General features: G+C 43.0%; 4 protein-coding genes and 3 pseudogenes across 4 annotated transcripts; 6 read left to right on the top strand and 1 right to left on the bottom strand.

Moving 5' to 3' along the window:
- Positions 1-20,504: 20,504 nt before the first annotated feature.
- On the top strand, positions 20,505-22,902 carry LOC139402768 (zinc finger protein 391-like). The gene is made up of 2 exons (XM_071146691.1): positions 20,505-21,207; positions 22,066-22,902. The coding sequence occupies exons 1-2, from the start codon at positions 20,706-20,708 to the stop codon at positions 22,770-22,772; spliced, it is 1,209 nt and encodes a 402-aa protein (XP_071002792.1). The 5' UTR covers positions 20,505-20,705; the 3' UTR covers positions 22,773-22,902.
- A 16,136-nt stretch (positions 22,903-39,038) lies between these two features.
- LOC139402785 (scavenger receptor cysteine-rich type 1 protein M130-like) lies at positions 39,039-46,707 on the top strand (annotated as a pseudogene).
- Positions 46,708-63,749: 17,042 nt separating this feature from the next.
- LOC139402784 (scavenger receptor cysteine-rich type 1 protein M130-like) lies at positions 63,750-67,864 on the top strand (annotated as a pseudogene).
- Positions 67,865-68,741: 877 nt separating this feature from the next.
- LOC139402783 (scavenger receptor cysteine-rich type 1 protein M130-like) lies at positions 68,742-95,839 on the top strand. The gene is made up of 10 exons (XM_071146701.1): positions 68,742-68,768; positions 73,785-73,950; positions 74,035-74,096; positions 92,917-92,946; positions 93,178-93,253; positions 93,912-94,217; positions 94,343-94,618; positions 95,287-95,385; positions 95,489-95,577; positions 95,705-95,839. The coding sequence occupies exons 1-10, from the start codon at positions 68,742-68,744 to the stop codon at positions 95,837-95,839; spliced, it is 1,266 nt and encodes a 421-aa protein (XP_071002802.1).
- Positions 95,840-100,847: 5,008 nt separating this feature from the next.
- On the bottom strand, positions 100,848-102,887 carry LOC139402782 (zinc finger protein 214-like; annotated as a pseudogene).
- Positions 102,888-107,556: 4,669 nt separating this feature from the next.
- Positions 107,557-109,575, top strand: LOC139402770 (gastrula zinc finger protein XlCGF7.1-like). The gene is made up of 2 exons (XM_071146693.1): positions 107,557-108,049; positions 108,852-109,575. The coding sequence occupies exons 1-2, from the start codon at positions 107,782-107,784 to the stop codon at positions 109,373-109,375; spliced, it is 792 nt and encodes a 263-aa protein (XP_071002794.1). The 5' UTR covers positions 107,557-107,781; the 3' UTR covers positions 109,376-109,575.
- Positions 109,576-112,972: 3,397 nt separating this feature from the next.
- On the top strand, positions 112,973-115,446 carry LOC139402767 (zinc finger protein 180-like). The gene is made up of 2 exons (XM_071146690.1): positions 112,973-113,617; positions 114,507-115,446. Exons 1-2 carry the CDS (start codon positions 113,185-113,187, stop codon positions 115,295-115,297), a joined length of 1,224 nt encoding a protein of 407 aa, XP_071002791.1. The 5' UTR covers positions 112,973-113,184; the 3' UTR covers positions 115,298-115,446.
- The last annotated feature ends 28,733 nt before the right edge of the window (positions 115,447-144,179 follow it).

Below are 144,179 nucleotides of genomic sequence, written 5' to 3'. Positions count from 1 at the left end.
ATATAATACAGACACCTAGCACTATTGTTGTATTAGCAGTGTTTATATAGTACAGACACCTAGCACTATTGTTGGATTAGCAGTGTTTACATAGTACAGACACCTAGCACTATTGTTGGATTAGCAGTGTTTACATAGTACAGACACCTAGCACTATTGTTGGATCAGCAGTGTTTCTATAGTACAGACACCTAGCACTATTGTTGGATTCCCCATCCAACAGCACACTTTCAAACATACCATCTACCGGCAGCCTAGGGGTCCGAACATCAAGAAGAAGGGTGGAAACCCAGTAGTCTCGCCCACCCAGTGTGCGATTCAGACGTTCTGCTTGGCCGTTACCCATGGGATGGTAAGGTGTGGTGTGGGACTTTTCAACACCAGATAACTGAAGCTATTCTACACTAAGTAAACTCTCAAAGTCAGCTAGGTTTCACCAACAAGCTTTAATGGCCTGGAAAATATGTTTCCTGCACAATTTTTCCCCACATGATGTCCACATGTGTGGCTGGTTAAGGCCTTACAAATACTGTATAACAAACAACGTTAAGGAAGGGCACTTTAACATGTTACATCAGATATATCCATGTAATTCTATGATGTCCACATGTGTGGCTGTTGATGATATCTGTGTTTTCTGTGAAAAAGGTGAGAATCTGTCCGACTTGTTCTTTGATGTAAATTTGTGTCCGAATTTTGGGAAAACCTTGAGATACTTATTTACCATTATGAACACTGCCCATGTTTTACATGAAGGATATAATATGTTACCATTATGAACACTGCCCATGTTCTACATGGAGGATATAATATGTTACCATTATGAACACTGCCCATGTTCTACATGGAGGATATAATATGTTACCATTATGAACACTGCCCATGTTCTACATGGAGGATATAATATGTTACCATTATGAACACTGCCCATGTTCTACATGGAGGATATAATATGTTACCATTATGAACACTGCCCATGTTCTACATGGAGGATATAATATGTTACCATTATGAACACTGCCCATGTTCTACATGGAGGATATAATATGTTACCATTATGAACACTGCCCATGTTTTACATGAAGGATATAATATGTTACCATTATGAACACTGCCCATGTTCTACATGGAGGATATAATATGTTACCATTATGAACACTGCCCATGTTTAACATGGAGGATATAATATGTTACCATTATGAACACTGCCCATGTTTTATATGGAGGATATAATATGTTACTATTATGAACACTGCCCATGTTTTACATGGAGGATATAATATGTTACTATTATGAACACTGCCCATGTTTTACATGAAGGATATAATATGTTACCATTATGAACACTGCCCATGTTTTACATGGAGGATATAATATGTTACCATTATGAACACTGCCCATGTTCTACATGGAGGATATAATATGTTACCATTATGAACACTGCCCATGTTTTACATGGAGGATATAATATGTTACCATTATGAACACTGCCCATGTTCTATATGGAGGATATAATATGTTACCATTATGAACACTGCCCATGTTCTACATGGAGGATATAATATGTTACCATTATGAACACTGCCCATGTTTAACATGGAGGATATAATATGTTACCATTATGAACACTGCCCATGTTCTACATGGAGGATATAATATGTTACCATTATGAACACTGCCCATGTTTTACATGGAGGATATAATATGTTACCATTATGAACACTGCCCATGTTTTACATGGAGGATATAATATGTTACCATTATGAACACTGCCCATGTTCTACATGGAGGATATAATATGTTACCATTATGAACACTGCCCATGTTTTACATGGAGGATATAATATGTTACCATTATGAACACTGCCCATGTTCTATATGGAGGATATAATATGTTACCATTATGAACACTGCCCATGTTCTACATGGAGGATATAATATGTTACCATTATGAACACTGCCCATGTTTAACATGGAGGATATAATATGTTACCATTATGAACACTGCCCATGTTCTACATGGAGGATATAATATGTTACCATTATGAACACTGCCCATGTTTTACATGGAGGATATAATATGTTACCATTATGAACACTGCCCATGTTCTACATGGAGGATATAATATGTTACCATTATGAACACTGCCCATGTTTAACATGGAGGATATAATATGTTACCATTATGAACACTGCCCATGTTTTACATGAAGGATATAATATGTTACTATTGCAATGATAACAAAACCACTGAAATGATTGTGAATTTTTTTATTCTTGTTGCCAAATACTTTATACACAAACAATCATTCCAAAATTCTATATCAAAATTACAAATTTTTCTGACTGAATTTAAATATTTTATTAAAACATTAACCCTAGTGAATAACAACAAGAATAACATTTTCCTGAATCATCATAGATTTTTTCAGAGTGATAACAACTACACTAAAATAGTTATTTTTTTATTACTTCATTGATATTTTGTGTGTTTTAGTATTTTCTAGTTGATACTAGTTCTGTTTTGTATGATGTAACAACGTAAATTGTTGGTCTGTATTTTGAATCAAAAAATAAATATATAAAATTAAATTAAAATAAAAAGACACATCGCCATCTGATGACTGGAGGGGCAACACAGTTGAGGAACCAACAGTTTATTTTCATTTATTTCATGAAAGTGTAATATTATATTAAGTCGTTCAAAAAGAAGCATGTGTTGATTGATTCGTGTTTAATGAGTGACAATTTAAAACAAACTTTAGACCCACTACATATTTACATTGAACCAGAGTTCTGACATGGATAATTTAGACCCACTACATATTTACATTGAACCATAGTTCTGACAGGGATCATTTAGACCCACTACATATTTACATTGAACCATAGTTCTGACATGGATCATTTAGACCCACTACATATTTACATTGAACCATAGTTCTGACAGGGATCATTTAGACCCACTACATATTTACATTGAACCATAGTTCTGACATGGATCATTTTGACCCACTACATATTTACATTGATCCATAGTTCTGACAGGGATCATTTAGACCCACTACATATTTACATTGAACCATAGTTCTGACATGGATCATTTTGACCCACTACATATTTACATTGAACCAGAGTTCTGACAGGGATCATTTAGACCCACTATATATTTACATTGAACCATAGTTCTGACATGGATCATTTAGACCCACTACATATTTACATTGAACCATAGTTCTGACATGGATCATTTAGACCCACTACATATTTACATTGAACCAGAGTTCTGACATGGATCATTTAGACCCACTACATATTTACATTGAACCATAGTTCTGACATGGATCATTTAGACCCACTACATATTTACATTGAACCATAGTTCTGACATGGATCATTTAGACCCACTACATATTTACATTGAACCAGAGTTCTGACATGGATCATTTTGACCCCAGAGGCATATCTTTTATCAAAGCCAAAATGTGGTTTATTCCATTTTTCATGACTTTGTCAATCAACTTGTTCTTAATACATCTAAATCCTGGTTTAGTGTTTCTGTATCAATAAGGACTTTTAACAAATTCAAATCCTTTGGAGTCATTATAGAGAAATCTTATAGCTGTAGTCAATGTGGGAAGAGTTTTATTCATTCAAGCAGCCTGATATCACACCAGAGAACACACACAGGAGAGAAATCTCATAGCTGTGATCAATGTTACAAGAGATACTCTGATAAAAGATCTCTGATCAAACATCAGAGAATACATACATGAAGGAGTTGTTTCATGATATCAATGAAATGTCACAATGTAGAATGTTTTAACATTGTAGTAGGAGTATTTTAATGATGTCACAATGTAGAATGTTTTCACATTGTAGAAGGAGTATTTTAATGATGTCACAATGTAGAATGTTTTCACATTGTAGGAGTATTTTAATGATGTCACAATGTAGAATGTTTTAACATTGTAGTAGGAGTATTTTAATGATGTCACAATGTAGAATGTTTTAACATTGTAGTAGCAGTATTTTAATGATGTCACAATGTATAATGTTTTAACATTGTGGAAGGAGTATTTTAATGATGTCACAATGTAGAATGTTTTAACATTGTAGAAGGAGTATTTTATTGATGTCACAATGTAGAATTTGTGCCAGCATTTTGTGAAAACCTTGCAAGATACTTATTTACCATTATAAACACTGCCCATGTTTTACATGGAGGATATAATATGTTACCATTATGAACACTGCCCATGTTCTACATGGAGGATATAATATGTTACCATTATGAACACTGCCCATGTTTAACATGAAGGATATAATATGTTACCATTATGAACACTGCCCATGTTCTATATGGAGGATATAATATGTTACCATTATGAACACTGCCCATGTTCTACATGGAGGATATAATATGTTACCATTATGAACACTGCCCATGTTCTACATGGAGGATATAATATGTTACCATTATGAACACTGCCCATGTTTAACATGGAGGATATAATATGTTACCATTATGAACACTGCCCATGTTTAACATGGAGGATATAATATGTTACCATTATGAACACTGCCCATGTTCTACATGAAGGATATAATATGTTACTATTGCAATGACAACAAGACCATTGAAATGATTGTGCATTTTTTTAAATCTTGTTGCCAAATACTTTATAAACAAACATTCCAAAATTATATACCAAAATTACACATTTTTCTGATTGAATTTAAATATTTTATTAAAACATTAACCCTAGTGAATAACAACAACAATAACATTTTCCTGAATCATTATAGATTTTTTCAGAGTGATAACAACTACACTAAAATAGTTAAATGTTTATTACTTCATTGATATTTTGTGTGTTTTAGTATTTTCTAGTTGATACTAGTTCTGTTTTGTATGATGTAACAATGTGTAAAGGTTTTCTTGATGAGAAGGAGAGTCGGACCAAAATGCAGCGTGTCTATTGCAATCCATGTTTAATGAAGAAACACACTAAACACAAACACGACCAAAACAATAAACTTAACGAAAACCGAAACAGCCTATACTTGTGTAACCTAACACAGAACAATGACATCAGGACACTAAGGACAATCACCCACAAACACACAGTGAAACCCAGGCTACCTAAATATGGTTCCCAATCAGAGACAATGACTAACACCTGCCTCTGATTGAGAACCATATCAGGCCAGACATAGAAATAGACAAACAAGACATCCAACATAGAATGCCCACCCAGTTCACGTCCTGACCAACACTAAAACAAGGAAAACACACACGAACGATGGTCAGAACGTGACAGTACCCCCCCTCCAAGGTGCGGACTCCGGACGCACAACTTAAACCTATAGGGGAGGGTGTGGGTGGGCATCTGTCCGCGGTGGCGGCTCTGGCGCTGGACGTGGACCCCACTCCATAATAGTCTTTGTCCACCTCCTTAGCGTCCCTAGATAGGTGACCCTCCTAAGAGACAGCTCGGGACAGAGGGGAAGCTCGGAACAGAAGGACAGCTCGGGACAGAGGTAGCTCGGGACTGATGGGTAGCTCAGCACTGAGAGGAAGCTCAGGCAGGTGGTTGGATCCGGCAGATCCTGGCTGGCTGGCGGTTCCGGAAGATCCTGGCCGGCTGGCGGTTCCGGAAGATCCTGGCCGACTGGCGGATCCGGAAGATCCTGGCCGACTGGCGGATCCGGAAGATCCTGGCCGACTGGCGGATCCGGAAGATCCTGGCCGACTGGCGGATCCGGAAGATCCTGGCCGACTGGCGGATCCGGAAGATCCTGGCCGACTGGCGGATCCGGAAGATCCTGGCCGACTGGCGGATCCGGAAGATCCTGGCCGACTGGCGGATCCGGAAGATCCTGGCCGACTGGCGGATCCGGAAGAGTCTGGCCGACTGGCGGATCCGGAAGAGTCTGGCCGACTGGCGGATCCGGAAGAGTCTGGCCGACTGGCGGATCCGGAAGAGTCTGGCCGACTGGCGGATCCGGAAGAGTCTGGCCGACTGGCGGATCCGGAAGAGTCTGGCCGACTGGCGGATCCGGAAGAGTCTGGTCGACTGGCGGATCCGGAAGAGTCTGGTCGACTGGCGGATCCGGAAGAGTCTGGTCGACTGGCGGATCCGGAAGAGTCTGGTCGACTGGCGGATCCGGAAGAGTCTGGTCGACTGGCGGATCCGGAAGAGTCTGGTCGACTGGCGGATCCGGAAGAGTCTGGTCGACTGGCAGATCTGGAAGAGTCTGGTCGACTGGCAGATCTGGAAGATTCTGGTCGACTGGCAGCTCTGGCTGCTCCATGCTGACTGGCTGCTCCATGATGACTGGCAGCTCTGGCTGCTCCATGCTGACTGGCTGCTCCATGCTGACTGGCAGCTCTGGCTGCTCCATGCTGACTGGCTGCTCCATGCTGACTGGCTGCTCCATGCTGACTGGCAGCTCTGGCTGCTCCATGCTGACTGGCTGCTCTGGCTGCTCCATGCTGACTGGCTGCTCCATGCTGACTGGCTGCTCTGGCTGCTCCATGCTGACTGGCTGCTCCATGATGACTGGCAGCTCTGGCTGCTCTATGCTGACTGGCTGCTCCATGCTGACTGGCAGCTCCATGCTGACGGGCTGCTCTGGCTGCTCCATGCTGACTGGCTGCTCCATGCTGACTGGCTGCTCTGGCTGCTCCATGCTGACTGGCGGCCCTGGCTGCTCCATGCTGACTGGCGGCCCTGGCTGCTCCATGCTGACTGGCGGCCCTGGCTGCTCCATGCTGACTGGCGGCCCTGGCTGCTCCATGCTGACTGGCGGCCCTGGCTGCTTCATGCAGACTGGCAGCTCTGGCGGCTCCTTGCAGACTGGCAGCTCTGGCGGCTCCTTGCAGACTGGCAGCTCTGGCGGCTCCTTGCAGACTGGCAGCTCTGGCGGCTCCTTGCAGACTGGCAGCTCTGGCGGCTCCTTGCAGACTGGCAGCTCTGGCGGCTCCTTGCAGACTGGCAGCTTTGGCGGCATCCTGCGGACAGGCAGCTCTGGCGGCTCCTTGCAGACTGGCAGCTCCTTGCAGACTGGCAGCTCCTTGCAGACTGGCAGCTCCTTGCAGACTGGCAGCTCCTTGCAGACTGGCAGCTCTATGCAGACTGGCAGTTCTGAACAGGCAGGAGACTCCGGCAGCGCTGTAGAGAAGGAAGGCTCTAACAGCGCTAAACAGGCGGGAGACTCCGACAGCGCTGGAGAGGAGGAGGGCTCCGACAGCGCTGGACAGGCGAGGCGCACTGTAGGCCTGATGCGTGGTGCTGGCACTGGTGGTACTGGGCCGAGGACACGCACAGGAAGCCTGGTGCGGGGAGCTGCTACCGGAGGGCTGGGGTGTGGAGGTGGTACTGGAAAGACCGGACCGTGCAGGCGCACTGGAGCTCTTGAGCACCGAGCCTGCCCAACCTTACCTGGTTGAATGCTCACGGTCGCCCTGCCAGTGCGGCGAGGTGGAATAGCCCGCACTGGGCTATGCAGGCGAACCGGAGACACCGAGCGCAAGGCTGGTGCCATGTAAGCCGGCCCAAGGAGACGCACTGGGGACCAGCTGCGTAGAGCCGGCTTCATGGCATTAGGCTCGACGCTCAATCTAGCCCGGCCGACACGCGCAGCTGGAATATACCGCACCGGGCTATGCACCAGCACTGGAGACACAGTGCGCACCACTGCATAACACGGTGCCTGTCCGGTCTCTCTAGCCCCCCGGTAAGCACAGGGAGTTTGCGCAGGTCTCCTACCTGGCGTAGCCATACTCCCTGTTAGCCCCCCCCCAATAAATTTTTGGGGCTGGCTCTCAGGCTTCCATCCGCGTCGCCGTGCTGCCTCCTCATACCAGCGCCTCTCCGCTTTCGCCGCCTCCAGTTCTTCTTTGGGGCGGCGATATTCTCCTGGCTGAGCCCAGGGTCCTCTTCCTTCTAATTCGTCCTCCCATGTCCATACTTCCTCTTTGGGCTGCTCCTGTTGCCTCTTCTCCTGCTGCACCTTTGGGCGGCTACACTCCCCTGGTTTAGCCCAGGGTCCTCTCCCGTCGAGGATTTCCTCCCATGTCCAGAAATCCTTATTGCGCATCTCCTCGCGCTGCTCCTGCCTGTTGACACGCTGCTTGGTCCTTTTGTGGTGGGTGATTCTGTAACGGTTTTCTTGATGTGAAGGAGAGTCGGACCAAAATGCAGCGTGTCTATTGCAATCCATGTTTAATGAAGAAACACACTAAACACAAACACGACCAAAACAATAAACTTAACGAAAACCGAAACAGCCTATACTTGTGTAACCTAACACAGAACAATGACATCAGGACACTAAGGACAATCACCCACAAACACACAGTGAAACCCAGGCTACCTAAATATGGTTCCCAATCAGAGACAATGACTAACACCTGCCTCTGATTGAGAACCATATCAGGCCAGACATAGAAATAGACAAACAAGACATCCAACATAGAATGCCCACCCAGTTCAAGTCCTGACCAACACTAAAACAAGGAAAACACACACGAACGATGGTCAGAACGTGACACAATGTAAATTGTTGGTCTGTATTTTGAATTAAAAAATAAATATATAAAATAAAAAATAAAAAGACACATCGTCATCTGCTGACTGGAGGGGCAACACAGTTGAGGAACCAAAAGTTTATTTTCATTTATTTCATGAAAGTGTAATATTGTATTAAGTCGTTCAAAGAGAAGCATGTGTTGATTTATTCGTGTTTAATGAGTGACAATTTAAAACAAACTTTAGATCCACTACATATTTACATTGAACCATAGTTCTGACATGGATCATTTTGACCCACTACATATTTACATTGAACCATAGTTCTGACATGGATCATTTTGACCCCAGAGGCATATCTTTTATCACAGCCAAAATGTGGTTAATTCCATTTTTCATGACTTTGTCAATCAACTTGTTCTTAATACATCTAAATCATGGTTTAGTGTATCTGTATCAATATGGACAGCTACAAGATTTCTCTCCTGTGTGTGTTCTCTGGTGTATAGTCAGATGGCTGGATGGAACAAAACTCTACATCAGAAAATACATACATGAAGGATTTGTTTCATGATATCAATGAAATGATGTCACAATGTAGAATGTTTAAACATTGTAGAAGGAGTATTTTAATGATGTCACAATGTAGAATGTTTTAACATTGTAGAAGGAGTATTTTAATGATGTCACAATGTAGAATGTTTTAACATTGTAGTAGGAGAATTTTAATAATGTCACAATGTAGAATGTTTTAACATTGTAGTAGGAGTATTTTAATGATGTCACAATGTAGAATGTTTTAACATTGTAGAAGGAGTATTTTAATGATGTCACAATGTAGAATGTTTTAACATTGTAGTAGGAGTATTTTAATGATGTCACAATGTAGAATGTTTTAACATGGTAGAAGGAGTATTTTAATGATGTCACAATGTAGAACACTAAATGTTGGCCCCCTGTTCAATTGATTTCTGCATGATATGGATATTAGCCTCAGGGGGAAAATCCAGGCTCTGAATTGAAAGAGTGCTATTTATATGATATAACAGAAAGTGACTAACACAAAAAAGAGCTGTGTTACACTTACAGCATTGGTGACCCACTTGAATCAAAATGTAGCTAGATGTTTTCTACAAGTTGTCCTCTAACCAGTGATGTACACATTATTCCCAGATTCCATGTGGTTTTTGAGCTGTTAGTTTTAACAGGACAACCTCATCTCCCCACTCTCACGCAAATGATTTCAACATGATATCGATGAGGGATGAAAAATAAGTGTTGTGTTCCTTTGTTTAACGACCTCTAAATGTAAATGCATCTCTCCAAAATGTAGCTGACTGTCTTCTGCAGGTTGTCCTCTAACCAGGGAGGTAAAATATATCTCCCATTTCCATGTGTTTTTAGTTGTGTTAGTTTCAACAGCACCTACAACCTGATTTGTCCTCTAACCAGGGAGGTAAAATATATCTCCCATTTCCATGTGTTTTTTTAGTTGTGTTAGTTTCAACAGCACCTACAACCTGATTTCCCCCCTAATTGATATCAGTGATTTATTGTTACTTGTCAAAACACAAAAAGTGTTACTTTTTTTTTAATATCTATTTTTAAAAATATATATATTTAGAAATACGTGTGTTTTCTTGTTTTTAATTGTTGACAGCCAGTAGACACCATGTTTATATTGGTGAAGGTGAAGCATTGTAGTTGATTATAACGTGAAATGGAAGTTGTTTTTTGTTGGTGGTGAGCAAACTTGTCCAACAAAAATATAGGACGTATTTGTTGACTTAAGGGGGAAGGTGTTACAGGCTTTGGTTTTTCCATTTATGTTTTGAGGTTGGACTTTAGCTCGTTAGCACGTATATCTCGTTAACACGTCTAGCTCGTTAGCACGTAGGACGCACTGATTGGTGTCACCTCATTAGTCAGTTTGTGTTACACCTGTGCTGCTTGTCCATCTCGTTAGTGGGAAGGTGTTTCATCTGAGCTGGTCCAGGTGCTATTTAAGAGTGTCTGGCCCAGAATGCCAGTCGCCTTCAAAGATGCGGAGGGTCAACAACTTTAGTTGCGCCATCTTTTTGGTTTGTGTCCTGTCTTTAAGGTTGGTGTGGGTTTTTCTTTTGTTTGTCTCTTCTTGGGCAGATTTAGTGGCTGTCTTTTAGGTCCCAGTTGTTGTTACTAGTCAACTTTCAGTGGACACCCCCACAGTGTCTTTCAGAACCCCTCCTAAAACCCCACCTGTTTAGTTGTGGTTGTTGCCAGTGACACTGTTAGTTCCCTCTTCTATTTAAGGGACATTTCTGGGTTTTGTTGCTGGGGAACGTAACAACAAACGATGGAGAAAAACAAGCTTATATTTTGGGTTGGATATTGTATCCAATTCTTAGTATTTTAATCAATGACATTTCTGTACAGTGCTCATGAATCTTTCAGTTGTTATTCCTCTGTTATTTTTATCCTGTTGTGGTAAATATTTCAGTGTATTTTCTTTGTGAAGCCATTGTGTTGCATCCATGTCTGAAATGTGCTGTATAAATACAGCTTGATTTGAACATATTGTAACCCAATGACCAATGAAGAAATATGTGCAAAGCAACACATCTTAGTCCAACTTAGTATGAAAAACCATATCAATCTGACTGTCCCAGCCTGCTGAAGGTGTGGCGGAGGGGTAAACACCACCCCCGGCTCTACCAGGGGCTTGAGGTGGTCTCCCACAGCTCCTCTTAAATCATGTTCTGTGGCCTTGCTGTTCCATTTCTTGACTGCCCCTGCAACACAGAAACACATTAAGTTGTATTATATAAAAAACACTCAGTAATGGATATGGAGCATCTATAGCCTCAGTTACACCTGGCACCTAAATGTGACTTCTGACATCTGAAATTCACCCTCACCTTTGATGCGCATGAATCAAGTTATCTGGACATGTTGATTAAGAGGGAGATTGGTGGCTTTAGCACAGACCTATACAGGAAGCTGACGGACAGGAATTCCCTGATAGCTTCCAACCTACAACCCTAGAAAATAGCCTCCATCAGCCAATACTGTCGCATACACAGGTTTTGTGGTACACAGAGTGACTATCACAAACAAGCCGACTGTCTGGCTGAGCGTTTCAGACAGTGGGGTTACTCAGAGGACTGTCTGGATCAATGAGGTAAGATCCCAATACCCATGTAAACATAGCTTACTGACAGATCAATGAGGTCAGATCCCAATTTCCCATGTAAACATAGCTTACTGACAGATCAATGAGGTCAGATCCCAATACCCATGTAAACATAGCTTACCGACAGATCAATGAGGTTAGATCCAATACCCATGTAAACATAGCTTACTGATAGATCAATGAGGTTAGATCCAATACCCATGTAAACATAGCTTACTGACAGATCAATGAGGTTAGATCCAATACCCATGTAAACATAGCTTACTGACAGATCAATGAGGTCAGATCCCAATACCCATGTAAACATAGCTTACTGACAGATCAATGAGGTTAGATCCAATACCCATGTAAACATAGCTTACTGATAGATCAATGAGGTTAGATCCAATACCCATGTAAACATAGCTTACTGACAGATCAATGAGGTTAGATCCAATACCCATGTAAACATAGCTTACTGACAGATCAATGAGGTCAGATCCCAATACCCATGTAAACATAGCTTACTGATAGATCAATGAAGTTAGATCCAATACACATGTAAACATAGCTTACTGACAGATCAATGAGGTTAGATCCAATACCCATGTAAACATAGCTTACTGACAGATCAATGAGGTTAGATCCAATACACATGTAAACACAGCTTACTTATAGATCAATGAGGTTAGATCCAATACGCATGTATTGCGAACAGGTCGATTGTAGCGGTAGTCATTTCGATGGGGAATAACTTTGCAGTTATTTTGACCGCGGTGGTTATTGTTGTCGTGGTTTCGTGGAAGAAACCGTTGTTGTGCATCGTCTTTCAACGCCGTCTTTCAACGCTCCAATACCTGATAATGACCAAACCTGTTTAGGCTTTTTGGGAATTTAACTTCAATGTTCATAGTATAAACATCTGTAGGGTTGGTAGAATGTGGAAAGACCCACCTCATTGGTTAATATTCCCTGTAGGATAAACATCTGTTGGGTTGGTAGAATGTGGAAAGACCCACCTCATTGGTTAATATTCCCTGTAGTAGAAACATCTGTTGGGTTGGTAGAATGTGGAAAGACCCACCTCATTGGTTAATATTCACTGTAGTAGAAACATCTGTTGGGTTGGTAGAATGTGTAAAGACCCACCTCATTGGTTAATATTCCCTGTATTAGAAACATCTGTTGGGTTGGTAGAATGTGGAAAGACCCACCTCATTGGTTAATATTAACTGTAGCAGAAACATCTGTTGGGTTGGTAGAATGTGGAAAGACCCACCTCATTGGTTAATATTCACTGTAGTAGAAACATCTGTTGAGTTGGTAGAATGTGGAAGTAGGTTTTAAATTGATACTTATTACAAATCTGCAGTTGTCTGACTATTATATTATTATTTAATGAAAGAAATGTAAAAATGCACTTTTTGTCTGGAAATAAAATAAACATTTATCTGCGTTAACCACTCCAGTCAACAGATGGCGATATGCGTTTTTCAGGCGATGCTATCAGAGTGACGTATAATGTAGTGGACGGGACGCTACTTCAACAACATCTAGTCAGCCACCTCGGTAGCTTCCGAGCGGAAACGTTCAAGCTGTTCAGACTGCTTCGGTCTATATTTACTTCTGTATTTGGAACATAATTCTGTCTTTTAACTAGTTTCCCCATTTCATGTCATATTTCCGTTTAGTCAGGTAACGGTAGCTGGCTTGATAAATGAGCCTATCACTAGGCTAGTCGCTAACTAGCTAGGTTAGCTGGCTAACATCCCCGACCATGAGCTCAGCAAGCTGCTGCCCTCCTGCTAAAAAAGAGGTCTGCTGGAAGGAGAAAGAAGGTATTTGGCTGAACGTTGTCGTGAAAGAGGAGAATGAAGAGGAGGATGTCACAGTAAACGAAGAAGTCGAGGGTGAGGCTGTTACACAGAAAGAAGAGGAAGAAAACCATTATACTTTTTTTGGAGTGAATGAAGGAGAGATAACTGTCATATTGAAGGAGGAGGAGAGGGAAGAAGAGGAGGAGACAGAAGATCTGAGTAACACCAGTAAGTCCTGTCTTGAAAATAGTTGTTGAACTGATACGTGGTTTTAAAACGGCATTCTACTCTAGTTCTGAGCTTAAATGCTGTTTTTTAATGTAGGAATTGATAAAGCTACACTGTAAGATGTGAATACCATCAAGAAGCTGGCCAACAACAAAACTTTAACAATGGATTTGCACCCAAAATCACAACTTAAATGTCTCACGGAATGGACTTGCCTTCATTCAATACTGCAATTCCACTGTACTAAGCTGGAGGCGATTTCCAGCCCACCGTTGACTGCGGTCAAGTGAGCCGACAGTCGCAAAACGCGGTCAGGCCATCTGCTCTTCGGTTTCTTCCTGAATTTGCGTGCGCGAAAACACTTTACGGAATGGCGTTTTTTCAGGTAGGGAAACTGAGTTGAATGGACACTCATGCACAGGTAGTCGAGACGATGGCTACAAATCATTACAAGCAAACCGTTTGAAGCACACCTATTCAATCTTCCATAATAAAAATGATACCAAATTGTTTATTTAATTTTGGCGTTATCATAAAGTACTTTATCATTGCTAGAGTGTCAAGCGTAGGCTGGACTGGTGTAAACGCTACAACATACAATGACATTCTAGACCATTCTATAGGCCTCTCTGACTAAGAACACACAGAGACCTGCATTTTGTAGTGGCTTTAATAACACTTGTGAAAAGTGACTTCAGGTGATTGAGGGATCTAGTCTAGATTAAATGTCATAGGAAGTTTTATCATGTGGAGGTTTCATTCAGGTCTCTGTTTAATTAAATCATCTGTTTGTCTTTGTCAGGAGAGAGACCAGACTCTCCTTCTGACAGCAGGAAGAGTCCTTCAGGGAAACCAGACCCCGAGACGTCCAAACCAGCAGGACGACATCACTGCTCCCAGTGTGGAAAGAGTTTTACTCAGTTAGGGAGCCTGAGAACACATAAGAGAATACACACTGGAGAGAAGCCTTACCACTGTTCCCAATGTGGAATGTCATTTACCCAGTTAGGGAGCCTGCAAACGCATGAGAGGGGACACACAGGGGAAAAGCTTTTCCAATGTTCCCATTGTGGAAAGAGTTTTGGCCATGTAGGAAACCTGAACAAGCATGAGAGGACACACACAGGTAAGAAGATGTACCGCTGCTCCCAGTGTGGAGAGAGATTTACCCGGTTAAGGTACCTGAAAGAGCATGAAAGAATACATACAAATACACAGGAGGAGAAGACATACCACTGCTCTCATTGTGGAAAGACATTTTCCCAGTCAGAAAACCTGAAAACACATGAGAGAATCGAGAGGCTGTGTTCTGACTTGTGTTTTTGACTGAGAATGTGTGTTTGTTTGGGCTGTCAGACTTGAGTTCACTTCGTATAATGTTAGTGCACTATTTTTAATTGTGATTAATCCAGTGTCTGAAAGGGTTAAAAACACACTGAAAACATCCAGAATACATCCTATATACAGCTAAAATCTACAATGCCATGTAAACACAAGATGACATTGAGGTTAAATAAAGTGTGATTTATCAATGGAACATATTTTGACACGTCCACTGTGTGTCTCTGTAGAGTCATAATATTCATAACAACTAGAGGTCAAACAGGGAGATGGTTCCATTCATTTTCCCCACAGGGCTGTGTTTTGTTTAGACTCACCCTGGTGTGATGTTTTGATAACCATGTAAACCTCTCTGGGACAAGGTGACTGAGGACACAGTGTGTTGTGAATTTATTGTCATGTTTTTAAAATGGTATGACTGCCTTTATTTTAGCTGGATCCCAGGAAGAGTAGCTGCTGCCTTGGCAGGAACTAATGGGTATCCATAATAAACCCCAGGAAGAGTAGCTGCTGCCTTGGCAGGAACTAATGGGGATCCATAATAAACCCCAGGAAGAGTAGCTGCTGCCTTGGCAGGAACTAATGGGGATCCATAATAAACCCCAGGAAGAGTAGCTGCTGCCTTGGCAGGAACTAATGGGGATCCATAATAAACCCCAGGAAGAGCAGCTTCTGCCTTGGCAGGAACTAATGGGGATCCATAATAAACCCCAGGAAGAGTAGCTTCTGCCTTGGCAGGAACTAATGGGGATCCATAATAAACCCCAGGAAGAGTAGCTGCTGCCTTGGCAGGAACTAATGGGGATCCATAATAAACCCCAGGAAGAGTAGCTGCTGCCTTGGCAGGAACTAATGGGGATCCATAATAAACCCCAGTAAGAGTAGCTGCTGCCTTGGCAGGAACTAATGGGGATCCATAATAAACCCCAGGAAGAGTAGCTGCTGCCTTGGCAGGAACTAATGGGGATCCATAATAAACCCCAGGAGGAGTAGCTGCTGTCTTGGCAGGAACTAATGGGGATCCATAATAAACCCCAGGAAGAGTAGCTGCTGTCTTGGCAGGAACTAATGGGGATCTATAATAAACCCCAGGAAGAGCAGCTGCTGCCTTGGCAGGAACTAATGTCGATCCATAATAAACCCCAGGAAGAGTAGATGCTGCCTTGGCAGGAACTAATGGGGATCCATAATAAACCCCAGGAAGAGTAGCTGCTGCCTTGACAGGAACTAATGGGGATCCATAATAAACCCCAGGAAGAGTAGCTGCTGCCTTGACAGGAACTAATGGGGATCTATAATAAACCCCAGGAAGAGTAGCTGCTGCCTTGACAGGAACTAATGGGGATCCATATTAAACCCCAGGAAGAGTAGCTGCTGCCTTGGCAGGAACTAATGGGGATCCATAATAAACCCCAGGAAGAGTAGCTGCTGCCTTGGCAGGAACTAATGGGTATCCATAATAAACCCCAGGAAGAGTAGCTGCTGCCTTGGCAGGAACTAATGGGGATCCATAATAAACCCCAGGAAGAGTAGCTGCTGCCTTGGCAGGAACTAATGGGGATCCATAATAAACCCCAGTAAGAGTAGCTGCTGCCTTGGCAGGAACTAATGGGGGTCCATAATAAACCCCAGGAAGAGTAGCTGCTGCCTTGGCAGGAACTAATGGGGATCCATAATAAACCCCAGGAGGAGTAGCTGCTGTCTTGGCAGGAACTAATGGGGATCCATAATAAACCCCAGGAAGAGTAGCTGCTGCCTTGGCAGGAACTAATGGGGATCTATAATAAATCCCAGGAAGAGCAGCTGCTGCCTTGGCAGGAACTAATGTGGATCCATAATAAACCCCAGGAAGAGTAGCTGCTGCCTTGGCAGGAACCAATGGGGATCCATAATAAACCCCAGGAAGAGTAGCTGCTGCCTTGACAGGAACTAATGGGGATCCATAATAAACCCCAGGAAGAGTAGCTGCTGCCTTGACAGGAACTAATGGGGATCTATAATAAACCCCAGGAAGAGTAGCTGCTGCCTTGGCAGGAACTAATGGGGATCCATAATAAACCCCAGGAAGAGTAGCTGCTGCCTTGACAGGAACTAATGGGGATCCATATTAAACCCCAGGAAGAGTAGCTGCTGCCTTGGCAGGAACTAATGGGGATCCATAATAAACCCCAGGAAGAGTAGCTGCTGCCTTGGCAGGAACTAATGGGGATCCATAATAAACCCCAGGAAGAGTAGCTGCTGCCTTGGCAGGAACTAATGGGGATCCATAATAAACCCCAGGAAGAGTAGCTGCTGCCTTGGCAGGAACTAATGGGGATCCATAATAAACCCCAGTAAGAGTAGCTGCTGCCTTGGCAGGAACTAATGGGGATCCATAATAAACCCCAGGAAGAGTAGCTGCTGCCTTGGCAGGAACTAATGGGGATCCATAATAAACCCACAGGAAGAGTAGCTGCTGCCTTGGCAGGAACTAATGGGGATCCATATTAAACCCCCAGGAAGAGTAGCTGCTGCCTTGGCAGGAACTAATGGGGATCCACAATAAACCCCAGGAAGAGTAGCTGCTACCTTGGCAGGAAATAATGGGGATCCATAATAAACCCCAGGAAGAGTAGCTGCTGCCTTGGCAGGAACTAATGGGGATCCATAATAAACCCCAGGAAGAGTAGCTGCTGCCTTGGCAGGAACTAATGGGGATCCATAATAAACCCCAGGAAGAGTAGCTGCTGCCTTGGCAGGAACTAATGGAGATCCATAATAAACCCCAGGAAGAGTAGCTGCTGCCTTGGCAGGAACTAATGGGGATCCATAATAAACCCCAGGAAGAGTAGCTGCTGCCTTGGCAGGAACTAATGGGGATCCATAATAAACCCCAGGAAGAGTAGCTGCTGCCTTGGCAGGAACTAATGGGGATCCATAATAAACCCCAGGAAGAGTAGCTGCTGCCTTGGCAGGAACTAATGGGGATCCATAATAAACCCCAGGAAGAGTAGCTGCTGCCTTGGCAGGAACTAATGGGGATCCATAATAAACCCCAGGAAGAGTAGCTGCTGCCTTGGCAGGAACTAATGGAGATCCATAATAAACCCCAGGTAGAGTAGCTGCTGCCTTGGCAGGAACTAATGGGGATCCATAATAAACCCCAGGAAGAGTAGCTGCTGCCTTGGCAGGAACTAATGGGGATCCATAATAAACCCCAGGAAGAGTAGCTGCTGCCTTGACAGGAACTAATGGGGATCCATAATAAACCCCAGGAAGAGTAGCTGCTGCCTTGGCAGGAACTAATGGGGATCCATAATAAACCCCAGGAAGAGTAGCTGCTGCCTTGACAGGAATTAATGGGGATCCATAATAAACCCCAGGAAGAGTAGCTGCTACCTTGGCAGGAACTAATGGGGATCTATAATAAACCCCAGGAAGAGTAGCTGCTACCTTGACAGGAACTAATGGGGATCCATAATAAACCCCAGGAAGAGTAGCTGCTGCCTTGGAAGGAACTAATGAGGATCCATAATAAACCCCAGGAAGAGTAGCTGCTGCCTTGGCAGGAACTAATGGGGATCTATAATAAACCCCAGGAAGAGTAGCTGCTGCCTTGGCAGGAACTAATGGGGATCCACAATAAACCCCAGGAAGAGTAGCTGCTGTCTTGGCAGGAAATAAATGGGATCCATAATAAATACAAATACTCTTATCAATATATTTGTCTCTCTTTACTCTCAGATTTGAAAATGCTAATTAGCATCAAAGTAGACAAGATGCAAGACTACAAATCCCTGCAAGCTCCTGCAAGTCATCTCTAGCCAACACATTTCACAGAACAGTTCATAGAATTGTCCATTGAAATAAATGTTGACAATTTAATCATTGCTACATTAAGGCCTGATTGGTGGAGTGCTGCAGAGATGGTTGTCCTTCTGGAAGGTTCTCCCGTCTCCACAGAGGAAATCTGGAGCTCTGTCAGAGTGAACATCGGGTTCTTGTTCACCTCCTTGACCAAGGCCCTTCTCCCCCGATGTCTCAGTTTGGCCGGGCGGCCAGCTCTAGAAAGAGTATTGGTGGTTCCAAACTTCTTCCATTTAAGAATGATGGCGGCCATTGTGTTCATGGGGACCGTCAATGCTGCAGACATTTTTGGTACCTTTCCCCAGATCTATGCCTCGACACAATCCTGTCTCAGAGCTCTACGGACAATTTCTTTGACCTCATGGCTTGGTTTTTGCTCTGACATGCACTGTCAACTGTGGGACCTTATATAGACAGGTGTGTGCCTTTCCAAACCATGTCTAATTTATTGAATTTACCACAGGTGGACTCCAATCAAGTTGTAGAATCATCTCAAGGATGACCAATGGAATCAGGATGCATCTGAGCTCAATTTCGAGTCTCATAGCAAAGGGTCTGAATACTTAAGTAAAGACATTTGCGAAAATGTCTGAAAACCAGTTTTTGGTTTGTCATTATGGGGTATTGTGTGTCGGTTGATGAGGGGAAAAACATATTAAATTTTAGAATTAAGTTGTAACGTAACTAAATGTGGAATAAGTGAAGGGGTCTGAATACTTAATGAATACACTGTATAAGACTGGAAGAGGTTTCTATCATTGGCAGTTTTGTACACAGTCAGGTGATACGTGGTATAGAAAGTCCAATCTTAGGAGAGAACATGGGAGGCACTATACTGTGTGTCTGCAGGTGTCTATCTGGTCAAAACCACTGATACAGGTGCCCCTCCACCCTCTGGTGGGATGGATCATGTCTACAGAGAAACCTACATTCAAATACTTAGATTTGTGAAATTATTAGATATTACTTGTTAGATATTACTGCACTGTCGGAGCTAGAAACACAAGCATTTTGCTACACCTGCAATAACATTTGCTAAACACGTGTATGTGACCAATAAAATGTGATTTTGATTTGAAATAAACGTCCTATTTATCAAAGGTGCTTTTGGCTGGAGTCAAAATGACTCCAAATGATTTTAATTTGTTAAAAGTCCTTATTGATACAGAAACACTCAACCATGATTTAGATGTATTAAGAACAAGTTGATTGACAAAGTCATGAAAAATTGGATGAATTGACTAAACCACATTTTGGCTGTGATAAAAGATATGCCTCAGTTCAAAATGATCCATGTCAGAACTATGGTTCAATGTAAATATGTAGTGGGTCTAAAGTTTGTTTTAAAATATCACTCATTAAACACGAATAAATCAACACATGCTTCTCTTTGAACGACTTAATATAATATTACATTTTTATGAATTATATAAAAAATAAACTTTTGGTTCCTCAACTGCGTTGCCACTCCAGTCAGCAGATGGCGATGTGCGTCTTTTAGGTTCAGGCGACGCTGCCAGTGTGACGTATAATCTAGTGGACGGGACGCTCCTTCAACAACAACAGTTAGTCACCTCGGTAGCTTTCTAGCAAACATAGCTACAACATTCAGTCTCTTTACACTGTTTTGGTGTACATTAGTCGCTGTGTATTAAACACACTTCTGTCGTATGTACGTGTTGGCCCATTTAATTATATAATTACGTTGTTTGTCAGCTAGCTGGTTTGCTAAATTAGCTTAGAACTAGGCTAGTTGCTAATGCTAGCTAGCGAACATCTCCGACCATGAGTTCACTAAGTTACTCTCCTCCTGCTAAAGAAGAGGAGGTCTTCTGGACGGAGAAAGAAGTTCTCCTGAAAGAGGAGGAGGAAGAGAAGGGTGTTACAATACAAAAACAAGTAGAGGGTGAGGCTGTTACCGTGAAAGAAGAAGAGAATGACGTTTCAGTGGAAGAAAAGGAAGTCTCGTTCAGAGTGAAAGAGGAGGAGGATGTTACAGTAAAAGAAGAGGAAGCGGAGAGAGAGGAGGATGCAGTTTATGGAGTGAAAGAGGATGAGGATGTTACAGTAAAAGAAGAGGAAGCGGAGAGAGAGGAGGCTGCAGTTTATGGAGTGAAAGAGGAGGAGGCGGAGATGACTGTCACATCGAAAAAGGAGGAGGAAGACGAAGAGGAGGACACTGGATATCTGGGCCCGGTTTCCCCAACGCATCTTAAGGCATCCTATGGTTCTGACGGTGAACTCAGCCGTAAGATGGTTTTGAGAAACCGGGCCGTGATTAACACTAGTAAGTACTGTCTTAAAAACAGAGGCACAAACTCTGCAGTTGTTGAACTGATGTGTGGTGTTAAAGGGAAAATATGTAATTGCTACATTTATATTATTTATAGCCATTGATTCTTGAAGAATATAACACATGCCTCATGAGCTTAGTTCAACTGTTGTACCCCATCAGAACCCCAAATAAGATTTTTTACACCAATGTTTAGAAACAATGTAAATCAACACTGTAGAGCCTCAACATGGTTAAAACTATAATGTTGATTTCATGGATGGTCAGTCCTTGCATCCATTGGTCTGTCTATGAATTTGAGAGTAGTTACATTTCCCCAGACCCATCCATCATCTTATTACCAAAACAGTGGTGGAATGACATCTTTGTTATTGTTTGAACTGCAGATTGGTTGATCGATTGATTTGGCTTTTTTAAAGGGACAACCTAGGATTTAAACAGCAACAAAATGTCTGCCCTGAGACTTGGTTTGGTAAACAGCTGAGGGATGGGGGCTGGAGAAATGTAACCACTCTCACATTCAATTCATTGCCCTCGTGCGCCTATTTTAGCAAACACAGAAAGGGGCCTATATTGGTGACCAAAGGTTGTCTGGCACACTGCTTAGGGGTTCAGCAACTGTAATAACTTATTTATAGCCTACAATCATCGATGTTACTACTAATGTGAAAACAAGACTATGACTATTGTTGCTCACTTGACTGTCTCAAGACAATTGTCAAATAATTTTAACATTCATTACAGATGTCAATTGTTGTACAACATCATGGCTACGCTGTTGGCATCACCTTTTACAGTGGATTCCTGCTGTTGTGGGCCTTTAACCATCTATCTGACTTGTTGTTCACACAGGAGAGAGATGTGACTTTCGTGGATCCTCTGGGGAGCCTCAACAACATCATGAAGCTGACGAGGCAGGGAAGAGTCCCTCCCGATCAGAACACCTCAAGAAACACCAGTGGAGACCAACAGGGAAGAAATCGCACTGCTGCTCTAACTGTGGGAAGAGTTACTTAAGATCAAATTCACTAAAAGTACACATGAGAATTCACACTGGAGAGAAACCTTATAGCTGTGATCAATGTGGAAAGAGTTTTACTACATCTAGCCATCAGATTATACACCAGAGAACACACACAGGAGACAAATCTTATAGCTGTGGTCAATGTGGGAAGAGTTTTACTCAGTCAAGCAGCCTGTTATCTCACCAGAGAACACACACAGGAGAGAAACCTTACAGCTGTTATCAATGTGGGAAGAGTTTTACTCAGTCAAGCAACCTGGTATCACACCAGAGAACACACACAGGAGAGAAACCTTATAGTTGTGAACAATGTGGGAAGAATTTTACTACATCCAGCCATCTGATTATACACCAGAGAACACACACAGGAGAGAAACTTTGTAGCTGTGAACAATGTGGGAAGAATTTTACTACATCTAGCCATCTGATTATACACCAGAGAACATACACAGGAGAGACACCTCATAGCTGTGGTCAATGTGGGAAGAGATACTCTGATAAAAGATCTCTGATCAAACATCAGAAAATACATTAATGATGGAGTTGTTTCATGATATCAATGAAATGTCACAATGTAGAATGTTTTAACATTGTAGTAGGAGTATTTTAATGATGTCACAATGTAGAATGTTTTAACATTGTAGAAGGAGTATTTTAATGATGTCACAATGTAGAATGTTTTAACATTGTAGTAGGAGTATTTTAATGATGTCATAATGTAGAATGTTTTAACATTGAAGGAGTATTTTAATGATGTCACAATGTAGAATGTTTTAACATTGTAGTAGGAGTATTTTAATGATGTCACAATGTAGAATGTTTTAACATTGTAGTAGGAGTATTTTAATGATGTCACAATGTGGAATGTTTTAACATTGTAGTAGGAGTATTTTAATGATGTCACAATGTAGAATGTTTTAACATTCTAGAAGGGGTATTTTAATGATGTCACAATGTAGAATGTTTTAACATTGTAGTAGGAGTATTTTAATGATGTCACAATGTAGAATGTTTTAACATTGTAGAAGGAGTATTTTAATGATGTCACAATGTAGAATGTTTTAACATTGTAGAAGGGGTATTTTAATGATGTCACAATGTAGAATGTTTTAACATTGTAGAAGGGGTATTTTAATGATGTCACAATGTAGAATGTTTTAACATTGTAGAAGGGGTATTTTAATGATGTCACAATGTGGAATGTTTTAACATTGTAGAAGGGGTATTTTAATGATGTCACAATGTAGAATGTTTAAACATTGTAGTAGGAGTATTTTAATGATGTGACAATGTAGAATGTTTTAACATCGTAGAAGGAGTATTTTAATGATGTCACAATGTAGAATGTTTTAACATTGTAGTAGGAGTATTTTAATGATGTCACAATGTAGAATGTTTTCACATTGTAGTAGGAGTATTTTAATGATGTCACAATGTAGAATGTTTTAACATTGTAGTAGGAGTATTTTAATGATGTCACAATGTAGAATGTTTTAACATTGTAGTAGGAGTATTTTAATGATGTCACAATGTAGAATGTTTTAACATTGTAGTAGGAGTATTTTAATGATGTCACAATGTAGAATGTTTTAACATTGTAGTAGGAGTATTTTAATGATGTCACAATGTAGAATGTTTTAACATTGTAGAAGGGGTATTTTAATGATGTCACAATGTAGAATGTTTTAACATTGTAGAAGGGGTATTTTAATGATGTCACAATGTAGAATGTTTTAACATTGTAGTAGGAGTATTTTAATGATGTCACAATGTAGAATGTTTTAACATTGTAGAAGGAGTATTTTAATAATGTCACAATGTAGAACACTAAACGTTTGCCCCCTGTTCAATTGATTTCTGCATGATATGGATATTAGCCTCAGGGGGAAAATCCAGGCTCTGAATTGAAAGAGTGATATTTATATGATATAACAGAAAGTGACTCACACAAAAAGAGCTGTGTTACACTTACAGCATTGGTGACCCACTTGAATCAAAATGTAGCTAGATGTTTTCTACAAGTTGTCCTCTAACCAGTGATGTACACATTATTCCCAGATTCCATGTGGTTTTTGAGCTGTTAGTTTTAACAGGACAAACTCATCTCCCCACTCTCACACAAATGATTTCAACATGATATCGATGAGGGATGAAAAATAAGTGTTGCGTTCCTTTGTTTATCAACCTCTAAATGTAAATGCATCTCTCCAAAATGTAGCTGCCTGTCTTCTGCAGGTTTATACAGTCTGATCCTTACATAACATTCTAACCACTAGGCTACCCTGCTGCCCCAATACTACACTAAATACATGTAATATAGCCTATACAGTCTGATCCTTACATAACATTCTAACCACTAGGCTACCCTGCTGCCCCAATAATACACTATATACATGTAATATAGCCTATACAGTCTGACCCTTACATAACATTCTAACCACTACCCTGCTGCCCCAATAATACACTATATACATGTAATATAGCCTATACAGTCTGACCCTTACATAACATCCTAACCACTACCCTGCTGCCCCAATAATACACTATATACATGTAATATAGCCTATACAGTCTGATCCTTATATAACATTATAACCACTAGGCTACCCTGCTGCCCCAATACTACACTATATACATGTAATATAGCCTATACAGTCTGATCCTTACATAACATTCTAACCACTAGGCTACCCTGCTGCCCCAATAATACACTATATACATGTAATATAGCCTATACAGTCTGACCCTTACATAACATTCTAACCACTACCCTGCTGCCCCAATAATACACTATATACATGTAATATAGCCTATACAGTCTGACCCTTACATAACATTCTAACCACTAGGCTACCCTGCTGCCCCAATACTACACTAAATACATGTAATATAGCCTATACAGTCTGACCCTTACATAACATTCTAACCACTAGGCTACCATGCGTGTGTCCAGTAGCCTTCACCAGATCAGACCGATGTTGTCTGTGTGATTAACACATGTGTGTGTCCAGTATCCTTCACATGTTCAGACTGATGTTGTCTGTGTGATTAACCCATGTGTGTGTCCAATATCCTTCACCAGATCAGACTGATGTTGTCTGTGTGATTAACACATGTGTGTGTCCAGTATCCTTCACAAGTTCAGACTGATGTTGTCTGTGTGATTAACCCATGTGTGTGTCCAGTATCCTTCACCAGACCAGACACGTCTTGTTAGTCTTTCCTCATCTACACAGATTCTGTTCATGTTCTGTTTTTTACATGTCTAATAGTTGACTCGATGTTGATCCAGCTTTGTACAGTCAGATGGGCTCAGCCTTCATTCTGCTAACACATGTCTAATAGTTGACTCGATGTTGATCCAGCTTTGTACAGTCAGATGGGCTCAGCCTTCATTCTGCTAACACATGTCTAATAGTTGACTCGATGTTGATCCAGCTTTGTACAGTCAGATGGGCTCAGCCTTCATTCTGCTAACACATGTCTAATAGTTGACTCGATGTTGATCCAGCTTTGTACAGTCAGATGGGCTCAGCCTTCATTCTGCTAACACATGTCTAATAGTTGACTCGATGTTGATCCAGCTTTGTACAGTCAGATGGGCTCAGCCTTCATTCTGCTAACACATGTCTAATAGTTGACTCGATGTTGATCCAGCTTTGTACAGTCAGATGGGCTCAGCCTTCATTCTGCTAACACATGTCTAATAGTTGACTCGATGTTGATCCAGCTTTGTACAGTCAGATGGGCTCAGCCTTCATTCTGCTAACACATGTCTAGTAGTTAAACTCATATTGATTATTCTATCTACTTTAAAGAGAACAGTATAGTTACCATGTCTGGAAAATCCTCCCACACAGTCAGTTAGGAACAAATAGTTATTTACAATGAGGGCCAATCCCGGACAACGCTGGACCCATTGTGCACCACTCTATGTAAATACATAAACAACAACGCTGGACCCATTGTGCACCACTCTATGTAAATACATAAACAACAACGCTGGGCCCATTGTATATTACTTACTTACTTACTTACACACAGAACTACTAGTTACCCCTCCACTCTCTCCCTGAGTCCAGGCCCCAGACAGACAGAACAGCAATACCATCAGAACTATAGCAGTCTTCATTCTGAAATGACTCTGGTCTTCTTCAGAAGTAGTGCAGTGGTCTACAGGGTTCAGAACTCACCTCTTTAAACACTTCTTATCACTCATATCATGAGGTTTCCCGAAGGCGCCAGGCTCCCCAGCATTATGCAGTCCTGCACAATCATTACGCACAAACTTTGAAAGTGTTTACTTATCAGACCCACATATATAATAAATATACTATAATATACTATATTCGTTTGCTTTTAGTACTCACACATGAACCATATCCTGTTTGCAGGTCATGTGTTTTGAGCCAGCAGTAAAAACACACTGACAGGACAGTTCCTCTTATGGCCACTAGGTGGAAATCTGGTGTCATAGACGCAGGACTGTAGACTAGAAAGAACGATTGTCCCAATTATCCTCCTTTCTCCTAAAGTGTGCACTTGTTCACTTCCCTTCACTGAAATGACTGGTTTACTAAATATGGTGGAAACTCCCACTTGATAACAAAAGGTAGAATCCTCTGAGTGGAACGGTGTGACAAACAGTACCTCCTCTCCTCTTCTCCCCTCTCCCTCTCCTCTTCTCCCCTCTCCCTCTCCTCTCCCTCTCCTCTCCTCTCCCTCTCCTCTCCTCTTCTCCCCTCTCCCTCTCCTCTTCTCCCCTCTCCCTCTCCCTCTCCTCTCCTCTCCCTCTCCTCTCCTCTTCTCCCCTCTCCTCTCCTCTCCTCTCCTCTCCTCTCCTCTCCTCTCCTCTCCTCTCCTCTCCCTCTCCTCTCCTCTCCTCTCCTCTCCTCTCCTCTCCTCTCCCTCTCCTCTTCTCCCCTCTCCCTCTCCTCTCCCTCTCCTCTTCTCCCCTCTCCCTCTCCTCTCCTCACCTCTCCCTCTCCTCTTCTCCTCCCTCTCCTCTCCCCTCCTCTCCTCTCCTCTCCCCTTCTCCCAACCTCCTCCTCTCCTCTCCTCTCCCTCTCCTCTTCTCCCCCTCTCCTCCCCTCTCCCATCCTCCTCTTCTCCCCCCTCTCCCCTTCTCCCCTCTCCCTCTCCTTCTCCCCTCTCCCTCTCCTCTTCTCCCCTCTCCCTCTCCTCTTCTCCCCCCTCTCCCTCTCCTCTTCTCCCCCCTCTCCCTCTCCTCTTCTCTCCCCTTCTCCCCTCTTCCTCTCCTCTTATCCCCCCTCTTCTCCCCCTCTCCTCTTCTCTCCTATTCTCCCCTCTCCTCTCCTCTTCTCCCCTCTCCCTCTCCTCTTCTCCCCTCTCCTCTTCTCCCCTCTTCCTCTTCTCTCCCCTCCTCTCCTCTCCTCTCCTCTTCATCTTTTTGTCACTGACTTCTCACCAGTGATGTCATCATAAGCAGTAACCTTTTCCTCTCTTGTTCCAGCCTGACCCTGACATACAGCATCAGGCCTGTTGAGTTGACCTGGGTAACAGACCTCTAGCTCCTACACCACATCCCCCCTTCTCCTGCTCTAACATGAGACCTCATCAGTACTCATTTTGGGTGCTGGTACGGTTTCTATTTAGGTGCTGGAACATTAAGCCAATATTCTATAAGAGGTGAACTCAAGCAGTAGAAAGTTAGAGGTGATATTATAGGACACACTATGTGTAACGTTGCTGCTCTGTCAGCAGTTTCTTGTGGAGTTTTTTTAACATATCAGTTTGCTGTCGTGTGTTCAACCACTGATCCAAGATAAGTTGCTAAGAAGTTAATCTCACATCATTGAAGTTAGGTGTCACGCCCTGACCATAGTTTACTTTGTATTTTCTATGTTTTGGTTGGTCAGGGTGTGATCTGAGTGGGCATTCTATGTTCCTGTCTATGTGTTTTTCACTGTTTTCGCTGTTTAGGTTTTCGTTACGTTTTGTTTTGTAGTATTGTATTGGAGATTCGTGTTTCGTATTATTAATAAACATGGATCGTAAACCACACGCTGCATTTTGGTCCGACTCTCCTTCTCATCAAGAAGACCGTTACATTAGGACATAATGAGAGAGAAGTCATATAGCCTAGCATTATTTTCCACTCTTCAGTCCACTCTTTATGACAGCAGAATGAGGAGCCCCAGTTAGAGAGAGATATGATACCTGCAGTGGTACTGATGACCCTGTTGTGGAGCACAGGTAGGATTTTGTTACACTTATATACACTTGTGACAGTTACTGAGATATGTTTTGATATTATAAGATATATTATAATTTGCAGGGTTAGTAAAATAACATACAACTGGAAGCAGAGTAAAAATGTGTCTCAAAGCAGGACAATGATGTGATCACCTTGTACTTTACTGTAGTCTAACTGTCCATCTGGGGACAGGCACTAATGTCAGTTAAGTTGTGATGGTGTCATGCATCTGACTGTTGTATATTCAGTGTGTCAATGATTGATTGTATCTGTCTCTATGTAAATGAATGAGAGTATATATTATGTATTATATATTATATTGGTGTTATGTTAGAGTAGGAGAAGGGAGGGGTGTAGATGATATAGGTCTATGAGCTGAGTCAAGATCAACAGGTTCAACACTATACGTCACAAAGAGAGAGAGAATGAGAGAGAGAGAGATGAGAAGAGAGGAGGGGTGGGGAGAGAGATTTGAGGAGGAGGAGAGAGAGAGAGGGTAGGGAGAGAGAAAGGGAGGGGAGAGAGAAAGGGAGGGGCGATGGGAAAGGAGGGCATAGAGCAAGATAGGTGAGAGAATAGGGTAGGGAAGAGAGAGTAGGGTAGAGAGAAGGGTAGAGTAGAGAGGAGGGTAGGGGATAGAGGGTAGGGTAGAGAGAAGGGGAGGGGAGAACAGAGGGAAGGGGAGAGTGGAGGTTAGGAGAGAGAAGGGTAGAGTAGAGACGATGGGAGGGGATGGGATAGAGAGATTTGCGGAGGAGAGAAGGGGGTAGGGGAGAGAGGAGGGTAGGGGAGAGAGGAGGGTGGAGGAGAGATGGGGAATGTGTTTACACATGGGTGTTGTTGCACCATACCACTGTCTTCCCCATCATATCATGAAAGGTCATGTTATGTTGATTTAACCTCTGCCTCTCTCTTCCTCTGATTCCTCCCTTTCTCTTCTGTCTCTCTCTTTCTCCTCAGACCTCCAGGCTCAAAGTGTCAGTCCACCAGGTAGGGAGAGTATAAATCTACAGTGATTATAGCAGTTCAATATTAGTAAACTTTATTATACCACATGAAGAAAGTCATGTGTCCATACAAACCATTCTAAAACCCAATAACAAGTAGTGTTTTATGGAACTACTTATACTTGACATATTATATATTATATTGGTCTGATATTAGAGTAGGAGAAGGGGGGTGTAGATGATAGAGGTCTGTTACCAAGGCAACAGGTCTGATGCTATCTGTCAGGAAGAGAGAGAGAGGAACAGAGAGAGAGAGAGAAGGCGTGGAGAGAAAGTGAGATGTCAACAGAGATAGGGCTGACAGACTAACATGCAGCCAACTGAATATCTTGTCTTTACTGACTTCTCACCAGTGATGTCATCATAACCAGCAACCTTTTCCACTCTTGGTCCGGCTCAGCTTGACCCCTGACCCCTGAAATGAATGATTTAAAAAATGATTTAAAAAAAATGTAATTAGATTTAATCTCATCTGCAAAGAGAATTACACATTTGCATGGAAGGGGAATGTACACTACATGACCAAAAGTATGTGGACACCTGCTAATCTAACATCTCATTCCAAAATCATGGGCATTAATATGGAGTTGGTCCCCCCCTTTGCTGCTATAACAGCCTCCACTGTTCTGGGAAGGCTTTCCACTAGAAGATGGAACATTGCTGCGGGGACTTGCTTCCATTCTGCCACAACAGCATTAGTGAGGTTGGGCGATTAGGCCTGGCTCGCAGTCAGCGTTTCAATTCATCCCTAAAGGTATTCAATGGGGTTTACATTGGATATACAGTGCCTTGCGAAAGTATTCGGCCCCCTTGAACTTTGCGACCCTTTGCCACATTTCAGGCTTCAAACATAAAGATATAAAACTGTATTTTTTGTGAAGAATCAACAACAAGTGGGACACAATCATGAAGTGGAACGACATTTATTGGATATTTCAAACTTTTTTAACAAATCAATAACTGAAAAATCGGGCGTGCAAAAAAACCCCACCAGTCTAGTACATAACTCAACTCTCTCCCTGACACCAACCAGTCTAGTATATAACTCAACTCTCTCCCCCACCCCCTCCAGTCTAGTACATAACTCAACTCTCTCTCTGACCCCCACCAGTCTAGTACATAACTCAACTCTCTCTCTGACCCCCACCAGTCTAGTACATAACTCAACTCTCTCCCTGACCCCCACCAGTCTAGTACATAACTCAACTCTCTCTCTGACCCCCACCAGTCTAGTACAAAACTCAACTCTCTCCCTGACCCCCACCAGTCTAGTACATAACTCAACTCTCTCTCTGACCCCCATCAGTCTAGTACATAACTCAACTCTCTCCCTGACCCCCAGTCTAGTACATAACTCAACTCTCTCCCTGACCCCCACCAGTCTAGTACATAACTCAACTCTCTCCCTGACCCCCACCAGTCTAGTACATAACTCAACTCTCTCCCTGACCCCCACCAGTCTAGTACATAACTCAACTCTCTCCCTGACCCCCACCAGTCTAGTACATAACTCAACTCTCTCCCCCACCCCTCCAGTCTAGTATATATCTCAACTCTCTCCCTGACCCCCAGTCTAGTACAAAACTCAACTCTCTCCCTGACACCAACCAGTCTAGTACATAACTCAACTCTCTCCCCGACCCCCACCAGTCTAGTACAAAACTCAACTCTCTCCCTGACCCCCACCAGTCTAGTACATAACTCTACTCTCTCCTCGACCCCCACCAGTCTAGTACATAACTCAACTCTCTCCCTGACCCCCACCAGTCTAGTACATAACTCAACTCTCTCCCTGACCCCCACCAGTCTAGTACATAACTCAACTCTCTCCCTGACCCCAACAAGTATTTCTACACACCCCATTTAACCATTCCCTAGGTTTATCTGTATTTCTACACACCCCATTTAGCCATTCCCTAGGTTTATCTGTATTTCTACACACCCCATTTAGCCATACCCTAGGTTTATCTGTATTTCTACACACCCCATTTAGCCATACCCTAGGTTTATCTGTATTTCTACACACCCCATTTAGCCATACCCTAGGTTTATCTGTATTTCTAAGATTTGGCATGGGTCCTCAGATCCTCAAAAGGTTTTACAGCTGCACCATCGAGAGCATCCTGATGGGTTGCAACACTGCCTGGTATGGTAACTGATCGACCTCCAACCGCAAGGCCCTATAGAGGGTAGTGCGTCCGGCCCTATAGAGGGTAGTGCGTCCGGCCCTATAGAGGGTAGTGCGTCCGGCCCTATAGAGGGTAGTGCGTCCGGCCCTGTAGAGGGTAGTGCGTCCGGCCCTGTAGAGGGTAGTGCGTCCGGCCCTATAGAGGGTAGTGCGTCCGGCCCTGTAGAGGGTAGTGCGTCCGGCCCTGTAGAGGGTAGTGCGTCCGGCCCTATAGAGGGTAGTGTGTACTGCCCTATAGAGGGTAGTGCGTCCGGCCCTATAGAGGGTAGTGCGTCCGGCCCTGTAGAGGGTAGTGCGTCCGGCCCTATAGAGGGTAGTGCGTCCGGCCCTATAGAGGGTAGTGCGTCCGGCCCTATAGAGGGTAGTGTGTACGGCCCTATAGAGGGTAGTGTGTACGGTCCTATAGAGGGTAGTGCGTACGGCCCTATAGAGGGTAGTGTACGGCTCTATAGAGGGTAGTGCGTCCGGCCCTGTAGAGGGTAGTGCGTCCGGCCCTATAGAGGGTAGTGTGTACGGCCCTATAGAGGGTAGTGGTACGGCCCAAAGAGGGTAGTGTGTACGGCCCTATAGAGGGTAGTGCGTCCGGCCCTATAGAGGGTAGTGCGTCCGGCCCTGTAGAGGGTAGTGCGTCCGGCCCTATAGAGGGTAGTGTGTACGGCCCTATAGAGGGTAGTGGTACGGCCCTATAGAGGGTAGTGTGTATGGTCCTATAGAGGGTAGTGTGTACGGCCCTATAGAGGGTAGTGTACGGCCCTATAGAGGGTAGTGTGTACGGCCCTATAGAGGGTAGTGTGTACGGCCCTATATAGGGTAGTGCGTACGGCCCTATAGAGGGTAGTGGTACGGCCCTATAGAGGGTAGTGGTACGGCCCTATAGAGGGTAGTGCGTAAGGCCCTATAGAGGGTAGTGCGTAAGGCCCTATAGAGGGTAGTGGTACGGTCCAGTACATCACTGGGGCCAAGCTTGCTGCCATCCAGGACTTCTATACCAGGCGGTGTCAGAGGAGTGCCCTAAAAATTGTGTACGACTCCAGCCACCCTAGTCAGACTGTTCTCTCTGCTACCGCACGGCAAGCGGTCCCGGTGCACTAAGTCTAGGTTCTAGAGGCTTCTAAACAGCTTCTACCTCCAAGCCATAAGACTCCTGAACAGATAATCAAATGGCTTCCCAGACTGTTTTCTTTGTCCCACACGTCTTTGCTGCTGCTACTCTCTGTTATTATCTATACATAGTCCCTTTAATAACTCCACTACATACATATTACCTCAATTACCTTATGTACCCCCTGTATGTACCCCTGCACATTGACTCTGTACCGGTACCCCCTGTATGTACCCCTGCACATTGACTCTGTACCGGTACCCCCTGTATGTACCCCCGCACATTGACTCTGTACCGGTACCCCCTGTATGTACCCCCGCACATTGACTCTGTACCGGTACCCCCTGTATGTACCCCCGCACATTGACTCTGTACCGGTACCCCCTGTATGTACCCCTGCACATTGACTCTGTACCGGTACCCCCTGTATGTACCCCTGCACATTGACTCTGTACCGGTACCCCCTGTATGTACCCCCGCACATTGACTCTGTACCGGTACCCCCTGTATGTACCCCTGCACATTGACTCTGTACCGGTACCCCCTGTATGTACCCCCGCACATTGACTCTGTACCGGTACCCCCTGTATGTACCCCCGCACATTGACTCTGTACCGGTACCCCCTGTATGTACCCCTGCACATTGACTCTGTACCGGTACCCCCTGTATGTACCCCCGCACATTGACTCTGTACCGGTACCCCCTGTATGTACCCCTGCACATTGACTCTGTACCGGTACCCCCTGTATGTACCCCCGCACATTGACTCTGTACCGGTACCCCCTGTATGTACCCCTGCACATTGACTCTGTACCGGTACCCCCTGTATGTACCCCCGCACATTGACTCTGTACCGGTACCCCCTGTATGTACCCCTGCACATTGACTCTGTACCGGTACCCCCTGTATGTACCCCCGCACATTGACTCTGTACCGGTACCCCCTGTATGTACCCCCGCACATTGACTCTGTACCGGTACCCCCTGTATGTACCCCCGCACATTGACTCTGTACCGGTACCCCCTGTATGTACCCCTGCACATTGACTCTGTACCGGTACCCCCTGTATGTACCCCTGCACATTGACTCTGTACCGGTACCCCCTGTATGTACCCCTGCACATTGACTCTGTACCGGTTCCCCCTGTATGTACCCCCGCACATTGACTCTGTACCGGTACCCCCTGTATGTACCCCTGCACATTGACTCTGTACCGGTACCCCCTGTATGTACCCCCGCACATTGACTCTGTACCGGTACCCCCTGTATGTACCCCCGCACATTGACTCTGTACCGGTACCCCCTGTATGTACCCCCGCACATTGATTCTGTACCGGTACCCCCTGTATGTACCCCTGCACATTGACTCTGTACCGGTACCCCCTGTATGTACCCCTGCACATTGACTCTGTACCGGTACCCCCTGTATGTACCCCTGCACATTGACTCTGTACCGGTACCCCCTGTATGTACCCCTGCACATTGACTCTGTACCGGTACCCCCTGTATGTACCCCTGCACATTGACTCTGTACCGGTACCCCCTGTATGTACCCCTGCACATTGACTCTGTACCGGTACCCCCTGTATGTACCCCTGCACATTGACTCTGTACCGGTACCCCCTGTATGTACCCCTGCACATTGACTCTGTACCAGTAGCCCTGTATTTAGCCTCCACATTGTACTGGTACCCCCTGTATATATCCTCCACATTGACTCTGTACCGGTACCCCCTGTATATAGCCTCCACATTGTACTGGTACCCCCTGTATATAGCCTCCACATTGACTCTGTACCGGTACCCCCTGTATATAGCCTCCACATTGTACTGGTACCCCCTGTATATAGCCTCCACATTGTACAGGTACCCCCTGTATATAGCCTCCACATTGACTCTGTACCAGTACCCCCTGTATATAGCCTCCACATTGACTCTGTACCGGTACCCCCTGTATATAGCCTCCACATTGACTCTGAACCAGTACCCCCTGTATATAGCCTCCACATTGACTCTGTACCAGTACCCCCTGTATATAGCCTCCACATTGACTCTGTACCAGTACCCCCTGTATATAGCCTCCACATTGACTCTGTACCAGTACCCCCTGTATATAGCCTCCACATTGTACTGGTACCCCCTGTATATAGCCTCCACATTGACTCTGTACCGGTACCCCCTGTATATAGCCTCCACATTGTACTGGTACCCCCTGTATATAGCCTCCACATTGTACAGGTACCCCCTGTATATAGCCTCCACATTGACTCTGTACCAGTACCCCCTGTATATAGCCTCCACATTGACTCTGTACCGGTACCCCCTGTATATAGCCTCCACATTGACTCTGAACCAGTACCCCCTGTATATAGCCTCCACATTGACTCTGTACCAGTACCCCCTGTATATAGCCTCCACATTGACTCTGTACCAGTACCCCCTGTATATAGCCTCCACATTGACTCTGTACTGGTACCCTGTATATTGACTCTGTACCGGTACCCCCTGTATATAGCCTCCACATTGACTCTGTACCAGTACCCCCTGTATATAGCCTCCACATTGACTCTGTACCGGTACCCCCTGTATATAGCCTCCACATTGACTCTGTACCGTAACCCCCTGTATATAGCCTCCACATTGACTCTGTACCAGTACCCCCTGTATATAGCCTCCACATTGACTCTGTACCAGTAGCCCTGTATATATCCTCCACATTGACTCTGTACCAGTACCCCCTGTATATAGCCTCCACATTGACTCTGTACCGGTACCCCCTGTATATAGCCTCCACATTGTACTGGTACTCCCTGTATATAGCCTCCACATTGTACAGGTACCCCCTGTATATAGCCTCCACATTGACTCTGTACCGGTACCCCCTGTATATAGCCTCCACATTGACTCTCTACCGGTACCCCCTGTATATAGCCTCCACATTGACTCTCTACCGGTACCCCCTGTATATAGCCTCCACATTGACTCTGTACCAGTACCCCCTGTATATAGCCTCCACATTGACTCTGTACCGGTACCCCCTGTATATAGCCTCCACATTGACTCTGTACCTGTACCCCCTGTATATAGCCTCCACATTGACTCTGTACCAGTACCCCTGTATATAGCCTCCACATTGACTCTGTACCGGTACCCCCTGTATATAGCCTCCACATTGACTCTGTACCAGTAACCCTGTATATAACCTCCACATTGACTCTGTATCGGTACCCCCTGTATATAGCCTCCACATTGACTCTGAACCAGTACCCCCTGTATATAGCCTCCACATTGACTCTGTACTGGTACCCCCTGTATATTGACTCTGTACCGGTACCCTCTGTATATAGCCTCCACATTGACTCTGTACCAGTACCCCCTGTATATAGCCTCCACATTGACTCTGTACCGGTACCCCCTGTATATAGCCTCCACATTGACTCTGTACCGTAACCCCCTGTATATAGCCTCCACATTGACTCTGTACCAGTACCCCCTGTATATAGCCTCCACATTGACTCTGTACCAGTAGCCCTGTATATAGCCTCCACATTGACTCTGTACCAGTACCCCCTGTATATAGCCTCCACATTGTACTGGTACCCCCTGTATATAGCCTCCACATTGTACAGGTACCCCCTGTATATAGCCTCCACATTGACTCTGTACCGGTACCCCCTGTATATAGCCTCCACATTGACTCTCTACCGGTACCCCCTGTATATAGCCTCCACATTGACTCTCTACCGGTACCCCCTGTATATAGCCTCCACATTGACTCTGTACCAGTACCCCCTGTATATAGCCTCCACATTGACTCTGTACCGGTACCCCCTGTATATAGCCTCCACATTGACTCTGTACCTGTACCCCCTGTATATAGCCTCCACATTGACTCTGTACCAGTACCCCTGTATATAGCCTCCACATTGACTCTGTACCGGTACCCCCTGTATATAGCCTCCACATTGACTCTGTACCAGTAACCCTGTATATAGCCTCCACATTGACTCTGTATCGGTACCCCCTGTATATAGCCTCCACATTGACTATGTACCAGTACCCCTGTATATAACCTCCACATTGACTCTGTACCAGTAGCCCTGTATATAGCCTCCACATTGACTCTGTACCGGTACCCCCTGTATATAGCCTCCACATTGACTCTGTACCGGTACCCCCTGTATATAGCCTCCACATTGACTCTGTACCAGTAGCCCTGTATATAGCCTCCACATTGACTCTGTACCAGTACCCCTGTATATAGCCTCCACATTGACTCTGTACCGGTACCCCCTGTATAAAGCCTCCACATTGACTCTGTACTGGTACCCCCTGTATATAGCTTCCACATTGACTCTGTACCAGAGGAGAGGAGATGAGGCAGAAGAGAAGAAGAGAGGGGCAGGAGAGGAGAGGAGAGGGGCAGAAGAGGAGAAGAGAGGGGCAGGAGAGGAGAGGAGAGGGGCAGAAGAGGAGAGGAGAGGGGCAGAAGAGGAGAGGGAGAGGGAAGGGGGAGAAGAGGAGAGGGAGAGGGAAGGGGGAGAAGAGTGGAGGTGGAGGAGAGGGTAGAAGAGAGGGGGAGAAGAGAGGGGCAGAAGAGGGGATGAGAGGGGGAGAATAGGAGAAGAGAGGGGGAAGAGTGGAGAGGAGGGATTATAAGATAGGGGAGGGGAGGGGGACCAGAGGAGAAGGGGGAGAATAGGAGAGAGCGAGAAGAGGAAGAGGAGAGGAAAGGGGAGAAGAGAGGGGGAGAAGAGAAGAGGGTGGAGAATAGGAGAGAAAGAGGAGAGGGGACGGGGGAGGACAGGAAAGGGGAAATTGGGAGGAGAGGAGAGGGGGAGAAGTGTAGAAGGGAGAAGAGAAGAGGAGAGTTGGAGGGAGAGGGGAAAAGAGTAGAGGGGAGAATAAGAGAGGAGAGGGGGAGAAGAGCAGACTATGGGGGCATAAGAGGAGAAGAGAGGGGGAGAAGAGAGGAGGAGGGAGAAGAGGAGAAGAGAGGGGGAGAAGAGAGGAGGGGGGAGAAGAGGAGAAGAGAGGGGGAGAAGAGAGGAGGGGGGAGAAGAGGAGAAGAGAGGGGGAGAAGAGGAGAAGATAGAGAATTAGAGAGGGGCGAGAAGAGAAGAGAGGAGGGGGATTGAAGGAGAGTGGAAGTGGAAGAAGAGATGTGGGAGGGGGAGGAAAGGAGGGGGTGAAGAGGAAAGGGGTAGGAGAAGCGAGCTGAGTGTAGAGAAAAGGAGAAGGAGAGGAGAGGAAAGGAGAGGGGGGAGAAGAGAACAGGGGAGGGGAGTAGGGGAGAGGGGGGAGAAGAGGGGGACAGGGGGAGGAGAATAGAGGGGGAGAAGAGTAAGTGAGAAGAGGAGAGGGTGGAGAAGCTAAGAGGGGGGAGAAGAGGAGTTGGGGGAAATCAAATCAAATCAAATTTGACCATCTGACTTGGAAAAGTGGCATCCTATGATGTTGCATTGTTGAAAGTCACTGATCTTTTCATTAAGGCCATTCTACTGCCAATGTTTGTCTATGGAGATTGCATGGCTGAGTGCTTGATTTGATACATCTGTCAGGAAGGGGTGTGGCTGAAATAGAATCCACTAATTTGAAGGGGTCCACATACTTGTGTATATATAGTGTATGTACACATGGGTGTTGTTGCACCATACCAACGATAAGCCTGTCTTCCCCATCACATCATGAAAGGTCATGTTGATGTTCATTTAACCTCTGTCTCTCTCTTCCTCTGACTCCTCCCTTTCTCCTTTGTTTCTCTCTGTCTCTGTCTCTCTCTTTCTCCTCTGTCTCTCTCTTTCTCCTCAGATCTCCAGGCTCAAAGCGTCAGTCCACCAGGTAGGTAGAGTATAAATCTACAGTGATTATAGCAGTTCAATATTAGTCAACTTTATTATCCCACATGGAGAAATTCATGTGTCCATACAAACCATTCTAAACCCCAATAACAAGTAGTGTTTTATGGAACTACTAATACTTGTCAACCACAAAGCATTACTGCTGTTAGAATAACAGAATCACTGTCATCATCTGTCCTCACCACTGTGTTTTCCTCTCTGCTGTTTACAGCTGAACTCTCAGTCAGACTGGTGAATGGGACCACTTCCTGTTCTGGGACAGTGGAAGTCTTCTATGAAGGAGAGTGGTTAAGTCAATGTTCTGGGTGCTGGAGCATGATGAGAGAGGTTAAGATTTTGTGTAGAGAGCTGAACTGTGGAGATGTTGTAGCTGAATCTAGAGGACCTCGGTTTGAAAAGGGAAGAGGGAGAGTCACAATATATAGTATGTGCAGTGGACATGAGTCTTCTATTGGACAGTGTGTCATCACAGGAGCACCTGGTGACTGTGATGGTGGATATTATCATCATGTGACCTGTTCAGGTAAGAGACTGGTCATATTGAGAGATTTATTTATACATTATACAATATTACCATGTATCATGTTTTATGTGTTTTTATTTCATTTAAATAGAGGGAGTGATGTCAGATGTATTTAAACATTATATTTGTGTTTGTCATGTTGGTTTATGGGAGATGTTCATGGGCAGATCATTGTAGTTCAGATGGTACTGAAGTGAAGCTGCCTGATGGATGTCCAGCTGTTTATTTTCTATAAAGTGAAGTGAACTTATTCCTGTCTCCTGCCTGCATTATTCCCAACCCTATCCTGAGTGACTAAGAACCCATTTCTACCTCTTACAGTATCAAACATAGCAAACTACTGTCTTTTATCCAACATATTTGTGTTTAGTCCTTGACAGTGTCATCAACAAAACTGATTGAATGTTCAACCAACTCTTTTTCTCCAGAGTCTGTGCGGCTTGTGGATGGAGCTGGTCTCTGCTCTGGGAGAGTGGAGGTGAAGTCCAATAAGTCCTGGGCCTCAGTGTGTGAAGCTGACTTTGACCGGCAGGATGCAGAGGTAGTCTGTAGGGATGTTAGATGTGGGGCTCCTGCAGCTCTACAGGGGGGGCTCTATGGAGGAGGTGAGGGTCAGACCTGGGATAAAGAGTTCCAGTGTAAAGGCAATGAGTCCCTTCTCCTGGACTGTGACACCTCAGACAGAGAGAACAACACCTGCCTACCTGGTAATGCTGTTGGACTCACCTGCTCAGGTAAGAAACAGTTTGTCACTCAATCAACATTGTTTCTCACCTGGAGTGAAGAAGATGAGAGACAATATAGGTGTGTTTTAGTGAGAAAATAGTAAGATTACTGTCTCTCTCTTTTCTTTTCTCAGAGCCTGATGATGTGAGGCTGGTGGGAGGAGGCAGTCGCTGTGCTGGTGGAGTGGAGTGGTACGACCAGGGAGAGTGGAGGACTGTGGGAACTGAGGACGAGGACGAGGACCAGGAGAATGTAGCTGCAGTAGTGTGTAGACAGCTGGGTTGTGGCTCCACTGTTTCAGAACTACCTGGAAACACCACTAGAGGGTTTGGAGTTACATGTTATGGGCCTGAGTCTTCACTGAGGGAGTGTTTTAGAAGTTATGATCTCTTTCCTGGACTCACAGTGATCTGCTCAGGTAATAACAACATATTATAATTACATTCAACTGATTTCCTTCATTCGTACAACTTCCTCTGCACATCTCATGATGACTTTTTAGCTCGTCAATCTACAGTGCCTTGCGAAAGTATTCGGCCCCCTTGAACTTTGCGACCTTTTGCCACATTTCAGGATTCAAACATAAAGATATAAAACTGTATTTTTTTGTGAAGAATCAACAACAAGTGGGACACAATCATGAAGTGGAACGACATTTATTGGATATTTCAAACTTTTTTAACAAATCAAAAACTGAAAAATTGGGCGTGCAAAATTATTCAGCCCCTTTATTTTCAGTGCAGCAAACTCTCTCCAGAAGTTCAGTGAGGATCTCTGAATGATCCAATGTTGACCTAAATGACTAATGATGATAAATACAATCCACCTGTGTGTAATCAAGTCTCCGTATAAATGCACCTGCACTGTGATAGTCTCAGAGGTCCGTTAAAAGCGCAGAGAGCATCATGAAGAACAAGGAACACACCAGGCAGGTCCGAGATACTGCTGTGAAGAAGTTTAAAGCCCGATTTGGATACAAAAAGATTTCCCAAGCTTTAAACATCCCAAGGAGCACTGTGCAAGCGATAATATTGAAATGGAAGGAGTATCAGACCACTGCAAATCTACCAAGACCTGGCCGTCCCTCTAAACTTTCAGCTCATACAAGGAGAAGACTGATCAGAGATGCAGCCAAGAGGCCTCTTATCACTCTGGATGAACTGCAGAGATCTACAGCTGAGGTGGGAGACTCTGTCCATAGGACAACAATCAGTCGTATATTGCACAAATCTGGCCTTTATGGAAGAGTGGCAAGAAGAAAGCCATTTCTTAAAGATATCCATAAAAAGTGTCGTTTAAAGTTTGCCACAAGCCACCTGGGAGACACACCAAACATGTGGAAGAAGGTGCTCTGGTCAGATGAAACCAAAATGGAACTTTTTGGCAACAATGCAAAACGTTATGTTTGGCGTAAAAGCAACACAGCTGAACACACCATCCCCACTGTCAAACATGGTGGTGGCAGCATCATGGTTTGGGCCTGCTTTTCTTCAGCAGGGACAGGGAAGATGGTTAAAATTGATGGGAAGATGGATGGAGCCAAATACAGGACCATTCTGGAAGAAAACCTGATGGAGTCTGCAAAAGACCTGAGACTGGGACGGAGATTTGTCTTCCAACAAGACAATGATCCAAAACATAAAGCAAAATCTACAATGGAATGGTTCAAAAATAAACATATCCAGGTGTTAGAATGGCCAAGTCAAAGTCCAGACCTGAATCCAATCGAGAATCTGTGGAAAGAACTGAAAACTGCTGTTCACAAATGCTCTCCATCCAACCTCACTGAGCTCGAGCTGTTTTGCAAGGAGGAATGGGAAAAAATGTCAGTCTCTCGATGTGCAAAACTGATAGAGACATACCCCAAGCGACTTACAGCTGTAATCGCAGCAAAAGGTGGCGCTACAAAGTATTAACTTAAGGGGGATGAATAATTTTGCACGCCCAATTTTTCAGTTTTTGATTTGTTAAAAAAGTTTGAAATATCCAATAAATGTCGTTCCACTTCATGATTGTGTCCCACTTGTTGTTGATTCTTCACAAAAAAATACAGTTTTATATCTTTATGTTTGAAGCCTGAAATGTGGCAAAAGGTCGCAAAGTTCAAGGGGGCCGAATACTTTCGCAAGGCACTGTACTTTGAAAAATAGATCACTCAGTCAAGTAGGAATCAAATACAACTTAAATATCCCAGAATGCTTTTGTATTTGAGTGTTATCTCAGTGAATGTCTCTACTCACTACCATTGTCACATGTCATGTTATTGTCACATCTAAATGAGGACAGTAGTTGAGGAGCTACGTTTTCTTTTTCTCTCCTCTTGTTCCAGATGTCCTGCTTAAGCCTGATATCAACATATGTTGTCTCAGTGACTGTAGGCCCACTACTCATGTTGCCCTGTGAGGGAGGGTGGCTGGCACTGTTACATGCTGATGTTATTGTCATATCTATAGGAAACTAGTTGAAGAGGTTTTTCTTGTTCTCTTTTATTGTTACAGATCTCCTGGTCCAGCCTGATATCTTCCTGACTGACTCAATGGGAGGGGTCTCCAGGGGCAACCAGGGGCCCGAGGTGATAAGGGGCTACAGCTTCACCATCACCTGCTCCACTCAGCCACAGTACCCAGGAGGCTCCTTCCTCCTCATGTTCACCGGCTCCAACAGAACCCAGACCCAGCCAGCTGTCAATCACTCTGCTGCCTTCCTCTTCCCTGCTGCAGATGACTCCCACCAAGGGAACTACAGCTGTGTTTATGACAATTATGTTTTCTCTCATAACTTCTCCTCTGAGAGTGAGCTCCTCTCCCTTACCATCACAGGTAACTGAACATGAACCAGACATATAACTTTGTCATTGACAGATTTCCCACAGATCTATGTGAGGATGATCAGTCCCCTCATCAAAGATGTTTCTGTTTGCAGCCTCTCCTCTACCAGCCTCTCACGATGACTGTTTAGCTTGTCAGTCTGCTTTACTAAATAGATCACTCAGTCAAGTAGTAATCAAATACAACTTAAATATCCCAGAATGCTTTTGTATGTGAGTGTTATCTCAGTGAACGTCTCTACTCCCTACCAGTGTCACATGTCATGTTATTGTCACATCTAAATGAGGAAAGTAGTTGAGGAGCTACGTTTTCTTTTTCTCTCCTCTTGTTCCAGATGTCCTGCTTCAGCCTGATGTCAACATATGTTGTCTCAGTGACTGTAGGCCCACTACTCATGTTGCCCTGTGAGGGAGGGTGGCTGGCACTGTTACATGCTGATGTTATTGTCATATCTATAGGAAACTAGTTGAAGAGGTTTTTCTTGTTCTCTTTTATTGTTATACAATATAATGGCGCCTGAAGAAATGGCAGCAGTTTTACTAGACTAACCAGTTGTGCTATTATGTGTTTTTTTTGTGTGTTATTTGTAACTTATTTTGTACATAATGTACATGAGCTTCTGGATATCAGGACAGCGATCACTCACCTCGGATTAGACAAAGATCTTCTGGATATCAGGACAGAGATCACTCACCTCGGATTAGACAAAGAGCTTCTGGATATCAGGACAGCGATCACTCACCTCGGATTAGACAAAGAGCTTCTGGATATCAGGACAGCGATCACTCACCTCGGATTAGACAAAGAGCTTCTGGATATCAGGACAGCGATCACTCACCTCGGATTAGACAAAGATCTTCTGGATATCAGGACAGCGATCACTCACCTCGGATTAGACAAAGATCTTCTGGATATCAGGACAGCGATCACTCACCTCGGATTAGACAAAGAGCTTCTGGATATCAGGACAGCGATCACTCACCTCGGATTAGACAAAGAGCTTCTGGATTTCAGGACAGCGATCACTCACCTCGGATTAGACAAAGGGGGGCGGTCTGTTCATATTTGTGAACAACAGCTGGGGCACGAAATCTAAGGAAGTCTCTAGATTTTGCTCGCCTGAAGTAGAGTATTTTATGATTAACTGTAGACCACATTATTTGCCAAGAGAGTTTTCATCTATACTGTCCGTGGCTGTTTATTTACCACCACAGACGAATGCTGGCACTAAGACAGTACTCAGTCAGCTGTATAAGGAAATAAGCAAACAGGAAACCGCTCACCCATAGGCGGCGCTCCTAGTGGCCGGAGACTTCCGGTGGCCGGAGACTCTCCCTCGCCCTCCATTTGGTAAATCTGACCACAATGCTATCCTCCTGATTCCTGCTTACAAGCTCAAATTAAAGCAGGAAGCACCAGTGACTCGGGTTTTTTAAAAAGTGGTCAGATGAAGCAGATGCTAAACTACAGGACTGTTTTGCTTTCACAGACTGGAACATGTTCCGGGATTCTTCCGATGGCATTGAGGTGTACATCACATCAGTCACTGGTTTTATCAATATGTTCATCAGGGACATCATCCCCACAGTAGCTGTACGTACATACCCCAACCAGAAGCCATGAATTACAGGCAACATTCGCACTTAGCTAAAGGGTAGAGTTGCCGCTGTCAAGGTGCTGGACTCTAACCCGGAAGCTTATAAGAAATCCTGCTATGCCTCCGACGAACCATCAAACAGGCAAAACGCCAATACAGGGCTAAGACTGAATCATACTACACCAGCTCCAACGCAGGGCTTGTGGCAGGGCTTGCAAACTATTACAGACTACAAAGGAAGCACAGCCGCGAGCTTCCCAGTGAGACAAGCCTAGCAGACAAGCTAAATCACTTATGTGCTCGCTTCGAGGCAAGCAACACTGAGGCATGCATGAGAGCACCAGATGTTCTGGATGACTGTGTGATCACGCTCTCAGTAGTCGATGTGAGTGAGACATTTAAACAGGTCAACATTCACAAGGCCGCAGAGCCAGACAGATTACCAGGACGTGTGCTCCATTCTTGTGCTGATCAACTGGCAGGTGTCTTCACATTTTCAGCATGTCCCTGATTGAGTCTGTAATACCAACATGATTCAAGCTGACCACCATAGTCCCTGTGCCCAAGAAGACAAAGGAAACCTGCCTAAATGACTACATACCCGTAGCTCTCACGTCTGTAGCCATGAAGTGCTTTGAAAGGCTGGTAATGGCTCACATCAATACCATTATCCCAGAAACCCGAGACCCACTCCAATTTGCATACCGCCCAAACAGATCCACAGATGATGCAATCTCTATTGAACTCCACACTGCCCTTTCCCACCTGGACAAAAGGAACACCTACGTGAGAATGCTATTCATTGACTACTGCTCAGCGTTCAACACCATAGTACCCTCAAAGCTCATCACTAAGCTAAGGACCTTGGGACTAAAGACCTCCCCCTACAACTGGATCCTGGACTTCCTGACGGGCCGCCCCCAGGTGGTGAGGGTAGGTAGCAACACCTCTGCCACGCTGATCCTCAACACTGGAGCCCCTCAGGGGTGCGTGCTCAGTCCCCTCCTGTACTCCCTGTTCACCCACGACTGTGTGGCCAGGCACGACTCCAACACCATCATTCAGTTTGCAGACGACAGAACAGTGGTATGCCTGATCACCGACAACGACAAGCCTATGGGGAGGACGTCAGAGACCTGGCCGGGTGGTGTCAGAATAACAACCTGTCCCTCAACGTATAGCCTCTCTACTGTATATAGCCTCCCTACTGTATATAGCCTCCCTACTGTATATAGACTCTCAACTGTATATAGTCTCCCTACTGTATAAAGCCTCCCTACTCTGTATAACCTCTCTACTGTATATAGTCTCTCTACTGTATAGAGCCTCACTACTGTATATAGCCTCTCTACTGTATAGAGCCTCACTACTGTATATAGCCTCTCTACTGTATATTGGCTCTCTACTGTACATAGCTTCTCTACTGTATATAGCCTCTCTACTGTATATAACCTCTCAACTGTATATAACCTCTCTACTGTATATAACCTCTCTACTGTATATAGCCTCACTACTGTATATAGCCTCACTACTGTATATAACCTCTCAACTGTATATAGCCTCACTACTGTATACAGCCTCTACACCTGTTGTATTCGGTGTACGTGACAAATAAACTCTGATTTGATTTGTTACAGATCACCTGGTCCAGCCTGATATCTTCCTGACTGACCCAATGGGAGGGGTCTCCAGGGGCCACCAGGGGCCCGAGATGTTCAGGGGCTACAACTTCACCATCACCTGCTCCACTCAGCCACAGTACCCAGGAGGCTCCTTCCTTCTCACGTTCACCGGCTCCAACAGAACCCAGACCCAGCCAGCTGTCAATCACTCTGCTGCCTTCCTCTTCCCTGCTGCAGATGACTCCCACCAAGGGAACTACAGCTGTGTTTATGAGAATTATGTTTTCTCTCATAACTTCTCCTCTGAGAGTGAGCTCCTCTCCCTCACCATCACAGGTAAGTGAACATGAACCAGACTTATAACTTTGTCATTGACAGATTTCCCACAGATCTATGTGATGATGATCAGTCCCCTCATCAAAGGTGTTTCTGTTTGCAGCCTCTCCTCTGCCAGCCTTCATCATCAGACACGTTGTAGTGCTGCTTATCCTACTGACATCCATCACCACCTCCTACCTGTACTACAAGGTAAAGACATTTACTCAGACGTTACAAGTCATTGAAACTAGAGGGAGAGGGTGAGGGGGAGAGGGAGGGAGAGAATGGAGATACTAGAGAGTAAATGTCTGACTGTTGGTGCTGTGTCTCCCTAGCCCACCAGGAGGCAGAAGAGAGTGAACAGGGTGAGCAGCATGGATCTTTATGTCAATGCCATGGAGATGGTCTCTCTGAGCTCCAGAGCTGAAGCTGGACCGGGAGAGGAGAGAGCAGCCCAGGGGACGGAGTAGGAGTAGAATGAAGCTGACCCTACATGCTGATCTTAGGTCAGCTTTGTGTTTTAAATCGATGGTCTGCAGTGGACTGGTGTTTAAAATGTGGTGACAAACCTGAAGTGGTTCTAATTTTAATAACAAGTTCAGAATTAGTTTATCTTTCTAGAACCATGGAAGAAATCTAAAAGGAGTGACTGCAACCACCATTATTCATTTAGTCTGGTTTTTACCACCAGAGAAACATGGGGTTCTGGTAACATGGGGATTGGGTAAATTGGGGTATGGGGTAACTTTGGTTTTTGGTAACATGGGTTTTGGTATCATGGGATAACATGGGTTTTGGTATCATGGGGTAACATGGGGTACTGGGTAACATGGGGTTCTGGGTAACATGGGGTTTGGGGTAACATGGGGTTTTTGGTTACATGGGGTTTTGGGTTACATGGGGTTTTGGTTACATGGGGTTTTGGGTAACAAGGAGTTTTGGTTACATGGGGTTTTGGGTAACATGGGGGTTTTGGTTACATGGGGTTTTGGTTACATGGGGTTTTGGTAACATGGGGTTTTGGTTACATGGGGTTTTGGGTAACATGGGGGTTTTGGTTACATGGGGTTTTGGGTAACATGGGGTTTTGGTAACATGGGGTTTTGGTTACATGGGGTTTTGGGTAACATGGGGTTCTGGGTAACATGGGGTTTTGGGTAACATAGGGTTTTGGTAACATGGGGTTTTGGTAACATGGGGTTTTGGTAACATGGGGTTTTGGGTAACATGGGGTTTGAATTATTTTAAGAGAGAAGTTCAATCTGTTTTCCAGGATGTATTTATTTTTTACTTTGTCTTCATGTCTTTATCTTATTTAGTGTCTCTTAGATTCTTTATCTTATTTAGTGTCTCTTAGATTCTTTATCTTATTTAGTGTCTCTTAGATTCTTTATCTTATTTAGTGTCTCTTAGATTCTTTATCTTATTTAGTGTCTCTTAGATTCTTTATCTTGTTTAGGGTCTCTTAGATTCTTTACCTTATTTAGTGTCTCTTAGATTCTTTATCTTATTTAGTGTCTCTTAGATTCTTTATCTTATTTAGTGTCTCTTAGATTCTTTATCTTATTTAGTGTCTCTTAGATTCTTTATCTTATTTAGTGTCTCTTAGATTCTTTATCTTATTTAGTGTCTCTTAGATTCTTTATCTTGAAGTCTCTCCATTATTAGTCCAGGTATTATTATAATCATCTGTTCATTCTTTGTATTTTTAAAAAAAATTTAATAAAGGGGTTTGTTGTTGTTTACCTCTCATGATGTTATTGATTATAAATGTTATGATATTGATTATGATGTAGATTAGTGTTATGTTGTTAGTAGTATAGAGATAATGATGCTATTGATTATAAACGTTATGATATTGATTATGATGTAGATTAGTGTTATGTTGTTAGTAGTATAGAGATAATGATGTTATTGATTATAAATGTTATGATATTGATTATGATGTAGATTAGTGTTGTGATTTTGCTCTCTAAACTGCCATGTAATCAACTGGATGCTTTTAATAAAATTAAAGGCTGTCAGTCTTGTGTGATTTAATTATTAGACAGACTACAACATACAGTATGAATTAACTGAGATCAGTCTGTGTGATTCCCCTCTTGGACAGACTACAACATACAGTATGAATTAACTGAGATCAGTTTGTGTGATTCCCCTCTTGAACAGACTACAACATACAGTATGAATTAACTGAGATCAGTCTGTGTGATTCCCCTCTTGGACAGACTACAACATACAGTATGAATTAACTGAGATCAGTTTGTGTGATTCCCCTCTTGAACAGACTACAACATACAGTATGAATTAACTGAGATCAGTCTGTGTGATTCCCCTCTTGGACAGACTACAACATACAGTATGAATTAACTGAGATCAGTTTGTGTGATTCCCCTCTTGAACAGACTACAACATACAGTATGAATTAACTGAGATCAGTCTGTGTGATTCCCCTCTTGGACAGACTACAACATACAGTATGAATTAACTGAGATCAGTCTGTGTGATTCCCCTCTTGGTAGGATAATAGTAGACCAACCCAAGCTGTACTGTTCAGTAGGATAATAGTAGACCAACCCAAGCTGTACTGGTCAGTAGGATAATAGTAGACCAACCCAAGCTGTACTGTTCAGTAAGATAATAGTAGACCAACCCAAGTGGTACTGTTCAGTAGGATAATAGTAGACCAACCCAAGCTGTACTGTTCAGTAGGATAATAGTAGACCAACACAAGCTGTACTGTTCAGTAGGATAATAGTAGACCAACCCAAGCAGTACTGTTCAGTAGGATAATAGTAGACCAACCCAAGCTGTACTGTTCAGTAGGATAATAGTAGACCAACCCAAGCTGTACTGTTCAGTAGGATAATAGTAGACCATCCCAAGCTGTACTGTTCAGTAGGATAATAGTAGACCAACCCAAGCTGTACTGTTCAGTAGGATAATAGTAGACCAACCCAAGCTGTACTGTTCAGTAGGATAATAGTAGACCAACCCAAGCTGTACTGTTCAGTAGGATAATAGTAGACCAACCCAAGCTGTACTGTTCAGTAGGATAATAGTAGACCAACCCAAGCTGTACTGTTCAGTAGGATAATAGTAGGCCAACCCAAGTGGTACTGTTCAGTAGGATAATAGTACACCAACCCAAGTGGTACTGGTCAGTAGGATAATAGTAGACCAACCCAAGCTGTACTGGTCAGTAGGATAATAGTAGACCAACCCAAGCTGTACTGGTCAGTAGGATAATAGTAGACCAACCCAAGCTGTACTGGTCAGTAGGATAATAGTAGACACACCCAAGCTGTACTGTTCAATAGGATACAAGTAGACCAACCCAAGCTGTACTGTTCAGTAGGATAATAGTAGACCAACCCAAGCTGTACTGTTCAGTAGGATAATAGCAGACCAACCCAAGCTGTACTGTTTAGTAGGATAATAGTAGACCAACCCAAGCTATACTGTTCAGTAGGATAATAGTATTACAATTACTGAAACAGAGAAACTGACGAAGAAACAGGTTTCAGAATTGATCTAATTTTAATTTCAGGTTTTCGTTCTCAAAGTAGGACTTTTATAAACAGAAAAACAATACAATTGTATGTTTTATTTATTTGTATATAACAATGATTAAACCACATCAGGAGATCACGTTTGAGTTTAGGGAAAAATCTAAGAAATGTAGATTTTAGAGTAGTTCCCCTTTAATTCAAGTGTGAACCTGTAGTACAGACACCTACACTATTGTTGGAATAGCAGTGTTTATATAGTACAGACACCTAGCACTATTGTTGGATTAGCAGTGTTTATATAGTACAGACACCTAGCACTATTGTTGGATTAGCAGTGTTTATATAGTACAGACACCTAGCACTATTGTTGGATTAGCAGTGTTTATATAGTACAGACACCTAGCACTATTGTTGTATTAGCAGTGTTTCTATAGTAGACACCTAGCACTATTGTTGGATTAGCAGTGTTTATATAGTACAGACACCTGGCACTATTGTTGGATTAGCAGTGTTTATATAGTACAGACACCTAGCACTATTGTTGGATTAGCAGTGTTTATATAGTACAGACACCTAGCACTATTGTTGGATTAGCAGTGTTTATATAGTACAGACACCTAGCACTATTGTTGTATTAACAGTGTTTATATAGTACAGACACCTAGCACTATTGTTGTATTAACAGTGTTTATATAGTACAGACACCTAGCGCTATTGTTGGATTAACAGTGTTTATATAGTACAGACACCTAGCACTATTGTTGGATTAGCAGTGTTTATATAGTACAGACACCTAGCGCTATTGTTGGATTAACAGTGTTTATATAGTACAGACACCTAGCACTATTGTTGGATTAGCAGTGTTTATATAGTACAGACACCTAGCACTATTGTTGTATTAACAGTGTTTATATAGTACAGACACCTAGCACTATTGTTGGATTAGCAGTGTTTATATAGTACAGACACTTGTTGGATTAGCAGTGTTTATATAGTACAGACACTATTGTTGGATTAGCAGTGTTTATATAGTACAGACACCTAGCACTATTGTTGTATTAGCAGTGTTTATATAGTACAGACACCTAGCACTATTGTTGGATTAGCAGTGTTTATATAGTACAGACACCTAGCACTAACATTGACAGGACAGTTACAGCCACAAGTTCACTGGTTAGGTAGGACACAAGATATCTGTTAGATAGGAACAACAGTAGTGACACATGGTTAGGTAGGACACAATATATATGTTAGATAGGAGCAACAGTAGTGACACATGGTTAGGTAGGACACAAGATATCTGTTAGATAGGAACAACAGTAACGTTATTGATACAAACCCTCAATGTGAAGTGATATGAATCCATAAATACAGAGCACAAGTACAACCCTTTTAATAAACCTTTTAAGGAAGTAAGAAAATAAACATTCACTTAATATTTCAACAAGTCACCTGCTAGTAAATCACCTGCTGGTAATAACTAGCGTGACATTGTAGTGCAGAGACCAACGGTGCTCGTTAGCTCGTCATTAACACGGCTAGCTAAGACAGCAACAACTTGGTTAACTGGCTGAAATAGGTCTTCAATTCATGAACGGCTAAATAAATATCTACAGAGCCACATTCGCTATTGACTTTAGGATATATGAACCAGTTTTCCAAAACCACTATTGTGTTATACAGTTTGAAACAGTTTTTATGTACAGAGGAAGAGGACTCGAACCTGCTCTCAGAATATCTGTCAGACTGAGGAGCGGGCAGACCAACTTCCTAAATAGGGGAGAAGCACTCAAAACACACTAGTTGTTCTTTCAAAGAAAATAATACAAACATGGTAGGTCCGAAGACCTCTCATATTACCAACTTTACTACAATGGCAGCAAATATTTTAATTAATTCAGTAACACATAATGAAAGGAAACGTTATTTATATCACCCCTTCTCCTGAGGTGAATGGTTTCACCCACGACTCTCCCGGAACTGAGGCTTTGACATCAACAGTTTCACTTTGTTCCACCTTTGGTGAGCAAAACAGCTAATAACGTAGCTAAATACTGACATTATCCTCAATCGAGATATCTGTTCATATCTAAATACATGGCTCTGCTTTGGTCTATTCCATTGATATTGTCAACCTGAACATTACATTGAACATGTGAGTCATTTAGCAGACGCTCTTATCCAGAGAGACTTACAGTAGTGACTGGATACATTTTCATACGTTGCATTGGCAGGACAATTGCATTAGTAGTTGGGAGGAGAGCAGAAACAGCCTAACACCTCCACTGATACTGTGTAACCTGTCTGCAGTCAACCAGCCATCCAGACTGAAGTGAAGGCCTTGTTACAGAATGAAAACACCTTCTCTTTCGTCGGCATGGCAACCTGTAAACATGTCAGTGGCGTCACAATGTTGCACAACAGCAGCAGAACATTGGATGGAGGGTCATTGTATCATTACACAGTGTCCCTGTCTATTCTACTGTATTGGTACATGTGGTATTACAATACATTAGAAGATCTGTAGATGGCAGCATTGAAACAATTTACAACACATCGTCAACTAGCAACCTACTCTGTTTCAGTGCTGTTTAAATATCCCACTTATTTTATTCTGCTGTTAGAGGCCATCAGTAGAGACAGTCAGGAAAATAGTATTTGGAGCAAGTTTTTTACTGTCAAACCTGGGAAGTGTGTCTATATAGGTAAGTATATATACAATTAGGATTTTACTTTAAAGACAAACGTACTGTAACTGTCTAGTTGTGGAGAGAATCTAAATATATTGTTTATTGACCTCCTCACCTCTCCATACTAGCACCATACGTTCTGTTGTTTACTGATCTCCTCTCCATTCTAGCACCATACGTTCTGTTGTTTACTGATCTCCTCTCCATTCTAGCACCATACGTTCTGTTGTTTACTGTCCTCCTCCCCATTCTAGCATTTCTTCCCCCCAGAAATGTCTGGGAACTTTCCTTGGTGGAAGAGTGGGGTAACATCCCACAGCAATAACTGGTAAATCTGGTGCAGTCCATGAGGAAATGCACTGCAGTACTTAATGCAGCTGGTGGCCACACCTGATACTGCCTGTTACTTTTGATTTTGACCCCCTCCCCCCTTTGTTCAGGGACACATATTATATTTCTGTTAGTCACATGTCTGTGGAACTTGTTCAGTTTATGTCTCAGTTGTTGAATCTTGTTATGTTCATACAAATGTTTACGCATGTTAAGTTTGCTGAAAATAAAGGCAGTTGACAGTGAGAGGACGTTTCTTTTTTTGCTGAGTTTAGTTCTTACTGACAGACTGGGTTGGTAGAAGGAGACAGGGGAGGAGAGAGAGAGAGACTGGGTTGGTAGAAGGAGACAGGGGAGGAGAGAGAGATGAGAGAGAGAGAGAGAGAGATAGGACTTATTGACAGACTGGGTTGGTAGAAGGAGACAGGGGAGGAGAGAGAGATGAGAGAGAGATATGACTTATTGACAGACTGAGTTGGTAGAAGGAGACAGGGGAGGAGGGAGAGAGAGATAGGACTTATTGACAGACTGGGTTGGTAGAAGGAGACCGGGGAGGAGGGAGAGAGAGATGAGAGAGATAGGACTTATTGACAGACTGAGTTGGTAGAAGGAGACAGGGGAGGAGAGAGAGATGAGAGAGATGAGAGAGAGAGATAAGACTGAGTTGGTAGAAGGAGACAGGGGAGGAGAGAGAGAGAGAGAGATATTACTTATTGACAGACTGAGTTGGTAGAAGGAGACAGGGGAGGAGGGAGAGAGAGATGAGAGAGAGAGAGATAGGACTTATTGACAGACTGAGTTGGTAGAAGGAGACAGGGGAGGAGAGAGAGAGAGAGAGATATTACTTATTGACAGACTGAGTTGGTAGAAGGAGACAGGGGAGGAGGGAGAGAGAGATGAGAGAGAGAGAGATAGGACTTATTGACAGACTGGGTTGGTAGAAGGAGACAGGGGAGGAGGGAGAGATAGACTGACATTTAAATCAGCTGAATATATTTTTACCACTGACTTCTCACCAGTGATGTCATCATAGCCAGTAACCTTTTCCTCTTGTCCCAGCCCAGCCTGACCCTGACATATAGCATCAGGCCTGTTGAGTTGACTTGGGTAACAGACCTCTAGCTCCTACACCACATCCCCCCTTCTCCTGCTCTAACATGAGACCTCATCAGTACTCATTTTGGGTGCTGGTACTGTTTATATTTAGGTACTGGAACATTAAGCCAATATTCTATAAGAGGTGAACTCAAGCAGTAGAAAGTTAGAGGTGATATTATAGGACACGCTATGTGTAACTTTGCTGCTCTGTCAGCAGTTTCCTGTGGAGTTTTTCTAATGTCAGTGTTTCCTGTATGTAGGTGTGTTTAACTGATCTTATCTGCTTAAAGGTTTGTCACATCATGTAAGTAAGGAAGAGATGAGATAGAAGTCATGTAGCCTAGCAGTATTTCTCAGGAGGGGGAGGGGGAGGGAGAGAGAGAGAGAGAGAGAGAAAGAGGGAGAGAGAGAGAGAGAGAGAGAGAGGGGACTTACTGACAGACTGGGTTGAGAGAAGGAGACAAGGGAGGAGGAAGAGAGATGAGAGAAACTCAGCAAAAAAAGAAATGTCCCTTTTTCAGGACTCTGTCTTTCAAAGATAATTCGTAAATGTCACGCCCTGGTCTTAGTATTTTGTGTTTTTCTTTATTATGTTGGTCAGGCCAGGGTGTGACATGGGTTATTTATGTGGTGTGTTTTGTCTTGGGGTTTTTGTAGGTTATGGGATTGTGGTATAGTAGAGTTGTCTAGGTAAGTCTATGGTTGCCTAGAGTGGTTCTCAATCAGAGGCAGGTGTTTATCGTTGTCTCTGATTGGGAACCATATTTAGGCAGCCATATTCTTTGAGTGTTTCGTGGGTGATTGTTCCTGTCTCTGTGTTTGTTGTACCAGATAGGGCTGGTTCGGTTTTTCACGGTACGTTTAGTGTTTTTTGTATTGTTTGTCATTATCTTTATTAAAGATGTATGAAGATAACCACGCTGCATTTTGGTCCTCCTCTCCTTCGACGGAAGAAAACAGTAAAAATCCAAATAACTACACAAATCTTCATTGTAAAGGGCTTAACACTGTTTTTCATGCTTGTTCAGTTAACCATAAACTATTAATGAACATGCATCTGTGTAACGGTCGTTAAGACACTAACAGCTTACAGATGGTAGGCAATTAAGGTCACTGTTATGAAAACTTAGGAAACTAAAGAGGCCTTTCTACTGACTCTGAAAAACACCAAAAGAAAGATGCCCAGGGTCCCTGCTCATCTGCGTGAACGTGCCTTAGGCATGCTGCAAGGAGGCATGACAACTGCAGATGTGGCTAGGGCAATACATTGCAATGTCCGTACTGTGAGACGCCTAAGACAGCTCTACAGGGAGACAGGACGGACAGCTGATGATCCTCGCAGTGGCAGACCATGTGTAACAACATCTGCACAGGATCGGTACATCCAAACATCACACCTACGGGACAGGTGCAGGATGGCAACAGCAACTGCCCGATATACACCAGGAATGCACAATCCCTCCATCAGTGCTCAGACTGTCCGCAATAGGCTGAGAGAGGCTGGACTGAGGGCGTGTAGGCCTGTTGTCTGGTGAGGACCTGCGTTACATCACTGGCAACAACGTCATCTATGGGCACAAACCCACCGTCGCTGGACCAAACAGGACTGGCAAAAGTGCTCTTCACTGATGAGTCGCCGTTTTGTCTCACCAGGGGTGAGGAAGGAATGAGGGTTTACACCGAGGCCTGACACTCTGGAGCGGGATCGATTTGCAGGTGGAGGGTCCGTCATGGTCTGGGGCGGTGTCACAGCATCATCGGACTGAGCTTGTTGTCATTGCAGGTTGTCTCAATGCTGTGCGTTACAGGGAAGACATCCTCCTCCCTAATGTGGTACCCTTCCTGCAGGCTCATCCTGACATGACCCTCCAGCATGACAATGCCACCAGCATTACTGCTTGTTCTGTGCGTGATTTCCTGCAAGTCAGGAATATCAGTGTTCTGCCATGGCCAACGAAGAGCCCGGATCTCAATCCCATTGAGCACGTCTGGGACCTGTTGGATCGGAGGGTGAGTGCTAAGGCACGTCTGTGACCTGTTGGATAGGAGGGTGAGGGCTAGGGCACGTCTGGGACCTGTTGGATAGGAGGGTGAGGGCTAGGGCATGTCTGGGACCTGTTGGATAGGAGGGTGAGGGCTAGTGCACGTCTGGGACCTGTTGGATACGAGGGAGAGGGCTAGGGCACGTCTGTGACCTGTTGGATAGGAGGGTGAGGGCTAGGGCACGTCTGGTACCTGTTGGATAGGAGGGTGAGGGCTAGGGCATGTCTGGGAACTGAAATGTCTGGGAACTTGCAGGTGGCTTGGTGGAAGAGTGGGGTAACATCTCACAGCAAGAACTGCCAAATATGGTGCAGTCCATGAGGAGGAGATGCACTACAGTACTTAATGCAGCTGGTGGCCACACCAGATACTGACTGTTACTTTTGATTTTGACCCCCTTCCCCCTTTGTTCAGGGACACATTATTCTATTTCTGTTAGTCACATGTCTGTGGAACTTGTTCAGTTTATGTCTCAGTTGTTGAATCTTGCTATGTTCATACAAATATTTACACATGTTAAGCTTGCTGAAAATTAACGCAGTTGACAGTGAGAGGACATTTCTTTTTTTGCTGAGTTTAGTTCTTATTGACAGACTGAGTTGGTAGAAGGAGACAGGGGAGGAGGGAGAGAGAGATGAGAGAGAGAGATAGGACTTATTGACAGACTGGGTTGGTAGAAGGAGACAGGGGAGGAGGGAGAGAGAGATGAGAGAGAGAGAGAGAGAGAGGACTTAATGACAGACTGAGTTGGTAGGAGACAGGGGAGGAGGGAGAGAGAGATGAGAGAGAGAGAGAGAGATAGGACTTATTGACAGACTGGGTTGGTAGAAGGAGACAGGGGAGGAGGGAGAGAGAGAGAGAGAGACAGATAGGACTTATTGACAGACTGAGTTGGTAGAAGGAGACAGGGGGAGGAGGGAGAGAGAGATGAGAGAGAGAGATAGGACTTATTGAGACTGGGTTGGTAGAAGGAGACAGGGGAGGAGGGAGAGAGAGATGAGAGAGAGAGATAGGACTTATTGACAGACTGGGTTGGTAGAAGGAGACAGGGGAGGAGGGAGAGATAGACTGACATTTAAATCAGCTGAATATATTTGTATCACTAACTTCTCACCAGTGATGTCATCATAACCAGTATCCTTTTCCTCTCTTGGCCCAGCCCAGCCTGACCCTGACATATAGCATCAGGCCTGTTGAGTTGACTTGGGTAACAGACCTCTAGCTTCTACACCACATCCCCCCCTTCTCCTGCTCTAACATGAGACCTCATCAGTACTCATTTTGGGTGCTGGTACTGTTTATATTTAGGTGCTGGAACATTAAGCCAATATTCTATAAGAGGTGAACTCAAGCAGTAGAAAGTTAGAGGTGATATTATAGGACACACTATGTGTAACTTTGCTGCTCTGCCAGCAGTTTCCTGTGGAGTTTTTCTAATGTCAGTGTTTCCTGTATGTAGGTGGGTTTAACTGATCTTATCTGCTTAGTTTGTCACGTCATAGAAGTAAGGAAGTAATGATATAGAAGTCATAAAGCCTAGCAGTATTTCTCACTCTTCAGTCCTCTCTTCATGACAGTAGACTTGTTTCGCTCAGTGGAGCCCCAGTTAGAGACAGATATGATACCTGCAGTGGTACTGATGACCCTGTTGTGGAGCAGAGGTAGGATGCTGTTATGTTGATATACACTTGTGACAGTTACTGAGATATGTTTTGATATTATAAGATATATTATAATTTGCAGGGTTAGTAAAATAGCATACAACTGGAAGCAGACAGTAAAAATGTGTCTCAAAGCAGGACAATGATGTGATCACCTGTAAATGTACTTTACTGTAGTCTAACTGTCCATCTGGTGACAGGCACTAATGTCAGTTAAGTTGTGATGGTGTCATGCGTCTGACTGTTGTATATTCAGTGTGTCAATGATTGATTGTATCTGTCTCTATGTAAATGAATGAGAGTATATATTATGTATGATATATTATATTTGTGTTATGTTAGAGTAGGAGAAGGGAGGGGTGTAGATGATAGAGGTCTATGAGCTGAGTCAAGATCAAAAGGTCCAACCAGACAGCTGGTTGAGAGGGCCCTAGTGGAGCCAGCGGGCTCTCAGTCAGCTGGCTCCACTAGGGCCCTCTCAGTCAGCTGGCTCTACTAGGGCCCTCTCAGTCAGCTGGCTCCACTAAGGCCCTCTCAGTCAGCTGGCTCCACTAGGGCCCTCTCAGTCAGCTGGCTCCACTAGGGCCCTCTCAGTCAGCTGGCTCCACTAGGGCCCTCTCAGCCAGCCGGCTCCACTAGGGCCCTCTCAGCCAGCTGGCTCCACTAGGGCCCTCTCAACCAGCTGGCTCCACTAGGGCCCTCTCAACCAGCTGGCTCCACTAGGGTCCTCTTAGTCAGCTGGTGTGTGTAGGAGAGTGTGAGATGTGTGTACAAAACGTAGAAGTACAAATTACATGATTGCACACTGTGGTATTTTACCTAACAGATAACAATATTATATTTGTTTTCAAATTATTTTGGGGTCTTTGTAATCTGAGGGAAATATGTGTCTCTTATATCGTTTTACATTTGGCAGGAGGTTAGGAAGAACAGCTCAGTATCCAACTGATTTTGTGGGCAGTGGGCACATAGCCTGTCTTCTCTCTGCCTACCTCTCTCAATAGCAAGTCTATGCTCACTGAGTCTGTACATTGTACATTTTTTTGTCAGTTTTCTATCAGTCACAGTGGTCAGCTAGTTTGCCATCATTTATATATGTTTGGTTATAATTTGTTTGGGCCAGACTGTCTGAGTTCTGTCCTGAGGCTTTGTTGGGTTAGTAGTGGTTTGTGAACTAAGCTTCAGGACCAGCTGGATGAAGGGACTTTTCTCTATGTTCATCTCTTGGTATTTCAGTGCTGGTCTCTTGTTTTTATGTGGTTATAGACATTGAAGACTTGTTATATATTAGATATTAATTAGTGATGGGTATTAATTAGTGATGGGTATTAATTAGTGATGGATGTTAATTAGTGATGGATATTAATTAGTGATGGATATTAATTAGTGATGGATATTAATTAGTGAGGGATATTAATTAGTGATGGATGTTAATTAGTGATGGGTATTAATTAGTGATGGATATTAATTAGTGATGGATATTAATTAGTGAGGGATATTAATTAGTGATGGGTATTAATTAGTAATGGGTATTAATTAGTAATGGGTATTAATTAGTGATGGATATTAATTAGTGATGGATATTAATTAGTGATGGATATTAATTAGTGATGGATGTTAATTAGTGATGGATATTAATTAGTGATGGATATTAATTAGTGATGGATGTTAATTAGTGATGGATGTTAATTAGTGATGGATGTTAATTAGTGATGGATGTTAATTAGTGATGGATGTTAATTAGTGATGGATATGAATTTGTGATGGGTATTAATTAGTGATGGGTATTAATTAGTAATGGATATTAATTAGTAATGAGTATTAATTAGTGATGGATGTTAATTAGTGATGGATATTAATTAGTGATGGGTATTAATTAGTGATGGATGTTAATTAGTGATGGATATTAATTAGTGATGTGTATTAATTAGTAATGAATATTAATTAGTGATGGTATTAATTAGTGATGTGTATTAATTAGTAATGAATATTAATTAGTGATGGGTATTAATTAGTGATGGATATTAATTAGTGATGGATATTAATTAGTGATGGATATTAATTAGTGATTTCTCCATGCAGTATTTACAATCTTGATTGGTTAGTGGACCCCACAGTTTACCTCCATAAAGGTAATTGGTTATATTGTAGATTTTAATACTTTGTGTGAGGTTCTAATTGGTGTGTCAATTAGAACTTGTCTTTTGAACAAACGGTGCTCACAGTGGCAGACTGTCTGTTTAGGGCCAAATAGCATTTAAATTCACTTTGAGATTTTGTAGTTGTGTAGTTCTAGATACTTTGTGGGTTTATTATATTGTTGCCCACAGCAGTGAATGAAAGAGAAACCAGCTGGCATTTTGCCTCCCTTGATAAATGTTTTATTGATTAATAGCCAATCAGCGTTGAGCTAAACTGAGTAAGCTCAGCTGTGAATCACATCACAAGCCAAACATCATCGTTTACAGAAAAAATCTTGAATGCATCTCATTGTGTTGTTGTCTAGCTAGCTAAAATATTCACTTTCCTAATTTAGCCATGGGGGGAGGGAGTTGGACTTGTTGTTTTTATTCTCTGTACTGGACAATGATTATAACAGAGATTCTGATCCAGCCATAAATTCAACCTGCAATGGAGCAGGTTGATAGCTTCAAGTTCCTTGGTGTCCACATTACCAACAAACTAACATGGTCTAAGCACACCAAGACAGTTGTGAAGGGGCACGACAAAACCTATTTCCCCTACCTACATGTGACTATAATAACTCTACCTACATGTGACTAATAACATTTGATTTGATTTGAAATTCATACGTTGTGCCCCTGGCCTGACAGGATGGAAGATCAACATGTAGCTAGATGTAGTAGGCTAATGTTAACTAGCTGGCCTGACAGGATGGAAGATCAACATGTAGCTAGATGTAGTAGGTTAATGTTAACTAGCTGGCCTGAGAGGATGGAAGTTCAACATGTACTGTAGCTAGATGTAGTAGGCTAATGTTAACTAGCTGGCCTGACAGGATGGAAGTTCAACATGTACTGTAGCTAGATGTAGTAGGTTAATGTTAACTAGCTGGCCTGACAGGATGGAAGTTCAACATGTACTGTAGCTAGATGTAGTAGGTTAATGTTAACTAGCTGGCCTGAGAGGATGGAAGTTCAACATGTACTGTAGCTAGATGTAATAGGTTAATGTTAACTAGCTGGCCTGGCACATCGTTGCCCATGTCAGGAAGTTATTCCAGCACGCATTTTATCCAGGTACCTTAGGAGAAAAATAACTAAAATGGAGTCCTGTATGACAGAGTCATAGACGTGTAGGATACATGAAAGAGGAGGATGGTGTTTCTCTACAATGGGGGAGTCAACATGTGTTTTCTACTCACTCACTCACACACACACACACACACACACACACACACACACACACACACAATAGGAAAGGTATAACGATTGAGTTTACAGCCACATCATATTCAGAAACATTAAATTAACTAAGCAGAGGTGATTAGATGATGTTGAAATGTTGAAGTGTGAATGGTGCTGGAATAGTGGAGGCAGCTACTGTTTTCTTTGTGACTTGCGGTAACTCTGTGGTTCTAAATCAATAGTTGTTGAGTAGTCAGAAAATGTCAGAAACATGACCTTGCTTGACCTGCTGTAGGTCATGTATCTGTTTGTTACAGGTAATATGTTTTGTGGACTTCACAGGACAGATGTTGCTCTCTGGTTTTGTGATGAAACAAAGGTGTGGTTGAATTTATTCTGCCACTGTGTCTTCTTATAATCTCAGTTTTAGGCTTATATATCACCTGTCTAGTACATAACTCAACTCTCTCTCAGACCCCTACCAGTCTAGTACATAAGTCAACTCTCTCCCCGACCCAAACCTTTCTAGTACATAACTCAACTCTCTCCCTGACCCCCACCAGTCTAGTACATAACTCAACTCTCTCTCCGACCCCCACCAGTCTAGTACATAACTCAACTCTCTCCCTGACCCAAACCAGTCTAGTACATAACTCAACTCTCTCCCTGACCCAAACCAGTCTAGTGCATAACTCAACTCTCTCCCTGACTCCCACCAGTCTAGTACATAACTCAACTCTCTCCCTGACTCCCACCAGTCTAGTACATAACTCAACTCTCTCCCTGACTCCCACCAGTCTAGTACATAACTCAACTCTCTCCCTGACCCAAACCAGTCTAGTACATAACTCAACTCTCTCCCTTGTTTATTCTCTATTTGATTAGGCCAGGGTGTGACTAGGGTGGGTACTCTAGTTTTTGTATATCTATGTTTCTATTTCTTTGTTGGCGTAGTATGGATCCCAATCAGAGGCAGCTGTTTATCGTTGTCTCTGATTGGGGATCATACTTAGGCAGCCCTTTTTCCCACCTTAGATTGTGGGATCTTGGTTTTGTATAGTTGCTGTGTTAGCGCTACAAAACTTTACGTGTCATTTATCTTTCTTGTTTTTTGGTGATCATTTAATAAATGTATGATGTACACCACGCTGCACCTTGGTCTAATCCTTTTGAACGTAACAGTAGGCCTATATTTATATCCACGCTGCACTAGGACGGCCTAGGAACGATAGATTTGTACCTTGTCAGCTCGGGGATTTGAACTTGCAACCTTCTGGTCACTAGTCCAACGCTCTAACCCCTAGGCTACCCTGCCGCCCTATACCCCATAATGACATCACAATACCCCATAATGACATCACTATACCTCATAATGACATCACAATACCCCATAATGACATCACAATACCCCATAATGACATCACTATACCCCATAATGACATCACAATACCCCATAATGACATCACTATACCTCATAATGACATCACAATACCCCATAATGACATCACTATACCCCATAATGACATCACTATACCCCATAATGACATCACTATACCCCATAATGACATCACAATACCTCATAATGACATCACAATACCCCATAATGACATCACTATACCCCATAATGACATCACAATATTGAAAGTCACTGAGCTCTTCATTAAGGCCATTCTACTGACAATGTTTGTCTATGGAGATTGCATGGCTGAGTGCTTGATTTATATATCTGTCAGGAAGGGGTGTGGCTGAAATAGAATCCACTAAATTAATCCACTCAGAGGACTATCAAATCTGTCATCAAATCACATTTATTTATGCATTTACTTCTTACATCAGCTGATGTCACAAAGTGCTGTACAGAAACCTAAAACCCAAGATGTTCAAACGTTCAGAAACGACCAGCAGGGTCAAATAATAATAATCACAGTGGTTGTCGAGGGTGCAACAGGTCAGCACCTCAGGAGTAAATGTCAGTTGGCTTTTCATAGCCGATCACTCAGAGTATTTCTACCGCTCCTGCTGTCTCTAGAGAGTTGAAAACAGCAGGTCTGGGACAGGAAGCACGTCCGGTGAACAGGTCAGGGTTCCATAGCCGCAGGCAGAACAGTTGAAACTGGAGCAGCAGCACGACCAGATGGGGACAGAATTTGAAGGGGTGTCCACATACTTTTGTATATATAGTGTATGTACACATGGGTGTTGTTGCACCACACCAACGATAAGCCTGTCTTCCCCATCACATCATGAAAGGTCATGTTGATGTTCATTTAACCTCTGCCTCTCTCTTCCTCTGACTCCTCCCTTTCTCATTTGTTTCTCTCTATCTCTGTCTCTTTCTCTCTCTTTCTCCTCAGATCTCCAGGCTCAAAGCGTCAGTCCACTAGGTAGGTAGAGTATAAATCTACAGTGATTATAGCAGTTCAATATTAGTCAACTTTATTATCCCACATGGAGAAATTCATGTGTCCATACAAACCATTCTAAACCCCAATAACAAGTAGTGTTTTATGGAACTACTAATACTTGTCAACCACAAAGCATTACTGCTGTTAGAATAACAGAATCACTGTCATCATCTGTCCTCACCACTGTGTTTTCCTCTCTGCTGTTTACAGCTGAAGACTCAGTCAGACTGGTGAATGGGACCACTTCCTGTTCTGGGATAGTGGAAGTCTTCTATGAAGGAGAGTGGTTGGGTCTATGTTTTAGGTGGTGGAGAATGATGAGAGATGCTAATATTGTGTGTAGAGAGCTGGACTGTGGGAATCCTGTATCTGAATCTAGAGGACCTCTGATTGAAGATGGAAGAAGAGGAGTCACGATGTGGAGATGTAGGAGAGATGAGTCTTCTATTAGATGGTGTAACATCATAGGAGGACCTGGTGTCTGTGATGGTGGATATTATCGTCATGTGACCTGTTCAGGTAAGAGACTGGTCATATTGAGAGATTTATTTATACATTATATAATATTACCATGTATCATGTTTTATGTGTTTTTATTTCATTTAAATAGAGGGAGAGATGTCAGATGTATTTAAACATTATATTTGTGTTTGTCAAATTGGTTTATGGGAGATGTTCATGGGCAGATCATTGTAGTTCAGATGGTACTGAAGTGAAGCTGCCTGATGGATGTCCAGCTGTTTATTTTCTATAAAGTGAAGTGAACTTATTCCTGTCTCCTGCCTGCATTATTCCCAACCCGATCCTGAGTGACTAAGAACCCATTTCTACCTCTTACAGTATCAAACATAGCAAACTACTGTCTTTTATCCAACATATTTGTGTTTAGTCCTTGACAGTGTCATCAACAAAACTGATTGAATGTTCAACCAACTCTTTTTCTCCAGAGTCTGTGCGGCTTGTGGATGGAGCTGGTCTCTGCTCTGGGAGAGTGGAGGTGAAGTCCAATCAGTCCTGGGCCTCAGTGTGTGAAGCTGACTTTGACCGGCAGGATGCAGAGGTAGTCTGTGGGGAGCTTGGCTGTGGGGCTCCTGCAGCTCTACAGGGGGGGCTCTATGGAGGAGGTGAGGGTCAGACCTGGGATAAAGAGTTCCAGTGTAAAGGCAAAGAGTCCCTTCTCCTGGACTGTGACACCTCAGACAGAAAACACAACACCTGCCTACCTGGTAATGCTGTTGGACTCACCTGCTCAGGTAAGAAACAGTTTGTCACTCAATCAACATTGTTTCTCACCTGGAGTGAAGAATATGAGAGACAATATAGGTGTGTTTCAGTGAGAAAATAGTAAGATTACTGTCTCTCTCTTTTCTTTTCTCAGAGCCTGATGATGTGAGGCTGGTGGGAGGAGACAGTCGCTGTGCTGGTGGAGTGGAGTGGTACAACCAGGGAGAGTGGAGGACTGTGGGATCTTTCTCTGACGTGATGTCTATAGCTGTAGTAGTGTGTAGACAGATGGGTTGTGGCTCCACTGTTTCAGCACTACCTGGAAACACCACTAGAGGGTTGGGAGTTTCCTGTTCTGGGTCTGAGTCTTCACTGAGGGAGTGTAGAAGAATGCATGATCTCCTTCCTGGACTCTCAGTGATCTGCTCAGGTAATAACAAGATACACTATATTACCAAAAGTAAGTGGACATTAGTGGGTTTGGCTATTTCAGCCACACCTGTAGCTGACAGGTGTATAAAATCGAGCACACAGCCATGCAATCTCCATAAACAAACATCGGCAGTAAAATGTTCTTACTGAAGGTCTCAGTGACTTTCAACGTGGCACGTCTGGGAGCAACAACGGCTCAGCTGCGAAGTGGTAGACCACAAAAACTCACAGAACGTACCTCAGAAGCACATAAAGTTCCACATACTTTTGTCCATGTATTATATCTCCTTCCTGGACTCACAGTGATCTGCTCAGGAAATATCAACATATTATAATTATATTCAACTATATTCCTTCATTCATACAACTTCCTCTGCACCTCTCATGATGACTGTTTAGCTTGTCAGTCTGATTTACAAATAAGATCCCTCAGTCAAGTAGGAATCAAATACAACTTAAATATCCCAGAATGCTTTTGCTTTTGAGTGTTACCTCAGTGAACGTCTCTACTCACTACCACTGTCACAAAGAGAGAATGAGGGAGGAGGAGAGGAAGATATGGGAGAGATCAAATATATTTTTATCACTGAGTTCTCACCAGTGATGTCATCATAACCAGTAACCTTTTCTACTCTTGGCCCATCCTGACCCTGACATATAGCATCAGACCTTGTAGGTCAGATGTTACTGAAGTGAAGCTGCCTGATGGATGTCCAGCTGTTATTTTCTATAAAGTGAAGTGAACTTATTCCTGTCTCCTGCCTGCATTATTCCCAACCCTATCCTGAGTGACTAAGAACCCATTTCTACCTCTTACAGTATCAAACATAGCAAACTACTATCTTTTATCCAACATATTTGTGTTTAGTCCTTGACAGTGTCATCAACAAAACTGATTGAATGTTCAACCAACTCATTTTCTCCAGAGTCTGTGCGGCTTGTGGATGGAGCTGGTCTCTGCTCTGGGAGAGTGGAGGTGAAGTCCAATAAGTCCTGGGCCTCAGTGTGTGAAGCTGACTTTGACCGGCAGGATGCAGAGGTAGTCTGTGGGGAGCTTGGCTGTGGGGCTCCTGCAGCTCTACAGGGGGGGCTCTATGGAGAAGGTGAGGGTCAGACCTGGGATAAAGAGTTCCAGTGTAAAGGCAAAGAGTCCCTTCTCCTGGACTGTGACACCTCAGACAGAGAGAACAACACCTGCCTACCTGGTAATGCTGTTGGACTCACCTGCTCAGGTAAGAAACAGTTTGTCACTCAATCAACATTGTTTGTCATCTGGAGTGAAGAATATGAGAGACAATATAGGTGTGTATCAGTGAGAAAATAGTAAGATTACTGTCTCTCTCTTTTCTTTTCTCAGAGCCTGATGATGTGAGGCTGGTGGGAGGAGACAGTCGCTGTGCTGGTGTAGTGGAGCTGTTCAACCAGGGAGAGTGGAGGACTGTGGGAACTGCTGACAGGACCAGGATGTTTTTGTCTGCAGTAGTGTGTAGACAGATGGGTTGTGGCTCCACTGTTTCAGTACTACCTGGAAACACCACTAGAGGGTTTGGAGTTACATGTTATGGGCCTGAGTCTTCACTAAGGGAGTGTTGGAGAAGTTATGATCACCTTCCTGAACTCACAGTGATCTGCTCAGGTAATAACAACATATTATAATTATATTCAACTGATTTCCTTCATTCATACAACTTCCTCTGCACCTCTCATGATGACTGTTTAACTTGTCAGTCTGCTTTACTAAATAGATCACTCAGTCAAGTAGGAATCAAATACAACTTAAATATCCCAGAATGCTTTTGTATGTGAGTGTTATCTCAGTGAACGTCTCTACTCACTACCACTGTCACATGTCATGTTATTGTCATATCTAAATGAGGAAAGTAGTTGAGGAGCTACGTTTTCTTTTTCTCTCCTCTTGTTTCAGATGTCCTGCTTAAGCCTGATATCAACATATGTTGTCTCAGTGACTGTAGGCCCACTACTCATGTTGCCCTGTGAGGGAGGGTGGCTGGCACTGTTACATGCTGATGTTATTGTCATATCTATAGGAAACTAGTTGAAGAGGTTTTTCTTGTTCTCTTTTATTGTTACAGATCTCCTGGTCCAGCCTGATATCTTCCTGACTGACCCAATGGGAGGGGTCTTCAGGGGCCACCAGGGGCCCGAGATGTTCAGGGGCTACAACTTCACCATCACCTGCTCCACTCAGCCACAGTACCCAGGAGGCTCCTTCCTCCTCACGTTCACCGGCTCCAACAGAACCCAGACCCAGCCAGCTGTCAATCACTCTGCTGCATTCCTCTTCCCTGCTGCAGATGACTCCCACCAAGGGAACTACAGCTGTGTTTATGACAATTATGTTTTCTCTCATAACTTCTCCTCTGAGAGTGAGCTCCTCTCCCTCACCATCACAGGTAAGTGAACATGAACCAGACTTATAACTTTGTCATTGACAGATTTCCCACAGATCTATGTGATGATGATCAGTCCCCTCATCAAAGGTGTTTCTGTTTGCAGCCTCTCCTCTGCCAGCCTTCATCATCAGACACGTTGTAGTGCTGCTGATCCTACTGACAGCCATCACCACCTCCTACCTGTACTACAAGGTAAAGACATTTACTCAGACGTTACAAGTCATTTAAACTAGAGGGAGAGGGAGAGGGGGAGAGAGAGAGAGAATGGAGATACTAGTGAGTAAATGTCTGACTGTTGGTGCTGTGTCTCCCTAGCCCACCAGGAGGCAGAACAGAGTGAACAGGGTGAGCAGCATGGATCTTTATGTCAATGCCATGGAGATGGTCTCTCTGAGCTCCAGAGCTGAAGCTGGACCGGGAGAGGAGAGAGCAGCCCAGGGGACGGAGTAGGAGTAGAATGAAGCTGACCCTACATGCTGATCTTAGGTCAGTTTTGTGTTTTAAATCGATGGTCAGCAGTGGACTGGTGTTTAAAATGTGGTGACAAACCTGAAGTGGTTCTAATTTTAATAACAAGTTCAGAATTAGTTTATCTTTCTAGAACCTTGGAAGAAATCTAAAAGGAGTGACTGCAACCACCATTATTCATTTAGTTTGGTTTTTACCATCAGAGAAACATGGGGTTCTGGGTAACATGGGGTTTTGGGTAACATGGGGTTTGGGTAACATGGGGTTTTGGGTAACATGGGGTTTTGGGTAACATGGGGTTTTGGGTAACATGGGGTTTTGGGTAACATGGGGTTTTGGGTAACATGGGGTTTTGGTAACATGGGGTTCAGGTAACATGGGGTTTGGGGTAACATGGGGTTTGGGGTAACATGGGGTTTTGGGTAACATGGGGTTCTGGGTAACATGGGGTTCTGGGTAACATGGGGTTCTGGGTAACATGGGGTTTGGGTAACATGGTGTTTTGTAACATGGGGTTTTGGGGGAACATGGGATTTTTGTCAACATGTGGTTTTGAGGTAACATGGGGTTTTGGGGTAACATGGGATTTTTAGTAACATGGTGTTTTGGGTAACATGGGATTTTGGGTAACATGGGGGTAACATGGGTTTGGGTAGCATGGGGTGATTGCAACCACCATTATTCATTTAGTTTGGTTTTTACCACCAGAGTAACATTTTTGGGTAACATGGTGTTCTGGGTGACATGGTGTTCTGGGTAACATGGGGTTCGGTAACATAGGGTTTGGGTAACATAGGGTTTGGGTAACATGGGGTTTGGTAACATGGGTTTTGGTAACATGGGGTTTGGTAACATGGTGTTCTGGGTAACATGGGGTTCGGTAACATGGTGTTCTGGGTAACATAGGGTTTTGGTAACATGGGGTTTTTGTCACATGGGGTTTGGGGTAACATGGGATTTTTAGTAACATGGTGTTTTGGTAACATGGGGGTAACATGGGATTTTGGGTAACATGGGGGTAACATGGGATTTTGGGTAACATGGGGTTTTGGGTAACATTGGGGTTTGGGTAACATGGGGTTTTGGTAACATGGGTTTCGGGTAACATGGGGTTTTGGGTAACATGGGGTTTTGGGTTTTGGGTAACATGGGGTTTTGGGGTAACATGGGGTTTTGGGGTAACATGGGGTTTTGGGTAACATGGGGTTTTGGGTAACATGGGGTTTTGGGTAACATGGGGTTTGGGGTAACATGGGGTTTTGGGTAACATGGGGTTTTGGGTAACATGGGGTTTTGGGTAACATGGGGTTTTGGGTAACATGGGGTTTTGGGTCACATGGGGTTTTGGGTCACATGGGGTTTTGGGTAACATGGGGTTTTGGTAACATGGGATTTGGGTAACATGGGGTTTGGGTAACATGGAGTTTGGGGTAACATGGGGTTTAGGGTAACATGGGGTTTGGGGTAACATGGGGTTTGGGGGAACATGGGGTTTTGGGTAACATGGGGTTCTGGGTAACAGGGTTTGGGGGAACATGGGGTTTTGGGGAACATGGGGTTTGGGGTAACATGGGGTTTGGGGTAACATGGGGTTTTGGGGTAACATGGGGTTTTGGGTAACATGGGGTTTTGGGTAACATGGGGTTTGGTAACATGGGGTTTTGGGTAACATGGGGTTTTGGGTCACATGGGGTTTTGGGTAACATGGGGTTTTGGTAACATGGGATTTGGGTAACATGGGGTTTGGGTAACATGGGGTTTAGGGTAACATGGGGTTTGGGGTAACATGGGGTTTGGGGTAACATGGGGTTTTGGGTAACATGGGGTTTTGGGTAACATGGGGTTCTGGGTAACAGGGTTTGGGGGAACTTGGGGTTTGGGGTAACATGGGGTTTTGGGTAACATGGGGTTTGGGGGAACATGTTGTTTTCTTAACATGGGAATTCGGTAACATGGGATTTTGGTAACAATCGGTTTTTAATTATTTTAAGAGAGTAGCTCAATTACGTCTGTTACATGTTCCAGTATTGCTTCTTATCTTTATTTTTTTGTCTTAGTGTCTCTTAGATTCTTTATCTTATTTAGTGTCTCTTAGATTCTTTATCTTATTTAGTGTCTCTTAGATTCTTTATCTTATTTAGTGTCTCTTAGATTCTTTATCTTATTTAGTGTCTCTTAGATTCTTTATCTTATTTAGTGTCTCTTAGATTCTTTATCTTATTTAGTGTCTCTTAGATTCTTTATCTTATTTAGTGTCTCTTAGATTCTTTATCTTATTTAGTGTCTCTTAGATTCTTTATCTTATTTAGTGTCTCTTAGATTCTTTATCTTGAAGTGTTTCCATTATTAGTCCAGGTATTATTATAATCATCTGTTCATTCTTTGTATTTTTAAACATTTTTTAATAAAGGGGTTTGTTGTTGTTGTTTACCTCCTCATTATGTTATTGATTATAAATGTTATGATATTGATTATGATGTAGATTAGTGTTATGTTGTTAGTAGTATAGAGATAATGATGTTATTGATTATAAATGTTATGATATTGATTATGATGTAGATTAGTGTTATGTTGTTAGTAGTATATAGATAATGTTATTGATTATAAATGTTATGTTATTGATTATGAAGTAGATTATTGTTTTGATGTTGCTCTCTAAACTGTCATGTAATCAACTGAACAATTTTAGTCTTGTGTGATTCCCCTCTTCGACAGACTACAACATACAGTATGAATTAACTGAGATCAGTCTGTGTGATTCCCCTCTTGGACAGACTACAACATACAGTATGAATTAACTGAGATCAGTCTGTGTGATTCCCCTCTTGAACAGACTATAACATACAGTATGAATTAACTGAGATCAGTCTTGTGTGATTCCCCTCTTGGACAGACTACAACATACAGTATGAATTAACTGAGATCAGTCTGTGTGATTCCCCTCTTGGACAGACTACAACATACAGTATGAATTAACTGAGATCAGTCTGTGTGATTCCCCTCTTGGACAGACTACAACATACAGTATGAATTAACTGGTCATACATTTGGCAGGAGGTTAGGAAGTGCATCTCAGTTTCCACCTCATTTTGTGGGCTGTTGGCACACAGCCTGTCTTCTCTGGAGAGCCAGGTACTGACCTGTATATAGTCCTGCTATTATTATTTTACTGTTGCTCTTTAATTACTTCTTATCCATATTTGTTTTAACTACATTATTAGTTAGGGGCTTGAAACTAAAACAATTTCATTTCATTTGAGGTCTGCCTACGGCAGCCTTTCTCAATAGGCTATGCTCACTGAGTCTGGACATAGTCAAAGCTTTCCTTAAGTTTGGGTCAGTCTACATACCTCAATCTTCATCTCTCCTTTCTCCCAAAGTGTGTGCTTGATCACTTCCCTTCATGGACAGGATTTGAAAGAAATTGATTAGTATGGAAACTCACTCAATAACCTATACCTTCACCAATCCAATGCTACTACACTTTATGGGGAGTAGTGAACGAGTGCACACTTCAGGAAGCAGTAAATACTTTTGGGACGCACCCCTGGCCGGAGGATTTCCAAATTACCGTTGTTAAAGCCTGATCTTCTGTATATGTGCAATTTGTACCTCACAGGACACCATACATTATTCAAGAGTAAATGCTGTATTAATTTTGTCCTAACAAGATAATATACTGGCAGCACATCATCAGTCCCTCTGCAAAGACAAGCTCAACTTTGAGAATATCTATTATTTTAGCACTGTAGTCCAGTATAACTGTTTTTCACAGCATTGCAACCAGTTTAGAAGAATTATTGATAATTTGACGTATTTTAATATTGTATAATTTATACCAGCATTTGTTTTTAAAGTTTCCAAACTGAATACTGGTATGTTGAAAGCTGTTGTGTAGGTCAGTGGTGTAGTGGTGCCTGGAGAAGTGGGTATACAGTACTCTAATTTAGTGAAACATTTTCCAAACGGCCCAGAGAAGGAAAGGCACCCTGTGTGAAAAGCACGAGAAACAGTGATACACTCCGAATGACCTAAAACTATAAATCCCATATTGGTCTTTCCCAGTCAGGCCAACCCAAGCTGTACTGTTCAGTAGGATAATAGTAGACCAACCCAAGCTGTACTGTTCAGTAGGATAATAGTAGACCAACCCAAGCTGCACTCTTCAGTAGGATAATAGTAGACCAACCCAAGCTGTACTGTTCAGTAGGATAATAGTAGACCAACCCAAGCTGTACTGTTCAGTAGGATAATAGTAGACCAACCCAAGCTGTACTGTTCAGTAGGATAATAGTAGACCAACCCAAGTGGTACTGTTCAGTAGGATAATAGTAGACCAACCCAAGCTGTACTGTTCAGTAGGATAATAGTAGACCAACCCAAGCTGCACTGTTCAGTAGGATAATAGTAGACCAACCCAAGCTGTACTGTTCAGTAGGATAATAGTAGACCAACCCAAGCTGTTCAGTAATATAATAGTAGACCAACCCAAGCTGTACTGTTCAGTAGGATAATAGTAGACCAACCCAAGTGGTACTGTTCAGTAGGATAATAGTAGACCAACCCAAGCTGTACTGTTCAGTAGGATAATAGTAGACCTTTTATTGAAACAGGGAAACTGAGTCAGAAATTCACAAATTCAGAATTTCATGGTTTTTGTTCTCAAAGTCAGACTTTTTTTAAACAGAAAAACAATCAATTGTTCCAAGTCCATAACAGAGATTCTTACACCACATCAGGAGACCACTTTTGAGATTTGGGGAAAATCTAAGAAATTTACATTTTTGAGAGTAGTTCCCCTTTAATTCAAGTGTGTTGGATTAGCAGTGTTTATATAGTACAGGCACCTAGCACTATTGTTGGATTAGCAGTGTTTATATAGTACAGACACCTAGCACTATTGTTGGATTAGCAGTGTTTATATAGTACAGGCACCTACCACTATTGTTGTATTAACAGTGTTTATATAGTACAGACACCTACCACTATTGTTGTATTAGCAGTGTTTATATAGTACAGACACCTAGCACTATTGTTGGATTAGCAGTGTTTATATAGTACAGACACCTAGCACTATTGTTGTATTAGCAGTGTTTATATAGTACAGACACCTAGCGCTATTGTTGGATTAACAGTGTTTATATAGTACAGACACCTACACTATTGTTGGATTAGCAGTGTTTATATAGTACAGACACCTAGCACTATTGTTGTATTAGCAGTGTTTATATAGTACAGACACCTAGCACTATTGTTGGATTAACAGTGTTTATATAGTACAGACACCTACACTATTGTTGGATTAGCAGTGTTTCTATAGTACAGGCACCTAGCACTATTGTTGGATTAGCAGTGTTTATATAGTACAGACACCTAGCACTATTGTTGGATTGATATAAAGATAAAGAATATAGAAATAAATAAAGAAATATAAAATATTCCTGTAAAGGACTGTGTTAAATATTTAAGAATACATCTGTCAAAAAAACACTTAGTCAGACAACACATGAATTTCTCTCCTAAAATTAAGAATGTGTGTAGTTACCAAAAATATATGTAATAATTGTCTACAAAGAGATGTTTCTATACTTGGGAGAGAACTTCTGTCCAAGGCAGAGGGACTGTCTGGTTTTGTGTATCCCTCATTATCTTTATGTGTAAATCCTGCTACTTGTAAAGAGATCAACAAGACCTTTCTTGACTTCATCTGGAAAAATAAATCTCACAAACTAAAAGAGTCAGTCCTCTAATAAAAGAGCTGAAGGAGGTCTGGAAGTGTTGGACTTTGTGACATAAATAACACTTTCAAGATCAACTGGTTGAAAAGATGTTTGATCAATACTGATTCAATATGGTATTTAATTCACCCAGAGACTGGATCTACTTATCCACATCTACTGTGTCCCCATCCAGAGACTGGACCTACTTATCCACATCTACTGTGTCCCCATCCAGAGACTGGACCTACTTATCCACATCTACTGTGTCCCCATCCAGAGACTAGATCTACTTATCCACATCTACCGTGTCCCCATCCAACAGCACACTTTCAAACATAACATCTACCGGCAGCCTAGAGGTGCGTCCGAACATCAAGAAGAAGGGTGGAAACCCAGTGTGCGATTCATACGTTCTGCTTGGCCGTTACCCATTGGATGGTAAGGTGTGGTGTGGGACTTTTCAACTGTGTGGCTGTTGATGATTTCTGTGTTTTCTGAGAAAAAGGTGAGAATCTGTCCCACTTGTTCTTTGATGTAAATTTGTGTCAGAATTTTGGGAAAACCTTGCAAGATACTTATTTACCATTATGAACACTGTCCATGTTTTACATGGAGGATATAATATGTTACCATTATGAACACTGCCCATGTTTTACATGGAGGATATAATATGTTACCATTATGAACACTGTCCATGTTTAACATGAAGGATATAATATGTTACCATTATGAACACTGTCCATGTTTAACATGAAGGATATAATATGTTACCATTATGAACACTGCCCATGTTTTACATGGAGGATATAATATGTTACCATTATGAACACTGCCCATGTTTTACATGGAGGATATAATATGTTACCATTATGAACACTGCCCATGTTTTACATGGAGGATATAATATGTTACCATTATGAACACTGCCCATGTTTAACATGGAGGATATAATATGTTACCATTATGAACACTGCCCATGTTCTACATGGAGGATATAATATGTTACCATTATGAACACTGCCCATGTTTTACATGGAGGATATAATATGTTACCATTATGAACACTGCCCATGTTTTACATGAAGGATATAATATGTTACCATTATGAACACTGCCCATGTTCTACATGGAGGATATAATATGTTACCATTATGAACACTGCCCATGTTCTACATGGAGGATATAATATGTTACCATTATGAACACTGCCCATGTTTTACATGGAGGATATAATATGTTACCATTATGAACACTGCCCATGTTCTACATGAAGGATATAATATGTTACCATTATGAACACTGCCCATGTTCTACATGGAGGATATAATATGTTACCATTATGAACACTGCCCATGTTTTACATGAAGGATATAATATGTTACTATTGCAATGAAAGCAAGACCACTGAAATGATTGTCAATTTTTGTATTCTTGTTACCAAATACTTTATACACAAACAATCATTCCAAAATTCTATACCAAAATTACACATTTTTCTGACTGAATTTAAATATTTTATTAAAACATTAACCCTAATGAATAACAACAAGAATAACATTTTCCTGAATCATTATAGATTTTTTCAGAGTGATAACAACTACACTAAAATAGTTATTTTTTTATTACTTCATTGATATTTTGTGTGTTTTAGTATTTTCTAGTTGATACTAGTTCTGTTTTGTATGATGTAACAACGTAAATTGTTGGTCTGTATTTTGAATCAAAAAATAAATATATAAAATAAAACATAAAAAGACACATCGCCATCTGCTGACTGGAGGGGCAACACAGTTGAGGAACCAAAAGTTTATTTTCATTTATTTCATAAAAGTGTAATATTGTATTAAGTCGTTCTTGGAGAAGCATGTGTTGATTTATTCGTGTTTAATGAGTGAGAATTTAAAACAAACTTTAGACCCACTACATATTTACATTGAACCATAGTTCTGACATGGATCATTTAGACCCACTACATATTTACATTGAACCAGAGTTCTGACATGGATCATTTTGACCCCAGAGGCATATCTTTTATCAAAGCCAAAATGTGGTTTATTCCATTTTTCATGACTTTGTCAATCAATTTGTTCTTAATACATCTAAATCATGGTTTAGTGTATCTGTATCAATATGGACAGGGACAAGATTTCTCTCCTGTGTGTGTTCTCTGGTGCATAGTCAGATGGCTAGATGGAACAAAACTCTACATCAGAAAATACATACATGAAGGAGTTGTTTCATGATATCAATGACATGATGTCACAATGTAGACTGTTTAAACATTGTAGAAGGAGTATTTTAATGATGTCACAATGTAGAATGTTTTAACATTGTATTAAGAGTATTTTAATGATGTCACAATGTAGAATGTTTTAACATTGTAGTAGGAGTATTTTAATGATGTCACAATGTAGAATGTTTTAACATTGTAGTAGGAGAATTTTAATGATGTCACAATGTAGAATGTTTAAACATTGTAGTAGGAGTATTTTAATGATGTCACAATGTATAATGTTTTAACATTGTAGAAGGAGTATTTTAATGATGTCACAATGTAGAATGTTTTAACATTGTAGTAGGAGTATTTTAATGATGTCACAATGTGGAATGTTTTAACATTGTAGTAGGGGTATTTTAATGATGTCACAATGTAGAATGTTTTAACATTGTAGTAGGGGTATTTTAATGATGTCACAATGTAGAATGTTTAAACATTGTAGAAGGAGAATTTTAATGATGTCACAATGTAGAATGTTTTAACATTGTAGAAGGAGTATTTTAATGATGTCACAATGTAGAATGTTTAAACATTGTAGTAGGAGTATTTTAATGATGTCACAATGTAGAATGTTTAAACAATGTAGAAGGAGAATTTTAATGATGTCACAATGTAGAATGTTTTAACATTGTAGAAGGAGTATTTTAATGATGTCACAATGTAGAATGTTTAAACATTGTAGAAGGAGAATTTTAATGATGTCACAATGTAGAATGTTTTAACATTGTAGAAGGAGAATTTTAATGATGTCACAATGTAGAATGTTTAAACATTGTAGTAGGAGTATTTTAATGATGTCACAATGTATAATGTTTTAACATTGTAGTAGGAGTATTTTAATGATGTCACAATGTAGAATGTTTTAACATTGTAGTAGGGGTATTTTAATGATGTCACAATGTAGAATGTTTAAACATTGTAGAAGGAGAATTTTAATGATGTCACAATGTAGAATGTTTTAACATTGTAGAAGGAGTATTTTATTGATGTCACAATGTAGATTGTTTAAACATTGTAGTAGGAGTATTTTAATGATGTCACAATGTAGAATGTTTAAACAATGTAGAAGGAGAATTTTAATGATGTCACAATGTAGAATGTTTAAACATTGTAGAAGGAGAATTTTAATGATGTCACAATGTAGAATGTTTTAACATTGTAGTAGGAGTATTTTAATGATGTCACAATGTATAATGTTTTAACATTTTAGAAGGAGTATTTTAATGATGTCACAATGTAGAACACTAAACGTTTGCCCCCTGTTCAATTGATTTCTGCATGATATGGATATTAGCCTCAGGGGGAAAATCCAGGCTCTGAATTGAAAGAGTGATATTTATATGATATAACAGAAAGTGACTAACACAAAAAGAGCTGTGTTACACTTACAGCATTGGTGACCCACTTGAATCAAAATGTAGCTAGATGTTTTCTACAAGTTGTCCTCTAACCAGTGATGTACACATTATTCCCAGATTCCATGTGGTTTTTGAGCTGTTAGTTTTAACAGGACAACCTCATCTCCCCACTCTCACACAAATGATTTCAACATGATATCGATGAGGGATGAAAAATAAGTGTTGCGTTCCTTTGTTTAACGACCTCTAAATGTAAATGCATCTCTCCAAAATGTAGCTGACTGTCTTCTGCAGGTTGTCCTCTAACCAGGGAGGTAAAATATATCTCCCATTTCCATGTGTTTTTAGTTGTGTTAGTTTCAACAGCACCAACAACCTGATTTGTCCTCTAACCAGGGAAGTAAAATATATCTCCCATTTCCATGTGTTTTTAGTTGTGTTAGTTTCAACAGCACCAACAACCTGATTTGTCCTCTAACCAGGGAGGTAAAATATATCTCCCATTTCCATGTGTTTTTAGTTGTGTTAGTTTCAACAGCACCTACAACCTGATTTCCCCCCTAATTGATATCAGTGATTTATTGCTACTTGTCAAAACAACAGTGTTTCTGGTGCTGGTGCATTTTAAAAGGTGCTTGTTTCAGTAATATGATTATTGTTGCAGATGTTTGTGCAGATGGTACATTTTATGTTTAGGTTTTCAGTATCACAAATGGTTTCTGCATATTGGTTATTGATTTGGACACATTAAAGCTGTGTTTTGACATTGGGCTGTACCACCAAGCTAAATGTCATTGAAAAGATGTTGAAAAGAAGACGATACCCAACGTCCAATATACGTTTGGTTTTAGTTGAAGGTTGTAAATATTTATTTTCAGGTTGTTGTTAATAACGACTTGAAAACAACTTAATTTCAAAGTTCTTACAGTTTAGACACATTGACTGTTGTTGAAAATATTGAATCAACTATTTCACCAAACCAGAACCTGTGAATTCAACTAGACTTTATTACAAACAGTAACAAAGCTGAACAATTCCATGGAAGAACTGACTCTTCATTCTTAGTACTTGGCTTTTATACAGTCTGACCCTGATATAACATTCTAACCACTAGGCTACCCTGCTGCCCCAATAATACACTAAATACATGTAATATAGCCTATACAGTCTGATCCTTACATAACATTCTAACCACTACCCTGCTGCCCCAATAATACACTAAATACATGTAATATAGCCTCTTGCACTGAGATGCAGTGTCTTAAATACATAAACATACATTAAATGGCCAGCAGCATACCATCCTGCATACCACTGCTGGCTTGCTTCTGAAGCTAAGCAGGATTGGTCCTGGTCAGTCCCTGGATGGGAGACCAGATCCTGCTGGAAGTGGTGTTGGAGGGCCAGTAGGAGGCACTCTTTCCTCTCGTCTAAAAAAAATATCCCAATTCCCCAGGGCAGTGATTGGGGACATTGCCCTGTGTAGGGTGCTGTCTTTTGGATGGGATGTTAAACGGATGTCCTGACTCTCTGAGGTCATTAAAAACCCCATGGCATAAGAGTAGGGGTGTTAACCCTGGTGTCCTGGCTAAATTCCCAATCTGACCCTCAAACCATCACGGTCACCTAATAATCCCCAGTTTACAATTGGCTCATTCATCCCCCTCCTCTCCCCTGTAACTATTCCCCAGGTCGTTGCTGCAAATGAGAATGTTGTTCTCAGGCAACTTACCTGGTAGAATAACAGATAAATAAATACAAATGTGTTGAATACAACAGGTGTAGACTTTACTGTGAAATGATCTGAGACCCAACGATGAAGAGTTAAAACATCATACCTTTTATGAGGTACATTTTCACATCTCATAGTACAGAACTCCTAACTGGTCACCTTGTGACAGAGACAGTCTTTCATTCAAAACCTGTCATTCATTCATTCATTTGGATTGTAAACATCTCACCACACAACCATTGATTCAAAATATAAGTTTATTGTGAAATGTAATTAGAACGTTGGTTTAATCACCAAAACACAACATATTGAAATCTTTTTTCAATTTAGTCGTTTTAACTACCAGTTGATCCATTAGAAAACAATGCAGGATACCTGTTTCAAATGTCCCTTAGAAGTGCTGACAGTAATATACTACAGTACTGTAAATTACAGTAGATTACACAGTTCACATTAGACAATACACTTAGTGAAATTACAAGATGATGTCATAATACTGCATCAACTGGTTGTTTGATGCAGCAGAATGAGGTTCTTAGAGTTCTACTGTGTCTGAACTGAGAGGAGCTTCTGAGATGGAACTCCAGCTACTGATTGATGATGGTCAGTAGAGCTTCTGAGATGGAACTCCAGCTACTGATTGATGATGGTCAGTAGAGCTTCTGAGATGGAACTCCAGCTACTGATTGATGATGGTCAGTAGAGCTTCTGAGATGGAACTCCAGCTACTGATTGATGATGGTCAGTAGAGCTTCTGAGATGGAACTCCAGCTACTGATTGATGATGGTCAGTAGAGCTTCTGAGATGGAACTCCAGCTACTGATTGATGATGGTCAGTAGAGCTTCTGAGATGGAACTCTAGCTACTGATTGATGATGGTCAGTAGATCTTCTGAGATGGAACTCCAGCTGCTGATTAATGATGGTCAGTAAATCTTCTGAGATGGAACTCCAGCTACTGATTGATGATGGTCAGTAGATCTTCTGAGATGGAACTCCAGCTACTGATTGATGATGGTCAGTAGATCTTCTGAGATGGAACTCCAGCTACTGATTGATGATGGTCAGTAGAGCTTCTGAGATGGAACTCCAGCTACTGATTGATGATGGTCAGTAGATCTTCTGAGATGGAACTCCAGCTACTGATTGATGATGGTCAGTAGATCTTCTGAGATGGAACTCTAGCTACTGATTGATGATGGTCAGTAGAGCTTCTGAGATGGAACTCCAGCTACTGATTGATGATGGTCAGTAGATCTTCTGAGATGGACCTCCAGCTACTGATTGATGATGGTCAGTAGATCTTCTGAGATGGAACTCCAGCTACTGATTGATGATGGTCAGTAGATCTTCTGAGATGGACCTGAATCAAATCAAATGTATTTATAAAGCCCTTCGTACATCAGCTGATATCTCAAAGTGCTGTACAGAAACCCAGCCTAAAACCCCAAACAGCAAGCAATGCAGGTGTTGAAGCACGTTGGCTAGGAAAACTCCCTAGAAAGGCCAAAACCTAGGAAGAAACCTAGAGAGGAACCAGGCTATGAGGGGTGGCCAGTCCTCTTCTGGCTGTGCCGGGTGGAGATTATAACAGAACATGGCCAAGATGTTCAAATGTTCATAAATTACCAGCATGGTCAAATAATAGGTCTGGGACAGGTAGCACGTCTGCTGAACAGGTCAAGATTCCATAGCCGCAGGCAGAACAGTTGAAACTGGAGCAGCAGCACGGCCAGGTGGACTGGGGACAGCAAGGAGTCATCACGCCAGGTAGTCCTGAGGCATGGTCCTAGGGCAACAGGTCCTCAGAGAGAGAGAAAGAGAGAAAGAAAGAGAGAATTAGAGAGAGCTTACTTAAATTCACACAGGACACCGAATAAGACAGGAGAAGTACTCCAGATATAACAAACTGACCCTAGCCCCCAACTACTGGAGGATGAGACAGGAGGGGTCAGGAGACACTGTGGCCCCATCCGATGATACCCCCAGACAGGGCCAAACAGGAAGGATATAACCCCACCCACTTTGCCAAAGCACAGCCCCCACACCACTAGAGGGATATCTTCAACCACCAACTTACCATCCTGATGTCCACATACTTTTGTTGATGTATTGTATGTACTGCAGACAGACAGACAGACAGACAGACAGACAGACAGACAGACAGACAGACAGACAGACAGACAACTACTAGTCACCCCTCCACTCACTCCCTGAGTCCAGGCCCCAGACATACAGAACAGCAACACCATCAGAACTATAGCAGTCTTCATTCTGAAATGACTCTGGTCTTCTTCAGAAGTAGTGCAGTAGTCTACACGGTTCAGAACTCACCTTTTTAAACACTTCTTATCACTCATATCATGAGGTTTCACATGTGTTTGGTTACATAGTGCCCAATGTTCTTCTGAGTGATAAAACAGCAAACATTAAGCGTGTTGACTTATCAGACCCACATATATAATAAATATACTATAATATACTATATTCATATGCTTTTAGTACTCACACATGAATCATATCCTGTTTGCAGGTCATGTGTTGTTTTGAGCCAGCAGTAAAAACACACTGACAGGACAGTTCCTCTTATGGCCACTATCATTGCTTGCTGTTTGGGGTTGTAGGCTGGGTTTCTGTACAGCACTTTGAGACATCAGCTGATGTAAGAAGGGCTTTATGAATAAAATTGATTTGATGATTGATTTGATAGTCCTCTGAGTGGAACGGTGGGAGAAAAACAGGACCCCCCCCCATCTCCCATACTCTTCTTCTCTCCCCTCTCCACTTCTCTCTCTCCCCTTTTCTCCCCCTCTCATCCTCCCCCGCTAATCTCCCCTCTCCTCTTCTCCCCTCTCCTCTTCTCCCCCTCTCATCTCCCCCTCTCATCTTCCCCCTTCTCCCCTCTTCTCTCTCTCCTCTTCTCCACTCTCTTCTCCCCCTGTCCTCTTCTCCCCCTCTCCTCTTTTCTCTCCCCTCTCCCCTTCTCCCCCCTCTCCATTTCTCCACCCTCTCCTCTTTTCCCTCTCCTCTCCTCTCCTCTCCTCTCCTCACCTCTCCTCTTCATATTTTATCACTGACTATCACCAGTGATGTCATCATAACAGTAACCTGTTCCTCTCTTGGTCCAGCCCAGCCTGACCCTGACATATAGCATCAGGCCTGTTGAGTTGACTTGGGTAACAGACCTCTAGCTTCCACACCACATCCCCCGTTCTCCTGCTCTAACATGAGACCTCATCAGTACCCATTTTGGGTGCTGGTACTGTTTATATTTACGTTCTGGAACATTAAGCTAAAATTCTATAAGAGTTGAACTCAAGAAGTAGAAGTTAGAGGTGATATTATAGGACACACTATGTGTAACTTTGCTGCTCTGTCAGCAGTTTCCTGTGGAGTTTTTTTAACATATCAGTTTGCTGTCGTGTGTTCAACCACTGATCCAAGATAAGTTGCTAAGAAATTAATCTCAAATCATTGAAGTTAGGACATAATGAGAGAGAAGTCATATAGCCTAGCAGTATTTTCCACTCTTCAGTCCACTCTTTGTGACAGCAGACTGTGGAACCCCAGTTAGAGACAGATATGATACCTGCACTGATACTGATGACCCTGTTGTGGAGCACAGGTATGATGCTGTTATACTGATATACACTTGTGACAGTTACTGAGATATGTTTTGATATTGTAAGATATATTATAATTTGCAGGGTTAGTAAAATAACATGCAACTGGAAGCAGACAGTAAAAATGTGTCTCAAAGCAGGACAATGATGTGATCACCTGTAAATGTACTTTACTGTAGTCTAACTGTCCATCTGGGGACAGGCACTAATGTCAGTTAAGTTGTGATGGTGTCATGCATCTGACTGTTGTATATTCAGTGTGTCAATGATTGATTGTATCTGTCTCTATGTAAATGAATGAGAGTATATATTATGTATTATATATTATATTGGTGTTATGTTAGAGTAGGAGAAGGGAGGGGTGTAGATGCTAGAGGTCTATTAGCTAAGTCAAGATCAACAGGTCCAACACTATACGTCACTAAGAGAGAGAGAATGAGAGAGAGAGAGAGAGAGAGAGAGAATGAGAGAGAGAGAGGTGAGAAGAGAGGAGGGGTGGGGAGAGAGATTTGAGGAGGAGGAGAGAGAGAGGGTAGGGAGAGAGGAGGGTTGGGGAGAGAGAAAGGGAGGGGCGATGGGAAAGGAGGGCATAGAGCAAGATAGGTGAGAGAGGAGGGTAGGGGAGAGAGATTTGAGAAGGAGAAAAGAGGGAAGGGTAGAGGAGAGAGGAGGGTAGATATGAGAGAAGGGTGGAGGAGAGAGGAGGGTAGGGGATAGAGGGTAGGGTAGAGAGAAGGGGAGGGGAGAAAGGAGGGAAGGGGAGAGTGGAGGGTAGGAGAGAGAAGGGTAGAGTAGAGACGATGGGAGGGGACGGGATAGAGAGATTTGCGTAGGAGAGAAGAGGGTAGGGGAGAGAGGAGGGTGGAGGAGAGAAGAGGGTAGGGGAGAGAGGAGGGTGGAGGAGAGATGGGGAATGTGTTTAAACATGGGTGTTGTTGCACCATACCACTGTCATCCCCATCATATCATGAAAGGTCATGTTATGTTGATTTAACCTCTGCCTCTCTCTTCCTCTGACTCCTCCCTTTCTCTCTGTCTCTCTGTCTCTCTCTCCCTTTCTCCTCTGTCTCTCTCTTTCTCCTCAGATCTCCAGGCTCAAAGTGTCAGTCCACCAGGTAGGTAGAGTATAAATCTACAGTGATTATAGCAGTTCAATATTAGTAAACTTTATTATACCACATGAAGAAAGTCATGTGTCCATACAAACCATTCTAAACCCCAATAACAAGTAGTGTTTTATGGAACTACTAATACTTGACATATTATATATTATATTGGTCTGATGTTAGAGTAGGAGAAGGGGGGTGTAGATGATAGAGGTCTGTTACCAAGGCAACAGGTCTGATGCTATCTGTCAGGAAGAGAGAGAGAGGAACAGAGAGAGAGAGAGAGAAGGCGTGGAGAGAAAGTGAGATGTCAACAGAGATAGGGCTGACAGACTAACATGCAGCCAACTGAATATCTTGTCTTTACTGACTTCTCACCAGTGATGTCATCATAACCAGCAACCTTTTCCACTCTTGGTCCGGCTCAGCTTGACCCCTGACCTCTGAAATTAATGATTTAAAAATGTTTTATTTTATTTTTTTAATTAATTAATTAATCATCTGCAAAGAGAGTTACACATTTGCATGGAAGGGGAATGTACAATACATTACCAAAAGTATGGGGACACCTGCTAATCTAACATCTCATTCCAAAATCATGGGCATTAATATGGAGTTGGTCCCCCCCTTTGCTGCTATAACAGCCTCCCCTGTTCTGGGAAGGCTTTCCACTAGATGATGGAACATTGCTGCTATAACAGCGTCCACTCTTCTGGGAAGGTTTTCCACTAGATGATGGAACATTGCTGCTATAACAGCCTCCACTCTTCTGGGAAGGTTTTCCACTAGATGTTGGAACATTGCTGCTATAACAGCCTCCACTGTTCTGGGAAGGCTTTCCACTAGATGATGGAACATTGCTGCGGGGACTTGCTTCCATTCAGCCACAACAGCATTAGTGAGGTTGGGCGATTAGGCCTGGCTCAGTCAACGTTTCAATTCATCCCTAAAGGTATTCAATGGGGTTTAGGTCAGGGCTCTGTGAAGGCCAGTAATGTTCTTCCACATCGATCTCAACAAACTATTTCTGTATGGACCTCGCTTTGTGTACAGGGGCGTTGTCATGCTGAAACAGGAAAGGGCCTTCCCCAAACTGTTGCCACAAAGTTGGAAACACAGAATTGTCTAGAATGTCATTGTATGCTGTAGCGTTTAGATTTCCCTTCAATGAAACTAAGGGGCCTAACACGATCCATTAAAAACAACCCCAGACCATTATTCCTCCTCCACCAAACTTTACAGTTGGCACTATGCTTTGGGGCAGGTAGCGTTCTCCTGGCATCTGCCAAACCCAGGTTTGTGGTACGGACTGCCAGATGGTGAAACGTTATTCAACACTCCAGAGAAAGTGTTTCCACTCCAGCAGACGCTTGGCATTGCACATGGTGATCTTAGGCTTGTGTGCTGCTGCTCTGCTGTAGAAACCCATTTCATGAAGCTCCAGACGAACAGTTCTTGTGCTGAAGTTTCTTCCAGAGGAAGTTTGGAGTGTTGCAACCGAGGACAGATGATTTTTACACGCGACAAACTTCAGCACTCGTGGTCCCGTTCTGTGAGTTTGTGTGAGCTACCACTTCGAGGCTAAGCCACTGCTGCTCCTAGACGTTTCCACGTCACAATAACAGCACTTACAGTTGACCGGGGCAGCTAAAGCAGGGTGGAAATTAGACCAACAGACTTGTTGGAAAGGTAGCATACTATGATGGTGACGTGTTGATTGTCACTGAGTTCTTCAGTAAGGCCATTCTACTGCCAATGTTTGTCTATGGAGATTGCATGGCGGTGTGCTCGATTTTATTCACAGGTCATGAAGGGGTGTGCCTGAAATAGCCACATCCACTCATTTGAAGGGGTGTCCACATACTTTTGTACATACTGTAAGGTGTATCTGGGTCGGCCCGTCCTCCACCACCCCAACCCAACACATCCCACTCAGCTTTAGGGTTTTAGTGAAACATTCACTATTGGTTCCAGGTGTGTTAGGTCAAGGCCAGAGTGACAACACACAGGACAGCAGACCCCCAGGACTGAACAACCCAACAGCTGTTGAAAACAGGAAGTGGTCATGTTTTTTATACAGAATCATTTTGTCCTACAGTTGTCCATATAAGGCATCCTGACCTCATGAACGTTGACCAGTAAATCACATCTAGTGATACATAACGAGACATTTCTGCCGTCCATTGTGACATTGTTGAAAGATAACCAGCCCTCCAATTCATTAGAATGCATTTCTCAGCCTCTATAAATGCTTGGTTACACAGTTTCTTCTGATAACTGTCTCCGGTATCAACATTTCCAAGCCAACAAATACAGGGAGAAAAGAGAATCTGTAGAGATGCTGAGATAAAAGAGCATCCTCTTTACCAGAATTCAGACAGAATTCACAAGACCACAACATACACAGATATGTCCCCTTTTGTGGATGGGGGGGGGGGGGGGGGGGGGGGGGCTCTTTAAGCAACCACAAGGCTGGGAGAGAGAGATAGTTCTTACTCACTGACAAACTGAGGAGGAGACAGGGGAGGAGGGAGAGAGAGAGAGATAGGAGAGAGAGATAGTTCTTACTCACTGACAGACTGAGGAGGAGACAGGAGAGAAGGGAGGGAGAGATAGTTCTTACTAACAGACTGGGTTGGTAGAAGGAGACAGGGGAGGAGGGAGAGAGAGACAAACATTTAAATCAGCTGAATATATTTGTGTAACTGACTTCTCACCAGTGATGTCATCATAACCAGTAACATGTTCCTCTCTTGGCCCAGCCTGACCCTGACATACATCATCAGGCCTGTTGAGTTGACTTGGGTAACAGACAGCTTCTACACCACAGCCCCCCTTCTCCTGCTCTAACATGAGACCTCATCAGTACTCATTTTGGGTGCTGGTACTGTTTCTATTTAGGTGCTGGAACATTAAGTCAATATTCTATAAGAGGTGAACTCAAGCAGTAGAAAGTTAGAGGTGATATTATAGGACACTATGTGAAATGTTGCTGCTCTGTCAGCAGTTTCCTGTGGTTTTTTTAACATATCAGTTTGCTGTAGTGTGTTCAACCCCTGATCCAAGATAAGTTGCTAAGAAGTTCATCTCACATCATTGAAGTTAGGACATAATGAGAGAGAAGTCATATAGCCTAGCAGTATTTTCCACACATCAGTCCTCTCTTCATGACAGTAACCCCAGTTAGAGACAGATATGATACCTGCAGTGGTACTGATGACCCTGTTGTGGAGCACAGGTAGGATTTTGTTATGTTGATATAGAACGAGAGGGAGGAGAGAGGAAGGGTGGGGAGAGCAGAGGACGGGAGGGGACAGAGGAGGGTAGGGGAGAGAGGAGGTAGAGGAGGGAGGAGGGTAAGGGAGAGAAAAGGAGAGGGGAGAGAGAGAATTGTGGAGGAGAGATAAAAAGAGAGAAGGGGGGGAGAGAGAAGGGGAGGGGAGAGAGAGAATTGTCGAGGAGAGAGAAAGAGAGAGAAGGGGAGGGAAGAGAGAGGGGAGGGAAGAGAGAAATTGTAAGGGAAGGGCTCCACTAGGGCCCTCTCAGCCAGCCGGCTCCACTAGGGCCCTCTCAGCCAGGCTGCTCCACTAGGGCCCTCTCAGCCAGCATGCTCCACTAGGGCCCTCTCAGCCAGCCGGCTCCACTAGGGCCCTCTCAGCCAGCCGGCTCCACTAGGGCCCTCTCAGCCAGCCTGCTCCACTAGGGCCCTCTCAGCCAGAATGCTCCACTAGGGCCCTCTCAGCCAGAATGCTTCACTAGGGCCCTCTCAGCCAGCTGGCTCCACTTGGGCCCTCTCAGCCAGCCGGCTCCACAAGGGCCCTCTCAGCCAGCCTGCTCCATTAGGGCCCTCTCAGCCAGCCGGCACCACTAGGGCCCTCTCAGTCAGCTGGCTCCACTAGGGCCCTCTCAGTCAGCTGGCTCCACTAGGGCCCTCTCAGTCAGCTGGCTCCACAGGGCCCTCTCAGTCAGCTGGCTCCTCTAGGGCCCTCTCAGCCACCTGGCTCCACTAGGGACCTCTCAGCCAGCTGGTTTGTGTAGGAGAGCGTGAGCTGTGTGTACAAAAAGTAGAAGTACAAATGTCAAGGGAAATGAACTAAAGTGATAAATCTAGTCCTAGGTTTTATTTACTGTGGTGTTTGTTCTCCACTGGTTACCCTGTTCTCATCACAACAGGTCACACATTCTGCTGACATGATTACACACTGTGGTATTTCACCTAACAGATACAGGAGCTTGTCAATATTATATTTGTTTTCAAATTATTTTGGGTGCCTTGTAATATGAGAGAAATATATGTCTCCTATATCGACGTACATTTGGCAGGAGGTTAGGAAGTGCAGCTCAGTTTCCACCTCATTTTGTGAGTAGTGGGCACAGAGCCTGTCTTCTCTCTGCCTATGATGACCTCTCTCAATAGCAAGGCCATGCTCACATTGTCTCTACATTGTCCATTTTTTTCTCTGTTTTCTATCAATCACAGTGGTCAGATAGTCTGCCACCGTGTCCTGTCTGTTATGAATGTACATCAGATGGCAACAAGATCCTATTGTACAGCGATTTCCTTAGGTAACATGAATACAAAGCCAGCGGGAGGTGGTGGGAAAAGGATGGGAGGCCAAAAGTCCATGTAACCAATAGAGAGTCAGAGTCCCAAGTGTGGGAACAAACATAGTTTGTAAAGAAAGTTTGTAGTCAACAAAGTCTGCAGGAGTCATGAGGCAAATAGCAAAATAGCAAAATGTGCAATAAAAAAATGCAGTCTATAACGATCAAGTTCAGAGTCAAATCAAATCAAATGTTAATGGTCACATGCGCCGAAAACAACAGTTTCCTTACAGTGAAATGTTTACTTACGAGCCCCTAACCGAGAGTGCAGTTAAACAAATACAGAGAAGAATAAGAGACAAAAGTAACAAGTAATTAAAGAGCAGCAGTGAAAAATAACAGTATTTACAGGGGTGTCGGTACAGAGTCAGTGTGAGGGGGTGTCGGTACAGCGTCAGTGTGAGGGGGCACCGGTTAGAGTCAGTGTGAGGGGGCACCGGTTAGAGTCAGTGTGAGGGGGCACCGGTTAGAGTCAGTGTGTGGGGGCACCGGATAGAGTCAGTGTGTGGGGGCACCGGTTAGAGTCAGTGTGTGGGGGCACCGGTTAGTTGAGGTAGTATGAACATCGAGGTAAAGTTAAGTGACTACAGTGCCTTGCGAAAGTATTCGGCCCCCTTGAACTTTGCGACCTTTTGCCACATTTCAGGCTTCAAACATAAAGATATAAAACTGTATTTTTTTGTGAAGAATCAACAACAAGTGGGACACAATCATGAAGTGGAACGACATTTATTGGATATTTCAAACTTTTTTAACAAATCAAAAACGGAAAAATTGGGCATGCAAAATTATTCAGCCCCCTTAAGTTAATACTTTGTAGCGCCACCTTTTGCTGCGATTACAGCTGTAAGTCGCTTGGGGTATGTCTCTATCAGTTTTGCACATCGAGAGACTGACATTTTTCCCATTCCTCCTTGCAAAACAGCTCGAGCTCAGTGAGGTTGGATGGAGAGCATTTGTGAACAGCAGTTTTCAGTTCTTTCCACAGATTCTCGATTGGATTCAGGTCTGGACTTTGACTTGGCCATTCTAACACCTGGATATGTTTATTTTTGAACCATTCCATTGTAGATTTTGCTTTATGTTTTGGATCATTGTCTTGTTGGAAGACAAATCTCCGTCCCAGTCTCAGGTCTTTTGCAGACTCCATCAGTTTTTCTTCCAGAATGGTCCTGTATTTGGCTCCATCCATCTTCCCATCAATTTTAACCATCTTCCCTGTCCCTGATGAAGAAAAGCAGGCCCAAACCATGATGCTGCCACCACCATGTTTGACAGTGGAGATGGTGTGTTCAGGGTGATGCGCTGTGTTGCTTTTACGCCAAACATAACGTTTTGCATTGTTGCCAAAAAGTTAAATTTTGGTTTCATCTGACCAGAGCAGCTTCCCATATGTTTGGTGTGTCTCCCAGGTGGCTTGTGGCAAACTTTAAACAACACTTTTTATGGATATCTTTAAGAAATGGCTTTCTTCTTGCCACTCTTCCATTAAGGCCAGATTTGTGCAATATACAACTGATTGTTGTCCTATGGACAGAGTCTCCCACCTCAGCTGTAGATCTCTGCAGTTCATCCAGAGTGATCATGGGCCTCTTGGTTGCATCTCTGATCAGTCTTCTCCTTGTATGAGCTGAAAGTTTAGAGGGACGGCCAGGTCTTGGTAGATTTGCAGTGGTCTGATACTCCTTCCATTTCAATATTATCGCTTGCACAGTGCTCCTTGGGATGTTTAAAGCTTGGGAAATATTTTTGTATCCAAATCCGGCTTTAAACTTCTTCACAACAGTATCTCGGACCTGCCTAGTGTGTTCCTTGTTCTTCATGATGCTCTCTGCGCTTTTAACGGACCTCTGAGACTATCACAGTGCAGGTGCATTTATACGGAGACTTGATTACACACAGGTGGATTGTATTTATCATCATTAGTCATTTAGGTCAACATTGGATCATTCAGAGATCCTCACTGAACTTCTGGAGAGAGTTTGCTGCACTGAAAGTAAAGGGGCTGAATAATTTTGCACGCCCAATTTTTCAGTTTTTGATTTGTTAAAAAAGTTTGAAATATCCAATAAATGTCGTTCCACTTCATGATTGTGTCCCACTTGTTGTTGATTCTTCACAAAAAAATACAGTTTTATATCTTTATGTTTGAAGCCTGAAATGTGGCAAAAGGTCGCAAAGTTCAAGGGGGCCGAATACTTTCGCAAGGCACTGTATCTAGAAGAAAAAGAAACGCACACCTATTCAGGCGAGGTGCTGGCTAGAGGTGCTGGCTAGAGGTGCTGGCTAGAGGTGCTGGCTAGAGGTGCTGGCTAGAGGTGCTGGCTAGCGGAGTAGAAAACTCTGATGAAGACAGCTTGGCTGTCAAAACGTTGATAATTAAATATTTGCATCTGAGCTCATGGAGTGTGCGGCTCTCTTTTATTTTCAAGTTAAGTGACTATGCATAGATGACAAAAGAGAGTGGCAGTGGTTTTGAGAGGGGGGGGGGCAATATGAATAGTCTGGGTAACCATTTGACTAGATGTTCAGAAGTCTTATGGCTTGGGGATAGAAGCTGTTTAGAAGCCTCTTGGACCTAGACTTGGCGCTCCGGTAACAGAGAGAACAGTCTATGATTAGGGAGTCTGGAGTCTTTGACAATTTTCAGGGCCTTCCTCTGACACCGCCTGGTATAGAGGTCCTAGATGGCAGGAAGCTTGACCTCAGTGATGTACTGGGCCATTCACACTACCCTCTGTAGTGCCTTGCGGTCGGAGGCTGAGCAGTTGCCGTAGCAGGCAGTGATGCTACCATGCTCTCAATGGTGCAGCTGTAGAACCTTTTGAGAATCTGAGGACCCATGCCAAATCTTTTCAGTCTCCTGAGGGGGAATAGGTTTTGTCGTGCCCTCTTCACGACTGACATGGTGTGCTTGGAGCTCGTTGTCGGTGATCAGGCCTACCACTGTTTTGTCATCAAATTTAACCTCCTATGGAAGAGACGGGCTAAGATCCCGTTAACGGGATCGATTTGACAACAGTCAAACAACAGAAATCTCATAATTAAAATTCCTCAAACATACATAAACTTGTTGTTAATCCTTTACGACGAAAGCACACCATCAGATTATGTTTGGTCAGCACCTCGTCACAGAAAAACACAGCCATTTTTCCAGCCAAAGAGAGGAGTCACAAAAAACAGAAATACAGATGAAATATATCACTAACCTTTGATGATCTTCATCAGATGACACTCATAGGACATCATGTTACACAATACATGTATGTTTTGTTTGAGGAAGTTCATATTTATATCCAAAAATCACGTTATGTTCAGTAATGTTTTGCTTCCAAAACATCTGGTAATTTTGCAGAGATCCACATCAATTTACAGAAATACTCACAATAAACATTGATAAAATATACAAATGTTGTGCGTGGAATTATAGATCCACTTCTCCTTAATGCAACCGCTGTGTCAGATTTCAAAAACACTTTACGGAAAAGCACACCATGCAATAATCTGAGTACGGCGCACAGACACAAAAACAAGCCATACAGACACCCGCCATGTTGTGGAGTCAACAGAAGTCAGAAACAGCATTATAAATATTAACTTACCTTTGATGATCTTCATCAGAATGCACTCCCAGGAATCCCAGTTCCACAATAAATGTTTGTTTTGTTCGATAAAGTCCATCATTTATGTCCAAATACCTCCTGTTGGTAGCGTGTTTAGTAAACAAATCCAAACTCATAAGTCCAGGCGAAGGTTCAGACAAACAGTTATATAACAGTCCGTAGAAACATGTCAAACGATGTATAGAATCAATCTTTAGAATGTTTTTAACATAAATCTTCAATAATGTTCGAACCGGAGAATTCCTTTGTCTTTAGAATTGCAATGGAACGCAGGTCGCTATCACGTGAGCGAGTGTGATCAGCTCATGCCACTCTGGCAGAGCCCTTACTCAAACAGCTCTCATCCCCCCCTCCTTCACAGTAGAAGCCTCAAACAAGGTTCTAAAGACTGTTGACATCTAGTGGAAGCCTTAGGAAGTGCAATATGACCCCATAGACACTGTATATTCGATAGGCAATGATGTTGGAACATTGCTGCATGGACTTGCTTCCATTCAGCCACAAGAGCATTAATGAGCTTAAGTACGGATGTTGGGCGATTTGGCCTGGATTGCAGTCTGCATTTCAAATCACCACAAAGGTATTCGATGGGGTTTAGGTTAGCCTCTGTGCAGGCCAGTCAAGTTCCTCCACACCGATCTCAACATCCTATGATGGTGCCATGTTGAAAGTCACTGAGCTTTTCAGAAAGGCCATTCTAATGCCAGTGTTTGCCTGTATTACTGTGTGGAAGGGGTGGGGAAGGGGTGTGGCTGAAATATAATCCACTAATTTGAAAGGGTGTCCACATACTTTTGTATATATAGTGTGTGTACACAGGGGTGTTGTTGCACCATACCAACGATAAGCCTGTCTTCCCCATCACATCATGAAAGGTCATGTTGATGTTCATTTCACCTCTGCCTCTCTCTTCCTCTGACTCCTCCCTTTCTCCTTTGTTTCTCTCTATCTCTCTGTCTCTTTCTCTCTCTTTCTCCTCTGTCTCACTCTTTCTCCTCAGATCTCCAGGCTCAAAGTGTCAGTCCACCAGGTAGGTAGAGTATAAATCTACAGTGATTATAGCAGTTCAATATTAGTCAACTTTATTATCCCACATGGAGAAATTCATGTGTCCATACAAACCATTCTAAACCCCAATAACAAGTAGTGTTTTATGGAACTACTAATACTTGTCAACCACAAAGCAATACTGCTGTTAGAATAACAGAATCACTGTCATCATCTGTCCTCACCACTGTGTTTTCCTCTCTGCTGTTTACAGCTGAAGACTCAGTCAGACTGGTGGATGGGACCACTTCCTGTTCTGGGACAGTGGAAGTCTTCTATGAAGGAGAGTGGTCAGGTGTATGTTTTAGTTGGTGGAGCATGAGAGAGACTAAGGTTGTGTGTAGAGAGCTGGACTGTGGGAATCCTGTATCTGAATCTAGAGGACCTCTGATTGAAGATGGAAGAAGAGGAGTCAGACTGGGTGGTTGCTCTGGAGATGAGTCTTCTATTAGACAGTGTGACATCATAGAAGAACCTGGTGTCTGTAATGGTGAATATTATCATCATGTGACCTGTTCAGGTAAGAGACTGGTCATATTGAGAGATTTATTTATACATTATACAATATTACCATGTATCATGTTTTATGTGTTTTTATTTCATTTAAATAGAGGGAGAGATGTCAGATGTATTTAAACATTATATTTGTGTTTGTCATATTGGTTTATGGGAGATGTTCATGGGCAGATCATTGTAGTTCAGATGGTACTGAAGTGAAGCTGCCTGATGGATGTCCAGCTGTTTATTTTCTATAAAGTGAAGTGAACTTATTCCTGTTTCCTGCCTGCATTATTCCCAACCCTATCCTGAGTGACTAAGAACCCATTTCTACCTCTTACAGTATCAAACATAGCAAACTACAATCTTTTATCCAACATATTTGTGTTGAGTCCTTGACAGTGTCATCAACAAAACTGATTGAATGTTCAACCAACTCTTTTTCTCCAGAGTCTGTGCGGCTTGTGGATGGAGCTGGACTCTGCTCTGGGAGAGTGGAGGTGAAGTCCAATCAGTCCTGGGCCTCAGTGTGTGAAGCTGACTTTGACCGGCAGGATGCAGAGGTAGTCTGTGGGGAGCTTGGCTGTGGGGCTCCTGCAGCTCTACAGGGAGGGCTCTATGGAGAAGGTGAGGGTCAGACCTGGGATAAAGAGTTTCAGTGTAAAGGCAAAGAGTCCTTTCTCCTGGTGTGTGACACCTCAGACGAAAAACACAACACCTGCCTACCTGGTAATGCTGTTGGACTCACCTGCTCAGGTAAGAAATAGTTTGTCAATCAATCAACATTGTTTCTCATCTGGAGTGAAGAATATGAGAGACAATATAGGTATGTTTTAGTGAGAAAATAGTAAGATTACTGTCTCTCTCTTTTCTTTTCTCAGAGCCTGATGATGTGAGGCTGGTGGGAGGAAGCAGTCGCTGTGCTGGTGGAGTGGAGTGGTACGACCAGGGAGAGTGGAGGACTGTGGGAGCTGACGGGGACCAGGAGGCTGTAGGAGCAGTAGTGTGTAGACAGCTGGGTTGTGGCTCCACTGTTTCAGTACCACCTGGAGACACCACTAGAGGGGTTGAAGTTATCTGTTCTGGGTCTGAGTCTTCACTGAGGGAGTGTTGGAGAAGTTCTTATCTCCTTCCTGGACTCACAGTGATCTGCTCAGGTAATAACAACATATTATAATTATATTCAACTGATTTCCTTCATTCATACAACTTCCTCTACACCTCTCATGATGACTGTTTAGCTTGTCAGTCTGCTTTACTAAATAGATCACTCAGTCAAGTAGGAATCAAATACAACTTAAATATCCCAGAATGCTTTTGTATTTGAGTGTTATCTCAGTGAACGTCTCTACTCACTACAACTGTCACATGTCATATTATTGTCATATCTAAATGATGAAAGTAGTTGAGGAGCTACGTTTTCTTTTTCTCTCCTCTTGTTCCAGATGTCCTGCTTAAGCCTGATATCAACATATGTTGTCTCAGTGACTGTAGGCCCACTACTCATGTTGCCCTGTGAGGGAGGGTGGCTGGCACTGTTACATGATGATGTTATTGTCATATCTATAGGAAACTAGTTGAAGGTTTTTCTTGTTCTCTTTTATTGATACAGTCCAGCCTGATATTTCCCTGACTGACTCAATGGGAGGGGTCTCCAGGGGCCACCAGGGGTCCGAGATGTTCAGGGGCTACAACTTCACCATCACCTGCTCCACTCAGCCACAGTACCCAGGAGGCTCCTTCCTCCTCACGTTCACCGGCTCCAACATACAGCAGATCCAGCCAGCTGTCAATCACTCTGCTGCCTTCCTCTTCCCTGCTGCAGATGACTCCCACCAAGGGAACTACAGCTGTGTTTATGAGACTGATGTTTTCTCTCATAGCTTCTCCTCTGAGAGTGAGCTCCTCTCCCTCACCATCACAGGTAACTGAACATGAACCAGACAAATAACTTTGTCATTGACAGATTTCCCACAGATCTATGTGATGATGATCAGTCCCCTCATCAAAGGTGTTTCTGTTTGCAGCCTCTCCTCTGCCAGCCTTCATCATCAGACACGTTGTAGTGCTGCTTATCCTACTGACATCCATCACCACCTCCTACCTGTACTACAAGGTAAAGACATTGACTCAGACGTTACAAGTCATTTAAACTAGAGGGTGAGGGTGAGGGGTAGAGGGAAGGAGAGAGAATGGAGATACTAGAGAGTAAATGTCTGACAGTTGGTGCTGTTTCTCCCTAGCCCACCAGGAGGCAAAAGAGAGTGAACAGGGTGAGCAGCATGGATCTTTATGTCAATGCCATGGAGACGGTCTCTCTGAGCTCCAGAGCTGAAGCTGGACCCGGAGAGGAGAGACCAGCCCAGGGGACGGAGTAGGAGTAGAATGAAGCTGACCCTATATGCTGATCTTAGGTCAGTTTTATGTTTTAAATCGATGGTCAGCAGTGGACTGGTGTTTAAAATGTGGTGACAAACCTGAAGTGGTTCTAATTTTAATAACAAGTTCAGAATTAGTTTATCTTTCTAGAACCTTGGACGAAATTTAAAAGGAGTGATTGCAACCACCATGGGGTTTTGGGTAACATGGGGTTTTGGGTAACATGGTGTTTTGGGTAACATGGGGTTTGGGTAACATGGGGTTTTGGTAACATGGGGTTCTGGGTAACATGGGATTTGGTAACATGGGGTTTGGGTAACATGGGGTTTTGGGTAACATGGGGTTATGGGTAACGTGGGGTTTTGGGTAACATGGGGTTTTTGGTAACATGGGGTTTTTGGGTAACATGGGATTTTGGTAACATGGGGTTCTGGGTAACATGGGATTTGGTAACATGGGGTTTGGGGAACATGGGGTTTTGGGGAACATGGGGTTTTGGGTAACATGGGGTTTTGGGTAACATGGGGTTTTGGGGAACATGGGGTTTGGGGGAACATGGGGTTTGGGGGAACATGGGGTTTGGGGGAACATGGGGTTTTGGGTAACATGGGGTTTTGGTAACAATCGGTTTTTAATTATTTTAAGAGAGTAGCTCAGTTACGTCTGTTTCATGTTCCAGTATTGCTTCTTATCTTCATTTATTTGTCTTATTTAGTGTCTCTTAGATTCTTTATCTTATTTAGTGTCTCTTAGATTCTTTATCTTATTTAGTGTCTCTTAGATTCTTTATCTTATTTAGTGTCTCTTAGATTCTTTATCTTATTTAGTGTCTCTTAGATTCTTTATCTTATTTAGTGTCTCTTAGATTCTTTATCTTATTTAGTGTCTCTTAGATTCTTTATCTTATTTAGTGTCTCTTAGATTCTTTATCTTATTTAGTGTCTCTTAGATTCTTTATCTTATTTAGTGTCTCTTAGATTCTTTGTCTTATTTATTGTCTCTTAGATTCTTTATCTTATTTAGTGTCTCTTAGATTCTTTATCTTATTTAGTGTCTCTTAGATTCTTTATCTTATTTAGTGTCTCTTAGATTCTTTATCTTATTTAGTGTCTCTTAGATTCTTTATCTTATTTAGTGTCTCTTAGATTCTTTATCTTATTTAGTGTCTCTTAGATTCTTTATCTTATTTAGTGTCTCTTAGATTCTTTATCTTGAAGTTGTCACGTTCTGACCTCTATTTCCTTTGTGTTGTATTTATTTAGTATGGTCAGGGCGTGAGTTGGGTGGGCAGTCTATGTTTGTTTTTCTATGTTGTGGGGCAGTTCTATGTTTTCGGCCTAGTATGGTTCTCAATCAGAGGCAGGTGTCATTAGTTGTCTCTGATTGAGAATCATACTTAGGTAGCCTGGGTTTCACTGTGTGTTTGTGGGTGATTGTTCCTGTCTTTGTGTTTGCACCAGATAGGGCTGTTTTGAGTTCTCACGTTTCTTGTTTTCGTTAGTTTGTTCATGTATAGTGTCTTCATTAAAATACAATGAACAACCACCACGCTGCGTTTTGGTCCGCCTCTACTTCACAAGAAGAGAATCGTTACAGAAGTGTTTCCATTATTAGTCCAGGTATTATTATAATCATCTGTTCATTCTTTGTATTTTGAAAAAAAAAATTATAAAGGGGTTTGTTGTTGTTTACCTTATCATTATGTTATTGATTATAAATGTTATGATATTGATTATGATGTAGATTAGTGTTATGATGTTGCTCTCTAAACTGCCATGTAATCAACTGAATGCTTTTAATAAAATTACAGGCTGTCAATCTTGTGTGATTTAATTATTAGACAGACTACAACATACAGTATGAATTAACTGAGATCAGTCTGTGTGATTCCCCTCTTGGACAGACTACAACATACAGTATGAATTAACTGAGATCAGTCTGTGTGATTCCGCTCTTGGACAGACTACAACATACAGTATGAATTAACTGAGATCAGTCTGTGTGATTCCCCTCTTGGACAGACTACAACATACAGTATGAATTAACTGGTCATACATTTGGCAGGAGGTTAGGAAGTGCATCTCAGTTTCCACCTCATTTTGTGGGCTGTGTGCACATAGCCTGTCTTCTCTGGAGAGCCAGGTACTGACCTGTATATAGTCCTGCTATTGTTATTTTTCTGCTGCTCTTTAATTACTTTTTACTCTTTAATTACTTGTTACAGGCCAACCCAAGTGGTACTGTTCAGTAGGATAATAGTAGACCAACCCAAGTGGTACTGTTCAGTAGGATAATAGTAGACCAACCCAAGCTGTACTGTTCAGTAGGATAATAGTAGACCAACCCAAGCTGTACTGTTCAGTAGGATAATAGTAGACCAACCCAAGTGGTACTGTTCAGTAGGATAATAGTAGACCAACCCAAGCTGTACTGTTCAGTAGGATAATAGTAGACCAACCCAAGCTGTACTGTTCAGTAGGATAATAGTAGACCAACCCAAGTGGTACTGTTCTACTATAGCAGTGTTTATATAGTACAGGTAACTAGCACTATTGTTGGATTAGCAGTGTTTATATAGTACAGACACCTAGCACTATTGTTGGATTAGCAGTGTTTATATAGTACAGACATCTAGCACTATTGTTGGATTAGCAGTGTTTATATAGTACAGACACCTAGCACTATTGTTGGATTAGCAGTGTTTATATAGTACAGACACCTACACTATTGTTGGATTAGCAGTGTTTATATAGTACAGACATCTAGCACTATTGTTGGATTAGCAGTGTTTATATAGTAGAGACACCTAGCACTATTGTTGGATTAGCAGTGTTTATATAGTACAGACATCTAGCACTATTGTTGGATTAGCAGTGTTTATATAGTACAGACACCTAGCACTATTGTTGGATTAGCAGTGTTTATATAGTACAGAAATCTTATGTTTATTTGACTCTGATGATAAAGAAATATAAAATATTCCTGTAAAGGACTGTGTTAAATATTTAGGAATACATCTGTCAAAAACCACTTAGTCAGACAACACATGAATTTCTCTCCTAAAATTAAGAATGCCAAAAAGATATGTAATAATTGTCTACAAAGAGATGTTTCTATACTTGGGAGAGTACATCTGTCCAAGGCAGAGGGACTGTCTGGTTTTCTGTACCCCTCATTATCTTTATGTGTAAATCCTGCTACTTGTAAAGAGATCAACAAGACCTTTCTTGACTTCATCTGATAAATAAATCTCACCAACTAAAAGAGTCAGTCCTCTAATAAAAGAGCTGAAGGAGGTCTGGAAGTGTTGGACTTTGTGACATAAATAACACTTTCAAGATCAACTGGTTGAATCAATACTGATTCAATATGGTATTTCATTCACCCAGAGACTGGAACTACTTATCCACATCTACTGTGTCCCCATCCAACAGCACACTTTCAAACATAACATCTACCGGCAGCCTAGAGGTGTGTCTGAACATCAAGAAGAAGGGTGGAAACCCAGTAGTCTCGCCCACCCAGTGTGCGATTCAGACGTTCTGCTTGGCCGTTACCCATGGGATGGTAAGGTGTGGTGTGGGACTTTTCAACACCAGATAACTGAAGCAATTCTACACTAAGTAAACTCTCAAAGTTAGTTAGGTTTCAACAACAAGCTTTACTGGCCTGGAAAATAGGTTTCCTGCACATTTTATCCCCACATAAAGCTCTTTTGTGGAATAATTCAGACATAACTGTACGGAATAAGTCATTGTTCTACCCCAGCTGGCATGAGAGGAATAATGACGTTGTTCTTGATGTTTTTGACAACAGAGGTAATATTCTCACATATGAACAATTTATAACATTGAAAGGGTTTCCAATACCTTTCAGAGAGTTTATTTCTGTGGTCAGAGCCGTTCCCAGGGGTCTAACTACACTAATGAAAACTCATCTTATCTTTGGTAATGATCACAAAGTTTATCCAGAACTCAGAGCCGTTCCCAGGGGTCTAACTACACTAATGAAAACTCATCTTATCTTTGGTAATGATCACAAAGTTTATCCAGAACTCAGAGCCGTTCCCAGGGGTCTAACTACACTAATGAAAACTCATCTTATCTTTGGTAATGATCACAAAGTTTATCCAGAACTCAGAGCCGTTCCCAGGGGTCTAACTACACTAATGAAAACTCATCTTATCTTTGGTAATGATCACAAAGTTTATCCAGAACTCAGAGCCGTTCCCAGGGGTCTAACTACACTAATGAAAACCCATCTTATCTTTATTAATGATCACAAAGTTTATCCAGAACTCAGAGCCGTTCCCAGGGGTCTAACTACACTAATGAAAACTCATCTTATCTTTGGTAATGATCACAAAGTTTATCCAGAAGTCAGAGCCGTTCCCAGGGGTCTAACTACACTAATGAAAACTCATCTTATCTTTGGTAATGATCACAAAGTTTATCCAGAACTCAGAGCCGTTCCCAGGGGTCTAACTACACTAATGAAAACTCATCTTATCTTTGGTAATGATCACAAAGTTTATCCAGAACTCAGAGCCGTTCCCAGGGGTCTAACTACACTAATGAAAACTCATCTTATCTTTGGTAATGATCACAAAGTTTATCCAGAACTCAGAGCCGTTCCCAGGGGTCTAACTACACTAATGAAAACCCATCTTATCTTTATTAATGATCACAAAGTTTATCCAGAACTCAGAGCCGTTCCCAGGGGTCTAACTACACTAATGAAAACCATCTTATCTTTGGTAATGATCACAAAGTTTATCCAGAACTCAAAGCCGTTCCCAGGGGTCTAACTACACTAATGAAAACCCATCTTATCTTTGGTAATGATCACAAAGTTGATCCAGAACTCAGATTGGAAGGCGTGGGCTTACTTGAGAGATCTTGTTGTAATAAATATATAAGACAAATTCTCCGTTCACAAAACCAACTTCCACCGAGAGGAAAGTGTTTGTAAAAAAATATATATAAATTAAAATAAAAAGACACATCGTCATCTGCTGACTGGAGGGGCAACACAGTTGAGGAACCAAAAGTTTATTTTCATTTATTTCATAAAAGTGTAATATTGTATTAAGTTATTCAAAGAGAAGCATGTGTTGATTTATTCGTGTTTAATGAGTGATAATTTACAACAAACTTTAGACCCACTACATATTTACATTGAACCATAGTTCTGACATGGATCATTTAGACCCACTACATATTTACATTGAACCATAGTTCTGACATGGATCATTTAGACCCACTACATATTTACATTGAACCATAGTTCTGACATGGATCATTTTGACCCACTACATATTTACATTGAACCATAGTTCTGACATGGATCATTTTGACCCACTACATATTTACATTGAACCATAGTTCTGACATGGATCATTTTGACCCACTACATATTTACATTGAACCATAGTTCTGACATGGATCATTTTGACCCCAGAGGCATATCTTTTATCACAGCCAAAATGTGGTTTATTCCATTTTTCATGACTTTGTCAATCAACTTGTTCTTAATACATCTAAATCCTGGTTTAGTGTTTCTGTATCAATATGGACTTTTAACAAATTAAAATGCTTTGTACTCCAACAACAATGTTAAAACATTCTACACTGTGACATCATTAAAATACTCCTACTACAATGTTAAAACATTCTACATTGTGACATCATTAAAATACTCCTACTACAATGTTTAAACATTCTACATTGTGACATCATTAAAATACTCCTTCTACAATGTTTAAACATTCTACATTGTGACATCATTAAAATACTCCCACTACAATGTTAAAACATTCTACATTGTGACATCATTAAAATACTCCCACTACAATGTTAAAACATTCTACATTGTGACATCATTAAAATACCCCTTCTACAATGTTTAAACATTCTACATTGTGACATCATTAAAATACTCCCACTACAATGTTAAAACATTCTACATTGTGACATCATTAAAATACTGCTACTACAATGTTAAAACATTCTACATTGTGACATCATTAAAATACTGCTACTACAATGTTAAAACATTCTACATTGTGACATCATTAAAATACTCCTACTACAATGTTAAAACATTCTACATTGTGACATCATTAAAATACTCCTACTACAATGTTTAAACATTCTACATTGTGACATTAATTCATTGATATTATGAAACAACTACTTCATGTATGTATTTTCTGATGTTTGATCAGAGATCTTTTATCAGAGTATCTCTTCTGACATTGATCCCAGCTATGAAATTTCTCTCCTGTGTGTGTTTCTGGTGTGATATCAGGCTACTTGACTGAATAAAACTCTTCCCACATTGACTACAGCTGTAAGATTTCTCTCCTGTGTGTGTTCTCTGCTGTATAGTCAGATGGCTAGATGTAACAAAACTCTTCCCACATTGATCACAGCTATAAGGTTTCACTCCTGTGTGTGCTCTCAGATGTACTATCAGCCAGCTTGAGTGATTAAACCTCTTCCCACATTGAGTACAGTTATAAGGTTTCTCTACTGTGTGTATTTTCTGGTGTGATTTTAAATCTGTTGAACTAACAAAACTCTTTCCGCAGTCAGAGCAGTGGTAAGGTTTCTCTCCCTTGTGTGCTCTCAGATGTACCATCAGGCAGCTTGAGTGAGTAAAACCTTTCCCACATTGATCACAGCTATAAGGTTTCTCTCCAGTGTGTATTCTCTGGTGAGTTTTCAGGCAGCTTGACTGAGTAAAACTCTTCCCACATTGATCACAGGTATATAAGGTTTCTCTCCAGTGTGTATTCTCTGGTGAGTTTTCAGGCAGCTTGACTGAGTAAAACTCTTCCCACATTGATCACAGGTATATAAGATTTCTCTCCAGTGTGTATTCTCTGGTGAGTTTTCAGGCAGCTTGACTGAGTAAAACTCTTCCCACATTGATCACAGGTATATAAGGTTTCTCTCCAGTGTGTATTCTCTGGTGAGTTTTCAGGCAGCTTGACTGAGTAAAACTCTTCCCACATTGATCACAGCTATAAGGTTTCTCTCCAGTATGAATTCACTTTTAGTGATTCTGATCTTCTTTAAGTAATTCTGATCTTCTTTAAGTTCTGATGAAGATTTGCAACCTTCCCCACAGTCAGAGAAGCAGTGAGATTTATTCCCTGTGGGTGTTTCTTGAGGTGATATAAACTGGAGAGACTCTTCTCTGCCTCGTTGGCATCATGATGTTGAGGCTCCCCAGAGGATCCACGATAGTCACATCTCTCTCCTGTGTAAACAACAAGTCAGACAGATGGTTAAAGGCCCACAACAGCAGAAATCCACTGTAAAAGGTGATGCCAACAGCGTAGCCATGATGCTGTACAACAATTGACGTCTGTAATGAATGTTAAAATTTCTTACCTTAACTTTGTTGTCCTTAAGCCATTTTGCCACAACTTTGGAAGCATGCTTGGGGTCATTGTCCATTTGGAAGACCCATTTGCGACCAAGCTTTAACTCATGTCTTTACATGTTGCTTCAATATATCCACATAATTTCCCCACCTCATGATGCCATCTAATTTGTGAAGTGCACTAGTCTCCCCTGCAGCAAAACACCCCCACAAACATGATGCTGCCACCTCCATGCTTCACAGTTGGGATGGTGAGCTTTGGTTTGCAAGCCTCTCCCTTTTTCTTCCAAACATAACGATGGTCATTATGGCCAAACAGTTCTATATTTGTTTCATCAGACCAGAGGACTTTTCTCCAAAAAGTACAATTCACTGATGTGGCCATCAACCTCCTCCTTCACATCTGACTCCTGATGATCAACCTCCTCCTTCACATCTGACTCCTGATGATCAACCTCCTCCTTCACATCTGACTCCTGATGACCAACCTCCTCCTTCACATCTGACTCCTGATGATCAACCTCCTCCTTCACATCTGACTCCTGATGATCAACCTCCTCCTTCACATCTGACTCCTGATGACCAACCTCCTCCTTCACATCTGACTCCTGATGATCAACCTCCTCCCTTCACATCTGACTCCTGATGATCAACCTCCTCCTTCACATCTGACTCCTGATGATCAACCTCCTCCTTCACATCTGACTCCTGATGATCAACCTCCTCCTTCACATCTGACTCCTGATGATCAACCTCCTCCATCACATCTGACTCCTGATGATCAACCTCCTCCTTCACATCTGACTCCTGATGATCAACCTCCTCCTTCACATCTGACTCCTGATGATCAACCTCCTCCTTCACATCTGACTCCTGATGATCAACCTCCTCCTTCACATCTGACTCCTGATGATCAACCTCCTCCTTCACATCTGACTCCTGATGATCAACCTCCTCCTTCACATCTGACTCCTGATGATCAACCTCCTCCTTCACATCTGACTCCTGATGATCAACCTCCTACCTTCACATCTGACTCCTGATGATCAACCTCCTCCTTCACATCTGACTCCTGATGATCAACCTCCTCCTTCACATCTGACTCCTGATGATCAACCTCCTCCTTCACATCTGACTCCTGATGATCAACCTCCTCCTTCACATCTGACTCCTGATGATCAACCTCCTCCTTCACATCTGACTCCTGATGATCAACCTCCTCCTTCACATCTGACTCCTGATGATCAACCTCCTCCTTCACATCTGACTCCTGATGATCAACCTCCTCCTTCACATCTGACTCCTGATGATCAACCTCCTCCTTCACATCTGACTCCTGATGATCAACCTCCTCCTTCACATCTGACTCCTGATGATCAACCTCCTCCTTCACATCTGACTCCTGATGATCAACCTCCTCCTTCACATCTGACTCCTGATGATCAACCTCCTCCTTCACATCTGACTCCTGATGATCAACCTCCTCCTTCACATCTGACTCCTGATGATCAACCTCCTCCTTCACATCTGACTCCTGATGAACAACCTCCTCCTTCACATCTGACTCCTGATGATCAACCTCCTCCTTAACATCTGACTCCTGATGATCAACCTCCTCCTTCACATCTGACTCCTGATGATCAACCTCCTCCTTCACATCTGACTCCTGATGATCAACCTCCTCCTTCACATCTGACTCCTGATGATCAACCTCCGCCTTCACATCTGACTCCTTATGATCAACCTCCTCCTTCACATCTGACTCCTGATGACCAACCTCCTCCTTCACATCTGACTCCTGATGATCAACCTCCTTCACATCTGACTCCTGATGATCAACCTCCTTCACATCTGACTCCTGATGATCAACCTCCTTCACATCTGACTCCTGATGATCAACCTCCTCCTTCACATCTGACTCCTGATGATCAACCTCCTCCTTCACATCTGACTCCTGATGATCAACCTCCTCCTTCACATCTGACTCCAGTGATCAATCCAGAGCGTCTTCTTTTTCTGAAATTCACCCTCACCTTTGATGCGCATGAATCAAGTTATCTGTACATTTTGATTAAGAAGGAGATTGGTGGCTTTATCACAGACCTACACAGGAGGCTGATGGACAGGAATTCCCTGATAGCTTCCAACCTACAACCCTAGAAAATAGCCTCCATCAGCCAATACTGTTGCATACGCAGGTTTTGTGGTACACAGAGTGACTATGACGAACAAGCTGACTGTCTGGATGAGTGTTTCAGACAGTGGGTTACTCAGAGGACTGTCTGGATGAGCGTTTCAGACAGTGGGGTTACCCAGAGGACTGTCTGGATGAGTGTTTCAGACTGGGGTTACTCAGAGGACTGTCTGGATGAGTGTTTCAGACAGGGGGTTACTCAGAGGACTGTCTGGATGAGTGTTTCAGACAGGGGGTTACTCAGAGGACTGTCTGGATGAGTGTTATAGACAGTGGGGTTACTCAGAGGACTGTCTGGATGAGTGTTTCAGACAGTGGGATTACTCAGAGGACTGTCTGGATGAGTGTTTCAGACAGGGGGGTTACTCAGAGGACTGTCTGGATGAGTGTTATACCTCCCCTCCCTCCAGACCAACATGTTCAATGCTTCCTTCAGTATTCCCCAAACCTCCCCTCCCTCCAGACCAACACGTTCAATGCTTCCTTCAGTACTCCCCAAACCTCCCCTCCCTCCAGACCGACACGTTCAATGCTTCCTTCAGTACTCCCCAAACCTCCCCTCCCTCCAGACCAACAGGTTCAATGCTTCCTTCAGTATTCCCCAAACCTCCCCTCCCTCCAGACCGACACGTTCAATGCTTCCATCAGTCCTCCCCAAACCTCCCCTCCCTCCAGACCGACACGTTCAATGCCTCCTTCAGTACTCCCCAAACCTCCCCTCCCTCCAGACCAACATGTTCAATGCTTCCTTCAGTACTCCCCACTTGGTAAACAGTTTGACCACATCATTAAAACACGTCTTGATCACTGATCCACAACCGGGGAAGACTTTTAAAGAACCCCACGGGGAGTTTTCAGACACGCCCCCAACATCAGTCAAATGGTGGTGAGGTCTGATCTTCCACCAGAGCCACCTAGTACTTTCCTGCAAGGTTTGTTACACTACTAGCTGGTGGGACTCCTTTGCTGGATTAGATTATAGCTGAGATCCCAATACCCATGTAAACACAGCTTACTGATAGATCAATGAGGTTAGATCCAATACCCATGTAAACATAGCTTACTGGCAGATCAATGAGGTTAGATCCAATACCCATGTAAACATAGCTTACTGACAGATCAATGAGGTTAGATCCAATACCCATGTAAACATAGCTTACTGATAGATCAATGAGGTCAGATCCCAATAACCATGCAAACATAGCTTACTGACAGATCAATGAGGTTAGATCCAATACCCATGTAAACATAGCTTACTGATAGATCAATGAGGTTAGATCCAATACCCATGTAAACATAGCTTACTGATAGATCAATGAGGTTAGATCCAATACCCATGTAAACATAGCTTACTGATAGATCAATGAGGTCAGATCCCAATAACCATGTAAACATAGTTTACTGACAGATCAATGAGGTCAGATCCAATACCCATGTAAACATAGCTTACTGACAGATCAATGAGTTTAGATCCAATACCCATGTGTTGCGAACAGGTCGATTGTAGCGGTAGTCGTTTCGATGGAGAATAACTTTACAGTTATTTTGACCGCGGTGGTTATTGTTGTCGTGGTTTCGTGGAAGAAACCGTTGTTGTGCATCATCTTTCAACGCTCCAATACCTGATAATGACCAAACCTGTTTAGGCTTTTTGGAATTTAACTTCAATTAACCTGAAAGTGTTCATAGTATAAACATCTGTAGGGTTGGTAGAATGTGGAAAGACCCACCTCATTGGTTAATATTCCCTGTAGAAACATCTGTTGGGTTGGTAGAATGTGGAAAGACCCACCTCATTGGTTAATATTCCCGGTAGTAGAAACATCTGTTGGGTTGGTAGAATGTGGAAAGACCCACCTCATTGGTTAATATTCCCTGTAGTAGAAACATCTGTTGGGTTGGTAGAATGTGGAAGTAGGTTTTAAATTCATACTTATTACAAATCTGCAGTTGTCTGACTATTCTATTATTATTCAATGAAAGAAATGTAAAAATGCACTTTTTGTCTGGAAATAAAATCAACATTTATCTGCGTTAACCACTCCAGTCAACAGATGGCGATATGCGTTTTTCAGGCGATGCTATCAGAGTGACGTATAATGTAGTGGACGGGACGCTTCTTCAACAACATCTAGTCAGCCACCTCGGTAGCTTCCTAGCGGAAACGTTCAAGCTGTTCAGACTGCTTCGGTCTATATTTACTTCTGTATTTGGAACATAATTCTGTCTTTTAACTAGTTTCCCCATTTCATGTCATATTTCCGTTTAGTCAGGTAACGGTAGCTGGCTTGATAAATGAGCCTATCACTAGGCTAGTCGCTAACTAGCTAGGTTAGCTGGCTAACATCCCCGACCATGAGCTCAGCAAGCTGCTGCCCTCCTGCTAAAAAAGAGGTCTGCTGGAAGGAGAAAGAAGGCATTTGGCTGAACGTTGTCGTGAAAGAGGAGACTGAAGAGGAGGATGTCACAGTAAACGAAGAAGTAGAGGGTGAGGCTGTTACACAGAAAGAAGAGGAAGAAAACCATTATACTTTTTTTGGAGTGAATGAAGGAGAGATAACTGTCATATTGAAGGAGGAGGAGAGGGAAGAAGAGGAGGAGACAGAAGATCTGAGTAACACCAGTAAGTCCTGTCTTGAAAATAGTTGTTGAACTGATACGAGGTTTTAAAACGGCATTCTACTCTGGTTCTGAGCTTAAATGCCGTTTTTTAATGTAGGAATTGATAAAGCTACACTGTAAGATGTGAATACCATCAAGAAGCTGGCCAACAACAAAACTTTAATGGATTTGCACCCAAAATCACAACTTAAATGTCTCACGGAATGGACTTGCCTTCATTCAATACTGCAATTCCACTGTATTAAACTGGAGGCGATTTCCAGCCCACCGTTGACTGCGGTCAAGTGAGCCGACAGTCGCAAAACGCGGTCAGGCCATCTGCTCTTCGGTTTCTTCCTGAATTTGCGTGCGCGAATACACTTTACGGAATGTCTGTTTTTTTCAGGTAGGGAAACTGAGTTGAATGGACTCTCATGCACAGGTTGTCGAGACGATGGCTACAAATCATTACAAGCAAACCGTTTGAAGCACACTTATTCAATCTTCCATAATACAAATGATACCAAATCGTTTATTTAATTTTCGTGTTATCATAAAGTACTTTATCATTGCTAGAGTGTCAAGTGTAGGCTGGACTGGTGTAAACGCTACAGCATACAATGACATTCTAGACCATTCTATAGGCCTCTCTGACTAAGAACCACACAGAGACCTGCATTTTGTAGTGGCTTTAATAACACTTGTAAAAACTGACTTCAGATGATTGAGGGATCTAGTCTAGATTAAACGTCATAGGAAGTTTTATCATGTGGAGGTTTCATTCAGGTCTCTGTTTAATTAAATCATCTGTTTGTCTTTGACAGGAGAGAGACCAGACTCTCCTTCTGACAGCGGGAAGAGTCCTTCAGGGAAACCAGACCCCGAGACGTCCAAACCAGCAGGACGACATCACTGCTCCCAGTGTGGAAAGCGCTTTACTCAGTTAGGGAGCCTGAGAACACATAAGAGAATACACACTGGAGAGAAGCCATACCACTGTTCCCAATGTGGAATGACGTTTACCCAGTTAGGGAGCCTGCAAACGCATGAGAGGGGACACACAGGGGAAAAGCTTTTCCAATGTTCCCATTGTGGAAAGAGTTTTGGCCAGGTAGGAAACCTGAACAAGCATGAGAGGACACACACAGGTAAGAAGATGTACCGCTGCTCCCAGTGTGGAGAGAGATTTACCCGGTTAAGGTACCTGAAAGAGCATGAAGGAATACATACAAATACACAGGAGGAGAAGACATACCACTGCTCTCACTGTGGAAAGACATTTTCCCAGTCAGATAACCTGAAAACACATGAGAGAATCGAGAGGCTGTGTTCTGACTTGTGTTTTTGACTGAGAATGTGTGTGTTTGTTTGGGCTGTCAGACTTGAGTTCACTTTGTGTAATGTTAGTGCACTATTTTTAATTGTGATTAATCCATTGTCTGAAAGGGTTAAAAACACACTGAAAACATCCAGAATACATCCTATATACAGCTAAAATCTACAAAGCTATGTAAACACAAGATGACATTGAGGTTAAATAAAGTGTGATTTATCAATGGAACATATTTTGACACGTCCACTGTGTGTCTCTGTAGAGTCATAATATTCATAACAACTAGAGGTCAAACAGGGAGATGGTTCCATTCATTTTCCCCACAGGGCTGTGTTTTGTTTAGACTCACCCTGGTGTGATGTTTTGATAACCATGTAAACCTCTCTGGGACAAGGTGACTGAGGACACAGTGTGTTGTCAATTTATTGTCATGATTTTAAAATGGTATAACTGCCTTTATTTTAGCTGGACCCCAGGAAGAGTAGCTGCTGCCTTGGCAGGAACTAATGGGGATCCATAATAAACCCCAGGAAGAGTAGCTGCTGCCTTGACAGGAACTAATGGGGATCCATAATAAACCCCCAGGAAGAGTAGCTGCTGCCTTGGCAGGAACTGATGGGGATCCATATTAAACCCCCAGAAAGAGTAGCTGCTGCCTTGGCAGGAACTAATGGGGATCTATAATAAACCCCAGGAAGAGTAGCTGCTGCCTTGACAGGAACTAATGGGGATCCATAATAAACCCCAGGAAGAGTAGCTGCTGCCTTGGCAGGAACTGATGGGGATCCATATTAAACCCCCAGAAAGAGTAGCTGCTGCCTTGGCAGGAACTAATGGGGATCCATAATAAACCCCAGGAAGAGTAGCTGCTGCCTTGGCAGGAACTAATGGGGATCCATAATAAACCCCCAGGAAGAGTAGCTGCTGCCTTGGCAGGAACTAATGGGGATCCATAATAAACCCCAGGAAGAGTAGCTGCTGCCTTGGCAGGAACTAATGGGGATCCATAATAAACCCCAGGAAGAGTAGCTGCTGCCTTGGCAGGAACTAATGGGGATCTATAATAAACCCCAGGAAGAGTAGCTGCTGCCTTGGCAGGAACTAATGGGGATCTATAATAAACCCCAGGAAGAGTAGCTGCTGCCTTGGCAGGAACTGATGGGGATCCATATTAAACCCCCAGAAAGAGTAGCTGCTGCCTTGGCAGGAACTAATGGGGATCCATAATAAACCCCCAGGAAGAGTAGCTGCTGCCTTGGCAGGAACTAATGGGGATCCATAATAAACCCCAGGAAGAGTAGCTGCTGCCTTGGCAGGAACTAATGGGGATCCATAATAAACCCCAGGAAGAGTAGCTGCTGCCTTGGCAGGAACTAATGGGGATCTATAATAAACCCCAGGAAGAGTAGCTGCTGCCTTGGCAGGAACTAATGGGGATCCATAATAAACCCCAGGAAGAGTAGATGCTGCCATGGCAGGAACTAATGGGGATCCAGATTAAACCCCAGGAAGAGTAGCTGCTGCCTTGGCAGGAACTAATGGGGATCTATAATAAACCCCAGGAAGAGTATATGCTGCCTTGGCAGGAACTAATGGGGATCCATAATAAACCCCAGGGAGAGTAGCTGCTGCCTTGGCAGGAACTAATGGGGATGTCTCTCTCTACTCTCAGATTCGAAAATGCTAATTAGCATCTAAGTAGACAACATGCCTACAAATCCCTGCAAGCTCCTGCAAATCATCTCTAGCCAACACATTTCACAGAACAGTTCACAGAATTGTCCATTGAAATAAATGTTGACAATTTAATCATCGCTACTTTAAGGCCTGATTGGTGGAGTGCTGCAGAGATTGTTGTCCTTCTGGAAGGTTCTCCCGTCTCCACAGAGGAAATCTGGAGCTCTGTCAGAGTGAACATCGGGTTCTTGTTCACCTCCCTGACCAAGGCCCTTCTCCCCCGATTTCTCAGTTTGGCCGGGTGGCCAGCTCTAGAAAGAGTATTTATTGGTGGTTCCAAACTTCTTCCATTTAAGAATGATGGCGGTCATTGTGTTCATGGGGACCGTCAATGCTACAGACATTTTTGGTACCTTTCCACAGATCTGTGCTTCGACACATTCCTGTCTCAGAACTCTACTGACAATTCCTTCGACCTCATGGCTTGGTTTTTGCTCTGACATGCACTGTAAACTGTGGGACCTTATATAGACAGGTGTGTGCCTTTCCAAACCATGTCTAATTTATTGAATTTACCACAGGTGGACTCCAATCAAGTTGTAGAATCATCTCAAGGATGATCAATGGAATCAGGATGCATCTGAGCTCAATTTTGAGTCTCATAGTAAAGGGTCTGAATACTTAAGTAAAGACATTTGCAAAAATTTCAAGCCTGTTTTTGGTTTGTTATTATGGGGTATTGTGTGTAGGTTGATGAGGGGGAAAAATATATTACATTTTATAATGAGGCTGTAACGTAACTAAATGTGGAATAAGTGAAGGGGTCTGAATACTTAATGAATACACTGTATACCACTGGAAGAGGTTTCTATCATTGGCAGTTTTGTACACAGTCAGGTGATACGTGGTATAGAAAGTCCAATCTTAGGAGAGAACATGGGAGGCACTATACTGTGTGTCTGCAGGTGTCTATCTGGTCAAAACCACTGATACAGGTGCCCCTCCACCCTCTGGTGGGATGGATCATGTCTACAGAGAAACCTACATTCAAATACTTAGATTTGTGAAATTATTAGATATTACTTGTTAGGTATTACTGCACTGCCGGAGCTAGAAACACAAGCATTTTGCTACACCTGCAAAACATTTGCTAAACACGTGTATGTGACCAATAAAATGTGATTTTGATTTGAAATAAACGTCCTATTTATCAAAGCTGATTTTGGATGGAGTCAAAATGACTCCAAAGGATTTTAATTTGTTAAAAGTCCTTATTGATACAGAAACACTAAAACAGGATTTAGATGTATCAAGAACAAGTTGATTGACAAAGTCATGAAAAATTGGATGAATTGACTAAACCACATTATGGCTGTGATAAAAGATATGCCTCTGGGGTCAAAATGATCCCTGTCAGAACTATGGATCAATGTAAATATGTAATGGGTCTAAATGATCCATGTCAGAACTATGGTTCAATGTAAATATGTAGTGGGTCTAAATGATCCATGTCAGAACTATGGTTCAATGTAAATATGTAGTGGGTCAAAATGATCCCTGTCAGAACTATGGTTCAATGTAAATATGTAGTGGGTCAAAATGATCCCTGTCAGAACTATGGTTCAATGTAAATATGTAGTGGGTCAAAATGATCCCTGTCAGAACTATGGTTCAATGTAAATATGTAGTGGGTCTAAAGTTTGTTTTAAATTATCACTCATTAAACACGAATCAATCAACACATGCTTCTCTTTGAACGACTTAATATGATAATCAACTTTAATGAAATAAATGAAAAATAAACTTTTGGTTCCTCAACTGCGTTGCCACTCCAGTCAGCAGATGGCGATGTGCGTCTTTTAGGTTCAGGCGACGCTGCCAGTGTGACGTATAATCTAGTGGACGGGACGCTCCTTCAACAACAACAGTTAGACACCTCGGTAGCTTTCTAGCAAACATAGCTACAACATTCACTCTCTTTACACTGTTTTGGTGTATATTAGTCGCTGTGTATTAAACACACTTCTGTCGTATGTACGTGTTGGCCCATTTAATTATATATTTACGTTGTTTATCAGCTAGCTGGTTTGCTAAATTAGCTTAGAACTAGGCTAGTTGCTAATGCTAGCTAGCGAACATCTCCGACCATGAGTTCATTAAGTTACTCTCCTCCTGCTAAAGAAGAAGAGGTCTTCTGGACGGAGAAAGAAGCTCTCCTGAAAGAGGAGGAGGAAGAGAAGGATGTTTCAATACAAAAACAAGTAGAGGGTGAGGCTGTTACCGTGAAAGAAGAAGAGAAAGACGTTTCAGTGAAAGAAAAGGAAGACTCGTTCAGAGTGAAAGAGGAGGAGGATGTTACAGTAAAAGAAGAGGAGGCGGAGAGAGAGAGGGATGCAGTTTTTGGAGTGAAAGAGGGGGAGGGGGAGATGACTGTCACATCGAAAAAGGAAGAGGAGGACGAAGAGGAGGAAACTGGATATCTGGGCCCGGTTTCCCCAACGCATCTTAAGGTATCCTATGGTTCTGACGGTGAATTTAGCCGTAAGATGGTTTTGAGAAACCGGGCCGTGATTAACACTAGTAAGTACTGTCTTAAAAACAGAGGCACAAACTCTGCAGTTGTTGAACTGATGTGTGGTGTTAAAGGGGAAATATGTAATTGCTACATTTATATTATATATAGCCATTGATTCTTGAAGAATATAACACATACCTCATGAGCTTAGTTCAACTGTTGTACCCCATCAGAACCCCAAATAAGATTTTTTTACGCCAATGTTTAGAAACAATGTAAATCAACACTGTTTAGCCTCAACATGGTTAAAACTATCATGTTGATTTCATGGATGGTCAGTCCTTGCATCCGTAGGTCTGTCTATGAATTTGAGAGTAGTTACATTTCTCCAGACCCATCCATCATCTTATTACCAAAACAGTGGTGGAATGACATCCCTGTTATTGTTTGAACTGCAGATTGGTTGATCGATTGATTTGGCTTTTTTAAAGGGACAACCTAGCATTTTAACAGCAACAAAATGCCTGCCCTGAGACTTGGTTTGGTAAACAGCTGAGGGATGGGGGCTGGATAAATGTAACCACTCTGGGGGCTGGATAAATGTAACCACTCTCACATTCAATTCATTTCCCTCGTGCGCCTATTTTAGCAAACACAGAAAGGGGCCTATATTGGTGACCAAAGGTTGTCTGGCACACTGCTTAGGGGTTCAGCAACTATAATAACTTATTTCTAGCAGACAATCATCGATGTTACGACTAATGTGAAAACATGACAAAATATGACTATTGTTGCTCACTTGACTGTCTCAAGACAATTGTCAAATAATTTTAACATTCATTACAGACGTCAATTGTTGTACAACATCATGGCTACGCTGTTGGCATCACCTTTTACAGTGGATTTCTGCTGTTGTGGGCCTTTAACCATCTGTCTGACTTGTTGTTCACACAGGAGAGAGATGTGACTATCGTGGATCCTCTGGGGAGCCTCAACAACATCATGAAGCTGACGAGGCAGGGAAGAGTCCCTCCCGATCAGAACACCTCAAGAAACACCAGTGGAGACCAACAGGGAAGAAATCGCACTGCTGCTCTAACTGTGGGAAGAGTTACTTAAGATCAAATTCACTAAAAGTACACATGAGAATTCACACTGGAGAGAAACCTTACAGCTGTGATCAATGTGGAAAGAGTTTTACTACATCTAGCCATCGGATTGTACACCAGAGAACACACACAGGAGACAAATCTTATAGCTGTGATCAATGTGGGAAGAGTTTTACTCAGTCAAGCAGCCTGTTGTCTCACCAGAGAACACACACAGGAGAGAAACCTTACAGCTGTTATCAATGTGGGAAGAATTTTACTCAGTCAAGCAACCTGGTATCACACCAGAGAACACACACAGGAGAGAAACCTTATAGTTGTGAACAATGTGGGAAGAATTTTACAACATCCAGCCATCTGATTATACACCAGAGAACACACACAGGAGAGAAGCCTTATAGCTGTGAACAATGTGGGAAGAATTTTACTACATCTAGTCATCTGATTGTACACCAGAGAACACACCCAGGAGAGAAACCTCATAGCTGTGAACAATGTGGGAAGAATTATACTACATCTAGCCATCTGATTGTACACCAGAGAACACACACAGGAGAGAAACCTCATAGCTGTGGTCAATGTGACAAGAGATACTCTGATAAAAGATCTCTGATCAAACATCAGAAAATACATTAATGATGGAGTTGTTTCATGATATCAATGAATTAATGTCACAATGTAGAATGTTTAAACATTGTAGTAGGAGTATTTTAATGATGTCACAATGTAGAATGTTTAAACATTGTAGTAGGAGTATTTTAATGATGTCACAGTGTAGAATGTTTAAACATTGTAGAAGGAGTATTTTAATGATGTCACAATGTATAATGTTTAAACATTGTAGTAGGAGTATTTTAATGTCACAGTGTAGAATGTTTAAACATTGTAGAAGGAGTATTTTAATGATGTCACAGTGTAGAATGTTTTAACATTGTAGAAGGAGTATTTTAATAATGTCACAATGTAGAATGTTTTCACATTGTAGTAGGAGTATTTTAATGATGTCACAATGTAGAATGTTTTAACATTGTAGTAGGAGTATTTTAATGATGTCACAATGTAGAATGTTTAAACATTGTAGAAGGAGTATTTTAATGATGTCACAATGTATAATGTTTTAACATTGTAGTAGGAGTATTTTAATAATGTCACAATGTAGAATGTTTTTACATTGTAGTAGGGGTATTTTAATGATGTCACAATGTAGAATGTTTTAACATTGTAGATGGAGTATTTTAATGATGTCACAATGTAGAATGTTTTAACATTATAGAAGGAGTATTTTAATGATGTCACAATGTAGAATGTTTAAACATTGTAGAAGGAGTATTTTAATGATGTCACAATGTAGAATGTTTTAACATTGTGGTAGGAGTATTTTAATGATGTCACAATGTAGAATGTTTAAACATTGTAGAAGGAGTATTTTAATGATGTCACAATGTAGAACTCTAAATGTTTGCCCCCTGTTCAATTGATTTCTGCATGATATGGATATTAGCCTCAGGGGGAATATACAGGCTCTGAATTGAAAGAGTGCTATTTATATGATATAACAGAAAGTGACTCACACAAAAAGAGCTGTGTTACACTTACAGCATTGGTGACCCACTTGAATCAAAATGTAGCTAGATGTTTTCTACAAGTTGTCCTCTAACCAGTGATGTACACATTATTCCCAGATTCCATGTGGTTTTTGAGCTGTTAGTTTTAACAGGACAACCTCATCTCCCCACTCTCACACAAATGATTTCAACATGATATCGATGAGGGATGAAAAATAAGTTTTGCGTTCCTTTGTTTAACGACCTCTAAATGTAAATGCATCTCTCCAAAATGTAGCTGACTGTCTTCTGCAGGTTGTCCTCTAACCAGCGAGGTAAAATATATCTCCCATTTCCATGTGTTTTTAGTTGTGTTAGTTTCAACAGCACCAACAACCTGATTTGTCCTCTAACCAGGGAGGTAAAATATATCTCCCATTTCCATGTGTTTTTTAGTCGTGTTAGTTTCAACAGCACCTACAACCTGATTTTCCCCATAATTGATAGCAGTGATTTATTGCTACTTGTCAAAACAACAGTGTTTCTGGTGCTGGTGCATTTTAAAAGGTGCTTGTTTCAGTAATATGATTATTGTTGCAGATGTTTGTGCAGATGGTACATTTTATGTTTAGGTTTTCAGTATCACAAATGGTTTCTGCATATTGGTTATTAATTTGGACACATTAAAGCTGTGTTTTGACATTGGGCTGTACCACCAAGCTAAATGTCATTGAAAAGACGTTGAAAAGAAGACGATACCCAACGTCCAATATACGTTTGGTTTTAGTTGAAGGTTGTAAATATTTATTTTCAGGTTGTTGTTAATAACGACTTGAAAACAACTTAATTTCAATGTTCTTGCAGTTTAGACACATTGACTGTTGTTGAAAATATTGAATCAACTATTTCACCAGAACCTGTGAATTCAACTAGACTTTATTACAAACAGTAACAAAGCTGAACAATTCCATGGAAGAACTGACTCTTCATTCTTAGTACTTGGCTTTTATACAGTCTGACCCTGATTTAACATTCTAACCACTAGGCTGCTGCCCCAATACTACACTAAATACATGTAATATAGCCTATACAGTCTGATCCTTACATAACATTCTAACCACTAGGCTACCCTGCTGCCCCAATACTACACTAAATACATGTAATATAGCCTATACAGTCTGACCCTTACATAACATTCTAACCACTACCCTGCTGCCCCAATAATACACTATATACATGTAATATAGCCTATACAGTCTGATCCTTACATAACATTCTAACCACTACCCTGCTGCCCCAATAATACACTATATACATGTAATATAGCCTATACAGTCTGATCCTTACATAACATTCTAACCACTAGGCTACCCTGCTGCCCCAATAATACACTATATACATGTAATATAGCCTATACAGTCTGATCCTTATATAACATTCTAACCACTACCCTGCTGCCCCAATAATACACTAAATACATGTAATATAGCCTATACAGTCTGATCCTTATATAACATTCTAACCACTAGGCTACCCTGCTGCCCCAATAATACACTAAATACATGTAATATAGCCTATACAGTCTGATCCTTATATAACATTATAACCACTAGGCTACCCTGCTGCCCCAATACTACACTAAATACATGTAATATAGCCTATACACCTCTTGCACTGAGATGCAGTGTCTTAAATACATAAACATACATTAAATGGCCAGCAGCATACCATCCTGCATACCACTGCTGGCTTGCTTCTGAAGCTAAGCAGGATTGGTCCTGGTCAGTCCCTGGATGGGAGACCAGATGCTGCTGGAAGTGGTGTTGGAGGGCCAGTAGGAGGCACTCTTTCCTGTGGTCTAAAAAAAATATCCCAATGCCCCAGGGCAGTGATTGGGGACATTGCCCTGTGTAGGGTGCTGTCTTTCGGATGGGATGTTAAACGGATGTCCTGACTCTCTGAGGTCATTAAAAACCCCATGGCACTTATCGTAAGAGTAGGGGTGTTAACCCTGGTGTCCTGGCTAAATTCCCAATCTGACCCTCAAACCATCACGGTCACCTAATAATCCCCAGTTTACAATTGGCTCATTCATCCCCCTCCTCTCCCCTGTAACTATTCCCCAGGTCGTTGCTGCAAATGAGAATGTTGTTCTCAGGCAACTTACCTGGTAGAATAACAGATAAATAAATACAAATGTGTTGAATACAACAGGTGTAGACTTTACTGTGAAATGCTCTGAGACCCAACGATGAAGAGTTAAAACATCATAAATTTTATGAGGTACATTTTCACATCTCATAGTACAGAACTCCTAACTGGTCACCTTGTGACACAGACAGTCTTTCATTCAAAACCTGTCATTCATTCATTCATTTGGATTGTAAACATCTCACCACACAACCATTGATTCAAAATATAAGTTTATTGTGAAATGTAATTAGAACGTTGGTTTAATCACCAAAACACAACATATTGAAATCTTTTTTCAATTTAGTCGTTTTAACTACCAGTTGATCCAATAGAAAACAATGAAAGATACGTGTTTCAAATGTCCCTTAGAAGTGCTGACAGTAATATACTACAGTACTGTAAATTATAGTAGATTACACAGTTCACATTAGACAATACACTTAGTGAAATTACAAGATGATGTCATAATACTGCATCAACTGGTTGTTTGATGCAGCAGAATGAGGTTCTTAGAGTTCTACTGTGTCTGAACTGAGAGGAGCTTCTGAGATGGAACTCCAGCTACTGATTGATGATGGTCAGTAGATCTTCTGAGATGGAACTCCAGCTACTGATTGATGATGGTCAGTAGATCTTCTGAGATGGAACTCCAGCTACTGATTGATGATGGTCAGTAGATCTTCTGAGATGGAACTCTAGCTACTGATTGATGATGGTCAGTAGAGCTTCTGAGATGGAACTCCAGCTACTGATTGATGATGGTCAGTAGATCTTCTGAGATGGAACTCCATCACTTGAGGCACGTTGGCTAGGAAAACTCCCTAGAAAGGCCAAAACCTGGGAAGAAACCTAGAGAGGAACCAGGCTATGAGGGGTGGCCAGTCCTCTTCTGGCTGTGCCGGGTGGAAATTATAACAGAACATGGCCAAGATGTTCAAATGTTCATAAATTACCAGCATGGTCAAATAATAGGTCTGGGACAGGTAGCACGTCTGCTGAACAGGTCAAGATTCCATAGCCGCAGGCAGAACAGTTGAAACTAGAGCAGCAGCACGGCCAGGTGGACTGGGGACAGCAAGGAGTCATCATGCCAGGTAGTCCTGAGGCATGGTCCTAGGGCTCAGGTCCTCCGAGAGAGAGAAAGAGAGAAAGAAAGAGAGAAAGAGAGAATTAGAGAGAGCTTACTTAAATTCACACAGGACACCGAATAAGACAGGAGAAGTACTCCAGATATAACAAACTGACCCTAGCCCCCAACTACTGGAGGCTGAGACAGGAGGGGTCAGGAGACACGGTGGCCCCATCCGATGATACCCCCAGACAGGGCCAAACAGGAAGGAGATAACCCCACCCACTTTGCCAAAGCACAGCCCCCACACCACCAGAGGGATATCTTCAACCACCAACTTACCATCCTGACGTCCACATACTGATGTTGATGTATTGTATGTACTGCAGACAGACAGACAGACAGACAGACAGACAGACAGACAGACAGACAGACAGACAGAACTACTTGTCACCCCTCCACTCTCTCCCTGAGTCCAGGCCCCAGACATACAGAACAGCAACAAAGAGAGAAAAAGAGAAAATTAGAGAGAGCTTACTTAAATTCACACAGGACACCGAATAAGACAGGAGAAGTACTCCAGATATAACAAACTGACCCTATCCCCCAACTACTGGAGGCTGAGACAGGAGGGGTCAGGAGACACTGTGGCCCCATCCGATGATACCCCCAGACAGGGCCAAACAGGAAGGATATAACCCCACCCACTTTGCCAAAGCACAGCCCCCACACCACCAGAGGGATATCTTCAACCACCAACTTACCATCCTGATGTCCACATACTTTTGTTGATGTATTGTATGTACTGCAGACAGACAGACAGACAGACAGACAGACAGACAGACAGACAGACAGACAGACAGACAGACAGACAGACAGACAGACAGAACTACTAGTCACCCCTCCACTCTCTCCCTGAGTCCATGCCCCAGACATACAGAACAGCAACACCGTCAGAACTATAGCAGTCTTCATTCTGAAATGACTCTGGTCTTCTTCAGAAGTAGTGCAGTAGTCTACACGGTTCAGAACTCACCTTTTTAAACACTTCTTATCACTCATATCATGAGGTTTCACATGTGTTTGGTTACATAGTGCCAAATGTTCTTCTGGGTGATAAAACAGCAAACATTAAGAGTGTTTACTTATCAGACCCACATATATAATAAATATACTATAATATACTATATTCATTTGCTTTTAGTACTCACACATGAATCATATCCTGTTTGCAGGTATTGTGTTGTTTTGAGCCAGCAGTAAAAACACACTGACAGGACAGTTCCTCTTATGGCCACTAGCATTGCTTGCTGTTTGGGGTTGTAGGCTGGGTTTCTGTACAGCACTTTGAGACATCAGCTGATGTAAGAAGGGCTTTATGAATAAAATTGATTTGATGATTGACTTGATAGTCCTCTGAGTGGAACGGTGGGAGACAAACAGGACCCCCCCCCCCCCCCATCTCCCATACTCTTCTTCTCTCCCCTCTCCACTTCTCTCTCTCCCCTTTTCTCCCCCTCTCATCTTCCCCCGCTAATCTCCCTTCTCCTCTTCTCCACCTCTCATCTTCCCCCCTCTCATCTTCCCCCTTCTCCCCTCTTCTCTCTCTCCTCTTCTCCCCATCTCCTCTTCTCCACTCTATTCTCCCCCTGTCCTCTTCTCCCCCCTCTCCTCTTTTCTCTCTCCTCTCCTCTCCTCTCCTCTCCTCTCCTCTCCTCTCCTCTCCTCTCCTCTCCTCTTCATATTTTATCACTGACTATCACCAGTGATGTCATCATAACCAGTAACCTGTTCCTCTCTTGGCCCAGCCTGACCCTGACATATAGCATCAGGCCTGTTGAGTTGACTTGGGTAACAGACCTCTAGCTTCTACACCACATCCCCCCTTCTACTGCTCTAACATGAGACCTCGTCAGTACCCATTTTGGGTGCTGGTAATGTTTATATTTTATATTTAGATGCTGGAACATTAAGCCAATATTCTATAAGAGGTGAACTCAAGCAGTAGAAAGTTAGAGGTGATATTATAGGACACACTATGTGTAACGTTGCTGCTCTGTCAGCAGTTTCCTGTGGAGTTTTTTTAACATATCAGTTTGCTGTAGTGTGTTCAACCACTGATCCAAGATAAGTTGCTAAGAAGTTAATCTCACATCATTGAAGTTAGGACGTAATGAGAGAGAAGTCATATAGCCTAGCAGTATTTTCCACTCTTCAGTCCACTCTTTTTGACAGCAGACTGTGGAGCCCCAGTTAGAGACAGATATGATACCTGCAGTGATACTGATGACCCTGTTGTGGAGCACAGGTAGGTTTTGCTATACTGATATACACTTGTGACAGTTACTGAGATATGATTTGATATTGTAAGATATATTATAATTTGCAGGGTTAGTAAAATAACATACAACTGGAAGCAGACAGTAAAAATGTGTCTCAAAGCAGGACAATGATGTGATCACCTGTAAATGTACTTTACTGTAGTCTAACTGTCCATCTGGGGACAGGCACTAATGTCAGTTAAGTTGTGATGGTGTCATGCATCTGACTGTTGTATATTCAGTGTGTCAATGATTGATTGTATCTGTCTCTATGTAAATGAATGAGAGTATATATTATGTATTATATATTATATTGGTGTTATGTTAGAGTAGGAGAAGGGAGGGGTGTAGATGATAGAGGTCTATGAGCTGAGTCAAGATCAACAGGTCCAACACTATACGTCATGAAGAGAGAGAGAGAGAGATGAGAAGAGAGGAGGGGTGGGGAGAGAGATTTGAGGAGGAGGAGAGAGAGAGAGGGTAGGGAGAGAGGAGGGGTGGGGAGAGAGATTTGAGGAGGAGGAGAGAGAGAGGGTAAGGAGAGAGGAGGGTTGGGGAGAGAGAAAGGGAGGGGCGATGGGAAAGGAGGGCATAGAGCAAGATAGGTGAGAGAGGAGGGTATGGGAGAGAGATTTGAGAAGGAGAAAAGAGGGAAGGGTAGAGGAGAGAGGAGGGTAGGGGAGAGAAGGTAGGGTAGAGAGAAGGGGAGGGGAGAAAGGAGGGAAGGGGAGAGTGGAGGGTAGGAGAGAGAAGGGTAGAGTAGAGACGATGGGAGGGGAGGGGATAGAGAGATTTGCAGAGGAGAGAAGAGGGTAGGGGAGAGAGGAGGGTGGAGGAGAGATGGGGAATGTGTTTACACATGGGTGTTGTTGCACCATACCAACGATAAGCCTGTCTTCCCCATCATATCATGAAAGGTCATGTTGATGTTCATTTAACCTCTGTCTCTCTCTTCCTCTGACTCCTCCCTTTCTCTCTCTCTCTGTCCCTCGCTCCCTTTCTCCTCTGTCTCTCTCTTTCTCCTCAGATCTCCAGGCTCAAAGCGTCAGTCCACCAGGTAGGTAGAGTATAAATCTACAGTGATTATAGCAGTTCAATATTAGTAAACTTTATTATCCCACATGGAGAAAATCATGTGTCCATACAAACCATTCTAAACCCCAATAACAAGTAGTGTTTTATGGAACTACTTAGACTTGACATATTATATATTATATTGGTCTGATGTTAGAGTAGGAGAAGGGGGGTGTAGATGATAGAGGTCCGTTACCAAGGCAACGGGTCTGATGCAATCTGTCAGGAAGAGAGAGAGAGGAACAGAGAGAGAGAGAGAAGGCGTGGAGAGAAAGTGAGATGTCAACAGAGATAGGACTGACAGACTAACATGCAGCCAACTGAATATCTTGTCTTTACTGACTTCTCACCAGTGATGTCATCATAACCAGCAACCTTTTCCACACTTGGTCCGGCTCAGCTTGACCCCTGACCCTTGAAATTAATGATTTAAAAAATTATATATATATATATTTTTTTAATTAGATTTATTCTCATCTGCAAAGAAAGTTACAAATTTGCATGGAAGGGGAATGTACACTACATGACCAAAAGTATGTGGACACCTGCTCATCTAACATCTCATTCCAAAATCATGGGCATTAATATGGAGTTGGTGCCCCATTGCTGCTATAACAGCCTCCAGTATTCTGGGAAGGCTTTCCACTAGAAGATGGAACATTGCTGCAGGGACTTGCTTCCATTCAGCCACAACAGCATTAGTGAGGTTGGGCGATTAGGCCTGGCTCAGTCGACGTTTCAATTCATCCCTAAAGGTATTCAATGGGGTTTAGGTCAGGGCTCTGTGAAGGCCAGTAAAGTTCTTCCACATCGATCTCAACAAACTATTTCTGTATGGACCTCGCTTTGTGTACAGGGGCATTGTCATGCTGAAACAGGAAAGGGCCTTCCCCAAACTGTTGCCACAAAGTTGGAAGCACAGAATAGTCTAGAATGTCATTGTATGCTGTAGCGATTACATTTCCCTTCAATGAAACTAAGGGGCCTAACCCGATCCATTAAAAACAACCCCAGACCATTATTCCTCCTCCACCAAACTTTACAGAAGGGGTGTCCACATACTTTTGTATATATAGTGTATGTACACATGGGAGTTGTTGCACCATACCAACGATAAGCATGTCTTCCTCATCACATCATGAAAGGTCATGTTGATGTTCATTTCACCTCTGCCTTTCTCTTCCTCTGACTCCTCCCTTTCTCCTTTGTTTCTCTCTATCTCTCTGTCTCTCTCTTTCTCCTCAGATCTCCAGGCTCAAAGCGTCAGTCCACCAGGTAGGTAGAGTATAAATCTACAGTGATTATAGCAGTTCAATATTAGTCAACTTTATTACCCACATGGAGAAATTCATGTGTCCATACAAACCATTCTAAAACCCAATAACAAGTTGTGTTTTCTGGAACTACTAATACTTGTCAACCACAAAGCATTACTGCTGTTAGAATAACAGAATCACTGTCATCATCTGTCCTCACCACTGTGTTTTCCTCTCTGCTGTTTACAGCTGAATACTCAGTCAGACTGGTGGATGGGACCACTTCCTGTTCTGGGACAGTGGAAGTCTTCTATGAAGGAGAGTGGTCAGGTCTATGCAATAGGTGGTGGGACATGATGAGAGAGGTTAAGGTTGTGTGTAGAGAGCTGGATTGTGGGAATCCTGTAGCTGAATCTAGAGGACCTCTGGTTGAAGATGGAAGAAGAGGAGTCACACCATATATTAGTTGCTATGGACATGAGTCTTCTATTAGACAGTGTGACATCACAGGAGGACCTGGTTTCTGTGATGGTGAATATTATCGTCATGTGACCTGTTCAGGTAAGAGACTGGTCATATTGAGAGATTTATTTATACATTATACAATATTACCATGTATCATGTTTTATGTGTTTTAATTTCATTTAAATAGAGGGAGAGATGTCAGATGTATTTAAACATTAGATTTGTGTTTGTCATATTGGTTTATGGGAGATGTTCATGGGCAGATCATTGTAGTTCAGATGGTACTGAAGTGAAGCTGCCTGATGGATGTCCAGCTGTTTATTTTCTAGAAAGTGAAGTGAACTTATTCCTGTCTCCTACCTGCATTATTCCCAACCCGATCCTGAGTGACTAAGAACCCATTTCTACCTCTTACAGTATCAAACATAGCAAACTACAATCTTTTATCCAACATATTTGTGTTTTGTCCTTGACAGTGTCATCAACAAAACTGATTGAATGTTGAACCAACTCTTTTTCTCCAGAGTCTGTGCAGCTTGTAGATGGAGCTGGTCTCTGCTCTGGGAGAGTGGAGGTGAAGTCCAATCAGTCCTGGGCCTCAGTGTGTGAAGCTGACTTTGACTGGCAGGATGCAGAGGTAGTCTGTGGGGAGCTTGGCTGTGGGGCTCCTGCAGCTCTACAGGGGGGGCTCTATGGAGAAGGTGAGGGTCAGACCTGGGATAAAGAGTTCCAGTGTAAAGGCAATGAGTCCCTTCTCCTGGACTGTGACACCTCAGACAGAGAGAACAACACCTGCCTACCTGGTAATGCTGTTGGACTCACCTGCTCAAGTAAGAAACAGTTTGTCACTCAATCTCACCTGGAGTGAAGAATATGAGAGACAATATAGGTGTGTTTTAGTGAGAAAATAGTAAGATTACTGTCTCTCTCTTTTCTTTTCTCAGAGCATGACGATGTGAGGCTGGTGGGAGGAGGCAGTCGCTGTGCTGGTGGAGTGGAGCGGTACGACCAGGGAGAGTGGAGGACTGTGGGAGCTGTCAAGAATCAGGAGGATGTAGCTGCAGTAGTGTGTAGACAGATGGGTTGTGGCTCCACTGTTTCAATAATACCTGGAAACACCACTAGAGTGTTTAGAGCTTCCTGTTATGGGTCTGAGTCTTCACTGAGGGAGTGTTTGAGAAGTTATGATCTCCTTCCTGGACTCACAGTGATCTGCTCAGGTAATAACAAGATACACTATATGGTCAAAAGTATGTGGACATCATTGGATTTAGCCACACCATTTGCGGACAGGTGTATAAAATCGAGCACATACAATCTCCATAGACAAACATTGGCAATAAAATGTTCTTACTGAAGATCTCAGTCAATTTCAGCTTGGCACATCTAGGAGCAACAACGGCTCAGCCTTGAAGTGGTAGACAACACAAGCTCACAGAACGGACCACTGAGTGCTGAACCACGTAGAGCTTAAGAATAATCCTCTGTTGTAAAACTCACTGCTGAGTTCCACATACTTTTGTCCATGTATTATATCTCCTTCCTGGACTCACAGTGATCTGCTCAGGAAATATCAACATATTATAATTATATTCAACTGATTTCCTTCATTCATACAACTTCCTCTGCACCTCTCATGATGACTGTTTAACTTGTCAGTCTGCTTTACTAAATAGATCACTCAGTCAAGTAGGAATCAAATACAACTTACATATCCCAGAATGCTTTTGTATTTGAGTGTTATCTCAGTGAACGTCTCTACTCACTACCACTGTCACATGTCATGTTATTGTCACATCTAAATGAGGAAAGTAGTTGAGGAGCTACGTTTTCTTTTTCTCTCCTCTTGTTCCAGATGTCCTGCTTCAGTCTGATATCAACATATGTTGTCTCAGTGACTGTAGGCCCACTACTCATGTTGCCCTGTGAGGGAGGGTGGCTGGCACTGTTACATGCTGATGTTATTGTCATATCTATAGGAAACTAGTTGAAGAGGTTTTTCTTGTTCTCTTTTATTGTTACAGATCTCCTGGTCCAGCCTGATATCTTCCTGACTGACTCAATGAGAGGGGTCTTCAGGGGCCAACTGGGGACCAAGATGATAAGGGGCTACAGCTTCCCCATCACCTGCTCCACTCAGCCACAGTACCCAGGAGGCTCTTTCCTCCTCACGTTCACCGGCTCCAACAGAACCCAGACCCAGCCAGCTGTCAATCACTCTGCTGCCTTCCTCTTCCCTGCTGCAGATGACTCCCACCAAGGGAACTACAGCTGTGTTTATGAGAATTATGTTTTCTCTCATAACTTCTCCTCCGAGAGTGAGCTCCTCTCCCTCACCATCACAGGTAACTGAACATGAACCAGACTTCTCACAGATCTATCTGATGATGATCAGTCCCCTCATCAAAGGTGTTTCTGTTTGCAGCCTCTCCTCTACCAGCCTTCATCATCAGACACGTTGTAGTGCTGCTGATCCTACTGACATCCATCACCACCATCTACCTGTACTACAAGGTAAAGACATTTACTCAGACGTTACAAGTCATTTAAACTAGAGGGAGAGGGTGAGGGGGAGGGGGAGAGTGGGAGGGAGAGAGATACTAGAGAGTAAATGTCTGACTGTTGGTGCTGTGTCTCCCTAGCCCACCAGGAGGCAGAAGAGAGTGAACAGGGTGAGTAGCATGGATCTTTATGTCAATGCCATGGAGATGGTCTCTCTGAGCTCCAGAGCTGAAGCTGGACCGGGAGAGGAGAGAGCAGCCCAGGGGACGGAGTAGGAGTAGAATGAAGCTGACCCTACATGCTGATCTTAGGTCAGTTTTGTGTTTTAAATTGATGGTCAGCAGTGGACTGGTGTTTAAAATGTGGTGACAAACCTGAAGTGGTTCTAATTTTAATAACAAGTTCAGAATTAGTTTCTCTTTCTGGAACCTTGGAAGAAATCTAAAAGGAGTGACTGCAACCACCATTATTCATTTAGTTTGGTTTTTACCACCAGAGAAACATGGGGTTCTGGTAACATGGGGTTTTGGGTAACATGGGGTTTTGGGTAACATGGGGTTACGGTTACATGGGATTTGGGGTAACATGGGGTTTTGGGTAACATGGGGTTTTGGTAACATGGGGTTTGGGGTAACATGGAGTTTGGGGTAACATGGGGTTACGGTAACATGGGGTTCTGGGTAACATGGGTTTTGGTAAATGGGTTTTTTGGGTAACATGGGTAACATGGGGTTTGGGTAACATGGGTTTTTGGGGTAACATGGGTTTTTGGGTAACATGGGTTTTTGGGTAACATGGGGTTTGGGTAACATGGGTAACATGGGGTTTGGGAAACATGGGGTTTTGGGGTAACATGGGTTTTTGGGTAACATGGGGTTATGGGTAACATGGGGTTCTGGGTAACATGGGATTTGGGGTAACAGGGGATTTGGGGTAACATGGGATTTGGGGTAACATGGGATTTGGGGTAACATGGGGTTCTGGGTAACATGGGGTTTTGGTAAATGTTTTTGGGGGGTAACATGGGGTTTGGGTAACATGGGTAACATGGGGTTTGGGTAACATGGGGTTTGGTAACATGGGGTTTTGGGGTAACATGGGGTTTGGTAACATGGGGTTTTGGGGTAACATGGGGTTTGGGGTAACATGGGGTTATGGGTAACATGGGGTTATGGGTAACATGGGGTTTTGGGTAACATGGGGTTTGGGGTAACATGGAGTTTGGTGTAACATGGAGTTTTGGGTAACATGGAGTTTTGGGTAACATGGAGTTTTGGGTAACATGGGGTTTTGGTAAATTGTTTTTTTTGGGTAACATGGGGTTTGGGGTAACATGGGGTTTGGGGTAACATGGGGTTTGGGGTAACATGGGGTTTGGGTAACATGGTGTTTTGGGTAACTTGGGGTTTGGGGTAACTTGGGGTTTGGGGTAACTTGGGGTTTGGGGTAACTTGGGGTTTGGGGTAACTTGGGGTTTGGGGTAACATGGGGTTTTGGGTAACATGGGGTTTTGGGTAACATATTGTTTGGGTAACAGGGGGTTTTGTTAACAATCGGTTTTTAATTATTTTAAGAGAGCAGCTCAATTACGTCTGTTTCATGTTCCAGTATTGCTTCTTATCTTTCTTTTTTTTGTCTTATTTAGTGTCTCTTAGATTCTTTATCTTATTTAGTGTCTCTTAGATTCTTTATCTTATTTAGTGTCTCTTAGATTCTTTATCTTATTTAGTGTCTCTTAGATTCTTTATCTTATTGAGTGTCTCTTAGATTCTTTATCTTATTGAGTGTCTCTTAGATTCTTTATCTTATTGAGTGTCTCTTAGATTCTTTATCTTATTGAGTGTCTCTTAGATTCTTTATCTTATTTAGTATCTCATTTAGTGTCTCTTAGATTCTTTATCTTGAAGTGTCTCCATTATTAGTCCAGGTATTATTATAATTGTTGTTGTTTACCTCTCATGATGTTATTGATTAGAAATGTTATGATATTGATTATGATGTAGATTAGTGTTATGTTGTTAGTAGTATAGAGATAATGATGTTATTGATTATAAATGTTATGATATTGATTATGATGTAGATTAGTGTTATGTTGTTAGTAGTATATAGATAATGATGTTATTGATTATAAATGTTATGATATTGATTATGATGTAGATTAGTGTTATGTTGTTAGTAGTATAGAGATAATGTTATTGATTATAAACGTTATGATATTGATTATGAAGTAGATTATTGTTTTGATGTTGCTCTCTAAACTGCCATGTAATCAACTAAATGCTTTTAATAAAATTACAGGCTGTTAGTCTTGTGTGATTCCCCTCTTGGACAGACTACAACATACATTATGAATTAACTGAAATCAGTCTGGTGTGATTCCCCTCTTGGACAGACTACAACATACAGTATGAATTAACTGAGATCAGTCTGTGTGATTCCCCTCTTGGACAGACTACAACATACAGTATGAATTAACTGAGATCAGTCTGTGTGATTCCCCTCTTGGACAGACTACAACATACAGTATGAATTAACTGAGATCAGTCTGTGTGATTTCCCTCTTGGACAGACTACAAAATACAGTATGAATTAACTGGTCATACATTTGGCAGGAGGATAGGAAGTGCATCTCAGTTTCCACCTCATTTTGTGGGCTGTGGGCACATAGCCTGTCTTCTCTGGAGAGCCAGTACTGACCTGTATATAGTCCTGCTATTGTTATTTTACTGCTGCTCTTTAATTACTTGTTACTTTCATTTCTTATTCTTATCCATATTTCTATAAACTGCATTGTTAGTTAGGGGCTCGTAACTATTTGATTTGAGGTCTGCCTACGGTGGCCTTTCTCAATAGCAAGGCTATGCTCACTGAGTCTGTACATAGGTAAAGCTGTCTTTAAGTTGGGGTCAGTCACAGTGGTCAGGTATTCTGCCACTGTGTTCTCTCTGTTTAGGGTCAGTCACAGTGGTCAGGTATTCTGCCACTGTGTTCTCTCTGTTTAGGGTCAGTCACAGTGGTCAGGTATTCTGCCACTGTGTTCTCTCTGTTCAGGGTCAGTCACAGTGGTCAGGTATTCTGCCACTGTGTACTCTCTGTTCAGGGTCAGTCACAGTGGTCAGGTATTCTGCCACTGTGTTTTCTCTGTTTAGGGTCAGTCACAGTGGTCAGGTATTCTGCCACTGTGTACTCTCTGTTTAGGGTCAGTCACAGTGGTCAGGTATTCTGCCACTGTGTACTCTCTGTTCAGGGTCAGTCACAGTGGTCAGGTATTCTGCCACTGTGTACTCTCTGTTCAGGGTCAGTCACAGTGGTCAGGTATTCTGCCACTGTGTACTCTCTGTTCAGGGTCAGTCACAGTGGTCAGGTATTCTGCCGCTGTGTACTCTCTGTTTAGGGTCAGTCACAGTGGTCAGGTATTCTGCCACTGTGTTCTCTCTGTTTAGGGTCAGTCACAGTGGTCAGGTATTCTGCCACTGTGTACTCTCTGTTCAGGGTCAGTCACAGTGGTCAGGTATTCTGCCACTGTGTACTCTCTGTTTAGGGTCAGTCACAGTGGTCAGGTATTCTGCCACTGTGTACTCTCTGTTCTAGTTTGCTCTTTTCTTTTGGTTGATTCTTTCCAGGAGTGTCAAGTAATTATCTTTTTGTTTTCTCATGATTGGTTGGGTCTAATATGTTTGCTATCCTGGGGATCTGTGGGGTCTGTTTGTGAACAGAGCACCAGGTCCAGCTTGCTTAGGGGACTCTTCTGTCTCTCTGTGTCTCTCTCGCTCCTTCTGTCTCTCTTATTGTCTGTCTGTCTCTCTCACACACACAGATGAGGGGCTAATAATAACACCTGATAATTCAAACATTGAGAAACTACAAACAAACAGGACGAGAGAAGAGAAGACATCAATGTAGTTATTTATCCACCATAGACTATGATGTATTGTTGTCCTGGTGTGTAGTTATTTATCCTCCATAGACTATGATGTATTGTTGTCCTGGTGTGTAGTTATTTATCCTCCACATAGACTATGATGTATTGTTGTACTGGTGTGTAGTTATTTATCCTCCATAGACTATGATGTATTGTTGTGTGTGTGTGTGTGTGTGTGTGAGAGTGTAAATGCAGAGCCAACTACTCCTGTCTGATCAGGGTCCAGCAGTCACCAACCCTGGAGAGATACAGTCACCCACCAACCCTGGAGAGATACAGTCACCCACCAACCCTGGAGAGATACAGTCACCCACCAACCCTGGAGAGATACAGTCACCCACCAACCCTGGAGAGATACAGTCACCCTGGAGAGATACAGGCTTTGCAGGATGTTGTTCCAGACCACCACTGAAACACCTGAAGTCAAATTGTCTCATCATAAAGGATTTGATGATATATTGACTGATAGGTATTTGTTGTGGTGGTACCTGGCTGGGGAAACCTGGTCTTCTCCATTACAATGTTTTTACACTTAATGAGGAGTAGTGAATGAGTGCACACTTCAGGAAGCAGTAAATACTTTTGGGACGCACCCCTGGCCCAGGCCGGAGGATCTCCAAATTGACCACTTGGCAAAGGGAGCCTATTAATTCTGTGATGCTCTCTTCTGGAATATTAACTGGCGTTTGTCGCCCCCTGGTGGAAATAACCTATTATTGATCTCCTTCTCTGAATATTTTTGTGCAGTTTGTACCTCGCAGCACACCGTACAAATATGAGGTTAAACTCCTATATTACTGTTCTGCTGGCAACACAACAGTAGATTATTTTATTCTAAATAAGAGTCCCCCTGCAAAGACAAACTCAACTTTGAGAAGATCTATTATATAGATATCTAGCACTATTGTTGGATTAGCAGTGTTTATATAGTACAGACACCTAGCACTATTGTTGGATTAGCAGTGTTAATATAGTACAGACACCTAGCACTATTGTTGGATTAGCAGTGTTTATATAGTACAGACACCTAGCACTATTGTTGGATTAGCAGTGTTTATATAGTACAGACATCTACACTATTGTTGGATTAGCAGTGTTTATATAGTACAGACATCTACACTATTGTTGGATTAGCAGTGTTTATATAGTACAGGCACCTAGCACTATTGTTGTATTAGCAGTGTTTATATAGTACAGACACCTAGCACTATTGTTGGATTAGCAGTGTTTATATAGTACAGACATCTACACTATTGTTGGATTAGCAGTGTTTATATAGTACAGACACCTAGCACTATTGTTGGATTAGTAGTGTTTATATAGTACAGACACCTAGCACTATTGTTGGATTAGCAGTGTTTATATAGTACAGACACCTAGCACTATTGTTGGATTAGCAGTGTTTATATAGTACAGACACCTAGCACTATTGTTGTATTAGCAGTGTTTATATAGTTCAGGCACCTGGTGGAACCAACTTCACATCGCCCCCCAGAAGAAAGGCACACGGACACCCACACTTCAGGTTGACTCAGTTTTTATCTGCAGTAAAAGTTAACAAACAGTGATGACAGGCATTGACAGGACAGTCACAGCCACACGTTCACTGGTTAGGTAGGACACAAGATATATATTAGATAGGAACAACAGTAGTGATACATGGTTAGGTAGGACACAAGATATCTGTTAGATAGGAACAACAATAGTGACACATGGTTAGGTAGGACACAAGATATCTGTTAGATAGGAACAACAGTAGTGATACATGGTTAGGTAGGACACAATATATCTGTTAGACAGGAGCAACAATAGTGATACATGGTTAGGTAGGACACAAGATATCTGTTAGATAGGAGCAACAGTAGTGATACATGGTTAAGTAGGACACAAGATATATGTTAGATAGGAACAACAGTAGTGATACATGGTTAGGTAGGACACAAGATATCTGTTAGATAGGAACAACAGTAGTGATACATGGTTAGGTAGGACACAAGATATCTGTTAGATAGGAACAACAGTAGTGACACATGGTTAGGTAGGACACAAGATATCTGTTAGATAGGAGCAACAATAGTGATACATGGTTAGGTAGGACACAAGATATCTGTTAGATAGGAACAACAGTAGTGACACATGGTTAGGTAGGACACAAGATATCTGTTAGATAGGAGCAACAATAGTGATACATGGTTAGGTAGGACACAAGATATATGTTAGATAGGAACAACAGTAGTGACACATGGTTAGGTAGGACACAAGATATCTGTTAGATAGGAACAACAGTAGTGATACATGGTTAGGTAGGACACAAGATATATGTTAGATAGGAACAACAGTAGTGACACATGGTTAGGTAGAACACAAGATATCTGTTAGATAGGAACAACAGTAGTGATACATGGTTAGGTAGGACACAAGATATCTGTTAGATAGGAACAACAGTAGTGTCACATGGTTAGGTAGGACACAAGATATCTGTTAGATAGGAACAACAGTAGTGATACATGGTTAGGTAGGACACAAGATATCTGTTAGATAGGAACAACAGTAGTGATACATGGTTAGGTAGGACACAAGATATCTGTTAGATAGGAACAACAGTAGTGATACATGGTTAGGTAGGACACAAGATATCTGTTAGATAGGAACAACAGTAACGTTATTGATACAAACCCTCAATGTGAAGTGATATTAATCCATAAATACAGAGCACAAGTACAACCCTTTTATATAAACCTTTTAAGGTAGTAAGAAAATAAACATTCACTTAATATTTCAACAAGTCACCTGCTAGTAAATCACCTGCTGGTAATAACTAGCGTGACATTGTAGTGCAGAGACCAACGGTGCTCGTTAGCTCGTCATTAACACGGCTAGCTAAGACAGCAACAACTTGGTTAACTGGCTGAAATAGGTCTTCAATTCATGAACGGCTAAATAAATATCTACAGAGCCACATTCGCTATTGACTTTAGGATATATGAACCAGTTTTCCAAAACCACTATTGTGTTATACAGTTTGAAACAGTTTTTATGTACAGAGGAAGAGGACTCGAACCTGCTCTCAGAATATCTGTCAGACTGAGGAGCGGGCAGACCAACTTCCCAAATAGGGGAGAAGCACTCAAAACACACTAGTTGTTCTTTCAAAGAAAATTATACAAAAATGGTAGGTCCGAAGACCTCTCGTATTACCAACCTTACTACAATGGCAGCAAATATTTTAATGAATTCAGTAACACATAATGAAAGGAAACGTTATTTATGTCACCCCTTTTCCCGAGGTGAATGGTTTCACCCACTACTCTCCCGGAACTGAGGCTTTGACATCAACAGTTTCACTTTGTTCCACCTTTGGTGAGCAAAACAGCTAATAACGTAGCTAAATACTGACATTATCCTCCATCGAGATATCTGTTCATAACTAAATATATGGCTCTGCTTTGGTCTATTCCATTGATATTGTCAAACTGAACATTACATTGAACATGTGAGTAATTTAGCAGACGCTCTTATCCAGAGAGACTTACAGTAGTGACTGGATACATTTTCATACGTTGCATTGGCAGGACAATTCCATTAGTAGTTGGGAGGAGAGCAGAAACAGCCTAACACCTCCACTGATACTGTGTAACCTGTCTGCAGTCAACCAGCCATCCAGACTGAAGTGAAGGCCTTGTTACAGAATGAAAACACCTTCTCTTTCGTCGGCATGGCAACCTGTAAACATGTCAGTGGCGTCACAATGTTGCACAACAGCAGCAGAACATTGGATGGAGGGTCATTGTATCATTACACAGTGTCCCTGTCTATTCTACTGTATTGGTACATGTGGTATTACAATACATTAGAAGATCTGTAGACAGCAGCATTGAAACAATTTACAACACATCGTCAACTAGCAACCTACTCTGTTTCAGTGCTGTTTAAATATCCCACTTATTTTATTCTGCTGTTAGAGGCCATCAGTAGAGACAGTCAGGAAATTAGTCTTTGTAGCAAGTTTTTTACTGTCAAACCATGGGAAGTGTGTCTATATAGGCAAGTACATATACAATTAGGATTTTACTTTAAGGTCAAATGTACTGTAACTGTCTAGTTGTGAAGAGAATCTAAATATATTGTTTATTGACCTCTCCATTCTAGCACCATACATTCTGTTATTTGCTGAACTCCTCTCCATTCTAGCACCATACGTTCTGTTGTTTACTGTCCTCCTCCCCATTCTAGCATTCTAGGGCCATTCCCCCCAGAAATGTCTGGGAACTTGCAGGTGCCTTGGTGGAAGAGTGGGGTAACATCCCACAGCAATAACTGGTAAATCTGGTGCAGTCCATGAGGAAATGCACTGCAGTACTTAATGCAGCTGGTGGCCACACCTGATACTGCCTGTTCCTTTTGATTTTGACCCCTCCCCCCTTTGTTCAGGGACACATGTTATATTTCTGTTAGTCACATGTCTGTGGAACTTGTTCAGTTTATGTCTCAGTTGTTGAATCTTGTTATGTTCATACAAATGTTTACGCATGTTAAGTTTGCTGAAAATAAAGGCAGTTGACAGTGAGAGGACGTTTCTTTTTTTGCTGAGTTTAGTTCTTACTGACAGACTGAGTTGGTAGAAGGAGACAGGGGAGGAGAGAGAGATGAGAGAGAGAGAGAGAGATAGGACTTAATGACAGACTGAGTTGGTAGAAGGAGACAGGGGAGGAGGGAGAGAGAGATGAGAGAGAGAGAGATAGGACTTATTGACAGACTGGGTTGGTAGAAGGAGACAGGGGAGGAGGGAGAGAGAGATGAGAGAGAGAGAGATAGGACTTATTGACAGACTGGGTTGGTAGAAGGAGACAGGGGAGGAGGGAGAGAGAGATGAGAGAGAGAGATAGGACTTATTGACAGACTGAGTTGGTAGAAGGAGACAGGGGAGGAGGGAGAGAGAGATGAGAGAGAGAGATAGGACTTACTGACAGACTGGGTTGGTAGAAGGAGACAGGGGAGGAGGGAGAGAGAGATGAGAGAGAGAGAGATAGGACTTATTGACAGACTGAGTTGGTAGAAGGAGACAGGGGAGGAGGGTGAGAGAGACTGACATTTAAATCAGCTGAATATATTTTCATCACTGACTTCTCACCAGTGATGTCATCATAACCAGTAACCTTCTCTCTTGGCCCAGCCTGACCCTGACATATAGCATCAGGCCTGTTGAGTTGACTTGGGTAACAGACCTCTAGCTTCTACACCACATCCCCCCTTCTCCTGCTCTGACATGAGACCTCATCAGTACTCATTTTGGGTGCTGGTACTGTTTATATTTAGGTGCTGGAACATTAAGCCAATATTCTATAAGAGGTGAACTCAAGCAGTAGAAAGTTAGAGGTGATATTATAACACACACTATGTGTAACTTTGCTGCTCTGCCAGCAGTTTCCTGTGGATTTTTTCTAATGTCAGTGTTTCCTGTAGGTAGGTGTGTTTAACTGATCTTATCTGCTTAGTTTGTCACGTCATAGAAGTAGGGAAGTAATGATATAGAAGTCATATAGTCTAGCAGTATTTCTCACTCTTCAGTCCTCTCTTTATGACAGTAGACTTGTTTCGTCAGTGGAGCCCCAGTTAGAGGCAGATATGATACCTGCAGTGGTACTGATGACCCTGTTGTGGAGCACAGGTATGATGCTGTTATACTGATATACACTTGTGACAGTTACTGAGATATGTTTTGATATTGTAAGATATATTATAATTTGCAGGGTTAGTAAAATAACATGCAACTGGAAGAAGACAGTAAAAATGTGTCTCAAAGCAGGACAATGATGTGATCACCTGTAAATGTACTTTACTGTAGTCTAACTGTCCATCTGGGGACAGGCACTAATGTCAGTTAAGTTGTGATGGTGTCATGCGTCTGGGGAGATGGTGTCATGTGTCTAGGTAGGGGAGAGAAAAGGGGAGTGGAGAGAGAAGGGAGGCTGGAGAAGTGGAAGGGAGAGAGATTTTTGGAGGAGAGAGAATGATAGAGAAGGGGAGGGGAGAGAGGAGGGGAGGGGACATTTGTGGAGGAGAGAGAAATTGTCTCAGTCAGCCGGCTCCACTAGGGCCCTCTCAGTCAGCCGGCTCCACTAGGGCCCTCTCAGCCAGCTGGCTCCACTAGGGCCCTCTCAACCAGCTGGCTCCTCTAGGGCCCTCTCAGTCAGCCGGCTCCACTAGAGCCCTCTCAGCCAGCCGGCTCCACTAGGGCCCTCTCAGTCAGCCGGCTCCACTAGGGCCCTCTCAGCCAGCCGGCTCCACTAGGGCCCTCTCAGTCAGCCGGCTCCACTAGGGCCCTCTCAGCCAGCCGGCTCCACTAAGGCCCTCTCAGTCACCTGGCTCCACTAGGGCCCTCTCAGTCAGCCGGCTCCACTAGGGCCCTCTCAGCCAACCGGCTCCACTAGGGCCCTCTCAGTCAGCCGGCTCCACTAGGGCCCTCTCAGCCAGCCGGCTCCACTAAGGCCCTCTCAGTCAGCTGGCTCCACTAAGGCCCTCTCAGTCAGCTGGCTCCACTAGGGACCTCTCAGCCAGCCGGCTCCACTAGGGACCTCTCAGCCAGCCGGCTCCACTAGGTCCCTCTCAGCCAGCCGGCTCCACTAGGGCCCTCTCAGCCAGCCGGCTCCACTAAGGCCCTCTCAGCCAGCCGGCTCCACTAGGGCCCTCTCAGCCAGCTGGTGTGTGTAGGAGAGTGTGAGATGTGTGTACAAAACATAGAAGTACAAATTACATGATTGCACACTGTGGTATTTTACCTAACAGATACGGGAGCTTGTCAATATTATATTTGTTTTCAAATTATTTTGGGGTCTTTGTAATCTGAGGGAAATATGTGTCTCTTATATCGTTGTACATTTGGCAGGAGGTTAGGAAGTACAGCTCAGAATCCAACTCATTTTGTGGGCAGTGGGCACATAGCCTGTCTTCTCTCTGCCTACCTCTCTCAATAGCAAGGCGATGCTCACTGAGTCTGTCAATTGTCCATTTTTTTCTCAGTTTTTTCTCAGTCACGGTGGTCAGATAGTTTGCCATCATTTATATATGTTTGGTTATAATTTGTTTGGGCCAGACTGTCTGAGTTCTGTCCTGAGGCTTTGTTGGGTTAGTAGTGGTTTGTGAACTAAGCTTCAGGACCAGCTGGATGAAGGGACTTTTCTCTATGTTCATCTCTTGGTATTTCAGTGCTGCTCTCTTGTTTTTATGTGGTTATAGACATTGAAGACTTGTTTCTGGATATTAATTAGTGATGGATATTAATTAGTGAGGGATATTAATTAGTGATGGATATTAATTAGGGATGGGTATTAATTAGTGATGGGTATTAATTAGTGATGGATATTAATTAGTGAAGGATATTATTAGTGATGGATATTAATTAGTGATGGATATTAATTAGTGATGGATATGAATTAGTGATGGATATTAATTAATTATTCTGTCCAACATTATTTGGGTCTTTTTCTAAGAATGTTTATGCAGATAGTACATAACTCAACTCTCTCCCTGACACCCACCAGTCTAGTACATAACTCAACTCTCTCACTGACCCCCACCAGTCTAGTACATAACTCATCTCTCTCCCTGACCCCCACCAGTCTAGTAAATAACTAAACTCTCTCCCTGACCCCCACCAGTCTAGTACATAACTCAACTCTCTCACTGACCCCCACCAGTCTAGTACATAACTCATCTCTCTCCCTGACCCCCACCAGTCTAGTACATAACTCAACTCTCTCCCTGACCCCCACCAGTCTAGTACATAACTCAACTCTCTCCCTGACCCCCACCAGTCTAGTACATAACTCAACTCTCTCCCTGACCCCCACCAGTCTAGTACATAACTCATCTCTCTCCCTGACCCCCACCAGTCTAGTACATAACTCAACTCTCTCCCTGACCCCCACCAGTCTAGTACATAACTCAACTCTCTCCCTGACCCCCACCAGTCTAGTACATAACTCAACTCTCTCCCTGACCCCCACCAGTCTAGTACATAACTCAACTCTCTCCAACACAATTTCATTCCTACCTTTTGTTTGTTTTCATCCCAAGGGAAAGGTTTGGAAACACCTACACATACATTAACACAGAAACAGCACAATTCATCTCATATGACCTAGTAGTCCTGTAGAGCTCTTTAACATCCACACAATATACACTACATTACATCCTCCATATAATTAATCTCATATGACCTAGTAGAACTGTAGAGCTGTTTAACATCCACACAATATACACTACATTACATCCTCCATACAATTAATCTCATATGACCTAGTAGAACTGTAGAGCTGTTTAACATCCACACAATATACACTACATTACATCCTCCATACAATTAATCTCATATGACCTAGTAGAACTGTAGAGCTGTTTAACATCCACACAATATACACTACATTACATCCTCCATATAATTAATCTCATATGACCTAGTAGAACTGTAGAGCTGTTTAACATCCACACAATATACACTACATTACATCCTCCATATAATTAATCTCATATGACCTAGTAGAACTGTAGAGCTCTTTAACATCCACACAATATACACTACATTACATCCTCCATATAATTCATCTCATATGACCTAGTAGAACTGTAGAGCTCTTTAACATCTATACAATATAGCTGGGTCTCCTTGTCCTGTCCCTATGTGTCCACTGCCCTGCAGAGCCCCAACCCAACACATCCCACTCAGCTTTAGGGTCTGAGTGAAACATTCATTATTGGTTTCAGGTGTGTTAGGTCAAGGCCAGAGTGACAACCCACAGGACAGCAGACCCCCAGGGCAGGACTGAACAACCCAGCAGCTATTGAAAACAGGAAGTGGGCATCTTTTCAATACAGACTCCTTTTGTTGTATTGTTTTCAATATAAGACATCCAGACCTTATTCAAGTTGTCCAGTAAACCCTTATAAGAGGTGAACTGAAGCAGTAGAAAGTTAGAGGTGAAATTATAGCACACACTATATGTGTAACTTTGCTGCTCTGCCAGCAGTTTCCTGTGGAGTTTTTCTAATGTCAGTGTTTCCTGTTGTTATGTGGGTTTAACTGATCTTATCTGCCTAAAAGTTTATCACGTCATAGATGTGACCTGAGTCAAACTCAACAGGCCTGATGCTATATGTCAGGAAGAGAGAGAGAACGAGAGAGAGAGAGAGGGGAGGGGGTAGTGGAGAGAGAGAGGAGGGGAGGGGACAGAGGAGAGAGTAGTGGAGAGAGAGAGGAGGGAAGGGGACAGAGGAGAGAGTAGTGGAGAGAGAGAGGAGGGAAGGGGACAGATGAGAGAGTAGTGGAGAGAGAGAGGAGGGGAGGCCAGAGGAGAGTAGTGGAGAGAGAGAGGAGGAGAGGCCAGATGAGAGAGTAGTGGAGAGAGAGAGGAGGGAAGGGGACAGAGGAGAGAGTAGTGGAGAGAGAGAGGAGGGGACAGAGGAGAGAGTAGTGGAGAGAGAGAGGAGGGAAGGGGACAGAGGAGAGAGTAGTGGAGAGAGAGAGGAGGGAAGGGGACAGAGGAGAGAGTAGTGGAGAGAGAGAGGAGGGGAGGGGACAGAGGAGAGAGTAGTGGAGAGAGAGAGGAGGAGAGGGCAGAGGAGAGAGTAGTGGAGAAAGAGAGGAGGGGATGGCTAGAAGGCCGGTGACGTCGCTGCCCGAACAAGGAGCGGGACCGACTTCTGTGGAAGTTGTAACAGTGCCCCCCCTTGACGCGCAGGGCGATCCGGATGGAGACGGTGGAACTCCCGCAGCAACGAAGGGTCCAAAACGTCCTCCACCGACACCCAGCATCTCTCCTCCGGACCGTACCCCTCCCACTCCACGAGGTACTGAAGGACTTTCACCCGATGCCTCGAGTCCATTATGGCTCAAACAGCATACGCCGGGGCCCCCTCGATGTCCAGAGGGGGTGGAGGAACCACCTGCACCTCAGACTCCTGGAGTGGACCAGCCACCACCGGCCTGAGGAGAGACACATTAAACGAGGGGTTAATACGGTAATCGGAGGGAAGCTGTAACCTGTAGCAAACCTCATTCAGTCTCCTCAGGACTTTGAACCGCGGGCCCAGCTTCCGGCAGGGCAGGCAGAGGGGCAGGTTTCGGGTCAAGAGCCAGACCAGTGAAAACCCGATGGCGGAGGTGAAAACCAGAGGTATGGCTGACCGAGACCCCCAGACGTTCCATAAACGCCCTCCAGACCCTTGACGTGAACTGGGGACATCGATCAGACACTATATCCTCTGGCACCCCATAGTGCCGGAAGACGTGTGTAAACAGGGTCTCCTCAGTCTGTAGGGCCGTAGGGAGACTGGGAAAAGGAAGGAGACGGCAGGACTTAGAGAACTGATCCACAACGACCAGGACCGTGAGGGAGGAAGATCCGTGAGGAAGTCCACCGACAGGTGAGACCACGGTCATTGAGGAATGGCTAAGGACTGTGGGCTCTGTACGTAACGCCCCCTCAATGTCCACGTCCAGCTCCCACACTACCGGTGCCACCAGGCAAGAGGCCGGAAGTTCGGGAGTGTGATCTATGGACCGCTCCTCTGATCTATGATCAGTGATCTATGGACCGCTCCGTCTCCTCGCTGCCCGGATGTACTCCAGATTGCGGTGGTCAGTCCAGATGAGAAAAGGGTGTTTAGCCCCCTCAAGCCAATGCCTCCACACCTTCAGAGCCTTGACAACAGCCAACAGCTCCCGGTCCCCCACATCATAGTTTCGCTCCGCCTGACTGAGCTTCTTCGAAAAGAAAGTACAGGGGCGGAGCTTTAGTGGCGTACCCAAGCGCTGAGGGAGCACGGCTCCTTTCCCAGATCCGGATGAGCCAGCAGGGGAGCCGCGGTCAACAGAGCCCTCAGGTGACCAAAAGCCCTGTCCGCCTCAGCCGTCCACTGCAGTCGCACCGGTCCCCCCTTCAGCAGTGAGGTAATGGGAATCGCTACCTGACCAAAGCCCTGGATAAACCTCCGGTAGTAGTTGGCTACCTGACCAAAGCCCTGGATAAACCTCCGGTAGTAGTTGGCTACCTGACCAAAGCACCGGATAAACCTCCGGTAGTAGTTGGCTACCTGACCAAAGCCCCGAATAAACCTCCGGTAGTAGTTGGCAAACCATAGAAACCGCTGCACCTCCTTTACCTTCGTGGGAGTCGGCCAATTACGCACAGCTGAAATGCAGTCACTCTCCATCTCCACCCCTGAAGTGGAAATGCAGTCACTCTCCAGGAGACAGACTGTTAGAAGAACAGACATTTCTCAGCCTTGACGTACAGGTCAGGCTCCAACAGTCGACCAAGTACCATGTGCACCAGGGACACACACTTGGCGCGTGTAGCGTAGTACATCAGAATGTGGTCGATATATACACCACTACACCCTGCCCGTGCAGGTCCCGGAAAATCTCGTCTACAAAGGCCTGGAAGACATCAACCCGTACGGCATGACGAGGTACTCATAGTGCCCTGAGGTGGTACTAAATGACGTCTTCCACTCGTCCCCCTCCCAGATACGCACCAGGTTGTAAGCGCTCCTGAGATCCAATTTTGTGAAGAAGCCCTGTGCATTGACTCTATCGCACTGGATATGAGAGGCAGCAGGTAGCAGCAGGCAATATCAGTGTGAACACATCTGATTGGACTAGATCCATGTTGCGGTGAGACACGTCTGATTGGACTAGATCCATGTTGAGGTGAGACACGTCTGATTGGACTAGATCCATGTTGAGGTGAGACACGTCTGATTGGACTAGATCCATGTTGAGGTGAGACACGTCTGATTGGACTAGATCCATGTTGAGGTGAGACACGTCTGATTGGACTAGATCCATGTTGAGGTGAGGCACGTCTGATTGGACTAGATCCATGTTGAGGTGAGACATGTCTGAGTGGACTAGATCCATGTTGAGGTGAGACACGTCTGATTGGACTAGATCCATGTTGAGGTGAGACACGTCTGATTGGACTAGATCCATGTTGAGGTGAGACATGTCTGATTGGACTAGATCCATGTTGAGGTGAGACCATTCCATGTCTTTATTGGTTTGTGTGAGAAGGCAGTTTGGGAGAAGGTGGTGGACCGTTTGAGGAGTCTACAGTTCCCCTGGTGGAGGTTCTTGGAACACTGATATTTAAGTCTGAGGTTGATGAAAACAAATTTGGTGCAGCAATGTTGTGTGTTATCTTGAATACCAGGCAGATGTTGGAGTACAGAATGAAATGGAGAGGAGAGGGGAGGAGAGGAGAGGGGGAGTAGAGGAGAGGAGAAGGGGAGGAGAGGAGAAGTGGGGGGGAGTAGAGGAGAGGAGAAGGGGAGGAGAGGAGAAGTGGGGGGGAGTAGAGGAGAGGAGAATTGGAGGAGAGGAGAAGAGAAGGGGAGAAGGGCAGAGGGGGATAAGAGGGGGGAGAAGAGGAGAGGGGGAGATGAGGGGGAAGATAGGGGCAGAAGAGTAGATGATAGGCAGAATAGGAGAAGAGAGGGGGAGAAGAGGACAAGAGAGGGGGAGAAGAGGAGAGAGAGGAGGGGAGGGGGAGAAGAGAGAGGGGGAGAAGAGGAGAGAGGGGAGAGGAGGGGGAGGGGGAGAAGAGGAGAAGAGAGGGAGAAGAGGGGAGGGGAGAAGATGAGAAGAGAGGGGAGGGGAGAAGACGAGAAGAGAGGGGAGGGGAGGGGAGAAGACGAGAGAGGGAGAAGAGAAGAGGAGAAGAGGAGAAGGGGGAGTGGAGAAGACGAGAGAGGGAGAAGAGAAGAGGAGAAGGGGAGAAGAGGAGAAGAGATGGGGAGAAGAGGAGAAGAGAGGGGAGAAGAGGAGAAGAGAGAGGGGAGGGGAAGAAGAGGAGAGGGGGAGGAGAGGAGAAAGGGAGAAGGTGGAGAAGAGGAGAAGAGAGGGGGAGAAGAGGAGAACAGAGAGGGAGAAGGGAAGAAGAGGAAAGGGAGAGAAGCGGAAAGGGGGAGAAGAGGACAGGGGGATGGCAGGGGAAGAAGATGAGAGGGGGAGAAGGGGGAGGAGAGGAGGGAGGGGAAGAAGAAGAGAGGGGGAGAAGAGGAGAAGAGAGACTGGGAGAAAAGGAGAGGGGAGGGGGAGAAGAGGGGAGGGGTAGGAGAAGAGAGACTGGTAAATGAGTAGAGGAGAATAGAGGGTCAGAAGAGGAGAGGGG

Source organism: Oncorhynchus clarkii, unplaced genomic scaffold (genome assembly GCF_045791955.1).
Source record: "Oncorhynchus clarkii lewisi isolate Uvic-CL-2024 unplaced genomic scaffold, UVic_Ocla_1.0 unplaced_contig_1599_pilon_pilon, whole genome shotgun sequence".
Classification (NCBI taxonomy): Eukaryota; Metazoa; Chordata; class Actinopteri; order Salmoniformes; family Salmonidae; genus Oncorhynchus; species Oncorhynchus clarkii.
Note: the sequence above shows the minus strand (reverse complement) of the source record. Positions and strands in the feature narration are given on the sequence as shown.

Excerpts from the sequence above, each read along its gene's own strand:
- LOC139402783 (XM_071146701.1), top strand. The coding sequence starts at position 68,742 with ATGGGGTTCGGTAACATGGTGTTCTGG. Across the intron at positions 73,951-74,034 it reads CATCTACCGGCAGCCTAGAG|GTGTGGTGTGGGACTTTTCA; the intron begins GTGCGTCCGAAC and ends TTGGATGGTAAG. Across the intron at positions 93,254-93,911 it reads GTCTTCTATGAAGGAGAGTG|AGTCTGTGCGGCTTGTGGAT; the intron begins GTCAGGTGTATG and ends CTTTTTCTCCAG.
- LOC139402770 (XM_071146693.1), top strand. The coding sequence starts at position 107,782 with ATGAGCTCAGCAAGCTGCTGCCCTCCTGCTAAAAAAGAGGTCTGCTGG. Across the intron at positions 108,050-108,851 it reads AGAAGATCTGAGTAACACCA|GAGAGAGACCAGACTCTCCT; the intron begins GTAAGTCCTGTC and ends TGTCTTTGACAG.
- LOC139402768 (XM_071146691.1), top strand. The coding sequence starts at position 20,706 with ATGAGTTCACTAAGTTACTCTCCTCCTGCTAAAGAAGAGGAGGTCTTC. Across the intron at positions 21,208-22,065 it reads CCGGGCCGTGATTAACACTA|GAGAGAGATGTGACTTTCGT; the intron begins GTAAGTACTGTC and ends TTGTTCACACAG.
- LOC139402767 (XM_071146690.1), top strand. The coding sequence starts at position 113,185 with ATGAGTTCATTAAGTTACTCTCCTCCTGCTAAAGAAGAAGAGGTCTTC. Across the intron at positions 113,618-114,506 it reads CCGGGCCGTGATTAACACTA|GAGAGAGATGTGACTATCGT; the intron begins GTAAGTACTGTC and ends TTGTTCACACAG.